The 144179-nt window shown below is 38.2% G+C and overlaps 1 long non-coding RNA gene across 1 annotated transcript; it reads left to right on the top strand.

The window, feature by feature from the left end:
* The first annotated feature begins 65457 nt into the window (after nucleotides 1-65457).
* On the top strand, nucleotides 65458-133040 carry LOC139116523 (uncharacterized). The gene is made up of 5 exons (XR_011548327.1): nucleotides 65458-65744; nucleotides 108544-108833; nucleotides 109397-109514; nucleotides 117610-121219; nucleotides 132802-133040. It is a non-coding gene; the product is annotated as an uncharacterized lncRNA (long non-coding RNA).
* The last annotated feature ends 11139 nt before the right edge of the window (nucleotides 133041-144179 follow it).

Below are 144179 nucleotides of genomic sequence, written 5' to 3'. Positions count from 1 at the left end.
TTTTGTGCAGTCCAGCTGCAATTGAAACATCAACTGATAATGGTGTATTAGTTTCCTATTGGATTTATCTGTCAGAATTGCACAAATCTGTGCTGAATTAGAATAATGACGCTGATCAAGAATCGCATCTGATTTCAGTTTTACAGTGGCTATTGGGAGAATGTTGTTCGCAGAGGAAATGCATAATGTGCATTGAATGTAAAATCAAAATATTTAATATGAAATTTAAATCATTTTAGTGAATCATAGCTAGACAACCTATCTCTGACATATTTTTCTTTCTTTTGCAGTACTGGTATTCACTGTGTCTTTACTGCAGCTGCTAATTAAAAAAGAGCCAAAATAAATCAGAATACACACACTTAATACACAGACATTTGACAACAACATCCAACAGTGACATTGACAATACATACTAACAAGCAGAGCTTGTTAGTTCTAGAATATACAGAATATTATCTCACATAGTGAGTGTCTGAATATTATTCTGAATTGTATTCCAAAGCACATTCTGAAAGTACTCTTCTGAAATATCCAATAACAGTACCTTCTGAATACTTTCTAGAAATACTGAGCTTTTCATAGTGCACCTATGCACGTATTTTGAACTATCATTGATAGTGAAGGCAGTGACAATAAACATTTAATATTTACGTGCATTATATATTTAATTGAACTTGACATTTTAGAAGTACACTGACAAATATGAAAACAAAAAAGAAAAGTCAAAAAGCATCAAACCTTGCAAAGAAATTATACATGGAGAGCCGAAGGTCTTCCCCAAAAAGCCAATATGAGATTGTCTCAATCAGAGGTGATGGCAATTGTCTATATCGTGCTATAAGTTATGGGATCTACAATACTGAAGATTACCACATACAAATCAGACTTGGTGTTATTGATTATTTAACTACACATTGGGATGATTATGAAGATGTAATCAAAGTTGAATATGCAAGGTGGTATATCAAAACGAAAGAGGAATATGCACACTATATGAGCAGACATGAACCAGGTTTAGCTACATATGCAGGTCATATTGAGTTGACTGCAGCTGCTATTGTGTATAATGTATGTATCCAAGTACATCTTGACCCTGCAAATAACCCCATAGACACTGTTGGCAATATCAATGGACCATTAATTATCCATCTTGTTTATAGAAATGCCATGCCAGACAGTGGACATTATGATTTTCTGAAACCCATTTCAAGTTCCATCACAGTTCCTACATGTAGACAGCAGTGCAAGAGAGAATGGATTCAAAAAAAGAGGGCTGATCCAAATTTCAAACAAAATGAGAAAGAAACCGATTTAATTAGAAAGAAAAGAAAACGATGTGATGAAGAAAACAAAGCACAAGAGCAACAGGCAGATTTATTTCGAAAAAGAGCCAAGCGGATAGATGAAACTTACAAAGCTAATGAACAACTGAAAGACAAAATTCGAAAACAATGTGTTCGTTCAGATAAAGATTATAAAATGACAGAGAAAGAAAAAGATCAAATACGAAAAAAGCTTAAACGTTGCCATACACAACATAAAACAACAGAACAACAGAAAGACTTAATTCGAAAGAAAACAATTCGCAGAGATAAACAATACAAAGCAACAGAACAACAGAGAGATGTAATTCGTAAGAAAACTGCGCGCTTAGATAAAAAATATAAAACAACAGAACAACAAAATCAGGCCATTTACAAGAAAACAATGCGTTTGGATAAACAATACAAAGCAACAGAACAACAGAGAGATGTAATTCGTAAGAAAACTGTGCGCTTAGATAAAAAATATAAAACAACAGAACAACAGAATCAGGCCATGTACAAGATAACAATGCGTTTGGATGAACAATATAAAGCAACAGAACAACAGAAAGATGTAATTCGAAAGAAAGCAGTGCGTACAGATAAACAATATAAAGCAAAAGAACAACAGAAAGACGTTATTCGAAAGAAAAACAGACGTTAGATGAGGCAACATTTGTACAGAGAAAATCAGCAACGCTTTATTCAAGAAAAATAGACGAATTGATGCCCACTACAAACAAAAAGAAAGACTGAAAAATAAAATTTCAAAGTCAAAGAAGCGATTAAATGTATTTCATAGACTAAAAGAGAAAGCAGCAAATGCTACCACAATGAGAAAATCCAGACTGAACATTGCATATCGTGAAAAGGAAAGGGTAAGAAACACCATTGCTATGATGAAAAGACGGACCAATGAAAATTACAGAGCAAAAGAACGTTTACATGACAACAGGCAAAAACAGAACCAAAGACCATGTACACAACTGAATGTGCAAGAACTTATAGAATATTTCCACAATAGTATTTCTGATGGACCTCACTATAAGTGTGCATGTTGTAGTCAGCTCTGGTACAGAAAAACTTTGATTAATTACAACAATATCAAAGACACTCTACCACTTATAACTAGACTCAGGATAACACATGATGATAATGATGTGCAACGGCTTTGCTCAACATGTTATTCATATTTGAAAAAGGGCAACATTCCTCCATGTGCAGTGCATAACAACATGTCATTTCCCACTTTACCAAAAGAGCTTGCACTTCATCCATTAGAAGAAAGACTAGTTGCATTACGTATTCCATTTATGCAGTTGAGAGAGCTACCTCGAGGACAACAGACTTCATTACGAGGGAATGTTGTTAACGTACCATGTGATATATCTACAACTGTTAACACATTGCCACGCCCATTAGATGCATCACAAACAATACCACTAAAGCTAAAACGAAAAAGGTTACAAACATGCATATCAAGTGCAAAATATTAGACCACAGAAAGTTGTTGATGCTGCACAGTGGCTAGTACAAAATTCTTGTCTGTACAAGTCTGAAAATGTCACTATCTCACCCCACACAAATCATTTTGGTGTAGTTAAAGATAAACAGCAAGAATGGAAAGAATTTTTACCTCAAGACAACTCTGATAAACAAATTGCAACTGATGATACACAATGCACAGATGAATCTAACAAATCAGATAGTCATACAGGTATAAATCAAAATGACTCGGATCATTCAGTAACACATACTGCCACAACTGATAAGATTATTACATATACCACAGATAATGCTGACAGTGAACTGAACATAAACAAAGCACAAATTACAAGTAATAGGGATCAGAACCACCAGAATCTATTACATGTAACAACAAATACTGAAAATGACACAAATAAAACGAGTAACACAAAAGACTGTCCTAATTTGCCAGAGCAAACAAATGTAACATCTGACACAGAATCTGATGATGAGTGGACAGAAGTGACAAACATAGATGACCGTGCTACAGGAAATCTTGATACATTACTTACACCTGAAACAACTGATATTGACAATGATGGTGCATACTGCTATGCTCCAGGAGAACGCAATAAACCGATGGGTTTGTTTCAAGATAAATATTCTGAAGAGTTGTCATTTCCTACAATATTTGCTGGCCAACCTAGACCAAAGACAAAAGTACCTGTACATTACAGTACACTATGTAAATGGGAACTAAGACATTCAGACAGGAGAGTTGCTAAATCAGTGCCGAACATTTTCTTCAAACTTAAGAAATTACAAGTAAAGCAAATACAAGACAAAGCTACATTATCTCTACGTAAATGTAAATTTGAAGGCAAACAATTGAAAGCTGCTTCTTTCCAATCTCATGAGCAAGTACAAAATGTGTTGCATCTTGATGAAGGTTACAAAATTTTGAGAACTGTCCGAGGATCACCACCATATTGGGAAAAGCAAAAAGAGATTTATTTGCAATGATTCGTCAGCTAGGACTACCCACATTTTTCCTCTCATTTTCTGCTGCAGAAACTCGATGGCATCATTTACTACGAATACTTGGACAAACTGTGCATCACAAATTATACACTGATGAAAAGATTAGTCAAATGACTTGGAAAGACAAATGTGAATTGATTCAGTCTGATCCTGTGACTTGTGCAAGACATTTTGACTATTCTGTACAACGATTTCTTCATGATTTCTTAGAGAGTTCTCTTCATCCTATTGGTGAAATAGCAGATAGCTTTTATCGAGTTGAGTTTCAACAGAGAGGATCACCACATATTCATATGCTGGTATGGATCAAAGATGCTCCACAGTATGATAAAGATGATAATGATACAATCACTGACTTCATTGACAGATACATCTCTTGTCAAAATTTAATGAATTCTGATGATGAGACACTGCAAAATCTGATCAACCTGCAACTACATAGACATGCCAAAACCTGCAAAAAGAAGGGACAATGTGTCTGTAGATTTGGCTTCCCATTGCCACCAATGCCAAAAACAATGATACTGACTCCTCTTGAATCTGATTGTCCAGAGGAAACACAAAATCAACTGAAAGAGCACTATGTCAAAATAAAGGCGGAATTGGATAATATGTGTATGGGTGATGATATCACATTTGAGGAATTTCTGTCCAAACTCAAACTTGATGAGCAAACATACATTGATGCTATTCGCTCATCACTTGCAACTGACAAGGTTTTTCTCAAGAGAACACCAAATGATATCAGAATTAATAGTTACAATTTAACATTACTACAAGCTTGGAGAGCAAATATGGATATTCAGTTTATTCTAGACCCATATGCATGTGCGATGTACATTGTGTCATACATAAGTAAGGCTCAGCGAGGTATGAGTAACCTACTAGAGCGTGCCACCAAGGAAGCAAGAGAAGGTAATAAAGATATCAAAGACAGAGTTAGACATATTGGAAATAAGTTTCTTAACCATGTAGAAGTGAGTGCTCAAGAAGCTGTATATTTGGTACTTCAAATGTCACTGCGCCGTGCTACACGTGATTTTGTGTTTGTTAATACATCACCACCAGACAGTTGCACAATTTTGTTGAAACCACTCTGTGAAATTCAAGGAATGCCTCCAGAATCAACTGACATAGAAACTGACAGTCTCATTAAAAAGTACCAACGTCGCCCAAACCTCTCTTGGCATGGTGCCTGGCAGATTTTGCAGCTTGGTTTGACTTCCACAAAGATGACACAAAACATAATCAAACAAACCACTATGATGACAATGTTGATGATGAACTTGTACAACCATCATCTGAGTCACATGTTTCATACAAAGTTGGTGGACTGATCTACAAAAAACGTCAAAAATGTAAAGTAATTAGATATGTTAACTTCCCAAAGCAAAAGAACCTGAGAATCATTACAGAGAACTATTAATGCTGTTTCATCCTTGGAAATCTGAAAGTGAACTCATTGAGAATTGTGATTCATATCAAGAGAAATATATGCAGTTGAAGGCAGACATAGATGCAAAGAGATGTCAATACCAACATAATGCTGAAGTTCTCAGCAAGCAATAGAGAATCTGCAGAATGAAAACGCTGAACAAAATAATGCTGTGAGTACAGTAGCACCTAATGCAATACACAATGATGAACAAGATGCTAACCAGGGTTCAATTGAAAACAATGGCTATGCATCTTTCAATCCAGACAAACCTGAACATTCAAATTATGATATTGGTCAAGACCTAGGTATTGCTGTCAATAACCCATACATTGAGGATTTACAGCAACCCAGAATGAACAAGCAGGATTTCCATAATCTTGTAAGGAAACTAAATGAGAAACAGAAAGAAATATTTTATCATATTCTCAATTGGGTAAAAACTAAAGATGCTCAGTTATGTCTGTTTCTGACAGGTGGAGCAGGAGTTGGCAAATCTAGGTAGTCAAAGCATATACCAAGCACTCTTACGATACCTTGGAAGTATACCAGGTGAAAACCCTGACCTTATCACAATGATTCTAATGGCACCAACTGGAAAAGCTGCATACAATCTTGGTGGTACTACTATTCACAGTGCACTCAATACCTGCTAGTCAAGGTTTTCACTACAGAGCACTCTCAACAGATAAGCTCAATACATTGCAAGCAAAGTATCGAAACCTGAAAGTAATATTTATTGATGAAATCTCAATGGTTGGTAATGGCATGTTCAATTATGTGAATCTACGGCTGCAGCAAATAATGGGTAACAAGAAGTTGTTTCGGTGGTGTCAGTATCATTAGTAGTGGTGATTTGTTTCAACTCAAACCTGTGTTTGATGGTTGGATTTTTCAAGATCTAAATGTGAACTATGGGCCTTTAGCAACAAATCTTTGGCAAGAATGTTTTACAATGTTTGAATTAACAGAAATAATGAGACAAAAAGATGATGCAAACTTTGCTCAGTTACTAAACCGACTTCGAGAAGGAAACCATACAGACAATGACATTAAATACCTTGAGACTCGTATTGTGCAATTGAACTATGAAGATGAAACTACAGAACATGTTACTGACATAGTCCACATTTTCTACAGCAATGCCAGTGTTGATTCACATAACATCCTAGCCTTTAACAAATTGACAGGATTTAAGACAACCACTGAAGCAGTAGAAACAGTTATTGGTGATGTTGATCAAGCAGTTAAAACTAAAATCCTAAAGAGTGTTCCAAAAGCAGCTCAAAAGACAATGGGTTTACAACATACATTGCATATTGCCATAGGACAGAGAATTGACCTCTGCATAAATTTATCAGTTGAAGATGGCCTCATAAATGGTGCATCAGGAATAATCCGATTCATTGATATACTAGATAACAACAATGTCACCAATTTGTGGATTGAGTTTGATGATCAGTCTGTAGGCCGCAAAACACGTCATGACAAGAAACATCTACTGCACAGTGGTATCAAAGCTCAGTGGACTCCAATACAAAAAATATCAAGACAGTTCAAAGTAGGTCGTTATAAAATGCTGAAGTCTTACGAAAACAATTTGCTATTCGTCCAGCTAGTGCGAAAACAATACACCGTTCACAAGGTGACACACTCCAACAGGTTGTTGTAGATCTGCCAAACAAAAAAACAGTATCATCTACATTATGTTGCACTGGGTCGTGTAACTCATCTAGAAGGTCTTCATATTCTGAATATGCATCCAAAAAATATAACAGTCAGCAGTGATGTTCAAACAGAAATGAATCGTTTACGCACTGAAGCAATGTTACAACCAAATTTACAATTTCCCTACAAATACAATGAGACCTATTTTGTAGTTGCACATCAAAATGTGAGATCATTACATGCCCATTATGAAGATGTTGCATGTGATTACAGTTTAACAGCTGCAGATGTGATAATTTGTACAGAGTCAAAACTGTCTCCAAATGATAGTTCCAGTTATGACTTACCAGGCTATGTAACTTACAGACATGATGGGTCATCATCAGGAAATTAGAGATTAGCACATGGCACTGTTATTTACTCCAGACATGGCTATTTTGAAACACCACAAAGCATTGATTATGGTGGCATTGAATTCACACTATCAAAGTATCAAACACCTATTGGTATCTTGCAAATTATTGGTACATATTGTAATCCAAATACTGTAATTTCAACTTTTGAAAAGGCGATTTTTAACCTGCATCTTAAACTTCATCCCAATGACCCCATTGTCATAATCGGTGATTTTAATGTAGATATGCAAGACAATTCTGTCAGACAACAGAAACTATTACAGTTAATGACAGAAACATATGATTACAAACAGCTGATACACTCTCCAACAACTGATTATAATTCATGCCTTGATCACATCTACACCAATATTGATCCTATTGAAGGTCATGTACTTGAATCTTATTTCAGTGATCATAAGCCAATATTTGCAGCCTTCAATTCACACACATAAATGTGACATTTGAATGGAAAAAAATAATTTTCAATACAAATAACACTCATTTCCAATAAGCAGAAATGCATGTTCATTTATCATTAGTAGACTATCGGTCATAAATTTAGTCATCCCCTTTCTCACCACTGTTAAGTGATGTTTTGCGCCAAAGACTGAGAATAATAAATGTTTACACAAATTGTCATGTGTGATACAGTTCTCCACTTCTCAGTACACTTTGTTCTCAGTTTTGAAAATGGTCAGTAAGCCTGTAGATTTCTTATTCACATTAAATACCTACTCTATAATTGTGTATGACAGTATTGACATTTCTTTGTCACTACTTACAGTCTGTACAGAGAGACTACTACTCTCTATGCTATTTATCAATGAAAATCCTCTTTTTAAATTGCATTCTATGTCAGATTATTCCCACAAACTTGAGCACAATGAGGCTCGCTGTCTACGATGATGATTTCAAGTGAATCAATAATGCATCCAAACAAATTCAAAATTTTTTGTATATCCAGTTTTTCTATAGAAATCTAAGCCTTACATTCTAAATTAGTTTGCACATTTAATGATCGCCTGTCTGATGAACATATGCTGTTCCACAATTAAATAATTACCAAACTAACAGTTAGGCGCACTTAAGTACGCTTAACTCACAAAAATAATTTGTAAGCACACACCGCTACACAGGATATGGTGTTCAAGGAATTTAATAAGCAACAGTAGACAAATACAAAGCAGTGATAACCTAATTACGGAAAATACAATGTCAAGCAAAACTACGAAAGTAAAATCTAGGCAAAAACCACTTCAAAACTAAGCACAAAATAACTCAAAGATTGGGTGAGGGGTCTCCGCCAGTCTGCTTCCTGGGCAAAGGTTTGGGTTGTAAAGTTGTGATTGCAGACCGTTGGAAAGCCGAAAGTGAAATTTGGTTCCACCGGGCCGGTGGAGACCACCTTCTTGAGTGGGGGTACATGCAATGGACGGCCACAGTGGGAAGCAGACTAGTGGAACCAAGGAGGAGATGGGGTTGGTGGCGGGATATAGCTTGGCAGACAGCCTGATGGCCTAGAATGAATGAACTTGGACCAGAAGCTTGGAAAGATTGGTAGCAAGATAGCGGATGCTAAGGTGTCTACGTCAGCAGATGAGTAGTTAGATAGCCAGTTATAAGATGTCTACGTCAGCAATGCAAAGTGACTTCGGGACATGTTGTTCTGCAGGCAGCCTAGCTTCGTGGACTTACAAACTGGATTTGTGTTAACACACAATTCCTTATTTAATGTGCAATGGTCAAACACTATCCATGAAATATCTACACATCTCCCTAATACACTGATGACCCACGGTGTCCACTCAAGTCTCACTTTGATTTATAATGTGTTGAATTGCCCTGTCAAAGTTTGCAATAATTGTTGAGTGTTTTTGTATGAATTTAGAAACGTATTTAAAACAGTAAAGCCAGTATTTTTGTGTGAAAAAATCTTAATATGATTTTGATCTTTTTATCTCTGACAAAAGATCGACTGTTCAACCGCACTGAACTATTTGACTTGTCAAGGAGTGTCGAAAGTACATTTTATCCCTGGTATGTCATAAATTTGAGAGTACTTTATGTAGAGCTCACTGGAAATAAAATGAGTCATGTATCGAATCCGTGGCACAATTCAGCCAACTAATAAACCAATTTGCATTTTCAAAAAGAAAATCGAAGTGGAGCTAATTTTCAATTTTCAAATGGTTTTATCATCTTGATTATTAACTTTTCGGCCTATTTCTAAATTTAGAATCTTTGGGCTGAGATTGAAATATAGGAAACAGGTGTATACTGCTGTGAGGATGGCACTTTACGGCCATTCAAATTTCCCTCTGACAAACTCTATTTCCCACAATTCGTATTTCCGTTTTTTCAATGTCCAATATACCAAATGTCCGATTTTCCCATTTCATTTGAGGCGTGGCAGCTGATAGTATCTATCTTTGGCATAGGAATGCATCACATTGTGACAGTTGTTTGCCCGGGCAAGTCGATCAACGGATAGAGTAACGAACATATAAAGAACAATAGTGTTGCGGCCGCCGGAACGGAAAGTCCCATATAATCAGTTTGACCTGACCTGCTGAAGTTTTGCGCGCTTCCCTTCAACGTCGCAAACTGGAACATTATGTAAATTGTGACAGTCATCAGCCCAATCAGAGCGCGGCATCCACATTTAATTTTATCTGATCAATTTATTCAGCTGTCAATCTTTGTACGCAATAATGTTCTCCTCACAATGATCTAAGTAACCCGTCATAGTTTTAATCCGTATGCCGGCTCACTTTATAAATTGCACCCGTTACAACCCGATCCAAATTTTGACCTTGAAGGCGTTTGATATCATGTTTGAGACATCATCGTCAAACAGTTCGTTCAGAGATACCACTTGCCCTGGGCAAAACATTTTGGAGATGAACACCTATTTCGCGGTGACTTCTTCCTTTATCAACCATTTCCTGAATTTCTTGTGGCTGAACTCACCAACTTAAATTCATTGCCTGAAGTGCACGCGCACTCTACCAACAAAGAACGTTTTTTTTTTTTCTTGTCTTCCAGTATGTGAGACGATATCCGATGTTAGGGACTGGCCAGTTTGTCACGGTTCACCCTCGCGCGCTCTGTACGTGCGTGTGTAGTAAACACACCCCAGAGTTTGCAGAAGCCGTCTGAGATAACATTCTACATTTGCACACAATCCCTCTGTTTGCACTATAAATCGGAAGAAAAAATGTTGACATTGCACTGAAACGGTCACTACTCTGACAATTTGTAGCTGTGGAAACGCAGCTATTGTTGGCGGGGTAGCGTGGCCGCTATGCGGGTCATCAAAAGGCGGGGTTGACCTTTGATGACCTGCATAGCCAGGCACCCTATCCCGCCAACAGATAGCTGCGTTTCCACAGCTAGACAATTTGATATCCCGGCCGTGAAGAATGTAAGATGTATAATAATAATGGTTATCACGAAAATACCGCAAACGATGTACTAGGACACCCTCAGCTTCGCACCGAGCTATAAGCTGTGCCAATGTCCTCGTGCATCCTTTGTGGTATTTTCGTAATAACCTCATATTAGTAAAGTTACGCGCCCGAAGGGCGCGCCGAAAAATGAAACTGATGATGAACGGGCGCGCCGAAAAATGAAACTGAATGATGAAATTCATGGCTAGCACGATGCATTTGATGCATTTTAGGCAAGTATGAGCCCGTGTCGAAACTTAAAAACACACTGACCCCCTGATTGGGCATTTCAAAATAGGTGACACCATCACCAAACTGAAAAACAGGGTGACCCCATGAATCCACCGGCCTCCAAGGCCGAAGAAACTGACCAGTCCCTCATTCCCGCTAATTTTTAAAAGTATCTTATGCCAATTATCGTAACCAAGCCCCGCCCCAGTACATTTGGTCACACTGAGATAAATGTTGCACCTTAATTCCAATTCGATACAGTTATTTCCGCCATAGTATGAAAAGATACTGAGCCACGCCCCAAATGAAATGGGAAATCGGACATTTGGTATATTGGAAATTGAAAAACGGAAATACGTATCGTTGGAAAAAGAGTTTGTCAGAGGGAAATTTGAATGGCCGTAAAGTGCCATCGTCAAAGCAGTACACACCTGTTTCCTATTTTTCAATCTCAGCCCCAGATTTTAAATTTAGAAATAGGCCTAAAAGTTAATAATCAAGATGATAAAACCATTTGAAAATTGAAAATTAGCTCCATTTCGTTTTTTTTAAATGCAAATTGGTTTATTGGTTGGCCGAATTGTGCCACTGATTGTATTGCCACAGCAAATATTAAAAGCTGCCTCAGTCTTAGATGTACATGAGAATAGTATATCATACATTACAAATAAAAAACTATGAGTGATGTTGTAGAAATTAGATGTAACATTGACAGAGGCCATCAATTTTTACCACGGATCATTGTCTACTCTGCTTCTCCTTCAACTAATCTAAAAATAGAACAATTTTCAATCACAGATATTGAGGAGAAAGTTTTGAACAATTTGCAGGCTAATACGTTTGTGTACTGTTTACAGAAGTTTTCAATATGAAGCAGTTTGTCAAACCTAAGTTTTCTTGGTAAACAAAGCGCAACACGCACAGGAAAGACTAAAGCAATCTGTCTTGGTGTTTTACATGAACCACGCAATAATACTGACACACTGAACAATATGCAGGCTAATATGTTTGTGTACCATTTACAGAAGTCTTCAGCTCAGAAGCTACAATATGAAGCAGTTTTGTCAAACCTAAGAGATTTTCTTGATCAACAAAGTACAACACTAACAGAAAAGGCTAAATCAATCTAATCTGGTTTTTTAAATGGGCCATGCGATAATACTGACACATTTACGCATGTGATTGAAAAATTACCTTGTATCCGGAATGAGGTTGAAATACCTGTAGGGGGTAGGAAAACGTATGATTTAATAACAAATGTGAAAAGAGAGTACTGTGAGGACCTGAAGTGGTTGATCATATTCCCAGGGGATTGGCGTACATAAAAAATACCCTACCAGTCTTCTTCAAGGTTGACATGGAAGCTGGCCTCAGGGACATCCTCAAAGAAACGTTTAAGGAGGACGTCTTCTGACATCTCTTATCCAGTGTCATATTTTTAAGGAATGTTATAAATTCTTAGCATGCATGGGCGACTTTCTATCGACACCAATTAGAAGAATTTCTCAAATACAGAGAAACCAAAGACAAAGATTTTAGAAGTAAAGTACAGAGTAATGCTTACTAGTATTTTGTAGGAAGCATTAAAAGCAACTATTAAGGTAAATAACGTGGATGTAGGGTTGCCAAGAATTATACAATTTATGCAAGTATTCAATGAAATAGTTCTTGGCTTGGATGATGACTATTTTGCTTTTGTTAGAGAAGAAGTCAGAAACATGACATTTTTCAGTTTTGGTTACACTTCCTTCATAACAACTGTTTTGTTTACATATCTCTGTACTTTGCCTTCCGAAGGTTTAATCGGACACTACGTGTTATTTCTTTGAAAATGAGAGCTTCCCTATACCATGCCTGTGATCGTCCAACATATTTACGATTGCTACCAAAACACCTGATGGACTTACTTATGATACAAGAAAGCATGCTGAGTCATCTTAAGGATGGCGGTTTTTCTGTGCTTGTTACAGGACATACTTGGAGCGAATTTGCAATAAATGAAGCACATAATTGTTTAATACATTTGAATGTAAAAATAATACGGAGACCATCCCCCGCGCTCTTGGATACCGTAGCTGTATATTTACCATATAGAGTTACATGTCTAGAGAACTTACAAAAGCAGTTACTTACAGGAGCAAAAATAAACAAAACTTTGTAAGCATAGATGAGCAGATGAAAGCAAAACAGAATGATGAAGAAATATGTGTAAAGTGTCAAAAGAAAGCATGTTATCCTATGGCGTTTTGCCATTCTGAGTATAACAGAGGTTTGCTAAGGTTACTCAGCAGTGACATAGTGACATTGTAGACGGCTTTCTTTATATATGTAGATTTTACAACATTTTATGAAATTGGGGAAACAACTGCTTGGATAATTATATCAAAACAAGACTGCTCCATTTTTTAATTACCTAGCACAATTGTACCTGTTCGAAAAAAAATATATATACAGCAAGAACGAAAAGAGTGCGAACCAATGAACAAGATTATGCCATTGTTAATTGTATCTCAAAAATGTAAAGAAAGTGCTAAGAATAAAATATATGAAAATACACCCACCTCTTGCCAAGAGAGAATTGGACGAATTTCATCGGTGAACGAAAAACTAAATATGTCTTAATTCATCTGCTTTGCATGAATTTGCCAATCATGGTCATGACGTACCCCGGTCCTAAACAATAAATTTTTAGTTGTTGACGGTTTTTTTGGCGCAAGACAATGAAAGGCAATGTCACACATGAGTAAGATCTAGTTTAGGGTGTGGTAATCAATGGTAATCATGAAGAGATCGATAAAGGGGTATGGCTTCATACAATAAAAACTTGCGAATCAAAATTCATGATATTTGCATCAAATACAGATGTATATCATGCAGGGTTCTCCTTAGTCTGGCAGAGACCCTGCGATTTGCGTTCTTCCCTGTTGGAACACGCGCGCGCCCTTCAGAGACGCGGATTCCAGGGTCTGGACGCTCTTGCAAGCGACCGGTCGGATTTCCGCCTGATCCGGGTACTTTATAGAACTTTACACATCCGTTAATCAGATAAAAAATGGCAAGTACCATAGCCAAACAAAATGGAAAATGAAAAATAAAAACATACTGCGTATATAAGTCTATCCGGCTACTAGTAAAAATGTTCTCCGCCCAGTTAGATAGGTGTTCTTTTGACGACACTACCCTTATGAATATTCATATACTGTCAAAAACCGACAGTCGCTGTGTCTTGCAACGCATGCTCACAGCTAGCACAGCATAGCCTTCGAATGCAGCCCATCGTGGGGGCGCACAAAACAAGGCACAGTGACTGTGGAGAGTCTAGGTTCTCCTGTATGCCATCAGGTCATTTTGACTATTTTGATAGGGATGAAATGTAAGCGAAGGAAATCATAAATCAACAGGATGCTCATTTTACTCATTTGTCATGTTTAAGTTGGAACAAAAAACATGAGGCAATTATTAGATATCCTGATTTAGCTAACATTCTAAGGAAGAACCAACAATGAGTCTAAAATCTGTATTCATTACTTCAGGATGTGATTATGTATCCTTTGTTGTGGGTTTTGGAAAGGGTAGGTTTATGAAAACATTCTTTCAACTGGCCAGTTTTATCTCTGGCAAATCAGTGAATGCTGCCGAAAGTATCGTACAAGCTGAGTCAATGAATAATGAATTTATCATCCATTTTCTAGTCTAATGACATGGTTAAAAACGTGAAACATTAGGCTGGCCATCACAATGACCTAGACCTTCACTCTGTTTGGATTGAATAAAAATAAGGACTACGGTTAACGGTAGAACGCAAGGGGAGAATGAGAATTTACCAAACCCTATAGCACTCTTGGTTTGTTTCATAAATGTGGAATCTGTCAAATAAATCATATATAAAACTTTATGATTACAATGAATATGGTTTTAAAGTTGTCTCAGGTAATGCTATATATATAAATTTCTGAAAATCTTGAACGTGTACAACTAGCCGTTAATGAATACATAGAAAGGTGTCGATACACCCTGGCTGCAACCATCGTATTTGTCGGTGCAAAAGAGACAAACAATGTGGCCCAGGATACAGATATAAAAAACTGCACAAATATTGGAGGACTTTACAATGTCCTCACTGATACTGATGATGTCACAGAAATTAAAGAAATGAATGAGTCTGTGACCGAGGCGGTGAAGTAGAAATCGAAGAAGAGGTGTAGGCAGCGTATGATCTTATAAAAAAGTGATGTCATTGAATTATCTGGTGACGGTGATGAAGCTCCCGTGGATATATGTTACTATGATTCTGACAATGAATATGACAATGATGAGGTTGAACAGGTAGCAGAGTTCTCCTGAACTTTCGATTTACTGAATTGTTACAAAAAATGAGACACCATTGACCTTCTCTTACAACAATGGTTATAGCATAGCAAAGTAATTACATATCACACTTCATTTACTGAGTTGTTACAATGAACACTATGTGTATTGCGCGCATTCGCATTATTAACCTCCATGTTACACAGTACAGTGTTCTGCGTTGTGAAATCCAATATCAGACTATCATGCTAATTTAAAGACCACTCAAAATGCATGGTAATCAACGTAGAACTTTCAAATTTCGTACAAAGCCCTTATTATTATGTTACATTATATCAAATAAATCATATGTAGAACTTCATGATTACAATGAATATGGTTTTAAAGTTGTCTCAAGTAATGCTAGAGATATTGTCTGAGATATTTCTGAAAATCTTGAACGTGTACAAGTAATAAGTATTATATCTTATTATTATGTTACATTATATCAAATTTTCAAAGCAGTAACTTGTCGTCCACGTGTTCACACAACCTTCGATCAGTATATCCACAAAAGACAACATGCGTTTCAGTTAAAGCTCCATAAGCTGTATCTTTTGGGCTATTTTTTCAGAACTTTTGTTTTGTGTTTTCCCTACACTTTCTGTATTGAATCCCTAAACTGTAATTTAACGCCAAGTATTTTGTATATCAACAAAACCCATATGAGTATAATGTACATTGTTATTGTAGAACAATTTATTCAAGTCCGGACTAGAATTCATTGCAATTGTGAAGAATAAGCAATCATCATTTCACACATACAAGCTGTGTTGCCTAAAATGATACTCGAAATTTCAGCATGACAAACGTATTAAGGTCAGACATGGTAGTTGATATACAGAAGCAGAATACTGAAAAACATGCCACAAGTTACATCTTATGTCCCTTTAATCTTGGATGATTTACACATATTTGAGATACTATGAGAGAGATATATATTAGCAAAGATTAATTACCTTGGACTTTGTTCTGTAAAGCAAACATTAGCAGCAAACCGAACACAAATCGACGCTATCTGGATTCCTCTATTCATGTGGTCCGCCATTTTTGATATGTCCTCGTATCAGACTGTAGGGTAAACACTTGAATACAGGCTATCGTGCGAGTTCGTAGAAAATGGATGATTTCCACGTAATTTGCAGCCAAACAAAATGTTCTTTTACTTTGAAACAAACATTCGAAAGGCCGCATCAACTTTTAATCCACCAACGACGGGAAATATTTTATTTATTTGTTTTGCTTAAGGGAGCTTGTGAAGGCTTGATTTCACATTAGTTCAATGTGTAAAATTTTGTCGACCTCTCTTCGATAGAATAAGATAGATAGTGAAGTGTATGTCGAAATTAGGTAAGTTCACTATTTATTAGTTACTTTAGATGACGTCGAAGTCAAGCGACCTCTCACCAGAGGCTTGATTTAACATAATGTTGCAGATATTTTGACCTCTTTCGACTACATGCTATTGTCCCATGTGTGAGTTTGTACAAACAAAGTGTATTTAGGCCTACACATTTGATTCGTATCGGAGTAAACTAACTTTCCGGGTATTCTCTTTTGTATCAACAAAAAGCAATAGGAAAGTACGTTGAGCAAATCCTTCCTGCTTGTTGTTGATAGTTCCTTGGAGATGAACACTGGTGGGCAATACATTTAAAACAGTATGTCACTGCATGCCTTGTTGAACAGACTTTCATCGCTGGATATGGAAATATGGAAGAGATGCGCTTTCCAACTGTATCGGGGATGTGTTTAATTATGGAGGGAGGGTGTTTTTTTTTCTTATTGACATATATCGTATTGTCGTAAGATTTTTCTGTATGGGTAGTATCGGCCGTTGCTCAAGTTTAGAGTTATGTCAAGGAAGTTCACGATACTTCTGTTTACATTGATGGTTACTTTCAGGCCGAGGTCATTGAACATCTTTGATAAGTCCTTTTCATTCTGTCTGCTTTTCTGTCAGTGGCGTTCTTTATTACACCCAAGCCGTCATCTCTATATAGACCAATATTGTTTTAATCGAAGGATGAAGCAAGTACGTTAAGAATATAAAGCCCCACCAGTTCACATACCTCAGCTCCGTCGTAACTTCTCATTTTGACGTCATACAAATTGGTGCTATCACGTTTCATCCATGGTACAGAGTCATAAAATAAGAGTGATTTCCTTGAATGCATAGTGATATCAACATCCCTATCTGAAATGGTAGTGTTCTGCGTTGCAAAGTAAAGAGTTTTTTGTAGCAGGGGTTCTGAGATAGATGGGTAGACATTCACAATGTCGAATGTCACGAATTTGAATTGCATCTTGTCTTCTATGCTTTCAAACAAGCGGATGACTGATGTTGATTTTCTGCATTGGCTACAGCTGTGATTGATCGGATGGTATTATTTATTCTGTCAAGAATTGTTTACTTACTCTACCCATGTCACTCTTCGTGGGGTTGATGAGTCTGCATGTTGGGTTGTTCATCAATTTATCTTTGTGGTCTTTAAGCGTTATAAATGCCTGTTCAATAGCCAGTGTAGTATGTATATATATATATATTATATATGTATATATATATATATATATATATATATATATATATATATATATATATATATATATTATATATATATTATTATATATATATATATATATATATATGTAAATTTGTAGTATATTTGTAGGTGGTGTTAAAATCGGGCACTGCAATTTCCTAAGAGGACATATCTCTCTCTCTCTCTCTCTCTCTCTCTCTCTCTCTCTCTCTATATATATATATATATATATATATATATATATATATATATATATATATATATAAATATATATATATGTATATATATATATATATATACCCCAATAAAAATCACACAGGCAGCTAGTTTCACTTTTTTGTTTCCGTTTAATAAGACGTCTTAATTGTTAAAGGATAAGTGATATCAAGCTACTTCATCCTAAATGATAAGACAAGACCACCTTTCCGAATATGAAAATATGGGATATAATGTTACACCATATTTATTTCATTTACATCCGGGCATTTAAACAGGTCTCGTAATTGCTGCGATTCGTCAAAGTGATACAGTGTTTATTTTCCACTCGTGAAACATACTGGTAGTAGATTACAACATCGCCTCCCTGCTCATGCTGTCAGACAAATATCAGGTAAGCGAGAAGATGTTTTTCTTAACATTATAGTTCATACTATGTAGTCCCTTGTGATTCTATTCCTGATTCGGTAAGAGAATGTTTGAATTTTCTACAAGAAAGTTTGATCAAACGGTTAAGTCTTTCACTTTTGAAGCGCATACTACCATATGCAGTAATACGTCCGCTGCCAGCCATGTTGCAAAATGACTAGCAAATCATTTGACAAAATTGTAAACAGTCTGGCAATTAACTTTGTTGATAGCAGAGGGACTGTAAAACTGGACATCTGGGGTCCGAAGGGACACGTTGTGACGCACAATATAAAATGTACTGTTTCTTTCCAGTTCAGTTTCTCGTGATGTATAGCCTTGTTGAATTCTCTCTGCTTGATACGAATCTCAGTTTGGTACTCAGCGTGATCATGACTTGCTGAGGTGGGTAGCAACGAGACTCACATACTGTGCAAGTCTCGACTTGCACTGCCATTTTAGCAAACATTTTAGCACATGACAATCGAATCCATCGAGTGAACTTTGTAACATCTACTTACACGTAATGAGCGATGAAAACGGCATAGGTCACCCCTTTCTGACCTAACGCGGCTACTTAATTGTGGAGAGATAAGGCTATTATGCGACTTCGTAGAAATTTGATGATTTCCACGTAATTGGCGGCAAAACAAAATTTTCTTTCGCTTTGCAATGTAAAACTTTTTTAACTTTTTTTGTAGAACTTTTTCTTGCAAACACTTTTGAAGGGTCACTTGTTTTCTAACAGCGTTATTTTGAAAAAACACCGACCCCTTGTAATTTCTGTCCAGTTCCTAAAACGGGGTTTTGTAAATCAGATTGAGGGGGCGCTTCACCCAACACAGCGTATTTTGCTCAAAAATCACCTTTTTGCAAATATTCATTCAATTTTAATTAATTTATCAATTTAAGATTAAACTCACCTTTTACCTTGTCAAGCGGTCGTAGGTTTCGTGATAAAGAAGTGTAATTTATGTAAATCACCCGATTTCCTGGCTTCTTCTTCCTCCGAACAATATCAGAATTCCAAAGAATTGTACTCATTTGTGGCTTGGTCAAATGTTCTGAAATTTTTACATGATATTCTTTAAATAATGTGTAACAAAACGACTATTTTGTTTGGAAATACAATTGAATAATTTGAATAATTGAATTTGAATAAGAGGCATTTTAATGTTGCTAATATTGATTTCATCACTTTTTTTGAGTGTTGAACTTTCAACCCTTGTCATTTAAGAATGAGGATAGATAATGCAAAATAAATAGTTTTTTTCTTTCTACATATACTCTTCTTTGAAGTGAAATATAATATTTAAGAAAATATTGTCAACTTTTTTATTTAAATTAATTTTTGTCATCCATATACCCATTTCATTCTCCAACTAAACTACTGTACCATACTAAATTTTATAGTCTCTGCTTTTCGAAAATATATAGTATTAGGGGGTTCCTTGCCATCTTTGATGAGAAAAATTGCTTTGAAAAAGCTGTGTAAGCAACATGCAGCTCCACCATAAAATAAATATATTTCAGTTATGCTATAATAAGGTATACTGTGTAGTCTTGATTTTACACCGGTTCAATATGAAATGTTTGTCGATGTATCTATGGTAGAAATGCGATTGTGGGCATGAGTGAAAATGATTACTTTCACGCTGTTTAAGTTATTTGGATGACATAAGCTTAAGATACGTATTTTATTCATATATGGAGTGGACTAACGTTCAAGGTATTCACTTTTCTGTGCAAACCACGAAACAAAAATATGTCGTTCTCTTTGTTTTGTTGTTAATAGTTCTACTGGGATGTGGTTGTGTAGAATACATCTAGAATATTGTATAACTGACACAAATGTAATAAATGCATGGAAAAATATTGAAACAGCTATTTCGGAGCATTCACACAGTTTTTTGAAGTACTATCTCGTATATGTGGCCATAGAAATCACGTTGGCAGCTAATTTCATTTTCGTTGTTGTTGGTAAATGGGACGTCTTGATGGTTAAAGAATAACATAGCCTTGAGGCATTGCCTACTTCATCCCCTAAAAATTGTAAACTGACTTTTTAAAAATTTTCGATATTACATTATATCAATTTCAGTAACATCCGGGCATTCTAAGAGATCACGTGATTGTAGCTATAGGTGAGTGTGATATTAGGTTTATGAAACATAAATTCCATTTCAAAAACATATTGTCACAGTGTTAACAGAGAAGAAATCTGTATATCGGCGACAATATTGTCTTGTTGCTCCAGCTGTTATACAAACATCATCTGGTAAGCAAAAAGAAGTTGTCTTTTTTGCTGAGTGGTTTCGCAATTTTTTTTTGCTTTTGCGTTTTGAAAAGCTGTAGATTCGATTTCAGATCAAAGTCCTCAGCTTTAGTTTTTTTGCTGTTTTTATTTTCAATTAATTCTTATTGTTGCAAGACTAGATCATTCGGAATGTCATTTTTCTAATACTTGTGGAGGATAGGTTTTAGGGTTCTTTGATAAGAGGAATATGACCCTCTTGATTTATTGAAAAAAATTGTATTATCCCTGATAGAGTCAGTACATCGATAGCGGCCATTTTGAATTTCAAATATCAATAAATAAATAAATATCAGGTGATTTCTTTCCCTAGTACCAAAGTTAGCAGGATACCCCTTATTTTATTCCCGATTTGGTGAGAGATACCTTAAGGTTTCATCAATGAAAGTTTGAACAGAAGGGAATACTACGATATGCAGTAATAAGTCAGCGATTAGCCATATGGCAAAATAACTAACAGTCAATCATTTGACGAGAGTTATGGCTTAAAAATTAAAAATATTTATAACAGTGTGGCTGTTGAATTTGCTTATACCATGGCAACTAAACTCTGGAGCGATATGGCAAACACTCAACAACAGTCTATTGTGCGAGTTAGTAAAATGTGATGATTTTTGGCTGCCGAATAAAATCTTCTTTTGTTTTGCATTGTAAAACTTGTCACACAAGTTGTAACTAATATTACACGTATTCATTCGCCAAAGCAAGTTAAAATCGCGTGAATTGACGTAGAGAAAATATTTTTAGTGTTTCTTTGGATTTTCTTTGTAACATTTTCCACTCTTTATTTTCTGAATAGGGGTCAATCGGTATGGATTATGTATTTATTTTTTGGAGTTACTATGACATCGGTTTACATCAGTGACTCAAATGTTGGGAATAATAGGGATGTAATATGGTAAAATAAGTAGTCTTTTACTTTCGAAGCATATATTACCTTATGCAGTAATAATTCCGCGGCCAGCCATATGATAACATTTGACTATCAAAACAGCCAATGATTGACAAAATTGTAAACAGTTTGGCGATTAACTTTGCTAATAGTACAACAACTACCTCGGGAGTCCCAAGGGACATGTTGTGACGCAAAGTATAAAATTTACCAGTTCTTCATTGTGCAGTTGCTACTTATTTGTCCTTTTCGAGCTATCTCTCCTTTATACTAAATCTCAATTTGGTATATGATAATGACTTCTTTCGTTCCACATCATTATGGTAAAATTTCAAAAAATTGGTGATCTTTACTGCTTTGATATGACTCTTAATTCGGTCGTGTATAGTACAAAAATTGCTCATCAGAATAGATAGAATGAATAATGTTTGAATGATTTTAAAGCAACGATTCAAGTAGCACAGCGACATGTGGAAGGATAGTTGAGTAGTTCAAATTGATAATATTCTGTTGACATGTACGTAGAAGATTTTAATACAGAAGCAGTTCATTGTTAATTGCAGCGGTTACATTGTTACATTGTTAATACAGAAACCGGTAACAAAACTTGAGTCTTTTGGGAGTTTACTAAAGCAGGAAGGGAAATATAGGTTAGGAAATAAATAATCTGGGATAGCGATATATTTACACCATGGTGTCGCATTATCAGCAAGGTTGACATTGAGCCATCGCTATACTAGACTGTGAAATGATATTGCAAACACTTGACTATATACGCTATTATTCTAGTTCGTAGAAATTGGATAATTTCCACGTAACTGGCTGAAAAACAGATATTTCTTCTTACTTTACATTAAAAATGCGACACAACATTACATCATATCTATTTCAGTAACATCCGGGCATTAAAACAAATCACTGGTTGTTGCTATTGGTGCATCTGATATTACGTTTATAAAACATAAAATTCCACTTGTGAAGTATATTGTAAGAAAAGCGCAAATCTGTACATCGGCGACTATATCCTCTTGTTGCTCCAGCTGTTATATAATATCATCAGGTAAGCGGAAAATAGTTGTATTTTATCTTAACATTATCTTTTGTGCTGTGAGGTCTTGCAAGATTTTTCTTGTTCGTTTTGTTTTTGAAATGCGACCTTAGATCAGAGTCTTTGAGGTTGCTATTTTTATTGCAGTTTATTGTTATCATTGCAAGGTAAGATCATTTGGATTCTCATTTTTTTCTGATATTGTGGTGGCTAACTTTAAGGTTCTTCGAGTAAAAAGCATTTGACGCTTTGAGTTTATTAGAAATCGAAAATTGTATTTTCCCTGATATAGTTAGTGTACATTGATAGCGGCCATTTTGAATTTCAAATATCATAAAATATCAGGTAATTTGTTTGGCTTGTTCCAAAATCTGCACGGTGATCCGTTATTTTTATCTAGATTTGGCTGGTGGTTTAAATTTTCATCGAGGAAAGTTTGAGAAGAGGCTAAGTCTTTCAATTTCGAAGGGCGCACTGCGATATGCAGTTACGGTAATAAGTCCCAGTCAGCCATATGACAAAATGTTTAGCAAACCAGTGAATCATCTGGCGGCATTTTAGGCGCTTTTGTCATTAAATTTGCCGGTAGCACAGCGATTAAACTATGGAACGATAGGGTAAACACTTATCAAATGGCTATTGTCCGAGTTCGTAGGAATTGGATGAGTTCCAAGTAATCGGCTGCCGAAAAATTTTTCTTTCGCTTTGCATTGTAAAACTTGTCACACCACTTATTCGCTAAGTTTGCACGTATTAATTCGTCAAGCAAGTTAAAATCTTGTAAATTGATGCAAAGAAAATATTTTAAGTGTTTCTTTGAACTTCCTTCTATAACGTTTTCATCTTTTTTTCTGAATAGCAGTCATTTAATATGGATTATGAATAATTTCTGTCATCGGTTTACATCAGCGACCCAAATGCTGGGAATAGTAGAGATGTAATATATCTATAATTTGCGTGAATTGGCGTGTACCTAAGTGGGCCTCTACAAGCGTTTCAAAGTATAAATTTTATTCTTTGTCAAAGGAAGCCTAAAGATAGTCTGCCCTGAGGTAGTATTAAAATAATGACACCTGCCATCTGCTTAAAGCTCGATTGACGGAAACGTACACATGCCTTTGTGGGGCAAAAAATGTTTCTGGTCAGTGCGCGCGTCACTTGAACAACAAACAGCGCGTTACCGTTTTTTTGCCTGTTTTGTGGCCGGCAAATTACGTACTGATTGGTATGACAACAAACCAAAACGGCTGAAGAGAAAGAGAAAATTCTTTGTGGCGCATGATCAGTGACTGCATGAATAGTATATATGTGACTGTATTGATAAAACCATGAAACTGACCCTCCTCCCTCCCTTGAGGAGAAAAAAAATCGCGTCACCGCACCATTTTTTAAGAAAGGCCTGACCAGAAACATTTTCTTTGGCCTTACAGGCGGAAAATGCAGTATGAATATGCGATACATACGGAGGGCTGAATACAAAATCTCAGTCCTCCCCACTTTTCAAATCAAAATGGAAACGTGTAGTAATAGGTGGCGAATAGTTAAGACGTATGCCGCACGGCCAAAATTCTGTGCGTAGGCTAGATCAAAACAAAACGAAAGTAATTCAAAATGATGGTCAAATGATTTGAATGAGAACAAAACTGATTGTCGTTATCCCGAACAAGGGATCTAGTCTTAAGTAATGGAGGTGTAAATGTGTTTTTAGTTTTTTGTATTTTCGTACAGTCTTATAATGAAAGCTCCGCACTGACAGATTTTTCAAACAAAACACTGTTTTGCTGTGTGCAACCTTTAAATACGGAGAGCAACAATAACGATGACTCTGTGATGTGTTAGAACAAACCACCGGTTACTGTAAATAGCAAACGTGGAAGCAGCATTAAGTGCGATAATTTAAATGTAGTTTTGGTGAATATCATGAAGGAGAACAAAACTTGTATACCGACTGTACATTTTGTCAAATTATATATAGCCATATGAAAAATAACTAGCAAAGCAATTCATTATTACGACATTTTAAAATAATTTGGTGATTAAATTTGCTGATAGCACAGCGACTGTAAAACTAGATATCCGGGGTACCATGGAACGCGTTGCGGCGCAAAATAGAAACCTAATCAGTTCTTTATACTTCAGTTGTTCCTGATATAGCATATTCGAAATCTCCCTCTATGATCCTAATCTCAATTTTGTACAAAAAGTACCATTTGTCAGAGAAGAGCAGATTTCATAACAGTCACTAAATACATAGTTCATTCAGATGCTATCGATGTGACTGGAAATTATGTTACAAGCGCTCGGGGAGTCCGTTCATACAGGCGAAAACCTCGGACTGTTTACAAATACTTCCCGTCCAGGATACAAAAGAAATAAGTGAAAAGGTTATCTATGACTTTAAAAGTGGCGAATCTGCTATCACCATGCCATTGAGAAAGGGGGCAGGATACATGAGTTCAATGCGTATTTGGATAACAGATAAGGACGGAAATATAGTAAATTTCAATATCTGGCCTACTAGCTTCTGAATAGAACTGCTGTAGCTAGTGGAGCACCCTATCGGAACGCAAACCATCCTATGACCAATGCCCCGGCAATATAGATCATTTCATATTTCTTGTTCAGGACTGTGCTGATAATAATCTGAGAATTGAACTGGCGCTGTCGTTGATGCAGTCACTGACGCAGTCCCTTTGGAACGCGCCACCGCTTCTTTGAGGATTTCTGCATCCGTATCTCTTAATTCAGCTGCAGCATGTAAATCTTTTGCCTGATTTTCTCTTTCCCAATCAGCCTGGAGTAATCTTTTTTCTGACCAGATATTACTGTCATGTTCATTTTTTTCTAGGGCCTTATGAAGTCTAATTTTTTCGTCAATAAGAGCACTGCTGTTCCTGCTAAGCTTTTGACCGATTATATTTCCTCCTGTGAATGCCGTTGCATTTAATACAGCACCGAGAACTGTCATTCCTACTGCTGCAGCCATGGTTGACTCCGTAGGATACATTACAAAGTATAAGGTTCTGCAGGAATAATATTTTTCTGTTCAAGGAGATCTTTGGTCGCAACCGCAGCAGCAGTCGCTCCCCCTAATTTTGCTAATCGAGTGAGATTTGGCCGGCTTGGATCACCCATCTCCATCTTCAGAAATTTGCTGGAGATCATTAGAAATCCCATCGTAAGTCCCGCGATTACAATACCATCATACATTGTGTTTACAACTGTTTTAGTATCCATGATTGCTGTGTGTATATAATAGAAGATAAAATAAAATAATTAGTCATGCGTATTAATCCATCTCATACAATGTAGAGGGACTGGGACCCAGTCGGGCGCTCTGTTCCTATAGGGGATCCTTGGGAGCTGGATGTGTAGGCGGGTTCCAAAGGAGACTCCGTTGCTTAAGAGGACAAATATGCCGAGCACATCCCCATATAGTCCTTTTGCAGTCAATGAAACTCCTATAATTCCTAAAACAAGATAACAATTATTATACCATTTGTCACACAGTTGCTGTGTACTCAGCAGGCTGACAAAGTCTGCCTCAGTCAAACTGTCATTAGTTACCGATATCGCTTGATTCTGTGCTATCGCTATCGCTTGACGCTTCATCTCCTTGTTCTGTCTGTTCCATTCTACCAATCTCTTCCCTGCAGCAGCTCCCCCTGGATGTTTAATCCGGAGGGTAATTTTCGCTATCATGCGCTGCGCACAGTTGTTCCTATGGGGAAGTTAGATTAGAGCAAAGAGACAACAAACACACAATGCTTTCAGGAATCGACCTCAAGAGGGCGCTCTTGCAATGCTACTCCTATTACAAACCATAGAGGAAACAATGAGTTCTTTTTGTGGTATTATAAAGATGATCAAATGTTACAAAAGTATTTTTGGCATGGGACATTCCATTTTATTGTGGGGGAGGGGTAAATTTTTTTTTCAGGGTAGAATATTTGAAAATATCAGTCAATTGTAGACGTGTGCCAGTCGTCATGTATACTGCATGCAGGGGTTGGACAATGTCTTCCTAGATCCTTCTGTTTTTCATATGGATGTAAGGGAAGGACAATATACTTTCTCTACTATTACACTCACACCGACAGTCACTACTCCATTTATTAAACTACAGAGAAGCAATCATTGAATGTTATTTACATATTTAATATCATTTGTTTACACACAAGTTTACATAACTGATTTCTCATTTTTAATATAGTTTTTTTTCTATATCTTCTTTGCATATAAGTTGTCTTGATGATTTTTAATCAGATGGTCATCTATAATGCATGTATAGCGTGCAGTTCATCTGGAATTGAGGAATAATTTATTTAGGCCACATTGACTTGGTGATGTATTGCCTCAAGCCCACTCTCTCCAAAGAATCCCAACCCTAGTTTGGTGGCCCTAATTTGCTCCATTGCATGACATTCTAGGAAATGGATTTTGGAAATACTGATTCATTGGGAAAGTTTTCTCTGAAGTATATCAAGACACTGGTCATATTAAAACCTGTAAGAAATAATGAATATAATTAGACTTTCATAATATTCAACATTAGAAGAGAGTATCACTTAAGACTCACATGTGATGGGAAGATCACCCACTTGTTCACCATGGCACACATTGCAGCATGATAAATATTTATCCCATGAACAATGAATGGAAATGTTTTAATAATTTGTAACACAAATTAGACAATTTAAAATTATGTCTCATAAACAGAGGGAAAATACTATTGCCAGTCCTTTTACTAGATTTGTCAAATATTTACATTTTCTTCAATTTATAAATTAATAGCTGCTAATTTCAAGTAAATGCATACAGCAGGAACACAAAATATGAAATATGAAATAGAAAAATTATATTTTCTCCTTCAGATTTGATGACAAAACATTGATCATGACATACTATAAACAAGCAGTTAGTCAAACTGTATAACTTTGTATAACTCACTTTCCTTGACTTTAACACTTTCACTGCGTAATTAATTTTTATACGTGCATTCCTGTGCGTAGTTTTCTATGGGTATATGGCCTTATAAACGTTGATTTACATGCATGTGCTATATCTTTGTAATTATTACAGTATTCGGGACAATTTTTTCAGTGAGTATTGCAATATGACAGAGCATCATAAAAATGCACAAAAGGTCATGTGACACGCCTTGAAGACCACGTGATCATGGCGGCCATATTGGATTTTACAAAAAAAATCAAAAAATGTTGCATTTTTTGTTATTTCAATATATAAATGTATTTTTCTCAGCGTAACACTTTAAAAATTACCACTTACGTTTTATCAACTCAAATTCAGTAGGAGCAACACATACGCGAAAACATATACCACGTAAATGAGATTAATATGCATATTTATTACAAGTTCATCTTCGAACAACAGGTATCATCTGACATTCAAAAGAGAGCTATGTTCTATTTAAGCTTATATACTGGTAGCCAGTCCGAAGTGTAATTGTCATTGATAGATTGATGTCGTACAACATCCACAGGATACCCCATCAACGTTTGTGATGTCAGTCACCGGTTATTTGTCGCACTTTGTCGCATGCTCAGATTGCCTACCTTCCTGTCAGTGTCTTGCTTGCGATCTCTGTGTTTGCTCAACTGGTTTGGGAACATATTCAAGTTCTGTAGGCCTATTAGAGTTGCAATTTGAAATTTGACTTCCGCCATCTCGTCGAGTTCAGTTTCAAGATCAGTGACAATTCCACTATTAGTGTCTAGAAAAACATGCTCAAGGGCTTTGTCGGTGTTAAACTGTGCCCGCATCGCCATTTTTAAATACCCTCTGAGAGAAAAACAACAACCGATCACACGATCCTTACAAATCACGGCCAAGAAATGACCGAATATGGCGGCATTTGTTTACAAATTTGGCGCGCATGCTCATTTAGGTTTGACCTCTACCTCCTTTTACTACGCTAGGCTTGAGGAAATAGTCAACAAACATGATGTAGATCAAACAAAGCAACGTATATCGAACGCATATAAACGCGTACGTTCTTGGCGCGTTTACGCGCCTCCCGCAGTCTGGCCGTTGGCGCAGAATGCGCCCTCCCGCGGTGAAAGTGTTAAAGTACAAGGATAATGTTAGCCTAATCAAAACAAAGGGAAACAAATGAAATCAACTTAACATATTATCCATGAAAAAATTAAACAATCAAATATAGTCCTTGGAATAACTTTGTGTTAAGGAACTAGAAAAAAAAGTTGTTAGAAACCAGCAATTGCACTGGGAATGGAAAAACATGAACTTTTGATAATGTAACACAATAATGGGATATTTGTAGTCACCAAGTGTGGTGATCTCCTCTGGAGACAGATCTCTACTCAGGGAATATACTCTGTGGCAGGCTCCAAACAGTTGTATCAAAGGCTGGAACATGTCTCTTATTTCCTATGTTGATTTAATGAGATCTTTACAGATTTAGTAAATTCCACCACACCATTGCACAACAGACTAATGTTATCTGGCTAAATATTGGAGATATAAAAAAACAGTGTGTACATTCAGTCAAATGTACTCTCCTTGTGAAACCCATCCAGTGTGAACTGCAGAAAGCACTCAGTCAATTCCTGAAATGACAAAAACATTTTTCTCACTGTAAGCATGCAAAAATAAGAGTTAAAATGACCATGTCACATTTGTACTTTTGTAAATCAACTGGAATAGTAAATTCAACACTTGAACATATGCAAATATAGAATAAAAAGCAATGAACAGTGACAGTGAACCCTGCTTCCTCTGGTAATCTGGCCTTGATTATCTCTACTTCTTCTTTCTGAAATACAATATTGTAAACAATAACAGAGAAGCCTATATTGATAGAAAATAAAGATTAAAACACATTTCAGGAATACATCAGGTAAGAAAAATAGAGTATTAGGTGCAAGTCAGTTTCATACAAGATCTGAAATAAAAATTATTAACCTTTTCATCAGCACTTTCTGTACACTTATTCCTAGCCTCCGTAAGCTGTTTAAAGGTAGCCAGGGATAGTTGAGGGGTGTTTTCATCACCGTCTTCACTACTGCTATCATTCTCATCAGCTTGCATCAACAGCGTTTGGATTTCATCCTCATAACTATCTGCACTGTCTTCATTCAATCTCTGCATCCTGTTCAAGGATGAGGGCATCTTCCAACATTGACACATAAGTATCAAAGTTGGCAGGTGTCAACATTGGCTCATCAATCTCATCAGTATGATACTGATGGCAAAATATCTGCAGATCAAGGTGAGCACATGCTGTCTCTAGCAAGTTGAAAAACTTTAAAAACAAGCCAAGGCTTCTTTTCAGCGCTGGAACAGCTACCCGAGGATGGTAAAATATGTGAAATTACTCTGTGATTAATAATTAAACTATGAATATAAGACTGAAATTGAAAATAAAATAAAGTTAACTTTGCACACCCTGTGTAATGCAACATCAAACATTGGAGCATTAATGCAGTTATTGAACATTGATGCATTTTGTCTCTTGCTACCAGCTGCAACATAATCTTCATGATCTTTCCTTAGTTCTTCTAAGCTTCTGACTTTGACCTGTCCTTGTTCACTGGGTCTCAACTTAGCCTTTTCTTGTGTTATGTAAGACCTTAAGCAAACTAATTTACCTGCAATACATTTAATAAACTAAAATTTCACCTGGAAAAACATGAATTATGTTGTAACCTTACTTGTATTCTAGCAGTACATATACATGAAAAGATGGTGAGCACACTTCAGAATATTATTAACCTCTTACTGACAAGTAAAACACAACTATAATTTATTAACTGCAATTTCCTGAAAGTAAATCTGACAGTTAATACACATTCAATACATCTTAGGTATTCTGAGACTATTCAGGGCAACCGAATATTTGATTTAAAGAGAAGACCTGCAGTTTCTTGAATGTAATCATGATAAAAAAGTTTCAAGATGGCGTGACGGTGACGGCTGGTTGGAGTAGCTTCAGCTCTATTTGAACTTGTGAAGTATCAGCTTCAATACCACTGACTTGCTTTCTGGTGATGTTTATCATCTTTGCCAACTCACTTATGGTTTTACTTGACACATCTCCTGATGTGTTTATTTTTGCCATGGCAATTGTTTTCATGTGTAATGTCTGTTTAAACAAATAAATACAGAAAGTTCATGTAGGTCAGTCATTACAACTATATGAAAAATACATTTGTATGCAATGTCTCTTCATTCTAAATATACTTTAAGCAGATCAAAATTCTTCAAATCTGACTTATAAGTGGTGCTTGGACAGGGAAACATCAACTCTACTTAGAGAAAATCACTATGGGGTTGAGTAAATTACTATGGGAATATTGTATTGTCTTTCTTCCTTGTCAAATTGTACTTGTTTATTTGAAATGATTTGATAAATCACCTCAAAACAATGAATAAAAGTACTCACCATTCCTCCTGTTTTCGAACATATGATTTCCTGCCTTGAACTGTGAAGCTCAATCATTCTCTTCACTATTTTGGTGTCAAGGCCTTCAAAAAGATGAACTTTTTCCAGCTGGCTCTCCTGCATCAGTATTTCCACTGCTTTACTGGGTAGTATTTAAGCAGAAGTTGATATTTTAAGGGGGTCTTGTGCACTTGGCATACAATAATCATGCTACAGCAAGAATGGTACTGGTTCACTTGCACAAGGACATGAAATCACATGATCTGTCAGATTGCTCAAAGTGCAGGTTACTCTACAGCCTTTCTATTCATAATCACAATTGATCGCTAGCACAAATGATGTTATTCAGGGCTACTGGAATGCTAGTTACAGACTTTTCGGTGACTGCAACTCTGCAGAGAGGACAAGATGGTGATGTCTGAAACCATTCTTTCAAGCAATCTGAACAGAACAGATGATTTCCTTGACACAGTAACTGCACTGGTTTGTCATAGACTTCCTTGCATACTTGACAAAGATGATCATGGATGGCAATGGCAAATCTTTCTGGGTGAAGGGGGCTCTTGCTCGGTAACTTGCACCACACTTTGAGTTGACAACATCAATTACTTTCTGAACTGTGCAGTATCTGGTCGAACAACATCAGCGTTAAGCTTACCCTTGTCTGTGTTTGACTTGCTGCCGGGCGTACTGGTTGCTGGTTTTCTTGTAAAATGTGCACAAACGTCCCTTCTTACCAGGCTTACTAAAATGTTCACAAATTCTGCTAAACCTCCGACTGTGTTTTTCCCAGTCACCCTTCACTCACAAAACACAATTGAAAGTTCCCTTTGCCGCCTTCTTCAGAAATCTGTCAATAGCCCGTTTCCAGTTTTACTGAATTTCGATGGATGAACATCACTTTCATCTACCGTAACATCAGTGACATGCAAAAAAAACAACTGTTTGATTTGCCCTGCGTACAACAACATACAGTTGTAATACCGGTATGTGCCACTTAGTTTTCAAGAGCACACTCTGCAATGTTTGTCTTACACTGAAATGTGGTACGGAAGCCCGTGGTCCCTGAAGGCGAAGGTCTTTGCCATGACTAGTGTCGGCGATTTCGATTTTGGCGCCCGAAATCATAAACAAACCATGTAAACAAAGCCATTGCTACGACTGAGAGGGTAAAAGTTAGGGCGAATGCGACAGAAATCTGAAGGGTGCGACAGCTAACGGTATGCATACCTCGAAACAAGACATATCTAACTACATACTGAATTATTTTCAGGTTTGAGGAATTTAATATAAATGAGTTAAGGGTATTTGAATTCTCAAATCAGTCAAAATAAACTCAAAATCTTGCCTGAGGTACGCGATACACGATCCCGTTTCAATCGTCGGCCGGTCGCTAACAACATCACACAAGACGCCATTGTAATGTATGAAGACCTTCTCCGAAGTCACCCGAAGCTGTCCGATTCCGATTAAGAACGATTAACACTCCATATATAGTATTATTCGACGAAACTCTATTCGATGATGTCATACATAAACAAGCAGGAAGGGAGATGTTTGAAATTCTTTCTTTGTAAAGCGCCCTCAATGATATGATCGTTTGCACTTCTTTACTCCAACCTAACTTCCCGTATATGCTGTTCTGAACAGCCGTGTGCGGTGAAGCCATCGGAGCAGGCAGAGTCGTTTGCGGATGAACCATTTTGGTTTGCTGGGTTGAACCATTTGGTTTGTTGGTTGGATACGAAGTTGAATCATTTATCTTGGGTATTATATTAACCCATTTTTTTTTAAATCTACATGTTTACCCGTATTTAACCGGTGGAAACTAGAGCAAGTATGGGCCCCATGTAGGCTATCTGTCCTGACAATCGCTTATTTCACTGTTTAGAATGAAATCCTTTTTAAGATCAGTGGCATAGTTATCTTGGTCATCGATTGGAACTACCTGACTTATTGCGCGGGCTCCTAGGTCTATGAAACTTTGAGTGACAGTATCACTTATAAGAGAACTGTATTTCGCTTCACACAATTTGAAGGCTTTATATACCGTATCATCATTCCGTTTTTCCACGTCTCCAACTGAAATCTCCTTGCCAAAAAATAACTTGCTTTGACCACTTGCAACGATATAGAGTAGTTTTTCACGCTTCTTCTCTATTATGGATTGGGCATCTGCCTCTTCCATTCCGATAGGGGAACACGCTGCGGTCGGTATCACTGTCGCTGTCGCTGTATTAGCCGCTGCTAATGATTTTATGAAATTCTCCATTGTTTGCAATATGTTATCTATTCTTAGTAAAAAATAAAAAATACGTTTAAACCAGTATCCAAAATACAGTATTAACACAGTCGGGAATGTGACGAGAAGAAAAAGAAAATACGGTAGTAGAATATTAATATGAAAATTCTCCTCCATTTAAATCTCTCTGTATGTACAGAAACATATTGTAATCATGTGTACAGGACACACTAACGCATTCCTGATTGCCTTTCAACTGAATAAGACGAGCATACCATTGGTACAACATGCGAATATTCCTCCTAAACCATAGGACATAAAACCCCTTCTCATGGACTTAGAAATATATGTAACGCTGACAGATAAGTTTACTTTCCATCCGCAGGATAAATTCAAAGATAATGTAATCACTTATCGATCAGCAAAAGAAAGTAATGTCTGTTTGGGCGGCCCGCACATAAAATACTGGGACCAGCAATTAAATTTCGCCATAGGGTGCAGTACCACTGGTTGTGGTATATCATTTGCACATCTCCTGGACAGCAAATTTCCACTGCAAATACGTTCATTCTGTCGTTTCATGAATATTTTACAGTAAGTCGGATCCTTCATGTAACGCCGACAGATAAGTTTACGTTCCATTCACAGGATATATTCAAAGATACGTAATCACTCATGGATCAGTGAAAGAAAGTAATGTCTGGTTGGGCGGCCTGCACATGAAATACTGGGACCAGCAATTAAATTTCGCCATATGGTGCAGCACCACTGGTTGTGGTATATCATTCGCCCATCTCCTGGACAGCAAATTTCCGCTGCAAATACGTTCATTCTGTCGTTTTCATGTATACTTTACAGTACGTCGGATCCTTCATGAAATGGAGGTTGCACTCCCGGATGATACCGGGGGAATCTTCAAAGCCGGCGACAATCCATATAATCTCGTGAAATATGAACTTCTCTGTACCGAATTTGGAAATATAAGCCCCACGAAGTCCGACTTTCGATATCGCCAAGGGAAGTCTCAAAACTCAGGTCTAGGCTATGGCTATGAATATTACACTAATCGCGGCCCCGTTTGTCAGCCTGCCGCTGTATACAATGGTCACGACTTTTTCCTCTCCTCCAATAATGTTTTCTATACACATACCATTTTTGGAAAGAAAAAACATGTGCTGCCCGACAAAGACAGACCACACTATTATTTCTTCCGAAATGATGGATCTGAGGGACAATACAATAGTTTCATCCCTCTGAAGGGAGACTCTGGATTAACAAAGGCTGGTCTTGCCCGCCTCAATGAAAGCCTTGAAGCATATGTATATTGCATCCTTGGCGCACAAGCGAATATTCGTAGTACCATAGTGGGCGATACTGGCAGTGCAGAGCAAGTACGAAAAGAATTCGGCGTTCTCCTCGAAGATGAAATTCGTAATACCGACAAAGTAATCAGTTATCGGCGATACCAAGACACAATAACGAATACGGGTGTAAAACTCGATATGGCCGTTTCGCCCAATTTACTTCTCTTGCCGTCTAAAATGGTCATTCTTTTGGGTCCGGCGATTGCAGGTTACAATAATGAATTGCAATATGCAACAGAAACTATGGTCTTCGGGGTAAATGGAGATATAAATACAGAAATCAAAGAAAGTGCTAAACATGAGGCAATGGATGGGGACAAGGATGCTGTGCAGTGGCAGGACGAGCAACCTCACACTAACATGAGCTGACTCTGTAGGGTTCCCCTAGCAGAGCCCGTTCCGAAGCAAAGGAGACTAGTGTAGATGCAGTCGCAGACACTGGCTGGATCCCATTCATGAATTCGGCAAAATTGGTTTGTTATCTTTAGCCATATTCATTGGATTTATGTACAGTATATAGATCAAATGCAGGCCGACGCAATCATTTCCCAACCACCATTCAACATGATTATGACTGGTCCGACAAATTCTGGCAAAATGGAGTATGTGATGAATCTTCTCACTGGACCATACCTAGGGAAATTTGAATATGTACTCTTCATTTGTCCGACATTCATGAACAACAAAACGTATAATAAACAAGTCATCGTTGATGACACAGTCCCCACTTGTTAATGGGTGCTTTGATTACAGGTCCTCAGAGAGGATAGAGTCCTCTTCATTAGGTCTGTGATAAAAATACTTTTGAATAAATTCGCTTGATACATGTCTGAGATGTAGTTCAGGACATGAAAAAACCGTAATAAAATGGCCACATGGTGGCCATATTGGATTGAATCACAAAACAAATCAATGTGCATATGTATGACATAGGTCAATGTCCTTGTACCAACTTTGATTAAAATCGGTTGAAATATGCCTGAGTTATGGCTTTGTACATGAAAAAATCATAACAAAATGGCCGCAGAGCAGCCATATTGGATCGTATCACAAAACAAATTAATATGCATATGTATGACATTGGTCAATCTCCTTGTACCAACTTTGAATAAATTTGCTTGATACATGTCAGAGTTATGGTTCTGGACATGAAAAAACGTAATAAAATGGCCACATGGCGGCCATATTGGATCGTATCACGAAACAAGTCAATGTGCATATGTATGACATAGGTCGATGTCCTTGTACCAAGTTTGAATAAAATCGGTTGAGATATGCCTGAGTTATGGCTCTGTACATGAAAAGATTGTAACAAAATGGCCGCACGGCAGCCATATTGGATCGTATCACAAAACAAATTGATGTGCATAGCTATGACATTTGCCAATGTCCTTGTACCAACTTTGAATAAAATCTGTAGAAACAAGCCTGAGTAATGACTCTGTACATGAAAAAATCGTAATAAAATGGCCGTCTGGCAGCCATATTGGATCGTATCACAAAACAAATTGACGTGCATATGTATGACATAGGTCAATGTCCTTGTACCAATTTTGAATAAAATCAGTTGAGATATGCCTGAGTTATGGCTCTGTACATGAAAAAATCGTGACAAAATGGCCGCACGGCGGCCATATTGGATCGTATCACAAAAAGAATTGACATGCATATCTATGACATTGGTCAATGTCCTTGTACCAACTTTGAATAAAATCAGTTGAAACATGCCTGAATTATGGCTCTGTACATGAAAAAATCGTAATAAAATGGCCGCCTGGCAGCCATATTGGATCGTACCGCAAAACAAATCAACGTGCATCTGTATGACATATGAAGTAATCCTTGTACCAAGTTTGAATGAAATCGCTTCAGGCATCTCTGAGATATCTGTGTGAACGGACGGACGGACGCACGACGGACGCACGCACGCACGCACACACGCACGGACATGACCAAACCTATAAGTCCCCCCGGACGGTGTCCGTGGGACTAAAAATTCATATTTATGGATAATAATGTCTTTGTGTTTCCGGTTGGACTCAATGCTATGGATGAAACTCTAGCCTTCGTACATAAGGAATGGCAGTACGAAAACTCTCATAATCCTCGACAACTGCGCCTCGTTCAAAGATATGAAGAGGTGCAGTGATGTTTTAGTCAAACTTGGCTTCAGCACCAGGCACGATGGATTATCTGTCTGGGTTCTGACTCAACAATATACTAGTATCAGTAAACCCTTCAGGGAAACATACAGATGTTAGTACTTTTTACACACCGAGCAAGAAAGAAAACAGGGATATTATAAAGGAATATGGAATGGAGATCTCAGAACGGGAGGCCTCAGACCTAGTAAGGAAATTAAAAAATACACTATTCAGTAAACTAGTAAATCATTTATGTATCCCGTATGGCATACAATTTTTCTTATAATATGGCTAATCATGGAACCTCAAGGAACTCTAAAGAGAACTATATTACATCCCGAGGACTGCTTTTGGAGGTGTACAAAAATTGTATGGGAAGCGCATGCCAGTTGATTAACAGTGACCAAGAAAGAGGTACAGGACTGGTTGCAAACTCAGCTAACTTATAATCTACATAAACTGATCAGTCATGGTGGGTTCCGAAGCGGGCGGCGCGTCTTCGTATCAGCGATAGACAACCAGTGGGAGACCGCGCTTGTGGAGATGCCCTACCGTTCGCAAAAGAGAATAAGGGTATTCGATATATGCTGACAGTAATCGATGTGCTCAGTAAATATGCATGGGCCAGACAATATGGTCAAAAACGGCTGATGATACTCTGGAGGCACTAAAAGACATAGTTGATGAAAGTGGCTGCAAACCCGACAGATTTCAGACAGATGAGGGGCGGGAATTTACTAATCCGAAAATGTAGACATGGCTGTAGGAGTCTGCAATTCACTGGTTTCACATATAGTGATAATAAGCCAGTGTTGTAGATCGATTTAATTGCAATTTCAAGACTTTGATGTGGAAATACTTCACATACAGAGACACGCCAGTGGCTCGATATTCTACCAGAACTTCTCGAGAGTTACGACAACACTGTACATGGAAATATCAAATGAAACCAGTTACGTTACAGAGGAGAATGATTGTGAGGCATTTTATACATTATATGGTTCTGAGTTGGCCACGGTGGTTGTCACTCCTGGGTTCAAGCCCGGAGAACAGGTCCCAATTACAAAATACAAGAACACTTTCAGGAAAGGATATTTACCAAACTGAACAGAGGAGATCTTTATAGTTACAAAAAGGGTGTACGCAGCTGGACTGGAAACGCTGCCTGTTTACAAGATAAGAGATCTGAATGGAGAGGAAATATTCAACACTTTCTATTCTGATGAACTGCAGAGCGTAACTGGTGGAGCTGACGCTGACGAGCTGTACAGAGTAGAACAAATTCTGAAGATGAAAAAAGTGAGAGGAAAGAAATACTACCTGATAAAATGGAAAGGTTATCCAGAAAGTTTCAATAGTTGGGAGCCAGAGGAAAATGTTATTAAAACTACATAGTACTTGCGAACCTTCCTGGTACTTACGCTAAGTCTTTCATTGTACTTACGCTAGTACTTACATTAGTACTTACTCAAGTAATTACGATAGTTATTCAATAAGTACCACTGAGCAAGTCTTAATTTCTGGAAAGTAGAAAAGGCATTACTATCCCACCCCTGGCCAGGTATTTATCATGTATTGTTGTAAGTATTGTTCACTTATTGCATCCTTGCAGGCTGTATGTGGACGAGGCTGCAGACAGTGATTGCCCCTAAATTAAGTTTGCAAGATCTTCAAAACAACTTCTCATGTTGCCATGAGCCGTTCTTTCGAGCCCCCCTTGTTCAGCTTTCTCGATAAGATTTGGTCGAAGTATAATGTAGATAACTGACATGAGCCATAGACAAGTAACTGAATCTGGGTCGGAATCTTCCAATAGGGCGTTCCGCTAGGGGCACCAGGCCAAGTGCCTGTAAGTCAAACGGAGCATTATAAGCACTTATAGTTTCACAAGCATTAAGAAGTTTGTGTAGGTTCTTGAGTGAGAGTCGAGGTTGTTCTAGTTGTTCTTGGCCTGGTGGATAGTAAGCTTTTTCAAGTTCCTCTTCAGCATAATCTATTAAAAGTCCTGGCTGCCGCAGCTATCACTGCATGAAAACCCAATAATTCGTACTGTATTTACATGGATTATTGCCTGTATTTTAGCTGAAGAGTGCATATACAGATGAATACAGTCAAGAATCCATTTTTTGTATTCAGCAAGCCTGTATTCATGTGGATTCATGTTAATTCACGTGTATTATACTTTATTATATTATAGCTTTGTCAATACCAGTGAATTTTGTGACGTCATATCCATACATTATTACTGATAATGTATTCCATTATTCAGCATTGCGGCACACAGCGAGCATAACAATAAGTTTTTTGGGGAAAAAAACGAAAAAAAAGACTGCGCATTTAAAAGAGGGAAAGTATCGGATAAACCATATAATACACAAAACGATAAATCTTGATAATGGTGCACAATATGATAATGTCTTACTGTACGATTTATCAATTTTTTTGTCCTCCCGCATGCACTCATCGTCTGCTCTGTCTGGCTCGCGCCCAGCATTCAGTCCACCTTCCGATACGCTGGTTGAACGACTACGTTTGTTTACAACATGGCTCGCTTTGTTGCCGTACTGGTGAAACATACCTCAGTACGTTTGCAAACTCCTAGACGATACTGGGTTTGACACATGGCATATTATGTATGTCACTGGCTATGTAAACGATGCAAGCGTGAAAGGCCACTCAAACCAGCCGTAAACAGGCCAACAACCGGCAGCTGTCATCAATCTTGACTGGAAGTGTCTGGGTCTCGGTCCAAGGTCAGATACTGCCAACAATCATGACGACCGTGGACTCTCCATTGATCTATCATCTCGGCCACCTAATGCTGATGCACTGACTGTAATCGGAGACAACTTTCATTTATCTTTTTTTCCTCCTTGTCTGTGGTTTCACCTTGTTTACGATATCGCAACGGAAACCCGCCAGTGTGTTTTGTAAACTGCACCTTTCGAGCACCCGTTTACGTCAAGTTTTCTCGTTTGCCGAAATAAAATAGTCTTCTCAAGAATCCATCAAAAATTAAATTTATAGACACAATTATTAATGAAATTTAAACATTTGAATATCATTGTTGAACTCTGTTGATATCGTGTGCAATGAATGCTGTACTACTAGCGACATAATAATGATCGTATTGATCAACTGATACCATGCAGCTCGCTGATCATGCTGATGTCGATGCATGAACATTCCGTTTCTTCATGTCTGGATTTCACCGTGTCGGCTTTTTGAATGGCATGATATTTAAAGGTGATGTTTCAAGTTAGATATAGACGGTAGGGATGCAATTATTTTTCATTTCTTCGAAAATACATTGTTTTTAATTCCAAATTGAACCGTGAAAGTGCTGCTCATTTTTTTTGTTGAACGTGCATGTTCAGTGCAGTGCAGTGTGGAGTGCGTGTAATACAGAGTCCGGGCTGATCATGCCGGACGACGCTCACTGGCTTCAACTCAGTTTAAATTTCCTTTTTTATTCGTTTTTACACTACAAATTCACTGGCATTGCCAAAACTATAAAATAATAGCAATAATGCACCCCTCCCGACCATAATGGAATCAAGCAAACTTTGCACTTCATAATGTACTCGGCTTCGCCTCGTACATTATGTTGTGCAAAGTTTGCTTTCGTCCATTATGGCCGGGAGGGGGTGCATTATTGCTTAAATACAGGCAACTCATTAATGTGAATTTATCTGAATTTTTGGGTTTTCATGCAGTGTATCGTGTGAGCCCCATGCAATTCCAAAATGAAAAGCCTGTGGAGAATCTACGGGCCCAAGTGTCTCTGTATCGATTGTAGGATTAAGTATATTCTTGAGAAGGGAAGACGTAAGTGGACCACAATCACCATTAATTATCAAACATGGAAGTCTGTAGTCATTACAAATTTCTAAGAAAGTGTGTTGGAACCACTTATGAATCTCTTCTAGCTCTTTTAAAGCCCTGCGCGAAATGGACCTGGATCCGAATTAATGCCAAGTTTGGGTGGGTATTTGCGGCATGGCTCTGCATAATGAGTCTGTTGGTAATAGTTGCTATCGTTTGCATTATCTGCGTAATCTGTTTGCTCTCAAATCATGCTCGAACTATAGGTACAGCCTTCGCAATACACGAAAGGAAAAAGAAAAAAGGAAAAAATATCAATTTCATCAAACAGGAGCTTGCTGAGTTGATCTACCGAAGCTTTTGCAGAGTTGATTTACTGAAGTTTCGGGAGCATGTCATTGTTCGAGAATAATTCGCCTACTGACCGCCATATCTACATATGACATTGACTCCGCATGTAGTGGAAATAATCATCAAGAAAGTAATAAACATAAACATTAAAAATAATTCGAAGCTTGCAATAGTTGCTATGTTTGCATTATCTGCGTAATCTGTTTGCTCTCAAATCATGCTCGAACTATAGGTACAGCCTTCGCAATACACGAAAGGAAAAAGAAAGAAGAAGAAAAAAATATCAATTTCATCAAACAGGAGCTTGCTGAGTTGATCTACCGAAGTTTTTGCAGAGTTGATTTACTGAAGTTTAGGGAGCATGTCATTGTTCGAGAATAATTCGCCTACTGACCGCCATATCTACATACGACATTGACTCCGTACGTAGTGGAAATAATCATCAAGAAAGTAATAAACATAAACATTAAAAATAATTCGAAGCTTGCAATTTCGTATGTTGAAATCATGAATTACCAATCTTAACATTAACTGAGAAAATGGTAGGAAATAGGTGAACGACCCGACGTCATGACCGATTGCTAAAATGAAAAAATAAAGTAAGTTCACTACATCACAGAAAGATCGAGATTTCCATGAATCTCCCGTAACATGATATCTGTAAGCGATCGAGGTCGGCTGCTCGGTTGCTTTGAGGGTGACCCCGGACAACTCATTACGAGTTACGTTTATTTTCGGAGCAATGGGATGAACCACAGATTCATAGATATCTTTATTATTGAAGAAATTAAAGTCCAAACTTCCCCGGCGAAAGTGTCGGTGGTCTAACATGGACTACCATGTTAGTTCATGGTCATATGACCATGGTCAACCTTGGTAGTTCATGGTCGACCATGTTTGTTAAATGGCACAAATTACCATGGTTGTCCATGGTCACCAACCATGGTTAACCACGGTAAACCAAGGTAATTAACCATGGTTAACCATGGTTGACCATGGGCATCAAACATGGTAGACCATGTTTTTAACCTTGGTCAACCATGATCACCGACCAATGGTATTTGATGGTTTTTGAATCAAAACCTTGGGTTGAAAATTGTCAGAACGGAAAAAATCTTGGTATAAACCTCACCAAAACTCTGCAAAACACCAGTGATCCCTGACTGTTTCATTATAACTTGACAGACTCGCTTAAGGATCAGCAAACTTAGCCTCCATTATAGTGTCCACTGCAATAACAGCCAAGCCCTTCAGATTCTATCAAGATCATCCTCCAACATCTTCTGTGTTCCCTGAATGTTCGATGAGCAAAAATATCCAAAATTTCTCCCAAAATTGATGTTAAAAACACAGCTACTTTTCCAGTTGTTCACTGAACAGACAATCTGTTTGAAGTGAATTTTGAAGATGGCTGCTTCAAATGAGCCAATCAAATGCATTGCTTTATGACATGTGACATCATGGTAAAGGGTCAAAGGTCCAATGACAATGGACCTATGACCTTGCCTATGTTGATATCATGTTTCGAGGCAAACATTGAGTGAGACTGAGATAGTCTTAACTTCCTGCCATTGCAGCAGTGCTTTCATGCCCTCCATGTCAATAATTCCAAGAAATTCAGCTCGATATTTGTCCACAGTCTTCTGACATGAACAAGAATACAGCAAATTGGTCTAAGCTTCCCGGGCAATGACATTAATTCTCTCTAACAACTGTGAATGATGTCAAGAGACTCAACTATGTAAATATAGGAGTGTATATACATACAGCCTATTATCAATATGATCATCAAGAAAATTGGGCATCAAAATTAAACTACCATGAGTCATCAAATATCATGGTCAACCATAGTTGACCATCGGTAACCACGGTCATAAATACAATCAGTCATCAAATACCATGGTCAACCATGGTAGCCGATATCCATAAACAGGTCAGCCATGATAGACCGTGGTTAACTGTGGTAGACCATAGTATTGGAATGCCTACTGTGGTCTCATATCATGGCCAACCATGGTAGTTCATGGTCAAACATCAAAAACCATCAAATACCTTGTTGACCATGGTACACCACAGTTGACATTTCGCCGGGGTTTGTCGAAATCTTACGATGTAGTACCAACTCAATGAATCAATCTCGGACACATGTATCCTCTTAGGCCTTAGCCTTTCAAAGAAGACAGCTGATGGCGCTCACTTGCTCACCTTGAACTGACAAATACAATGTTTTAATGTCTGACAAGCTTTGTTTAATTTTCATAACAGAAGTTAAAACGTTACTGGGCAACCGGTATGTCAAAACCTTGCCACATTCCAAACACGGCATGTCATTGCCGTGTGTGAGAACGCGTGCATATGTACAAACCATACGGCTGTTTTCAGGGCTAGCATTTATATCAAAGGCAACTGTAGCGTACCAGTACTTTCGGCTGTAGATTTTGGGGCTGTTAAAAAAAAGTGGCTCTCTTTGACTGACTGTAATTAAATTCATCATGGAGGCTACAGCCATTCTTTGATGTTTAGTTGTTTTCGATGTCATTGTCAATGCAAACTATGGAATCAGCCAACAGTTTTGTAAAATACAGTGTACGCACTTTTCGCAAGAATACATCGTACCGGTACTGATTCATCTCTTGCTTAGTCACATCAGAAAAGAGTTCACTTTGCAGTGTCATTGCATCATAAACATCATAAACACTTGTTAGTAAAATAGTTTTTGACAACCATGAAGTTTTCATCCTGTGTGCATGCCAATATACATGTAACTCTAAGTGTAAACACGTTTATTTACATCGTAATTGTTCTTGTATGCAGAGCAAATATTTGATCAGTTACACCTCTGCGCGTCACTGAATGATTGACAATTGTTTGAACCCTTATGAAAATTTTCTGTAGAAATTCTATTGAAATTGATCAGAAAATTCAATTTAAGTGATATAGAATTTCTACAGAAATTTCTACAGAAATTCTACTGAACCTTTATAGAAATTAATGGAGTTTAAAAAAGTTTTGGTCCCTTTTCTGTAGAAATTCAACAGAATTTCTGTATCATATCTGTAGAACTTTAAAGAATTTCTATAAATTCAATACACATTCTACAGAATTTCTGTAGAACTTTATCTGAATTTATACCACGTTCTACAGAAATTTATGTAGAATTTCTGAACAACTATATTTACTTTCTGCACTCTTCTACAGAAATTTGTTTGCCTTGTATGAGTTCAATATCTTAGAAAGTATGATAACAATTATGCTTTTAACTTTTGTTAAGTAAGGAATACCCCTTATGATATTGCTATAGGTACCAATGCAGTGAATTACTGCAAAACTCACAAAAAGTCAGTCAACTTACAAAACAAGTAAATTATAAACATGTAGTGTATTTCTAAAGGAATTAAGATTAACAATCGATCAAAACAGAAATAAATGCAACATACAGGGACTACAAAAATACACATATGAATGCAAGGCCTACCTCTCCAGCAATTTTGACTTGTCACCTCAGCCAAGTGCATAATTAAACTGATGTGTATCTTAACTAACGTAATTTAGAGGTCAGTTCAGTTGATGCTGCAATGACGATCCTTACAGTTGTGACTCATTAGTGAGCTCCCTTCTCCATAACACTGTTATAATAATAATAATAATATTTATTTCTTTAAAGCGCACTACACATACGTCTCAGTGCGCTTTACACATTTAAAATTGATAAAAATACCAGCAAAACATGACAAACTTAAAATGTAAAAACAATCAAATTATGCTAAAAAATTATGCTAAAAACGTACATGGTTAAAAATAATGAAAATTTCTGCAGAGTAAAAAACAGTCAAAATACAAAAAAAAGAAAATTATTAAAATTCTACAGAGTAAGTAGCAGAAAACGTTAAAATAAAATAAATAAAATAAAACAAGCATCAGCGACCCTTCTGAAACATTAGTAATAGTGCTTTACAAAAAGATGGGTCTTTAAAATGCGCTTAAAACAGTCAACGGAGCTAGCATTACGGATTTCTGGAGGCAATGAGTTCCACAGAGACGGTGCGCAGACAGAGAAAGCTCTCTGCCCATATGCCTTGTTGAACATTCCCCGCGGTGGCACTAAGCGTAACGAATCACTCGATCTGAGATCTCTGGCAGGAGTGTATATCTCGATCAGATCCATGAGATAAAGTGGAGCAACACGATGAACTATTTTAAAGGTTGTCAACAAGATTTTGAATTTAATTCTAGCTTCAACCGGCAGCCAGTGTAGATCGATGAATACAGGTGTGATATATATTATCAAATTTTCGAGTACGCGAGACAAGGCGAGCTGCAGCATTCTGAAGTGATTGAAGGCGTCCGAGTTGAAATTTCCCAACACCATACAAAAGACTGTTGCAGTAATCCAGCTGAGAAGTGACAAATGCATGGACCATCTTTTCTGTTGCGGGTTTGTCCAACAATTGACGGATCTTGCCAATTCTACGCAATGCATAAAATCAATTCCTACAGATGTGGCTGATATGGTCTGACATCGAGCCGTCATGGGTGAGTTTCACACTGAGATTGCGAACTGTTGCAGAAGGGGCAATATCTGACCCACCAATCCTTAGACTTGAGAGTTTCACTGCATCGGATCTGAGACGAGACGAAAACTGAACAACCTCTGTCTTCTCATCATTAAGTATAAGCATATTGGATTTCATCCAGCAGCGGATTTCGTTGGCGCATACCTCGACAGAAACTCGAACTTCATCAGGTCTGCTACACACAACATAAATCTGTGTATCATCCGCATACATCATAGGATTAAAACCATGCTGGACGATGATGTCTTCAAGTGGTGATGTGTAGAGAGTAAAAAGAATCGGACCCAGAACTGAGCCTTGAGGAACACCATACTTCATATGTGTACTAGCTGATGCTGCAGAGCCAACTTTGACGCACTGATTGAGATGGCTGAGATAAGACTTGAACCATGAAAGAGCTGTACCAGTGACACAAAACCGAAATTGAAGTCTATGAAGTAGTATCTCATGATCAACTGTGTCAAAAGCCGCCGACAAGTCCAGCATGATGGGAGAACGTCATTTTGTCGTTGAGAGCAAGCATGATGTCATTATGGACACGCAGAAGGGCAGTCTCTGTACTGTGATGAGCGCGATAAGCGCTCTGGAACTTGGAAAACAGAGAGTGATCACTAAGGTAACTGCTCAATTGCGATGCAACAATGCGCTCAAGAACTTTAGATAAGAATGGTAGATTTGATATCGGTCGATAACTCTTCAGGATATTTGGGTTGAGGTCCAGTTTTTTGAGCAGTGGTCAGATGACGGCAGATTTAAAGTGACTGGGCACACTACCAGATGACAGCAATTCATTGTAGAGATGAGCCAGGAATGGCGATATAACACTGGCAAATTTCTTGACATAGTTCGCTGGCAGTACATCAAGGTCACATGATTTCGGCGCTGATCGTTTAATTAGGGTATAAACCTGGTCTGCAGACACAACACTGAAAGCTGGAAATGTATGGGACAGTAAAACGCAGTCACTGTCAACATGGACACTGGGTAAACCTTCACGAAGTTTAGAGACTTTTGTGTTGAAGTAGTTCATGAATTCAGATGGAATTTCCTTCGATGGAATTTGCCAAGGTAGCTCTTTGGCGTGAATTGCCTTCGCATCAGTCAACTCAGCGATGATCTTGAACAGCCTCTTATCATCTACCTCTTCAATGCGAGTCCTATGGTAGTCAGCCTTCAAAGCATCACAGCGGCGAAAGTATTCATTCCGTCTTGTCAGGAAAATCTGACGATCAATCTCAAGGTTTGTGGCGCGATATTTTGTCTCCAGTCGTCGCACAGTTTTCCGTAGCAATAGTAGCTCTTCACAATACCATGGGGCCCTTACTTTATCAGTCACCACTTAATGCTTGATGGGGGCGAGAGTGTCTAATATGTCCGTGACTGAGTCGATGTAGAATTTTGATAGACGTTCAATGTCAATATCATGTGGATAGGTGTAGAACTTAGCAACGATTTCGTCTCGCAAGACATCGGTGCTCATGTTATGGAAATTTTGCCGCGAGATCCTCACCTTACTGTTTGCCGGACGCTGAACGGTCAAACCGAACCGTACAAGACTGTGATCAGAGTTCATTGAATTAGTGATATTGATGGAGTGGAGAATCTGGTCTGCTGAACGTGTAATAACTAGGTCTAGGATGTGTCTCTTGTTATGTGTAGGCGAGAGAATGTGTTGACGCAATCCCATAGATTGCAGTAGGGTGGTAAACTTCACTGTATCGGGCAAGTTGCCGTCATCAAGATGAAAGTTGAAGTCACCAGCAATGACAAGATAGCCCGGTGACGGTACAACAGATTCCAGTAGAGTGGAGAACTCGGTGAGAAAATCATTTGTGGTCGAACTGTTTTTCTTTGATTTCGGCGGGCGGTAGATGGTGATACGCACTGTCTGACTTGATGATTGAAGTTTGATGTCCAGAGATTCAAAAGAATCTTGCTAGTGGACCTTGGGTCCTAATGTTCCATGCAATTTGGAGTTGAACTTTAGTACTTTACACTAACAAGAGCCATGTTTCACTGTTGACTGCCTCAAGTTCAAATGAATAATGTGTGGCTGTACTATTATGTAATCAGCCCATTGTAAAGGTAGGAAACTATTTACATAACAAAGCAAAGGCACAGGTCAGCTCACTTGACCTTTGATCTAACAAAGAGAGTCTTTGTCTGTGTACAGTCATGACATGTACAAAAGCAATGGCAAAAGGAATGGTACAATTGAAACTGTACACATTTTCCTGGCATGTGTGTGTAAATGAAAATAGCTTTTGAGAAAGGGTATATGAGAATGTGTTAATTTCCGTAGGTAAATGTCACTGACTTTTCCATATTGAAACCAGCTATATGTCACTCAGTTCTTATCAAACTCGGCAATGGTGCATGATTAGTCCCCGGGTCGAAGGCCGCCAAATTTACTGCGTCGTAACTCTTACTACTTCCAGTTGGACCATTTGTGAATATGAATGACACACCAAATTGCGAAGGATGAGCTTCGCACTACTTTTTATTGTAAAGGGATCATTCCTATCTACTTTCACAACATCAAGGGGTACAATGGTTCTTTTATTTTGAATAAGTTACATGAAACAGATACTGACGGCCCGGAGCCCGAAATCATAGCTAAGACGGGCAGTGGAGGATATATGTGGCTTATGGAAACATTTATCTTTAGTGCTTCAATTGTTGTCTGTTGAGAGTGGCCGAATCAGGAGAAGTAGACTGAGAAACGTTTCTTTTTCATATAGTTCGTGGACAGTGCCCACATGATGTCTAGATCGCTCGCGAAGTTTGCAAAGACTGTGCCAGAGGATGGATGGGAGGCAGTATCACTTTCGCATCCAGAGATTCAGCGGGCGAAAGTAAAATTCTTCCCGTATGAATACTTAGACTTGGTTGACAGACTGGAAGAGGAGAAGCGCCCACCGAGACTCTAATTTAATAGCAAACTAAAGGAAGAAGAGATTTCAGAGTCCGAATATTAGCATGCATTGCGAGCATGGGAAAAGTGGGGTGTTGAACGATTCAGGATTATATGGAATTCTATTGCCTGACTGATTTCCTCCTCCTTGCAAATATATTCGAAAATTTCCGCAACACATGTCTAGAAGCATATAAGCTGGATCCAGTGCACTACATGTCAGCAGCCGGCCTGACATGGGATGCTATGTTATTTTACATGGGTAATAAATTTAAATCATACTTGATGCTGAGCAGATGAATTTCATTCAGAGGGGAATTCGAGGCACTGCGGGCTGAATGCATGCCTGATTGTTTTGTATTATGCGAAGCATATCTCCTACCTGAGAGCGCCGCGAGCAAACATTGTATCAATTTCTTGTCAATAATATATCAATCGAAAACGCATGCAAAGCCCGCTCTCCAGTATCATAAACAATATGGCGGGCCCCCATGCTCACAGCTGGTAAAGTGTTACATAACAAGCTCATGGAAGCAAAACTGGAGTTGTTGCGGAGCAGAAACTGAGCGAATATGCAGGTTAGACTGTTACCACTATTTGATCACCTTCATGCAGCTGTGGATACTGGCATCAAGATTCACGACACGCTGACACCCGATAAGATGCAATACAACAGGTCTCAATCTACCCTTTATTTGAATGGGAAATGTGCCACTGGCGAGAAAGTTTCACCCGGAACCTGAAACCATTGGCATCTTATCGCACCCCATGGAAGGCGACGTTTTGCAGGAATCTTCTGAGGGAGGTCTTTAATTTGATCAAGCATTATGCTACTAGGAGTTCGATGGGAATCGAAGAGGCAGAAACTGCAGCCATTGTAACTCTAAAGTTCACGTGGATTAACAAACTGAATTACGTTGTGGGAAAAGGTCAAGGATCAAGATCTGAAAATCGCTCATTGCTTCAAAAAGTGGTTAAAAGTCACCGTGTTGCAGTAGTATGCTCCGAGACCAAGCCGTGCATAATAAGGTACAATAAAAATAGAGAATCTGTGACTGAACGGTTCCACTGTGGTTGCTGGAATAAAAACGGAGTACCTCAGCATATCTAAACATTTGTTGAACATTTGCATACCATTGGTTGACTTGGTAGATTGTTCAGTACCCGTATTGTCTGTACATCAAAAGAAAAAAATTACCTGTTATTCGTATTTGGATTTTCAAACATGTTGTAAAAACTCGGATTAAAACGATTGCAATGGTTCATAGAACATATTTGTAGCATTCTCCTTTGTGTATCAGGGACAGATTCAACAGAAAAAAATCAATATGAACAACTTGCAAATATATGATCTCCATTTCCATACATACCGGTAGATATTCGCATTTATCATAAATTACCACATAAAGTTGTAAATAGGTAAACATTAACAATCTTTAATACATTTGCAAGGTATTCATAAAAGCAATCATATTGATTACTCTAAGCATAAGTCTGTGAAACCAGTGTCTGCTGTCAAAAGGATACAAAATATCTCCAGCCCTCCCTAATCAGATTAAATTTGTTTGGTTTTTTTCAGTAATTTGTAATAAAAGCCATAAAGCAATTTTGAAATTACTTAAAGTTTTTTTGAATTCCAGGTGTAAGTCACTGTGTCAACGACAGGATAATAAATATCTTAAAGTGACAAAATATTTGAATTATTGATGAATTATGAACCACATGGCAGTTCCTTAAACTCAGACACTGTAAAAATTGATTGTACTATTGTAAAAGGTCCATTTAAACTTTTACATTCAATTTAAGATGAATCTTTTCTAATTATATATATATATATATGTGTGTGTGTGTGTGTGTGGTGTGTGTGCCTTATATATATATATATATATATATATATATATATATATATATATGTGTGTGTGTGTGTGTGTGTGTGTGTGTGTGTGTGTGTGGTGCCTTATATCAAGACACAGTTCCTAATTCAGTGTACATGCAGATAATAATAATTGTAATATAAAATAAAAAACAAGCTTGTACAGCTTGTGCATTATAGAATTTTAAAATTATCTGAAATGGTTTCCCTATGTCAGGTACCTATTACATTCACATAACAATGTATCTTAAAATTGCAAAATATTTGAAATTCACACCACAACAGTTAACACACTAAATCTGTCCATATGATTACTTGTACATTATGCGAATAAGATACCTTCACAGACAGCTGTATTACTGTATACAGTGTATACTCTATTTGTGTGTTTCGAATAGCTCCTTTAAAGGTGAGGTAATACAACCTTTGACAGCTGATTTCTTAATTTCAGACATTAAATTGTGAGAGCAATATGCACAACGTGAATCTGACCTGGAGTTGACATTTCCACAGAAGCAGTGGTTTGGATCTGAGAAATATTTTTCAGGGATATATTTTTCATTTTTCCTTGTTTCACAGTGGGTGGCTCTCCGATATGTGTCGGATTCAGGAACTTTCTGTCGCAACCAGTACAACATGACAAATTCATGGCGGAACACAAGTGACCACCTGTTTTGTGGTGTAGAATTTTCACTGTATTCCTGTGACCTCTGATGTTTGGCCTCTCTACCCTCCATAGTATTGAGACTCAGCCCCATTCCAAATTTTCCATAGATATCCTCAGTGTGTACAGGAACACAGTACCCAATATGCCACACTGTGTTATTGACAGGAACAGTGAATGAACATTGAAATATAACTTGCATTTCAACTTCAATTCTGCAAGCATGACATCTGTCAGATTGAATCTTGAGATCAAACTGGTTATATCCCTCAGTACTGTGCCTATATATGCGTAAAATAGAAAACGAAAACTCCTTTGGTTTGTTAGCCGCTTTTCATCAAGCACTTTGACAAGACACATATAATTTCGTGACAATTTACGAGACTCTTCACCAGTAAAACGGTATGTTGCAGTATTGACAACTTTGTCAGTATTTAGAGATGTGACTACTTTATTATACAATTTACCTGCTTTTACCACATACTTGAGAGCATACAGAAACTTATAAAGTGAGCAAGTTTCAGGCAGATTTTTCAGTTTGACTCCATTCTCCATATCTTTTTCTGGTGTCAGGGAGAGTGCATCAGTCAGAAGCATTTTAAAGTAGTACTGCCTGGCATTATTTTTCAAATGCAATGGTTCTACTTTGGCTTTGTCAATATAATGACCTAAAGGAGGGAGAAATTCCTGCCGAAATGTATTCTTTGTGATGAACTCTGTTATTTTGCTTCTCCAATTCTTAACACTCTTACCACTGGCTTTATTCAGGGATACTTTGAAATTTTCAACTTTTTTAACCATTTTCACCCTGTCAGTATATTTCTATGATACCCATCTATAGTCTTTGCCTACACTTCCACCCCTTTCATCACAATTATCCTTACTCACATTGGCAAAAGAGCTGAAGAATCTTGCAGCATTTGAGAGCTCCCAACACACACTGGCAAGGCCCTTTTGATTGAATGGAAGCAGAGATATCTTGAAAGTGATATTCATGTTGTTAATGTGATAGACTTTGTTTTCAATTTCAGTGAACTTTTGGGTTAGCTGTTTTGCATATTCTATCAGGACCTCATCATTTTCTCTGCAATTTGCTCCAAGGAGCAAGAAATTGTCGTCAGGACTAGCAATCCTGTGACCAACGTTTAGGAAACTTAACAACCATGATGTAGCTTCATTGTGTTTTCCAATTGGTACCCCATCTAACCCCATTGCAATATGAAAGGTACCTTCACCCTCAGAAAACCAATTAAGGAAGCCAGGTTTTCTGTCTTGCATTGTAAAATACAGAGTAGCCATCTTTACAAGGAGATCCTCAGGATCTCTACACGTACCAACAACTTTACTCTCTACGGTAATTTCTTCCAATTTACCAATATCCAAACTCATAATATAATCACGCAGTTTTGAATACGGCAAAATGCGAGGGATCTTACAATCAAACATGAACTGCATGCTGCTCTCCCTCCTCTTAATTTTGATATTGACTGGACCTCACTTTGACGAATACACGTATATTTGGCTTTGATAAGACACCGCTATACATAATCTGAACACTTCTTATGAGCTAGATTATCTTGACTTTGTTGAAATGAGTTTACTGAACTTTTCAGAATTGAAGGAAAACTCCCCTTGTCATGAATTAAGATTGAGTTACATACGTTTTCATTTGTTGTACTGTGGTGTTTGATATTAATGTTACCCATAATCCATCCAAAGCAGCCTTTCTTGGTGTAGTAGATTGTTGTACCAAATTGCCCGTATTGGTATTAGGTGCACAGCTATGTATCAATTTGGCAGATTCAAGAGTCTCCCTTTGTCTTCTCCACTGTTCACTTCTAGATACATTCAGAGTCTGACTATCACTGTCATTTATCTGACTATCCTTATACATCCACTTAGCTCGCTTTAGTTGAGAATTAGATGAGGTATCCATATTATAAGTTCTCTAGAAGGAAATGATCACAACCCTGTTAGAGAATGATACATGTCACATACTTATTTTTTACAATCTTTTAATTTTCATAAGAACCATACTTGTTAGTTCGCCATAGCATACAATTCTATCATACCCTGTATTTTGTTTGCTGAAAATATGTTATGACCATGCAGTTATTGTTGACAAGTTGATTCTTGTCTGAACGTGAATTCATTTTTCACAAAACAATGCTGGTTGCATACATATGGATTTTATTGATAAGCTAAATATCAGGCAAGTTATCATGCTGTGACAATTTAAAGAAGAAAGTGTAATTAAGACATAGAACAAAATTACTGATAAAATTGCCAAAGTAGAGTGTAGCTGTAATGTGAACTATTAAAGTCTATGTGAGCTTCATACTGATTCTTATCAAAATCTTTACGGTAACATAGCTTTTTAGCTGCTCACAGTTATTACAGAATCATTTTTGATATTCCTTGGTCTGTATATCTTACCTTTCTATTTTTCCTGATTCTACGTTCCAATGTACAGGCTTGTTGATTGAGTCTATCAAGGGTAGACCTAGCTCTCTTAAGAAGCCTCGTCCGTGCATCTATTTTTAACCTAGCCTCAACTAGCTCTTGTGCTTCTGTTTTCTCTGCCTTGCCAATAGGCCTATATTAAACCTAGCACTCTTTGGTTTCTGCTCAGTTTCTACACCTGTTCCTTCATGATCTAGCGTATGTTTCTGTAATCCTACTGTCCTTGCTCTCTTTTTATCAGCAGCCCATTTCCCTATATCAAATCTAACTCTATAGGGAGTATTCATTGTCAGTCAGTGTTAATGAAGTGTAACCTACATGGAAGGAGAAAAACTGCATAAACATAAACCCAAAAATATCTGATGTCAGTTCTAGTAGCGATCTTTCACTAAACGAACGTGAAAAACGGACGAGAACGGCGTGTTTCCAAGCATGCCATTGGTCCGCTTTCGTCACATTTGCATGTCTCGTCGCAAATTCTGCAACCCGGTTGGACAGTAGCCTAATTAATTAGTAGCTGACGAGAACTCGTCCGTTCCTTTCGTCATCTCTCATCTCATTATAATATTCAGACGCTGCTCTATGTTGCCGCAACGAAAGTGCTTGATTCATGCCTTCCAATCAGAGAATAGCTTCGCGTATGACAGATGGATGACAGGACTGTGAGTGAATGTCGATATAAATGCACACCTGTCCATCGTGTTCCTGTAATTCTAGGGATTTGTCACTATGAAAGCATGTGGGTGTTACAAGTATTGTAGGCTGCGCAACCAGTTTAACTCGAGTCGTCCCTTGATACGTTCACGGCACCTTTAGTCTTGGAAAATTACGTTGCACATCTATCACTTGTTTTAAATCAAATTTAAAAAAGAAATAAGATGTATTTCTTCATTGCATTGTTCTGGATGCAAACTGGCGAAACTGAGGAGTCTTTGAATCAGATTGTCACCAATCTGTATCCAAGGTTAAAATGTTCTGAGCGTCGAGCGATGACACCAAGAAATCGAATCTTACTGGTACTGATCTGGATTAAGAGAGTACCTAAATGAAGATACACAGGCATCATGGTTTCAAGTTAGCATATCAACCGTTTCCAGAGAAATTACCCATTTGGTACCCTTGTTCTGGCACTATTTCAGAGGAACGGTGAGATTATCTTCAAGGGAGGATATTGAACTCTCCGAGCACACTGGGAATTTTTTCCAAACGCAATATGCACCATTGAGGGTACGTTGCACATAATATATTGTCCAACAACGGAACCAATTGCGGATATTCTCGTGTCATGCGATGAGCACCCAATTAATTTGTGACAACAGGGGGAATATAATATATCTACAGTCTGGATTTTGGGGCCATTTAAATGACAATGGACAATTTCAGTTGCATTGGCTCTGAATTTGAATTGGATATTCCGAATGATACATATTTATTAGCTGATTATGGATACATGAACAAGTTTCCAGCGAATCAGCTTGTTGGCGAGAATCGAATGGATCGCATAATATTCAATATTGAATTTATCGGTGTCGCATTAACGTGGAGCACGTGATTGCATATTTCAAGACCTATAAAGGCAACAAAATATCTGTACCGCCAACCTTGTTGGTTCATGCCTGTAGTTGCCGATGTGTATGCCTTTCTCCCCCAGCGCTACACTAACTTAGTGCGAAGACTTCGCTAGGGAAAATCCCGCAACATTGTCAATTGTCTATTTGGTTCTTTTTTGCCTGGTTACTAATATATAAGTGAATTAAAACCATCGCTACTATCACCGTATATTGTGCGTGTAATAGGTATTTTTATCTTAGTGAAAATGAATTGTTTACCTCCTGGCCTGTGGAAGTCGTGCTACTCACGATGTGAACCCTATCATCTAAAAATCTCACCGCCAATCCAAGGTTCCAAATATATAACCCTAACATGACAATTTATCCCCTCCTGTCGACCGCATCAATGAACGGATCCTTTTTGCAACTATTTCTGTCAATTGTCTTGTCCGTGACACAAAGCAGTGCCCGAATATTATAATGAGACGAGAGACGACGAAAGGAACGGACGAGTCCTCGTCGGCTCCTAATTAATCAGGCTACTGTCCAATCTGGTTGCAGAATTTGCGACGAGACATGCAAATGTGATGAAAGCGGACCGATGGCATGCTTGGAAACAAGACGTTCTCGTCCGTCTTCCACGTTCGTTTAGTGAAAGATCGCTAGTTGAACGTATTTATGTTTTGCTATGTGTATTATTGCCTGTATTACACTAATGACTCTCTTAGCAAAAATGTATCTGTGGCACACAGTTGAATGAAACTATAAATGCCAGGCAGTGGATTCAAGACTAATGGTATGATGTATATGATGCAAAATTAAAGGTGTAAGATCATTTGAACACCGAGTATTGATATAACGACCGCATTCTCCTTCTCAGCAGACATTTAGAAAGTTTTCGAAAGCGTTCGGGGAATTTCTTGTGAAAGTAATATTGGAAAACAACGTACCGCATCAAAGATCGGCAATCACTGTCAGCAGTTGCCATGTATGAGCAAAACCACAACAAAAGACCAGCGCCAGCTGGTTAATGAATATTCATATTGCTCGCATATCATTCGCGTGTTCAGGTCAGTCACAAATATTTTCACAAAGACCCTCAGGTTTGATTTAAATATAATAACATCAATTCCTTAGTCGGGTTATCGTACTGAAAGTGAATCGCTGGCAGGAATTTTCTTTCTAGTTTTGGTGATGCATGTATCTTTCAGCATATTTGGTGCACTTTGGTCAAATTTCGCGCCATGATGACAATGGGCTGGCTGGATACGACATGTTGGGGAGCAACTCAACATTATATCCAATTTTGATGAAAAGAATATCGATTCATAACGTTTACCGTAGATTACAGCGGAGACTCTGCAAACATTCGCCACTGTTCGGTGTTATTTTTCAAACTTATTACAATTTTCACCGTTCATATTTGCCCACAGTTGGCATAAAAGACCACAAGGTGACAGGTATTTGCCCAGTACAAGTGAAGAGGCACTTATTTATTAAACTGCGTCAATTGAAGACCAAATTTCTGCTTATGTAAATACAGTCAGATCGCCATGAACGGCGTATTTCAGGCATCAGAATAAACAAACTGCGAATAAAACAAGTTTCGTGAAGAAATTCAAAAATCTACAACAATGGGAATTTTGTATATCAATCAAAGGACCACTGTGCCAGTTTTCACCATCATTGGTTCTGAATTGTGGAATTTGAACCAGCGAGCCTCAGACGCCATTGTTTTCTACGGAAAATCGATCTCAGCGGCCACAAAGTAAAATAAAAATTACATCTAAAAAACCCCGTTGGTTAAACTTTTCCATTTCTCTGTTTTTTCTAACAATATTTGAGATTACACATCTCATGAATGTTAATTAACACTCTATCGTTTTGTTTTTTTTGAGTTTTCCTCTTGTTTTTATAAAATGACGAGTTAACGGTCACTTGCTCAGTCGACTGAGTTTTCACCTGTTTTTGTATATGAATACGGCTAGTTTTCAATCGATTCAAACCCACAACATACGGCGCTCGGGTGTTATTAGAATTCCTCCATGAAATTATTGCCAAAATATCAAAATGGAATCTGCAAGTCTTTCATCAATATTTAGCTGTGCAGCGAGGAAATTCGGTGATATTTTCAACATGGCGAGGAACGTGGAGTTGACTCCCTTTAGGTGTACTCGACGTATGTGTGGCGAAAAGTTGACACGCTAATACAAAACAAAATGGGGTGCCTTTGGCCCCGCAGTGAGGTGGTATAGGTCCATGTAATATTCATTGCTTACAGACAAATCATCCGGCTTATGCAACAGATGTGACAGGGAGGGACTGGGATCCGGAGAAGCCATTGTCCGAAATAAAATATCTTGATGCCAATAACCTCTATGGATGGGCAATGAGTCAACCAATGCCAGTGGGCGGACTTCATTGGATGACGAAGGAAGAGTGGCTCGAGTGGTCTGCTCGGGAAGGCGGGGCAGGCCTAGAACGCCAGTGACAGATTTCCAACCTGTTTTCTAGACGTAGACCTAGAATGACCTGTCGAATTAAATGAAGAACATTCCTATTTACCTCTCGCACCACATCACTATGAATTTCCGCACCAGGGCACTCGACTGATTACGAGTCTCCTGGACAGACAGAGGTATGTCTTACATTACAGGTTACTTGAATTCTATCTTCAAAAGGTAATGCGGCTGAAAAAGATTCATCGGGCACTTGGCTTCGAAGAGGCACCGTGTCTCGTGGAATATATCGACTTCAACACTAAAATGAGAGCAGGAGGGAAGACAGACTTCGAAAAGAATTTCTATAAGCTGATGAATAACGCAATGTTCGGCAAGACAATAGAAGATGTCCGAAAGTACAGAGACCTTAAATTTGTGGCAGGTCACCGTAGTGATGGTCGTAAAAAATTCAGAAGCATAATCCATAGATGAAACATATAACTCTCATAACTAGTGAAGAGGATGGTGATTCCTGCAACAGTGCCCTACTGGAACATGAAACGGATGAACATCGATATGTAAAGCCAGTTTTCATCGGCGCAGCAGTACTCGAACTTTCTAAGCTGTTTAAGCTGTTTATGTATGCGACGCATTACAATTACTTTCTGGACCGATTCCCCGGAATAAGACTAGCCTACATAGATACTGATAGTTTATTTACAGTGTGCCTCTCCCTTCCCAGACGTAACTTTCAATGACATAGTCAGAGAGATGTGGAACAGAATGGTAAGGAGTCGATATATGATACTAGTGGGATGGGCGCCTCCGATTTTCCAAAGATTAATAAAAAGGTGATAGGCAAATTTAAAGATGAATTGAATGGAGAACCTTTTCTTGATTTTGTTGGCATTCATGCGAAAGTGTATGCCTTTCGTACTCCAACTTCGGAGACGAAAAAATAAGGGGATAAAAGATGTCTGTGTTCGTAAACATCTGAACTGTGAAGACAATAAGGATCTGTTTGAAACTGGTGCATTCCGAAGGAAGGAGACAGAGCGAGCACAATTGTACAATTTGTACGGAACACTGGTGAAATTCTGAGTGAAAGGTGTAGTAAAATAATGATGGCGCCAAATGATATCAAATGTATACAGTTATATGATCCAGGCACAAAAGAATGGCTGGCATAGACTAGACCAATAGGATGGGTGCCCACGGGTCTGATAGGGAGTCCCCCTTCGGAGCCGTTCCGATAGGGCTACGAAGTTAAATTACTTAACCATTTAAACCGTACAGCCTCATGTATCGCTTGAGTGGAGGACTAAATCCTTCTTGTTTTTGTATTTCTAATGCCTGACAAATATGTCTGAATAAGGTCAGAGGCGCGTTCCCCTCGTGGAGCCGAAGGGCCTCTTTCTTTATAGATGCGGCTTTTTCTTGTATTTGAGTAAGCAATTGTTTATATTGAACGTAATATATGTTTATATTTCTCCCGTCTCTTTGCTACACCCTTTTCCCTTGTATTACATCAATAACAACACCTGGCATAGGAGTGGAATGGCTGCTATGACAGCAGAACTCACAAGAATTCCTCAGTAATATTAAGAGCCATGTCTATTGGACCCATCAATTTATAACTGTGCCGATACGCAGCACTAGTTCTTTCGATATAGTCTGCCAACTGTTCAACACTTTCAACAACTGAGATGTGCATGTGTATATGTAAGGATGATAAAAAGTAATTGAAGTAATATAGAGACACAATATGGCAGAAGGAGGAAAAGATATTGAGTTCGATGATTTTTCCAAATTCTATTTGGATTATGTTGATGATGATGATGTTACTGAAACATCCTTTATCGACGATAATGCCGACCCTTTCCAGGCTAGGTCACGCGATAGCGTGCAGTTCGATCACCGGACTAAACTTATAGTAGAAAATAACAAAGTATGGATAAACATTTCTTAGACGAGAATAATGTTACTGATGCGGATTGGTCGATTGTCACTATTCACAGCAACTTAGGGAGTTTATGAGTATTACTTCATTATAACGGTACGATTCTGCCAACCAATTTGATAACAGCTTCGAAATCGCTGCAAGTCGGCCCTAAAATTATGTATACTCACATATAGTCAGAAGGATGATGTACCATTCTTCGTCTTTTTGTAGCCAAATGGCCAGAATGTACAGTCCATTCCATGACTCCGTAGGGGTAGTGTGAGAAATGAGGACCTATGGTCTCTGTTGCGATACTTATATCCAGGATTATGAAATACAGAATGTTGCAATACCATGCAGGTCAAATACAGGTCACTCCCTTACTTGCACAATCCACTATCTATGACTCACTATGTACGCTTGCGCACGCAATTCACTTTCTATGACTCACTGCCAATGGCTGCTCTTGCAATCCATTTGGCCACAGGGAGGAGGTTTACCTCCCCGCCCTGTAGCTATTTTCGATAAAATGGTGTAAAAACTCTTATCACAGCTTCCAAATAATATTACTACATATATGATAAGCCTGTTGCTTTCCGAGTGTGTTATAAGAGAGAAGAATGAAATGATACACATTCTTTTGTAACTTTGACCTTCTAGTTGTATCTTGCCCTCACAAGATAGTATGTTTTGGATACAACAAACTTTCTTGTGAGTGCAAGGTATTAGATGAACTAGATTAAACTATACAAAAGGCAAAAGACACCATTATAACATTATGTTCACACAAGTAGGATAGTAACACGCTGGCACTTATTAATTTCTCGTACACAACATTGCATCTGCTGCTAGATACTACCTGGTAGGCACCAGGTACTATCTCGTGCGCACCTGTTACTATCTGTTGCGCACCTGATACTTGTGCGCAACAGATATTATCTGGTGCACACGAGAACTATCTGGTGCGCACGAGATAACATCTGGTCCTCACGAGATACTATCTGGTGCACACCAGATATAGCTCGTGAGCACCAAATAATATATCATTTGTCAGTCAGTATCGGCCAACATGGTGCTTCCGAAATCAGTGTCACAGTAGCTGTCACAACTCTCTCCTTTCCATCTACTAGCTATCAGCCCTACCTGCTGGTATACACCATCCAAGAGAGCTTGGGAGCCTCCTCCAAGAGGTTGCCTTTGGCAACATCCATCTGCCAGATCTGCAGGTAGTTGGCTACAGCCCTTCGTATGCAATTGAAAGCAAGGCCATCTCCCAGATAAGGCCTTAGGTTAACAGCCATAACTGATGTGTATACCTATAGGTAATATATTCTTTGGGTTTTCCTAGATATTAAATCAATAAGAGCCTCTGTAATCTGAAGAATACACATGCTCATTAATATTCATGAAAAACATTTCAATCTAAAAACGTTTTCCAGCTTTCATTTTGAATTATATGTGTCAGTTTAGCCTTATATCCTTGGCAATAATTGATTTGTTAGATTTCCTATACAATATTTGTTTTTAAGTTCTATATTGCGTTTGCCTATTTGCATCTCCAAATACTTTGTCTCCGGTTTATCTGCTGTCTATGGTGGATTGGGAACAAGAGGGCTCTTTAATTTATTTAACTACACATGATAACAGAAATGTTACAGAAATTGTACAAGTTGCCGTTTTATGTAATTAAGATGGCAATTACAACATAAATACACACGACAATGAAAATAAAAATTAAAATGATGACAATTACACTACCACAGCCTAGTACTCATGACCCTATACACATTGAACAAAGTGTATGTTACTTTTAAACTAGCATAACTGAGTTTATGAGTTATGTTTTGAAAGATCTCGCAGTCCTGGGTTGCTGAATACATTGTGTGATTTGACCAGATATCATGACACTCTGCATTATTTTGAACAGGTATCTACATCCAATTTAACGTGGTAATGTAGCAATAAATAATTTCAGAAGTTCTCCTGCAAACGTAGTTGGAATTTTGCCTAGGAAACGGCTTTCACATTCATCAAGAATATTATATGCATGCGTTTTACCCATGCATAATTCAAAGGAAAGGGAAATAAGTTGATTACATCCATTTGGAAACAACGACCACGAAGCCAGTCGCATAATCCTGGGTTTCGTAAGCATTTTAACCAGGGTTGATTACGGCCGACCAGACCGACGTTAGAGTGTTCACCGCATTAAGATTCAGTAGATTTTGGACTCGCAAAATTGAGGAACTTGTCTCAGGTTAATTTGTTCGCCTTTATTAACTTCCATAACTTCGAAATCGAATTCAACTCTCCAGAAGGTACGTGTAGACCAAGAGATCGTCCAGCATTTGCTCTGTACACGAACGCAAACGCTGTGTTTCTCGCTCGCGTGATCTAAGACTAGAATTGATAAAATTTGCCAACTGCGCATTGAGAAAAGTATTTCAAAAGTTTAACTATGACGAATCGTTATAGAAAGCTCTCTTTATACTGCAAAAATAATGTCTCCTTGGCTTATGCACGTTATAGGAATATCTAGCCGAATATCTAGCCTAATTCGTCCAGCTTCGAAAATACTCATGCTGCCGGTGGCACGGTCATAACGTCACTCTTGTTTACCTTCTCTGAACAAATAAAAATATAAGGAAATGATATCTAGTTGCATCTTCAACTTGTAAATAATTCACCATGACCTCTTCTCCTTTATCTACACCTTTAACATTTTCAAACTCATAGGTGAATTGCATTTCTTGAAACTCCTAGCACTCTATCTCTCTCTGTTTATTCTCTGAACCAAATATATCAACATCCAGTTTTATATTGGAAGTGCGTATCAGCAGTCGCCATGTTGTCATGGGTGCTGTACTCTTAGGAGCAAATACAGTTTCTCATAAAACCTAACCTTATGTTATATATATATATATATATATATATATATATATATATATATATATATATATATATATATATATATATATATATATATTACAGTTTGTGCATTAAGTCATTCTTTGTTTTTGTGACAAATTATTGATATGTCAGTTGTAAGATTGAAATTTTACAGTTTCAATTTTGAAGTTTGAATACACTTCTAGGCATAACTAGATGATCTTATCTTGTTGACAACAGACGTACATAGATGGATGACAATCATTAATATCAGAGAGAGAACAGTGGTGAATCAAAAACTTTACTTTGCAATTAGACTGTTGCCAGTCATCCAATTACATCTCTTGAGAAGCTAGAGGGAGCTATTCTGATAAGTTGTAGCCAAATCTGATGTACAGTGTCTGAGAGGACCTTTTGTTTTACCGTTGAAACAATTACAGCACAGCTAATAACGTAAAAACTGGTTTTTGTAAACTATCATTTTGCTCATGAAAAAAATCACCTGTTTCTTGAAAACCCGTGACATGAAGCAAACTAGTTGCATCAGTCAGAACGAAAAATATCTTGTCATTTTCTCATTCTAAAATATGTAACTGTATCAATGTATTGTGAAATATTGCGTTTTATACTGAACCATCTCACAGAGAAAGAAATGGGTTAGGATTTGTCATGGCTTTTATATAAACTGCAGATTTCACAACACTTTGCAAAAACAGATTTTCAGTTTGCAATCATCAAGATATCTCTGATATATATCTCTGATATATTAAAATCATGCACCGAAGGGAACCTCGAAAGCTGTAACTGAATGATACTTTGCTAAATAAACTTCTAATAAGCAAAAATCCAGATGTATATTATATCTGTAAGTCCGATATGTTAAAGAACGGCGTGCAGATAAAATACATGTCTGATATATTAAAGTTACGCGCCCGAAAAATGTGGCGGATTGATGAAATTCGTGGCTTGTATGATGTATTTGACGCAAGTATGAGCCCGTGTTGTAATTCAAAATCACACTGACTCGCCTATTGAGCATTTCAAAGGCATGGTGAGCCCCATTACCAAATTTAAAAACAGGTGAAGCCCCCCCCCCCCCCCACATGAATCCGCCGCCTCCAGACCGAAGAGACTGACCAGTCCCTTATGGATAAAATCGTCTCTCGTGCAGTCTCTGTACTGAACGAATCAGGCGAGGCATTTATTTGATACGTACTTTAACACCAAAATGAGTTAATTTATTCATCAAAATACCACATGACAGGACGTGCAAGTTGGACGTCGAGACATTTTACGCTGTTTGTGTTACTTTGTTAATCAGTCCCTCCGGAGGGACTGTGGTTGTTATAACGAAGAACAGGTTGCTATATTTATCAATTTTCGAATATCATCAAAAAAACTCTGATTTGTAAATTTGTTGGAAATTTCCAAATTATCAGCATTGAGTTTTACAAATTATCAGTTGTTATGTAACTTTACGATAAACGGAGGGTGTTTATAATTGAAATGCCTTGCAAAAGGGTCTGCTTCATATTTTGATTTCACTGTATATGTCATTCAATTTTAGCTCACGTGGCCAGACACGTGCGCTAATGTCAGAGCGATGTAAGTCTGCCCTTGTGTGTGTGTTTGTGTGTGTCTGCTTACACGATAACTCAAAAACGCCTGAACAGATTAAAATCAGATATAATAGATAGGTACCAAATGCTAGTGGCAAGAACTGGTTAGATTTTAATTAGTATATGGCTTGCACATTAATTAAGTTATGAAATATCATTATTTCATATAACGGTTTCCTATGGAGACATTAATGGCAGTTTCGACATATATCAATCAATACTGCACTGAATTTCATGAAACTTTTCGCAGATGACAATCTCGGAACATTGCGATGATACTGTGATCGTCATGTCAATTATCCGCTGATTTGCATATTAAATGAATTTTGTTCTTAGAGATATAATTCCGAACCAAATTTGATGATACCTGCTATAAATATTGATCTGATAGATATCTAATTGTACTGAGAAGCATTAGGCAGTGTCAATTTAATAAATATCTAATTTGCATATTTTATGAAGTTTTGTAATAAGTCATATAACTCCACAATATCTGCACCAAATTTGATGAAATCTGAAGCAGATAATGATCTAACAGGTATGTGACTGCGTTGAGAAGCATTTAGTAGTGTGAAGTTGATTGAGGGTTCATGTGCATATTTAATGAACTTTGGAATAAGTGATATAACTCTGAAATTATGGCATCAAATTTGGTAAAACCTGCTACAGATATTGATCTAATAAATATTGTATTGCTGCGTGAAGCAGTGTCAATTTAAAAAAATCTGAGATTCATATTTTATAAAGTTTTGTAATTAGTCATATAACTCCGAAATAACTACATCAAATTTGATTAAATTCTATTTCAGATACTGATCTGACAGATATCCGACTCTGTCGAAAAGGCATAAAGTAGTGTGAAGTTAATTGAGGGTTCATTAGCATATTTAATGAACTTTGTAATAAGTAATGTAACATTGAAATTATGGCACCAAATTTGATGAAATCTGCTACAGATATTGATCTGATAATTATCCAATTGTAAAGTGAAGCACTGAGCAGTGTCAAATTAATCAGTGTTCATTTGCATATTTACGAACGTTGTAATTATTGATATTACTCCGAAATCGTAACCTTAAATTTGATGAAATGCGCTTCAGATGTTGATCTGATAGATATTTATTTGTGCCATGAACTATTGAGCAGTGTCAAGTTATAAATAGCTCTTTTGCCTATGAAATGAAGTGTAGTAATTAGTGATTTAACTCCGAGATTACTGTGCCAAAATTGATGAAACCGGCCACATGTTATGACATGACTTATATCTGATTGTTCTGTTAAGCCTACAACTTTGTAATGAACCTGTTGTACACCACGTGAGCAAAGTATAGTCACTCCTCTTACTAAGTCCTGGCAAATTTTAGTTCGTACAGATTTTTTATTCGTGATTTTTTTTTTTTTTGCACACAAACCAGGACACATCAAAATGGCAACGTCAGCAACCAATGATATCGAAATCTTCATCAAGCACGAAAGAAGCAGGGTGGAAAAAGGAATATTATGCAAAGTGAATGGTTCTGTGCATGACCTCTCTAAAGCAGTGGTTGCAAATAAAGCCATGTTTGAAGGCGCCTTTGATGGAGTTGAAGGTAGTGAGGTAGACATTGAAATATACTACATGGAAAAAGAAACACGAACTGTACTGAGGCCACGGGAAAAGGTAGCAGATTATGTCGAGCGCGACCTCATCTTTACGATTGGTAAGTTAGAGACTTATTTTTCAATTCTTAACTCTTTCGACAAGTGAAAAATGTTCCAAAGGCATGATGACGTACTATTAATCCCTGTATCTTACATTCTTTTTTTAAAATTCCCTGTAAGGCCTTAAAAATGTGCTGTTCCGATAACATGGTTTCAAAAATAAGATAGGTAGCTCGGCAGGAATTTTTTTCCAAAGTATTTTTATATTTGAATATGCAATTTTCAGGGGCTCAGGGCAGTCAATACTGGACACAACATTTCCAGGAAAACGTATCATACATATAAAGAAAAATCATGAAAGACATCCACTTTCAAGCAAAAATCAAATGCCAAGTAACGAACGCGTGGTTTTACGGGCTTTTTCTTTCGTTTTTTTTTTGTTTGTTTTTTTTGTTTTGTTTTTTTTTTTACTTCCGTGTTTACGTTGCTCTAAAACGTTTAGGGTCGGCAGGTAAAAAATACGGTAGGTCGGGTTATCGGAACAGCACAATTCGGCCTAGTATTTTGGGGTACAATCTTCAATTAATAACAGCAATATGGTTGTTTTCCTTGTGAATTTTGCATACGTTGTCCTGTCCGTTTTTTAACTACATCGAATAGTGTCAGACGACTTTGATCTAAACGTTTACCTGCTTTGGTCCGTGGTGTTTTTGCCTTCTTTAGGTACGTTTGTTACAATTTCCCCCTTTATTTCGTGAAAGATAACATGCTTCCCGATTGTTGACACTGTTCAATATACGCAAAAGTGACACGTAACTGGACAAAAACTTTATGAACGGTTTAATAACATATGAATTATCTGCTTACGCAAAATGTCGTCAGCAGGACGAATGACTTTTATTCAAGATAATATCATTGCAAGAGTTGAGAGAAATGTCATCGCCCGTCAGCAGACAGCCAACCATGCGAAAAACCAAGCCGGCACAAAGGTTGTAGTGCACATGTCGCCTAATCCCCAAAACGGCGGTGAAAAACCGCCGTTTGTCGGATTACAGCTAAAGGTGAAAAAGAGTTGATCAACACAACGAACCTCCCCGAGATAGGCACGCGTCACAGAATGATGGCATATTCTACGCGTGCCGACAAAGGGAAAAACGACACAACGATGAATGATACTCGTGAATGGATAAAATTCTGTGGCAAGCAAATGCCGCGAAAAACATTAACAACTCCATACCAACTCTCTCCGTATTTCATCTATCGCACATCGTCTGCTTCTTGTGTGTTATGTTATGCGTGGCGAATTACTTGGTACGTTACTCAGTCGCTTGTTTTCCGATACACGCTGGCCGGCCGTGCTGCAGTAAACATCGTGATACACGCCGGCCGGCCGGCGGCCGTAATGTAGTAAACACGGTGTTTACTTCAGCACGGCCAGCCAGCGTGTTTCGGACTGAGGTACTTTATGATTTTGCTAGCCCATCATTACTTATTATTTGGAAATACGCAGTTTTTACACTGCTATTACCCATTACTGAACGCTGATACGCATAATTCTGTCAGCTTCACTTAGCTGCGGCATGCAGCAGTCGAAGGAACTGCACACAAATGAACCAGCTCATGTGTGAATCCAGCTGCTTCTGGGAAATTGTGTTATATCGTACGCAAGATATAAACAAGAGCCTTACATCGCATCGCAAATAAACTTTGAAGGCCACGGCGGGTAAAAATAGTTAGCTCCCCCTGTTAGAGTTAGTACATGCAAAGCGTGGCTCAGGTAGCGTCACGCTCGATCGCTCCGTAAAAACCATGCCAAAATGGTCACAGGCGAAGCAACTTCGGTGTCTGTGCACATATTTCTAACTATGAATGTCTTGTGATTGAATGTATCGATAAAATTTTACGATTTGAGCATAAATAAAGCAGATTTTGATCGACGAAGGTAGTTCTCTTTGTCTTCGACTAGCGTGGCAAGTGGCCATAACTAAGGTCTGCAGGTGTGAATCGGTAAACGTTTGCGATGTCAACATGTTAGACACGGCACAGCATTGTAATTTCATGGAGCGACCGCAGGCTGTTGGAAGAGCAGACCCGCAAGCACGCGCGCGCTCTTTAGCTGGGTAGTCTGCTAAATAGATCGGTTTTCGGCTCGATCTATCGATCCCGTGTCGTTTGCTGGCCACTGCAACCTAATACCCATTTAGGTTGCAAATTTAGCCGCCTGTTGTATGTCACTGGCGCCATGGTGCGTTCTCGCGTAGACGTCGTACCAAGATACGCCGCTTTTTCCGATTATTTTTTCCACACTGTAATTTAAAGTTCAGATTCAAGTTCTTTTAGTTGTTTATTGTCGTGCCGTTTTAAAAGATTTTGAGGACCTAAACGACATCGTGCGTTGCTCCATTGTCATGGAATCTGATGTCAAGGAAAGGCGGTGACTTTTTTTCAAAGTTGAATAAATTTCCTTTCTGGTTGCGTTAGTCAATTAATCGAAATACTATTTGTCCACTATTGATTAAACCATAGACAATTGACTGCCTCGATTCTCCCGTCTATGATTCGATATTCTCTGACTCATTCTTTCTCTCCTCTGTCGATCGGTGAAAGTATTTTCATCTTCAATACTCTGTCCTAATTTATATCCTAACCTACATTGTCATTAGTTTCTAACCAAGGTACAAAAACTTGCCCCGTTCGGCAAAGCACATATTTGACGAGATGTTTTGCGAAACGGTGACTAATTATATTGGATGAACGGCCGTACTCTATGCATAAAGAGATATTCATGTTGCAGTCTCCCCTCCCCCCCCCCCCAACAAAAAAACCTGGATGTTTAGGCGATAACAAGGCGATGACTTAGTTAGTTGAATATTTGAATATTTTTATCTGAGCGTACACTTGTCTGCTCGATGTGCGACCGTACGCACACCGCCCATATTCTCCTTAAAACTAGTTAAAACAATTCTACGACAATGATGGTGTCTCCTCGTGTATGTCCTTGAACCCGTAGCCGCGACCATTGTTTTTTAATGTGCTCCGTGGTTGATGATTAGTAGAATTAATGTATCAAAATTTGAAGACACACGTGACTGAATCCTGTGATTGTTTGGCAATTGACGGCATGTAGGGGCGAGACTAAGGGCAACATTACACAGAACAAGGGAGTATCAGCAGTACGAAGTGCATGGCATGCTTTCTGAGAATGAACTGCCTGTTTCGATAGCTACCACGCGAAATCCGGCTTTGACTAATGTTCCTTTACTGTTTCAGAGGATAACTTTCGAGCTACGTAGCTAATGTTGAGGTTCAGATATCCGAATCTTTCATGTTCGAAAGGCTTATTGCTTTACAGAGAATACTTAACTTTTGTTATTAGTTCTTACATGTACATAACCCAGCACACGGGGCAAAGTCAAATACTTTACCAGGTTGGAAAATTCCTACAAGTCTCTCTAGCCAGCGGTCGCGAGGAAAAATGCGTCTGTATCATTGCTTCGCATGTCTATTGTTGTTTGTACGACTAGTTTGAAAGTCATAGACTTTCTTGAGGGTGAAATTCATATTGCCATTCAATATTTTACGCACGAAGTCACCTGTGCATTTAAATACGTCCATTCGGAGAAAAAACTTTTACAGACTTTCGATGGTGATAACTAGCTCAAGGCCGTAACATGTCTCCAGTTAAATGAAGTTTACCACGTAAACTTCAAAATCGAAATCGACGTCAACATTGAGCGGTGATCGTGAGCCGTTAAATAAATGTCGACAAAGTAAAACATCAAATGGCTAGACTTTTGGGGAGAGAGAGAGAGAGAGAGAGAGAGAGAGAGGTGTTTTATGCAGTCGCAAACTGATCATGGTCTTTAGGATGGATGGATGCAGTGTCGGTTTACACATTTGCGCTGCACAGATATCAAAAATGTACAGATACTTTCCCGAAATTTGACTTATTATATAACAAGAGTAGAACAAAACCAAAGTGTTGAAGTTACTCTTCAGATGTTTGATTCGCAAGTTTGCTAAAGTTAGATTATACTTACAGAAAATGGTCTCCGTAGTCTTCTGTTCAAAAACTATATGTTCTTCAACACCACGTTAGTTATGATCAGTGATGTCACATTTTATTTTTTTTATAAATATAGATTAATGCACCACGGTGTTAATTTCCGATTAATTCAACGATTTCAAACCGTAATTATTTTTTTCTGGTCGAATTGAGAGGGTTTTTAGTAGTTCTGTAGACGAAACGATCGGAAATAGCAGAGTATCTTGGCAATGGCAGGACGTCTACGCTATCGTTTAGCTGCAATAATTGTACAGTTGCAGCCCGCGCCCGGGCCCCGGGTAAGCCTAATTCGGAACGTAATAACGTCAGTTGCAGCGGCGTCGTGGATTGACTGTACCTTTGTCATTACTGTTGAAGTACACCTGTTATTGCTACAAGCATCGCGGGCTTCATGAAACGTTGTTTCTCAGTGTACTGGTCTCGCCGTTATATTCAGTTACGTATAATCTGTTGTTTGCATGTCAACACATTGGCCTGTTTACAACCTCCTGTGCATACTAATCGTGATTAACACACAAATTACTTCAAGTACAAAGTAAAAACATCTGTTACTTCATATGTTTGGGACGTGCCATTCTATTTGTAGGTGGTGTTAAATTTTGATAAATAATACTTGTTTTGGTAGCGACATTTTGAAACAAACTCTGAGCGTGTATTTTAGGACTGGACATAAATTAGGGGGGTCGGGTTTTTTCAAAACACCGCTGCATCAAAAATAGTGACCCTTCAAAAGTTCATGCACAAAATTAGTGACCCTCCCCCTTATCCGTGCTAGAAAATAAATGACCCTCCCCTGTTACTCAATACCCCAACAAACCTGCAATGTGTTCAAGACCCCCCCCCCCTGACTTGTTACACTTTTAAAATCCCCCTCCCAAAAGGAAGGCAAAATGTGGCTGATATAACGCTTTGTCCGAAAATATCCAATCATATGTGTGTGATAATTCCTGTAAATGTACATTCCTTGAAGTGACAGGTAAGAAGTGCATACCTCTACAAAAAATGTAATTTTTAGATTTCATCGATAATGTTGATTCACTATACATGGTAGTTGACTATAAGAAAACTATGAACGTGTATTTTCAAATATAAAACTAGCAATATCTGTTCATCTATAGATGTTTAATAACTGATATAAATATACTTGATTAGCATGGGTTGTTTACAAGTGCACATGTGAACAAGATATTTGATTTTGGAATTTCGTTCAAAATGTTGATCCACTATACATGGGAGTCTATGACAAAACTGTAAAAACTTCTTTCACAATTAATAATATGCACTTTTTGTGCGTATATGGACCCTGAATAATTGACATAATTGTACTTGATTAGAAGAGGGTGGTAACACGTGCATCTGTGTACAAGAACTTTGTTTTTGGAATTTCGCATAAAATGTTGATCCATTATACATTGTAGTCTATGACGAAACTAAGAATAATTGTTTTAAAATACAAAACTTGGCAAATCTGTCTATTTATGTACACTCGATTATTGGTATAAATGTTCATGATTAGACTAGAGTGGTTTCAAGTCAATGGTTGTGCAAGAAATTTCATTTTGGCATATCACTGAAATGTTGATTCACTATACATGGCAGTCTATGATGAAAGTATGAATAATTTTTTTCCAATACAAAACTAGGTAAATCTGTGCATTTATGTACACTTGATTATTGGTATTAATGTTCATGATTAGACTAGAGTGGTTTCAAGTCCATGGTTGTGCAAGAAATTTGATTTTGGAATTTCATCGAAATGTTGATTCACTATACATTGTAGGCTATGAGGAAACTACAAATAACTCATAGGTTATCTGATCCTAAATTGTTATTCAAAAGTTGTTCGACCTGAAGCTTCCAGTTGTTATTGATGACATTTTGCACTATTCTGAATAGTTTGTATTCTGTCAATGTCCTCAAACAATAAAAAAATGTACATACAGCGACATGAACATTTGACACCGACCTATACCCAATGTATTGCCAATGAGAGAATGATATCAAATAAGTGATCTCCCAAATTGTTATTGAAAGAGTCATTATAGGGGACAGTTATGCACAATAGAGGAGTTGGATAAGCAGAAATCATGACAACTTAAATCAATGTGGCTGCTTGGATCATCAATACATTGTTTATTATACCCTTAAACTTGCGCCCGAAGGACGCGCTGAAAATGAAAATGAAAATGCCAGGAGAAATGAGAAATGAAAGTGCCAGGAGGTATTTTTCCTTTTTCAGTATTCCATATTCTTCAATACGTGCACATGCAATTTCAGCTTTGATGCATAAAAAGGTGACCCTCCCCCATAGGCATACACAAAATTTTATGACCCTTCAAAAATGCTTGCGCGAAAAAGTGCGACCTACCGGCCTCCCCCTGTAATTTGTGTCCAGTCCCTTATGGCGCTGATAATGTGCAGTTTTTCTGATATACAAAGATTACATCGCTTGCTTATGTTAGAGTAGCTCGATGCTTTGTCAATAATTGACCACGAAATGTCAAAGACTTGGTCCTTACTCTTTAAGTTCCATACATACTTTGACAACTCAGTATTGTTCTTATATTTCTCGTTACGGAATGATTGCATGTGGTTAGTGAAGCGCGTCTTGAAGGTGTTATCAGTGAGGCCGATGTAAACCTTCTCCGTGTTGTCCTCCGTTGATACTTTAGCCTTGTAAACCACACTTTTAATTTGAAGTTACTCTTCAAGGGGCATGCCGACTTGACCCGGCAATTACAATCAGCTGGTTGATCCTTACGCTGATCTCCGGTGATTACCCTCTTATTATGCGATTTGATAATACTTGCCATATTCTTCATACAGCTATAACTCACTTTAATTGTGTTCCTATTGAAGATCTTGTGAAGTTTAGACCCCTTTGGAAAGTGTTTGTCAACAAGTTGAAGAAATTTCTTGCCGATATTAGTTTCCACGTTCTTGCTGAATGGGGGTTGAACCACGTGATGTGACGTTTCCTGTTATTGTTTCTCCTCGTTGATTGGTTGGTCTTGACATATTCAATTTGATCGGTGTATCCGCTTGTCTTTAGCGCCGTATTGTATTGACCTTTGTATTTATCAAAGATGCCCTTATCACAGGATATTGTTGACGTGCGTTTGCTTATTTCGTCAGGTATGTGTTTTTATAGTTGGCGGGTGATTAGACTGGTTGTTGACATTGGTCGTTTCGTTAACGATACGGATAGATATTGCCGTTATTCAAATTAAATGTCACATCCAAGAAGTTTGTTATTTTCGTGTTTGTCACAATTGTGATTTTCAGGCCAATATCTCGAAATACCTTTGTAATTTCCTTTTTGATCTTCTCCGCCTTGCTGGTCGTGGCATTCTTTAGTACACCCTGCCCGTCATGCCGGTATAAGCCGATATGATCTTTAGCATACTTCTTGACGAGTTTGTCGCTCAAGTTCCACTGACACCCCTCCCTGTAAAAAACGAATGCTCCCTTAGACACAAGTAAAAGCTAGATCCAATGAACTTTATATGGCAAATGTTAAAAGTTTCTTGTTGCGCTTTGTTTACTGTGATTATTTATGATTTTAGTTTCATACATAATTGCGACGAATGGTGATACACTTTTCTTCTCAATTTCAAACAGCGTCCAAGGCGCAAGGAATACAAACGTACGATCTTCATACGGCATCGTACTCCTCCAGTCCTTGCCTGTTTCGAGCAATATACTCTTCCTAGGTGCAGTATGGTTACATAAATGACCAACAAGAACGATGTGATACAGTTCAGTGGTGGTTTTATTCATATATTGTGACCGAAGTCAGGATTTGACACGATTTTTAGATAGCAGTAAAAATGACGACTGCAGCATTGCACAGTGTGTTCGTTCGTGCAGTATAAAAAACGTATAAGCGCCGCTATGAACAGCAAGACAAGTTTAAATCTCGATACATTTTTTACATTACTACTTTACCTTTAAAGAAATAATGCATCTGAAGATACAATATTATCCTCCTTTCATTTATCCTCGATGATAACGGCTATATCCGAGAGGAACGTGCGTCCGAATGTGAACGGAATCAGCTGGAGCCGTACAACTTCATCCGCCACGCTTACATAATATAGGTTCCAATTAGATCGCACGGGAACATGACTTTTATTCTAATTTGAACAAGCGACCTAGCGGCCGATATAGCTCAGCTGTGTTTATGTAGAGAATAACTATTTTTGACACATGTTGATGAAGAAGGTGGAAATCTTTGATAGCTCAATGCAGTGGCCAGAAAAAAGTGGCTAAAATAGCTGCAAAAATACACAATTGAAGATTTCATCATACTTTGAATATATCACATCGGATCATCCCTATGAACATGTCAACCAAAGCTATCTGATGAGTAGTTTTTTGAGAATAAAATTTTCTGACCAAAAATGGCAACAATTGCCCCAAAAAACAAAAATTGCAGATTTCATCATAATTTCAAAAGATCAAATTTAGTTCATCTATAGAAACCTGTATACCAAATTTCAAAGCTGTTAGACCAGTACTTTTTGAGAACACATTTGTTGACCGAAATGGAAAAAATTGCCCCAAAAATTCTAAATTGCAGATTTCATCATAATTTCAATAAATATCATTTAGTTCATCTATAGAAACCTGTAGACCAAATTTCAAAGCTATCAGATGAGAAGTTTTGGAAATACACATTTTTTGACCAAAAAAGGCAAAAATTGCCCCCAAAATGCAAACTTACAGAATTCACCAAAATTCAATATATATTACTTAGCTCATCCGTAGAAACCTTTATACCAAATTTCAAAGCTATCAGACCAGTACTTTTTGAGAAACACATTTTTTGACCAAAAATTGCCCCAAAATTACAAAACTGCAGATTTCATTGTAATTTCAATAAATATCATTAAGGTGATCTGTAGGAACCAGTATACCAAATTGCAAAGCTACCAGATAAGTATTTTGGAAATACACATTTTTTGACCAAAAAAGGCAACAATTGCCCCAAAAATACAAAATTGCAGATTTCATCATAATTCGATAAATATCATACAGTTCATCTGTAAAAATCTGTATACCAAATTTCAAAGCTATCAAATGAGTAATTTTGAAAATACACATTTTTCGACCAAAAATGGCAAAAAATGCCCCAAAACACAAATTACAGATTTCATCAGAAATTCAATATGTAATACTTAGTTCATCTATAGAAACCTGTATACCAAATTTCAAAATTGTCAGACCAGTACTTTTTGAGAAATACATTTTTTGACCAAAAATGGCAAAAATTGCCTTAAAAATGCAAATTTGCATATTTCTGCACAGTTTGAACAAATCTCAAATAGATCATCCCTAGGGACATATGTACCAAATATCAAAGCTACCTGACTGGTAGTTTTAAAGTAGATTTTTAAAGATTTTTTTACCAAAAATGACAAAAATTGCCTTAAAAATACAAATATGCAACTTTCACCACAATTTGAACAAATCTGTCTGAAGTCACCCTAAGTAAACTGTATATCAAATTTCAAAGCAATCGGACAAGTGGTTTCAGAGAAGATTTTTTTTCCAAAAACACCAAAAAATGCCCCCAAAATACAAATATGCAAATTTCACCATGATTTGAACAAACTTAAGTGAGGTCACCCCAATTGAGCTGCATATAAAATTTCAAAGCAATTGGACTTGCGGTTTCAGAGGAGAAGGCAATTGTTGACGGACGACAGAGGACGGACTACGACAACGACGGACGATGACGACGGACGACGACGGACAACGACGGAAAATCAACATATTTGATAAGCTCCGCGTTGCTGACAGCGGCGCTAAAAAGTGGGTCTATACATGTGATAAACATATAATCTCCAAGTATTTCAAACGAGTGTGACGTCATCGAAGACAAGGGTTTCCCCAACATAGCAGCAGTATCCCTCCAAGCCGGTATATATATAATATATAAGAAATATATAAGAAATAAACCTCTTGAATGAGATTGTGCTTTAAAAGTCAAGGGGCATGTGTACCAACAGAAGTCAGACCACCATTTTACATCTGATTAAGTGCACGCTGTTGTCATTGTAAAGTTACCCTGGCTGTTACCGCGCCCTGTGCGAGATTGTAATCACGGTTGTTTATTTACAAAAACACTGGGTGTTCATTGGATAGCAAGCAGTGTACACACTTCTGTATAGTAATTGTAATGAGTGTCCAGCAATAGAGTTTGTGCTAAGGGGTTTTCTAATGACAGGTCGATTTTGAAACTCGAAACTATATCAGGAATGGAAGCTTTAATCATTTACGCAAAACTTGGACCACGCGATTCGGCAAACGGAGACTTCTAGCCCCCTAAAGATAATGTTTACCCTCTGAGCACGTTGTTTCCACGTTTTGAAGGCCCAGCCCTGGGAAATGCTCCCCTGCAAACACATAAGAAGAGCACCTTGGACACCCAACCACCCTCGTCGCTGGCCCGGGCTCTTCTCATCAAGATGAAACATCAAACTGGATTTCAAAACACCCGCCCCATGTGATCTTTTGTCCCGTATCGATATTCCGATAACGGCCTTAGCATGTAAAGATCCATACTGTTGTATTCATAATGACCTCATTGACACTTTTTATAATGACATTACATGTGCACTTTTAGAAGCTGCTGACAAGACAATCCCCAAAGGTTTCGGAGCAACCAAACACGTTGTTCCAGGGTGGAATGATTTAGTTAAACAGCATTATGAAAAAGCTCGTACAGATTTTATTTTATGGAAGGATAATGGCTCCCCAAAATATGGCCCCTTTTTCGACTTGATGCGCAAATCAAGAGCACATTTAAACGGCAGCTAGCATATTGCAAACGAACGGAGAATGAGCTTCGTGCAAATGCTTTAGCTCAAAGTTTAGACAACAACTCAACAGCCTACTGGAAAGAAATAGCCAAACGTAAAGGTAAACCACCTGCACCGTCATCTGTTGATGGTTGTCATGGTGATGATGAGTTTGTAAAAATGTGGAAGCACCACTACGAGACAATTCTGACAAATACTGGTACAGATTGTACACCTGCCTTTCCCAATATTCAGTTCTCTGAAGACATGATTGTGCATCACAGTGAAATTTCTGAATTAATTAGTGATCTTGAACAGGTGCCTTCTCTGGTATGGATGGAGTTACAGCGGAACACCTGAAGTATGCAACCTGAAGTATGCATCTCCAAAGATTTGCATCTTATTAGCACTTTGCTTCTCTTCCATGTTTATTCATGGTATTGTTCCGAAACACCTCATGACCACTGTTTTGGTTCCGATTCCTAAAGACAGGGGAGGTGACATTTGTGATAAGTCAAATTATCGACCCATTGCTGTTGCGACAACTTTATCTAAAATTCTTGAAAGAGTTTGGTTGCACCGCTGTACGGATTCTCTCGTAACCACCGATAATCAGTTCGGCTTCAAGCGTAATCATAGTACAGACATGTCAATTTTTATCTTGAAAGAGACTCTCTACTATTATAAAAACATAATACCCCTGTGTTTGTTACTTTCATGGACGCCTGTAAGGCCTTTGATTACGTTAGACATGACATTTTATTTGAAAAACTTTCAACTAGAGGCGTACACACATATCTTATTAGATTACTGTCATACCTTTATAGATATCAGGACTTTGTAATCAGATGGAATGGGTGCCTTTCTGAACCATTCCATTCAATAAACGGGGTTAAACAGGGAGGCATTACATCGCCGATACTCTTCACTGTTTATTTAGATAATCTTAGCAATCACTTGCTTCTCTACCGTATGGTTGTCTCATTGGTGACTTTAAAGAGGCACTCCCACATGGTAACATTTTTAAAAACACATAGTCAGTGGGTTTTCTCAGTAGATTGCATATCTCTGATAACCCCCTTATTTCAGCAGTTCTGAATTTTTCCATTTTCACATATAGTAAATTATGGAAAAACTGGTGTAATTGGATTTTTTAACTCCTTTTCTGTCATTTACTTTTTATTTTTCTGTTTTTGTATATGGATTATTATATCTGAAATAAACAATAATAATAATAATAATAATAATAATAATAATATATATATATATATTGCTGACAGGGGAATCTCTCTGTTCAAAAGACAGTCAGAAATTCAGTTACAAATTATTATTTGAGATCTCTTTTAAAAGCTGCATTCCTTTATAGATGTCTGCTCCCATTTTGAGTGAAAAAAACTCTAGTGATAATTATATAGATGAATGAAATATGAATGGCCAACTCACGTGGGAATACATCATCGAGTTACGGAATGCCACCGACGGCAATGGGTATTATTTGTTTTTCATCAGGCATCCTCAGTTCCTGCTCTCTTAACAACTCTCACCGCATCAAAACGCAATAATACTATTATCATATACCTACATTCACGTGCCTGTGTAAAGCTATGGCAGAAAGCGCCCTCAGATCCGTGCATTTTTTTTAGTATCACGCCCCGGCCCGGTGCCCAAATATGGGCAATCGCGTGCATTTCTGAACTATCTCGATTCTAGTTACTACGCGCGTTGCTATCCGCAAACTTTCCATCGTACACAAAGCCAGCGCGAAATTTGGAAAACGTCTGCTCGCTCAGATCGTAGTTTGCGCGTGGCGTCAGTGGAGCCGCGCCGGTAACATCGGCTTTTATTTCTAAATTCTAGTGAAATCCTGTGTATACTAAGTGCGTGCCTGTTCAGTATAAATAACGAGAAACTGAAATCATGCTTTTGTCCTTCTTACACCTCGATTTCAACCTGGATCTCTGTTGGTCACGTACTAGTACGCACGTTGCTTTGCGCGTTCTAGAATTCTGCAGGTAAACAAATGACGTCATTATGTATGTCAATCCGCAACGGGAAGCGGCCATCGTATTTATGAAAAACTGACACAAATGGCGATGAATTTTTGATATCGCACGCATTTTTATCTCCTAAACAATGTTGAATATTGTGTAAACTACATATTTATCATTCCATAAGGTATATGATAAAACCTTTACGGCCCTGATACGGCTTTTGCGGCCCTTGGTCGTACGGCGTACGGGCCCTCGCACGCTCGGGCCCTTCCGCCGTACGACCTTGGGCCGCAAAAGCCGTATCAGGGCCGTAAAGATTATAAATTCACACTAATGAGTTGTTTGTATTAAAGAATAATACACGCGAATTTATATGAATCCACATGAATACAGGCTTGCTGAGTAAAGTATCTGTATATGCACTCTTCAGCTAAAATACAGTCAATAATTCATGCTAATAAAGTAAGTGTTATTGGGTGTTCATGTAGTGTCTAAATTGATCTAACCATGTATATTTGCCAGATTTTTAATTATTTTTCGGTGGTCAACGTTATTACTTGGCATCTTTAAGTTAAATTGCTAACATCTATTCTTATTGTTTGAAAATAACTAACAGTTTTTCTACCTCTATGGTAAAAATGTGAAGCAAACATCATGTTAGCTCTACACAAAGGTGAGAATCAGATCGTAGTTGCGCGTGGCGTCAGTGGAGCCGCGCCGGTAACATCGGCTTTTATTTCTAAATTCTAGTGAAATCCTGTGTATACTAAGTGCGTGCCTGTTCAGTATAAATTACAAGAAACTGACATCACGCTTTTGTCCTTCTTACACCTCGATTTCAACCTGGATCTCTGTTGGTCACGTACTAGTACGCACGTTGCTTTGCGCGTTCTAGAATTCTGCAGGTAAACAAATGACGTCATTATGTATGTCAATCCGCGACGGGAAGCGGCCATCGTATTTATGAAAAACTGACACAAATGGCGATGAATTTTTGATGTCGCACGCATTTTTATCTCCTAAACAATGTTGAATATTGTGTAAACTACATATTTATCATTCCATAAGGTATATGATAAAACCTTTACGGCTCTGATACGGCTTTTGCGGCCCTTGGTCGTACGGCGTACGGGCCCTCGCACGCTCGGGCCCTTCCGCCGTACGACCTCGGGCCGCAAAAGCCGTATCAGGGCCGTAAAGATTATAAATTCGCACTAATGAGTTGTTTGTATTAAAGAATAATACACGCGAATTTATATGAATCCACATGAATACAGGCTTGCTGAGTAAAGCATCTGTATATGAACTCTTCAGCTAAAATACAGTCAATAATTCATGCTAATAAAGTAAGTGTTATTGGGTGTTCATGTAGTGTCCTAATTGATCTAACCATGTATATTTGCCAGATTTTTAATTATTTTTCGGTGGTCAACGTTATTACTTGGCATCTTTAAGTTAAATTGCTAACATCTATTCTTATTGTTTGAAAATAACTAACAGTTTTTCTACCTCTATGGTAAAAATGTGAAGCAAACATCATGTTAGCTCTACACAATGGTGAGAATCAATGTCAATACCTTATGCTGCGCTCACTCTCAGCTCAGACTTGTTACATATTAGACAGTGGTGGAAATAAAAACCTTTTGGACAAATGTATAACCACTACACATTTGTAGGTACACATTCACAGAAGTCTAATTCTTTGTCACAGTGTATGTGAATTATTTTTTCACTGATCGAGAATACTCATGATAACTTTGTGGTTTGTAAGGCCTCTGTATCAGAGAGCAGATGCAGCTTTTGTGACCTCTAATCTGAATAGAGGGGGTGTGCTATTATATAGGTCATTCTTCACCATCTGTGACCTGAGTTTCATTAGTTTGGAACATTCTTAAGGTAATTCTCCTCCATGACCTTGAATTCATTAGTCATGTTTAGAACTTTCTGGAAATTCATGTTTACTACGAGTGAATATTTTTTAGCATATCAACAGAAATTCTAGATTGTTATGATATGTTACGTTATTATTCAAGTATAAATACCGGGATCGTAAAGATTTTCCGACTGACTTTTCGATCACTTCAGCAGTGTCAATTTCAAGACCTTTCAAGACCTTCACTCTCATATGTAAAGAAATCCGTGAATGGCAGAGATCGAACTTTATGCGGATCGGACTGTTTATTTAAACCCTATGCCATCCTCTACTTAGTCGATCGAACGAACATTGCTCACAAGTGAAAGCCGTGCCGTATATGTGCAATACGCTCTGCACGCTGAGAGGATAGTATCACCACAAGTTGAAAGCTGATCTTTCTGCAGCAAATTGTGTGTTAACTGCGAACTTTATTCAGTTTATGAGTTCAGTCAGATGTCTGAGATTGTCATGAGAACATTATTTGTGATTGTTCCACTGAACTTTTGTCGATGCGTGGAGTTTGAATTCAGAGGAAGACTTCAGATTAGTTTGGCAGAACGAGTGTCCCCGTCCCCGAAGAGCCGACCGGAAGTAAACAAAGATCCAAGATGGCTGCGCCCATGGTAGCTGAACTGGACGCTGCTTAGCAGTGAATCGCGTGTGTTGTCGCCGACTTTCATGTGCGGACATTACACCGGACTTACAATCGCGCTCATCATCGAACAATAGTTAAAGTCGCCTGTGAACTATTTGTTACCAAGCCGCGTGGTCAAGTCTTGAGGTACCTCTGTGGTAACGTTAAGTTTTTCATGGAAATTGTTAAGCATTTAGAATTTAGAAAGGGTTTGAACAGAGCTTTTGTACTGAAAGTGTGTTCGACTCCGGCCGTCGGGAGGTCGATCAGTACGGTTATTGTTACCATGGAGTAATATTTATAGTTTTGAAGTACGGTTTTACTATTTTGTATGTAGACCCAGATATTTGACACAATATAGTAATACACGGAAATTGTGTGTTATAGTATGTGTGGTAGTTCCTCATTTCATGCCCCATGCTCTGTAGCCCTGCGTACAGATCTGTGCACGTGTGCTAGCGTTATATGGCCTCCACTACAGCCCTGCAACGGTCTATGAATAGAACTGAGGTCTCTGAGGCCCGGACCCTGACCGCAATAAAAAAAACCAGTCTTTTTGGCCAAAATTCTGCTCAATCGGGGCAAAATCCTTTCCCTACCTACCTTTACCTCCTAACCGACCCCAGAAAAGATGCGATTAACTTCTCCTAACGTACTCGACAAGTTGTTTACCCATGGAGATCGCCATTTTGAATCTCGCTGCAGAGACCCCAGTTATCTCCACAGACCGTTGCAGGGCTGTGGTGGAGGCCGTATAACGCCGGGAACACACAGACCTGTACACGGGCTACATGCTCTGTTGCTGCTCTAGAGAGGTTACCGCCAGTATTGGACTTGTTGGCCCTGCTAGAGAAATAAATTTGGCTGAGCTTTTGTCGGTTATCATTCTGCCGTCTCGAAACATCGGTTACACTAGCAACATTTTGGTGAAATTCCAAAGTCAATTTTTTATATAACTAAATACAAACCTTTGTAAAATTTGACCCCCCCCTTCATCATTGATTGTAAATTTGACCCCTCAAAAAAAAACACCAAAAAACGGTTTTGTAAAAGTCAACCCCCCTGATTTCCACTGACCCCCCCCCTCCCCTGTAAAAAACGAATGCTCCCTAAGTATATATTTAATAAATACTAGTATGCTGCTACTGCTACTACTGTGAGAGCAATTATAAAGGGGAAAAAACTCCAAACATAAACTGTTCTAAATGTTGTGTTATTTTCTGTGTTTTGTCCTGTTGTGCATCTTTTGTGTTCACTTTAGCCTTAGAGAGACATAGCCAGGTCGCTGTCTTCAACAGCACAGACCCTCCGTCACACTGTTTTTCAAGATACATAATGATCTCATCATCAGTCACCTAAATGCGATTATTGACATAAGCACATTAGAATTGGGTAGCTATAAGTGCATATATGTGCAAGAAATTTGATTTGGAATTTCACCTAAAATGTTTATTTACTATTCATGGTAGTCTGTGAGGAAACTATGATTAATTCTTCTCTAATGTAAAACTTGCTATATGTAGGCATATATAGACTTTAGTACTTTACCGAAGATGTTCATTCACTATGCATGGTAGTCTATGGGGAAACTATGATTAATTCTTCTTTAATGTAAAACTTGCTATACGTGGGCATATATAGACATGGGATAATTTACACAATTGTACTTGATTAGAATTGGGTGGCTATGAGTGCATATATGTACAAGAAATTTGATTTTGGAATATTACCGAAAATGTTCATCCACTATAGTGGTCTATGGGGGAAACTATGATTAATTCTTCTTTTATGTAAAACTTTCAATATTTGGGCATATATAGACATGGGATAATTGACATTATTGTACTTGATTAGAATAGGATGGCTATGAGTGAATATATGTACAAGAAATTAGATTTGGAATTTTACCGAAAATGTTCATTCACTATGCATGGTAGTCTATGGGGAAACTATGATTAATTCTTCTTTAATGTAAAACTTGCTATACGTGGGCATATATAGACATGGGATAATTTACACAATTGTACTTGATTAGAATTGGGTTGCTATGAGTGCATATATGTACAAGAAATTTGATTTTGGAATATTACCGAAAATGTTCATCCACTATACATAGTGGTCTATGGGGGAAACTATGATTAATTCTTCTTTTATGTAAAACTTGCTATACTTGGGTATATATAGACATGGGATAATTGACATTATTGTACTTGATTAGAATAGGGCGGTTACAAGTGCATATACCCCCGGTTTGTACAAGACTGAGGACTGCAAATATATCTCAAGGGTAGGGGAGGGTCATTTGATTTTGCACAGGCAGTAGGGCGGGTCAGCATATTTTGCGCAAGAACTGGGGGAGGGTCAGTGTTTTTCATGCATCGTGGTTTTGAATCACACCGGCTTCCCCCCCTGTTAATTCTGACCAGGCCCTAATGAGTTAAAATTTCTCTGCAACAACTTTGATTCTGGCTCGTTACACCAGGGGCATTCTGTTGTTCTTAAATGATGGTGTATAAGCGTGTAAACATGATTTCATATTTTAGTTTATGTTTGCCGCTGGAGAACTTACATCGTAATTTAAAAAAATTAAAGCATCAACAAAAATGAGGCATCATTAATACAAAAGGGAATAGGAACAATCGCATTTTGCTGGTTCACCCAATTGATTATTCTTTCTCACACACCTGGTCATTCTGCACGGCGGCATGCACGACAGAGTTCTTACCAGCGCGTATGTATCGCAATCATGAAGCGCGTATTTTAAAGTGCGGCGGAGAATGACGATGGTACTTTGCTATGACTGCCGTGTACATGAGCACGGTGGCTGGAATGGAACGTGCACACGACGACAGCTATGCACGCGAGCGCCTCTGAACTGTCGTCTGCTGTCCCAGCCTTAGAAATCTTAAATATACAAGCGTATGCTCATATGAACATGGAACCTGACGATGTGCATTACAAAAAAGGGGGGGACAGGGGAGACAGATACCCTCTAAAACGTCCGCAAAAGGTAAACAATTTTATATTTTATACAATTTAACTCACTGACGATGGAAAGTAAATATAGAACGAAAACAAAGAAAACACTGTGAAAAAGTACCCTTGACCTGCCAGGCTTGTTCGCGTACAGTACGACCAAAACAGACTGTGTAAAAGAAATGCACATTTGAAAAAATCTTTCGGGTTCTATTGAAAGGCTTTCACTAAAACTGAAAAAAAAACTTTAACGTTGTTCTTTGGAATATTATATTGGAAGGTTTTTACTACGAAGAGAAATTAAAAAAATATGTCATTTCTTCTGCGCATGACGAAACCACAGAACGGCATTTGCTATATTAGCGTATTTTGCGACATTCGAACATCCAAAATCACTACCGGAAAACAGCAATTTGTAACGCACATAGTCAGGATTAGTGATGCATTTATTCTCGGTCATATTTCGAACTACATCTCTATCATTTTCATAACTTGATGTGTGCTACGATGCCATTTCAAATTTCATACGTCGTTTTTGTGACGGAATTCGACTCACTTCATCGGTAAATAATATCGTCCAGAAGTGATTTGCACACCCTTGTGTATATATCATTATGTGAAACGACACAGTGCAGGTCGCGCGAGCATACGTATAGTACGCGCATATATGCGTGTGTCGTTCCGCCGCAGCGTTTAGCATCGAAAGAATGTGGTCGCTTGTGACGTTCACGTAGACACGGTCTGGTTTGTAGCTAAGTCGGCATTTCGAAAAGAACAGCATTCTGAACAGCATTATAACTTTCTTACACAGTTATCGTATTTACATATAATTTACATATAATCTGATTAGTTTATTCAGATTATCAATTCAGACGACAGAGTGCCCGTGTTTACACACATTTTCTATACAGAGGATGACCTGGTTGCACCAGTACAGCACCACAGGTATACAGACACTCATGTAGGAAGGTTGTTGCTTCTTGCTCTTGAAGTGGCCATCTTTGCTAAATATATACACCTATCGACAAAGCAACAGGAAACACAACTACTTTGAAATACAATAATGAACAATAGAAGAGGGTTTTGGGATGTAGCAAAATAGAGAACAGTAAGCAAGTTGACAGAGCTCTAGACAAGACAATGGCTTTGACGCATGTGATGTCCTCCGCCCACCCCCCAAAAAAACCAATTCCATTTTGACAAGTACGTTGCTATGACATCGTTATATAGGCGATAGCCCTCTATGGAGACACTGCAAACGCTAATTTTATCTGGATACTTCATTGTATTTACATTTACATGAGTCTGCAATCACTACCAAAAAGGTAGCCCCGTGTACCGTGCTGTGTGTTCCCAGCGTTGTACGGCCTCCAACCACAGCCCTGCTGACTCTCATAAAGACAATATGGAGAGTGGAATCACGTTGATTTTGGCCAAAAATAATTTGAAAAGCAGTCCAAATTGGGACCGAGGTCGCTGTATTTTCCTATGAAAGTCAGCAGGGCTGTTCTGGGAGGCTGTATAATGCCGGGAAACACAGCATGGTACGCGGGACTACCGAAAAGGCATCCTGCAGTTGCAGTTCTGATTTGTTATTGTTGTACGGTTTCAAATGCACATGAAAAAGAATTTCTATTTTGGAAATGAGAAAACAGGTTTGTGCAATAGCCATTCCCGGACTTACCTCCATTTTCTAGCTATCAGACTGCAGCAGGTAACACAACGTTTTGCCGTCCTTTGCAATGTTTGTGTGAATCGGCTATATTCTTTTTGACTAGCGACTAGTGTTGACCATGTAGGGCAGCGAAGCTGTCAGACAGACCAACGTCAAAGGTGTTTGAATTGCTCCGCAAGTTACAATAATTGTTGTTAGCATACCTCTTCTACCATCTTTTAAACAATTTTAGACACCCAAAATTAATGATGCTAGCGACAACATGTGGACAACGTCCAGTAGACTAGCGGACGAACAGACGTGTGACGTCATATGACCCGCCTTGACCTCATTTACATATTTGTTTGTTTTCAAGGATTTACAGCTAAACCTAGACACGCGCTGACGTCAAACAAAGTTTCAAATTTGCGCAGCCTAACCCAGTTTTCTGGGGGAAGGGGACAATGACTCATGGTTGTTTTCAAGCACATGTGGTATAAAATAAAATTGTAGAGGGATTGCCAGCATGACTGTTAGTTGGGAATCCCTGTTACTACTAACTTCCATTGCTAAAATAATGTCATCATGTCTTAGTCAGAATGAGTGCTTAAATAACTTTGAAAGGACTCCATAGATACGCGCTGGTGGTAAAAGAGTTACAGGATCTTGGCAAGGACTTTGAAAGCTTATACTCATTTGCAGGACCCTTACGAAAAAGTCCTATAGGACCCAAATGGGATTGACCGTGGTCCAATAGGCGTACCACAGGAATGGTGTAGGACCAGGCTTGTCCTATAGGAATGATGATTGTAAGTCCTATTGGACAATCCCATTGTAAATGAAATTCCAATAGGAACTATGTGGGACCATTCTTGTCCTATGGGAACAATTTCTGAATTTCCTACAGGACAATCCTTTTGTAAATGACATTCAAATAGGATTTATTCAATTCTGTCAGAATCATTAGCTTTTGCCGTTGCTCTGACAAAATTATTCTTACCATTCTCTGAGAGCAAAATATTTTGCAAATTAATTTGCAATTAATCTTTGGACTGGTACTGAAGGAAACATGGTTTGTAAAAATGTCACATTTTGCTATTTCTAAAATTAAATGAAAAAAAATATACAAGCAAGCAAAATACATAAATAAATAAACACTTAAATCAATAAAATAAATCAATAAATAGGCCCAGCAATTAAGTTTACATGCTGGCTCATGCATACATATAAGTAACACACAGTTACAATATCATTGAGTTTCCACAGACTGAGGACTATTACAACTACCAGCACTTCAAATTCATAAATGAGAATCAATATCACCTCATTATCTTATCTCTGTCTGATCAACACATATTTTGTAAACCTTCTAAAGTCCTATGAGACTGTCCTATTGGAAAACCTAAGCCCAGAATGCATTTGGGCGGCTGCAGTGCATTATGGGCTAGCATCATCAAAACAAGATGGCCGCTGCAGAACAGACAAAAGGCAGTTGTAGCTCTGAAAAATGACTGTGTGGCAGCATAACCGGGTGTTGTACAGCTTTTATATCACTGTAGTACAGCAAGTTTAGGTAGGACAGATTATGATATGTCAGTGTTTTCCTTTTGAAGACTGAATAGTTACGGAAATAGCCAGGTTTACAATAGTCCTTTGTCTACTTGCCTGCTCATGATCAGTGTATGCCCATTGTGTGACTTCTAGCTTGTTGACTATGGCATTTCAGTCCACACAAAGAATATAAACAGGAGTGAAGTTTAAAGCCAAGGTAGTAATGTAGTTAATGATTGGATACATATGGTCCAAAATGCATTCAATTTGATATTTATGTGAGACAAAGGAGCAATGGAACAATGGGGTTGGACCCCTGTTACATAACAAACAGGAAGTTGATATCTCAATGATTTCTGCTCATGTATTGCCATCATGAAACCTGAATTCTTTCTATGCTGATAGAGCTCATTTGGCTATTGAATTATTAAAATTATGATACTGAAAATTGAATGTTTTGTGTCATAACTTTTGGATACATTACATAGCAGCATCAAATGAACTTATCACCTAAAACAAGAGCCATATAAAACTGCAACTCAAAAATTTCATGAAGGCAGAACTTAATTTCTATGTGTAATATGCTTCTGTAGTCTCAGCTATAATAGTTTAATTAGATAATTGTTACATACAGCTTTGTATAATATTTTATACTTCTCTTCAATTTCCTGTCATTCTTTCTGATTATAGAAATAAAGTTTCTTTGTTCAAAAGTATATCCATTGCAAGTTCTTCTTTGCTCCCTAATGAACGTTGAAATACCCGCTATATAGCTTGTCTTCTTAGCGTCTGTATGTGTAAAATGCAAATTATTGTTTACATTTTAATTCTAGTCCAGACCAGAATTCATTTCTCAACAATAACAATGTCTACACATGTACAAGCTGAGTTCAATGGAACGTTATAATGTTCCAATGGGTTTACCATAGGACTGTCTAATAGGACATATTATTATTAGACTACCATAGGACTGTCTAATAGGACATGTCTAATGTTCCTATTGGACTACTATGGGACAGTCTCGTAGGACAGGTGACGCATTCCTATTGGACTACTATGGGACTGTCTCATAGGATAGGTGTCACATTCCTATTGGACTACTGTGGGACTGTCTCATAGGACAGGTGTCGCATTCCTATTGGACTACTGTGGGACTGTCTCATAGGACAGGTGACGCATTCCTATTGGACTACTGTGGGACTGTCTCATAGGACAGGTGTCGCATTCCTATTGGACTACAATGGGACTGTCTCATAGGACATTGTCTCAAAATACTATTGGACAATCCTATCAGACTGATTCCTATTGGAGTCCAATAGGACTTTTTTGTAAGGGGAAGCTTGCATCTCGTAGCAAATGCAATAATTGTGACATCATACGTTTTGATTTCCACGTGATCAACAACCCTCAAAGAAAGAAATTACCCTTCTAGATTTCTTTGATTAACATTACATATTAGACATAATGAAGAGTTAAAAACACATGTCAGTGGCTCAGAATAGGCTCTCAGCACTCTGGCCACACTTGCTTTATAGAGCATTGTTAAATTCACCATGCTCGGCTCCGGAAGGTAGGTGGCTCAAAGCTCTGTTTGGAGTGTGTCGAAACAAGCTTTCTCTTTGCTAGGACTGTTGATATGCGATTGAAAAGGTGAAGGCCTAACGAAGAGAACAAAGGGAGCTGGCTTAAGCAAAAAAAATATAGTTTGGGCTGAGATCGGTTGCTAGGCTGCAATCGACCCAAATTAATTTATCGATTATGAAAAAAAAGTTTTCAATAAGATACACTCCAAAGTACACCCACATACTAAGCAATGCAAAATTACCTGCGGAGTTGGTTGATGGAAGTGCCTGAAGGGCACCTTCTCAGAGCAGACCCTAGAGATTTTTGGAGGGTGTGCGCCCCCGGATTGGACAGAGACTCACCAACACAGTCTGGGGCCAGGGCAATGGAGTTTTAGTTGACACTGAGGGCCCATTTCAGGCTAGACAGACCAGATGTTGTCGCAGGGTACTCAGAGCCTGTGATTCACCAAAGGCAAAGGGCTGTCCTACAGCCAAAGAGATTAACGAGGTGCTAGACAAGGCCTTCCCACTGGACAAGCTGGAAAATAGGACACAGAGGGGGTTCAGGTGGGCTGGTTGATAGGGCAAACACTCTAAAGCTGGATATGCTCGGTACCAGAAAAATTAGAGGCGACTCGTACTTCCTACTGCCAGTTGCCCTCAGAAACAAGAAGGCAGTCATAAACATCAAAAAGATGACCACTGCCTCAACGGGGCACTCCACTTGGCTTTGACTCCTGTAAAAAGACTGACTAAGAACCATTCCCAGTACAGACTGGATCCAGCATTCAGAGGGGTTGATTACCCCCTTCCAATGCTCACTCTTTTGTAAGATGGAGAGACAGGTAGGCCTAGTGATAATTATCTTTGGCTGGAACAAATGTGTCATTGTCAAAATAGTGCACACTCAGCAAACTCACCCCAAATATCCTTAGGATGAACCTCATATTGATCGAGTCAGCTTGGAAATTCCACTACACCTGGATGAATGACCTCAACTGAATCTTGAATGGCAACTCAAAGGATACGCATCACAAAAATATCTGCATGTGCTGCCTCCCCAGTTTCACTAGGCGAGACCTGCTGGGGGCAACAAACCTGAGTGCCATGGGATCCCAAAGATGGCCGTGAGGGCGGAGATGTCAGAAGAAGGCAAAAGCAAGCTTGCCTTTTAAACCGCAACAAGTAGCTCCGTCCCCCTTTGTGATCTGTGCCACTTTGAGGCACTACTTGCCATGGTTTATAGCCAATAACACAAGCCCTTTAGCCATTGTTATGTGGTCGTGCACCATCATGGCCAGACCAACCATGGTAGTATACAGGCCGCGACCTAGCAGAGCGTCTTCAGAGCTGTCCATAAAGATGATCACCAGATCAAAGTGTTCCTGGCCACCCAAGCCTTGCAGATGGCCCAAGAATACCAGTAGGCCTACCACTCTGCTACAACCGGTCATGTATGCCAGAAGCCGCTCCATTTGGGCTCTGTCTGTCACCACTGCCATATAATGGGGCAAAACCTTGGCATGACCCACAAGTCTTGAAACTCAAGCTGCTGCTAAATCTAAAAGCCATGGCTGTACCCATCGCCTTCAACAATCTGTTGGGCTATGATTCCCACCTCCTGATGCTGGTTATCTCAAAGTTGGAGGGCAAGATCTCCTGCATCCCTAACAATGCATAAAAATACATCTCCCTTTCTCCTTGGCAGCTCTTGCTCAACGAGAGCATCCAGTTTTTGCTTGCTCCCCTCAACAAAATGTGACAGCCAACAAGCCCAAGGTCAAGTAAGAGCCAAACAGAGAATGGCATGGCCTCTTGCTCCATAAGGGCGTTCACCCTTACAGATTATGAACTCCTAGGAGTGTTTTGCAGAGTCCCAGCTCTCGCCAATGCAAGCCTTCTACTACAAACTCCCTGGCATGCACATCAGCAAGGGTGACTACACCAATGGGCATCTTCTTTTCGGGCTGCAGCACCACGCCTTGGAACTAACACAATCTTTGCAGCTGTGCAGATGTCCTTCTCCCACAGATGTATTCAAGAGCTTACAGAAACTTGCCTGCAGCAGTACGTACAAGACCTGGCCCACTACTAAACCAGCCCTGGTCTCTTGGGATGCAGTACTCAAGAAAACAGTGATAGAGCTCAACAAGCTCACTGATTATGACCGTATCTCTATATGGTGAAAGTACTCTGTAGGCACATCTCCATGGTGCCAAAATGTATGTTAAGGCCAACAACCCCACAGTACGGAGCTATGACCCATCAGCGTTGACATCCCTACAGCTACATGCTCTACCTCGACACCAATAACCTCTTGGCTTGGCAATGACCAAGGTGTTGCCCACAGGGGTGTTCACTTGGTTGAGGACTGCACCAGCTCAATGCCGACATCGCCCATCATATTGGACCTCGAGCATGATACTCGAGGTCCCTCTGATCTGGTGCCAGGGGATAAGCGTTGTGGCTTCGAGCTGCATGAGGCTCACAACTCTTATCCTTTAGCCTAAGAGCACATAGTGTTTCAGGAAAAGCAGTTGTAGGCTTATCATCAAGGGATCTTGGGAGGAAGGAGAGCCCTCTGAGATAAAAATCTTTCCTGTACCTCTGCAACAAAAGCCACCATCTGCTCCACTACTGCAAATGCCAGCTGCGCCTCTCTCACAGCCTGAGACTGTCGAACATCTGCCTGACCCTGAAGTTTTCCACAAAGCCCCTGAATCCTTGCATACATGGTGTACATTGAGCTCCACAGGTCCACAAATGCCGGCTTTTCCTCGACTGCCCTATGTATGCGGGTATGAGTACATGTATGCTGGACCTCTCGGAGCTCTATATGTATGATTTCTTCATCAACAAGATGAAAGCCCAGTACAGGGATGCTACCAGCTGCTCTACACAGAGACTAACTCCCTCCTCCGAATCCATACCAGGGCAAGACCAGGCAACAGGGCTTCTACGGCAGTCTGACTACCCAAACGAGCACTTTCAACCCAGCACAGAAAACAAGAAGGTGCTTAGCAAGATAAACGATGAGTGCGCCTGGAGCCCTTTTGCTGATTATGTCAGCCCGCCCCTTAGATGTACTCAATCCTGGAGGGTAGGGGGTTGAACATCATTAAGATCAAGGGCGTGAAAAGAGCATGGTGAAGAAACTCATCTTCTATGAGCAGCACAAATAGGCTTTCTCGGCAGGAGGACCTTGCGTTACAGCACGGACTTGTGTGCTCTGTGCACCATTGCATCTACAGGCAGCACCTGAACAAAGTATCTCTGTTCCCGTTTGACAGCAAGCGCTTGATTGCAAGAAACCAGATGGACACCCTGGCCTAAGGCCATGTTGGCATTGCTTGAATTACTGACCACAGACCAGTGGGTTGGAAAATTAGTCCTCCTTTGTCAAAGTCAGCTCTTTCTCGGCCTCATATTCTTTGCTGTATGTTTGCATCATCTTGTTGTGGATCCATCGCATCTTTTGGAAGAAAGTTTTTCTGCTTAAGCAAGTCTTTCATCGCAACAGCCACTGCCATGTATCCTCCCAGCTTCAGTAGTCTGCGTAAGGTGGGCTTCAAAGGGTCACCATCTCTGTCTTGAGTATTGGTTCCGCTCCCGTGGAGGAGAAAACTGTCAGCCCTGATGGCAAAGCCCCATAGTACAAAGTGGTGACCAGGGTCTTGGTGTCCATTGTGCTGTAAATATCACTGCATGAAAACGCAATAATACAGATAAATTCACATAAATAAGTCGACTGTATTATTGAATAATACACGCGAATTCATATGAATTCACATGAATTCCGGGTTGCTGAATACAAGCAATGGATTATTAACTGTATTCATCTTTATATGCACTCTTCAGCTCAAATACAGACAATAATCCATGCAAATACAGTAAGTATTATTGGCTTTTCATGCAGTGTATGTAAATCTAAAATCTCAAAATCGTAACTCCCCCCATCAACACCTCACAGTCTGGCGGTGCATAAATTATTCAATTTGTGAAGGTAATGCCTGGAGCAGGAGGAGGAGAAGGGGAGGGCCCTGTGGCCTGCTGCCTGTGCCATAGTTGGCTGGACGAAAAGCATGGTTGTATTTTGTGAAGTACAAGCCAAAAAAACTGTCAAGTGACCCTAGCCAGCCCTTGGAAAACGTAACAATTATTGTACTAAGTCTGCGTGCACATGGCCTATGTTGCCTAAAGCGCCCTCTACAGAGGTGGCGCACTGGCCACATGGGCCTTTTCCTCTTGCTCTTCTGCTGGCTGATCTTGGCTGACTTTGTCCCTCATTCCACTCACCCAGGACTCCACTCTTTCTTTGGAAGAGTAATCTTTTTCATCTTTGCCATTTCTGCAGGATCTGCTGCCAGTGTTTCCGCGGTCTGCAATGCTGGAAGTGCCGTGGCCTCCACTGCATGCAAGTACCTGGATTCTTTTGGACAAATGTTTTTATGTCGATATGTTTAGCCGTGATCAGGCCAGCACTGACAACAGTGAGAATGGGGCCCTAAGCGTAAGCCAAGGCCCGAGCACGTTCAGCTCACTTCTGACAAAGAAAGTGTTGCTCAGACCCTGTGAAAAGCCTTCGTACTGTCGATCGGCAGCAAGCAAGCAGCCCAGGCCCTTACTAGCTAAAGAAACAAGGAACAACATATTGCATTGTTGTTGTCTTGAAAATGAACCTACAACTTGTATTTTGTCCATTACTTTTTTCTGGACGACTTTGCTACTACTGTCTATATAGTTTAACTTTGTGGTAGATGGTTTGCTGCGTTCGCATAGTAGGTAAACGGTTATGTCATAGAAAATACACAGGTAAATCAAGTGTTTTTCTTGGCTTACTTGTTTTCTTACTAAGTCTGCTTTGTCTATCCATCTAAAAAGATCGGTCTGATGTTTCGGAATCATCGCAACATCTTGCCTAGAGGTGAAGGCCAAATTTGCCTAGATGTATTGTTTGAAATTAGACATACTACACTATACACTAAGCTGTATGACAAAAGAGACGATTTCAATTTTGAAATCATAAACTTTCCCTTTTCGTCGAGCATATACAATCATCTCCAGCTTATGGTGTGGTATATTTCACAACTCCTCAGATACAGTAGAGCATGCCATTCATATGAGACTTTCGAGTTAGACACAGCCTATTAGCTCAAAAGTTAGTGGGGCAAGGATTCTCAGAAAGTAGATTAGTGAAATCATTTAAGAAGTTCTACGGTAGATACGGAGATGTTGTATCAAAATATGACCTGTCTGTTTCTCAAATGATGAGTGACAGCATACCAAATTTTGACTCACAAAGTAATTTGGTGAATTCACCAATAACAATGAATTTGTCGCTTTGGGTCATCTTGACGGCTGCGGCTAGCTGGCAGGGTACGCTTACCCATTCGGGACACTGGTACCACCACTATTTTGTGGTTCAAGATGACCCCATTGCCTTTGTCATCATCTATATGTTCCTTGGACCTGGTAAATTTCACAGTTTACCTTGAATGATAATGATTATTGGACCTGATTTGATGTCTATTGCCTGTCCAGTGTTCATTATCAAAAACATCTGAGCGCATGCAGATCTGCACGTGAACTGTGTTCATAGAGGTATAACACTGTAGGACTTAGCCCTGTGATGTGTGTTCCCGGCGTTGGAGGCCGTATAACGCCGGGAACACACAGCACATGTGCAGGGCTATGTTGGACTGAACTGTGGTCACTAAAACGCTAGCATTGTCTATGTGGAACGAAGAAAAACGAATGATCAAATGTCATCGTTGATATGTCATTTTGTTGAAATCCTGTTTCAAAAATAACCAATAACTCGCCAAATTATCGGAAAAGTAAGTTGCACACCTAACAGGTCGGATATTTCCCCATAAAGGCGCGACTATGTACGATTTTCAAATATTGGATATCTTATGTCTAGTATCGAAGTTTGACAATATGTTAGATAACAGACTATATTTTGAGTCTAATATCGATTCATCACAACGATGTGCCTTGTATCTGGCACGCTGAGTCTGGGTAATCATTGATTGGGCGATTTTATCGGCGATTTTCGGACTCTAATACCAATACCAGTCGACATATAATGCTTGGGTGCCTTACATCTCAGAACGCGGTTCTGTGAAATCGCCGAGAATTTCCGATATTTATCGGTGATTTGGAGACTCTAATATCGATACAAAACGATGCTAGAATATGGTACTTTGTGTCTTGGCCCGCCCGGTCTGCGAAATCGTCAATATTTATCCAATATTATTGGCGATTTGGGATCTTTAATATCGATACCACACTAAGTGTCAAATCGCTGGTAATCATATGATAAATATCAGCGATTTCACAGTTGATAGATTTGGCTCAGCCAGGCGTCGTCAGTCTGAAACTTCGATACTAGGCGATACAAGACTTGTCAAAACACAGGAAATATCCAATATAGGCGCCATCGTCATCAGTCTGACTTAATTTACAATACTAGACAATACTACAGACTTGTCAAATCATTCATTCATTTAATGGTCTTTTTTTAAATCTTTGACAAGTTCATTATTACAAAAAATAAAATAGGCAAAAGGCAAATATGGATCCAGAAAAATAGCTTTATGCTAATCGAGTCTGGTCCATTCTCTTAATGTATTCCACCATGTGGCGCTCAGTGAAGTAATTAGTATTAAACTTCCTCAACTAGTTTCGTAACAACCACTGTTTTAATGATTTTAATGATTTTGTTTTAATGATTTAATGATTTTGAACTGATATCGTTTTTAACAGTATTCGGTAAATTGTTTCATAATTTGACACCCATGTACGAAATTGCAAATTGACCATACAGTAATGCATTCTAGGTAAAGATAGATTCGCACCAAGTTTGAATCTAGTGTCATAACAATGATCTGCCATTTCATAATAATCTTGTACAGGAAAATAAAAATTCACATATCTGACAATTCTAATTTCAATACTAAATAGTCTAACAGCTGAAAGTATCTGATATCAGATAAGAGTGCAATATCGCGGTACCCTAGTGTGTACTGTCTATGCTGCTGAGAATGACATTGTTGTCGTGTAAGATATGATTCTAGGATTCGATGAATTAAAGCAGGTATGACCATGCTGTCGCATATGAGGCTTTGTTCGACTGGGAAACATGACGAGATTCGACATTTTTAAATTACCATTTGTGGTATACCTATTGGTATTACGAAGCACTGTCTTTCTTCAGTTTGTGGAGTGACAGTATCAAAAGTTATGACAGAGGGATCGCATTACTAAACGTAAAATTTCTAGAAAAATATATCAATGCGATGTGCTATGATGACCTGTTTCTTTTACAGACTTAGCAAGCTAAAGAACTAAATCTAGGACTATCGCTATCGGTTTAGGCTACTGATCTTTAGAACAACAAGCATTCGTATGCAAGTAAATAGTATCAACATTTTTGGAATAGACGCTAGTCGGTGGGTCTCCCCGTGAACGCCCTTGAACCAGAAGGACAATCTTTACTTTTGAATGCAATCCGTTGTTAAATAATTCGTATGTATAAATGTATCGAAATATACAAATTCACCTGACTGAACTAGTTTCGTGGTTGGTAAATATTTGAGTTATAGGGTAAATATTTCATTTTTGCGAGATTACAAAAGCCAAGGGAGCAGTACATCGTCTGCTGTTCTCGGAATAGAACCACCGGTATCAATAGCAACCATGCGACGTCTGGGTGTTGACCGATATTCCCACCGTGTTTCTAATTTTCTTGTGCTCTATAGCAAATGATGTTGAAGCAGCTGCTCTCTTCTTGTATGTACTTTTCACTTCACAAACGAATCAATTTGAAAATTAAAGCCGCAAGCAGTATTGGCGGGGCCCACGCAGTTGCAATGGTTTCAAATTCTTGCACTGATAATACTATGCGTAAAATTTTAGGCTTCAAAAGTCTTTTGGTTCTTGTAAAGAAGATTTCTGAACATTACATCATGGTATTGTAGGTTTAGCAGATGATAGTAAATTTTTGCAAAATCCAATATGGCGGCCAATTGCTTGACCGATCCAAATGCCTTTCGCAAACTTGAAAATGCAAGGAATATTGCGGGGCCCAAGTAGTTGCCATGGTTTCAAGGTCTTGCACAGAAATACTATCCGTAAAACTTGAGGCTTCAAAAGTCTTTTTGTTCTTGTAAAGAAGATTCCTGAACATTACATCATGGTATTGTGGGTTTCACTGATAATCGTAGGTTTTCGCAAAATCAAATATGACGGCCAAACTGCTTGACCGATCCAAATGCCTTTCGCAAACTTAAAAGTGCTCACATAAAGGATGATATGAGTAAAATTTCAGTTCAGTCGGTGTGTGTTTCCTGGAGAAGAAGATTTTTAAAGATTAAACGGAGAATTTGGGAAATCCAATATGGCGGCCAATCCATAAGACTGATACAGATGTCTTTCGCAAACTTGAAGGAGTTCACACTCAGATTATACGCGTAAGATTTCAGTTCAACTAGTGTGTTGGGTCTGGAGAAGATTTTTAAAGATGAAATTGCTATTTTTCGAAAATCCAATGTGGCGGCCAAATTGCTTGACCAATCCAAATGCCTTTCGCAAACTTGAAAGTAATCAAACTATGGATGATTTGCATAAAATTTCAGTTCATTCAGTGTGTTATTTGTGGAGAAGAAGATTTTAAAGATTAAACGAAGAATTTGGATATACATAATTTCAGTTCAACTGTGTATTGGTTCTGGAGAAATTTTTTTAAAGATTAAATTGCTATTTTTCGAAAATCCAATGTGGCGGCCAAACCACATGACTGGTCCAAATGCCTTTTGCAACTTTAAAGATATCACACTTAAGTTGATACTTTTGTATTATGTCAAACAGAAAGGCGTGATTTACATTTCCCTTTACGATTTTTGCGACTTTGTTCTCAATTACTGTGAATTACTTTGCCAAGTTACTCCCAACAACTCTTTCCTGATCATTACATAGCCAGATAGCCGTTGTGTCACATCATCGAGAAGTCACAAGCGTGTATTCAGGTAGCTTGACGTAAATGAATGTAGACATCAATTGTTATCACGGACATCACAAACAGGTTAACGTCAGAATCGTTGGGCTCAAAGTTTCTCTGATCTTGAACAGAAATGCTCAATATCCACAGAGAAATCCTGAAAAAAAGTTTAAAATAGTGACGGCAACCCAACGCGGAAGTTTTGTACCATTTGCACTTCTGCAGGCCATCCTACAAATTGCTTAAATAAATGTTGCAAGGTTGCTCCGGTGCGGGTACCGGTAGCCAGCTCTGCCACTTCCTCTGCTGTGTCATCGACTAGCAGCAAGGTCTATCGTAATTGAATGCGGACTTGAATTTGTGCTTACTACATGTACTTGATCATTTCTCGACCTCTTTATATGCGAAAGAAAATTCATCGAATGTCTACTTCATAGACCCTTTTGCTAAGATCCGTGCATATAACTGTATTTCATGCTTGATTTCGTAATGCATTCGATCATACATTACTCAATAACCTACCAAATGCAATGAAAATACCACTGAACAGAGTAGAAGTGTCGGTATGATGTACAAGAAACACATGTACAAATATATTTGACACTAAACCCTGCCATGTCTTACGATCTGGTAGGCAGTTGTATCGAGGCAGTCTCATTATGTCGCCGTTGCAAAACTTAACTCAAAACATTCATATATCGCGATCGCAGAATAAGGGTGCAGAATTTGAGAGCAGACTGATCGCGCAGACGTGGAGTGCAGATCGATAGCGCAGATTGAAATGCACTAGCACAGATTAGGGCACTGACTATCGATTTCTTACCTCTAACATACCTGCAGGAGTAGCCTCCGCGTAGGCTACCCCCTCTAAAGAAGTCTCTTCGGCCATGTCTCACCCCTAGATCAGGTAATTTAGCATTCTCATCTGCCATTTAATCACATCTATTATTTGGCAAAATGTTTGTCAATACATTTCTGACCCTCGTCCGGCCATAGCTACAAGATTCCACAAGCAATAAAAGCATCAAGGACAATCATATGGCAATTCATAATCACACCAAGTGAAGCCGGGAGATACTATGTAGATCGGGTGCCCAAAGTTTGAATCTGGTGTCATACTTGTGCCCGATTCTTTTGACCTGATGTTAGATCTGGAGATCAATGGCCATGCAAACAACATGGCACAGAATAAGGCAGAAACATAGTCAGCCGGCTTGTCATCAAATTTTGAACGGGAGATCCTACTCGATTTGTCGCAATACCACCCGATCGAGAAATACAGAGATGTCAACAAACATGAGAAAGTCAAGAAGCATATGAGACTCAAATCGATAGCAGAAGAGAAGCGGTGCTGCGACCCCTAAGATGAGAACAACAATGTAGTTCATTAGAAGAAAGTATGCAATCAATCTCTGGAACCTGCCCTTACGAAAATAGTCTGTAGATATTCTATTGAACTCTGATATTCTATAGAAATTCTGTATATTTTATGGAAATTTGATGGAAATATGCTTCTATTGAAATTCAATTGAAAATTTTCAATACAATTCTGTAGAAAAATTTAAATTTTATAGAATTTTAATGTGTATAGAAACTTTAAATTCTATTGAAGTTTGCTGATAATTTTCTGTAGAAAATCTGCAGAAATTAAACATATTTTTTATGGAATTTTTCCGTTCCATAGCTTTTGTGGAAATTTTTTTCTGTTTTTTCCCACAGTTTACACTGTTTCAGACTTAAGTTCATGTTTTTGCATGTTGACATGAGCTTTGATAAGAACTGAGTGACATATATATAGCTGGTTTCAATATGGAAAAGGTAGTGACATTTACCTATGGAGAGTTCTAAGCACATTCTCGTGTACCCTTTAATTCTGAAAAGCTATTTTCATGTACACACACGTGCCAGGAAAATGTATACAGTTTCAATTGTACCTTGCCATTGCTTTTGTACATTTCATGACTGTACACAGACCAACCAGACTCTCTTTGTTCGATCCTAGGTCAAGTGAGCTGACCTGTGCCATTGCTTTGTTATGCAAATAGTTTCCTGCCTTTACAATGGGCTGATTACATAATAGTGTAGCCACCATTATTCATTTGAACTTGAGGCAGTCCACAGTGCACATGGCTCTTATGAAAAGTACTAAAGTTCAACTCCAAATTGCATGGACATTAGGATCCAAGGTCCATTAGCAAGATTCTAACAGTGTTATGGAGAAGGGAGCTCACTAATATGTCACAACTGTAAGGATCCACATTGCAGCATCAACTGAAATTTACGTGAGTTAAGATACACAACACTTTAATTATGCACTTGGCTGAGGTCAAAACTGCTAGACTGGAGAGGTAGGCCTTGCATTCATATGTGTAGGTTGCTTTATATTTTGTAGTCCCTGTATGTTTCATCAAGTTTTTGATCGATTGTTAATCATAATTCTTTAGAAATAAACTACATGTTTATAATTTACTTGCTGACTGATTTTTTGTGAGTTTTGCAGTAATTCATTGCATTGGTATCTATGGCAATATCATAAGGTGGTATTCCTTACTGAATAAAAGTTTAACACATATTGTTGTCATACTTTCTAAGAGTTTGAACTCGTATCAGACAAACAAACTTCTGTAAAAGAGTGCAGAAATTAAATATAGTTCTACAGAAATTCTACATAAAAATTCTGTAGAATGTGGTAGAAATTCAATATAGTGCTACAGATATTCTGTAGAACGTGTATTGAATTTACATAGAAATTCTGTAAATTCTACAGAAAAGATACAGAAATTCTGTTGAATTTCTACAGAAAAAGGGGCCAAAACTCCATTAAACTCCGTTAATTTCGATATAGGTTCAGTAGAATTTCTGTAGAAATTCTATATCACTTAAATTGAATTTTGTCATCAATGTCAATAGAATTTCTACAGACAATTTTCATAAGGGTGCTCATAAACGGCAATACAGCTCCGTACCCCAGCATACTAAGTAGCCGCATTAAGCAGGATTTTAACTCTGGTGCTGGCCAATCAACTTACAGTCCCGAAGCACACTGCTGATTTGGGTACAAGCTGAGGATATAAAGATGGAGCATGAAAAGACACCAACAAAGAGGAAGAATCAAGATGTCAAGGGCTACTATAACAGTGGCAAGAGCTTCTTGAATGAGCATATCCATCATGTCCGCGCGTTCCCCTTCAAAGAAAGCGACATCATCATCAATGGGAATGTCAACGCCCCTGGCCGAAGTAGGATGGCACTGCTCATTCTGTTCACAAAGGCGACAGTGCAAGCCTGGCGACAGAGAACGGTTTCTGAATCCAGTATTGAAAGCGTTAGTGTGACAAAATAAGGGATCATAAACAAGTCTATGCACAGAGAATAGCCCCATGGCAATGGCCGAAGAGTGATGAATGCAAAGGACGGGATGCAGCTGAAATATGCTGATAAAACACCACTGCAGCAGATCATGATGGCATGTTGCTGACACAAGTCTACATGCTGGTCGACGTACAGGTGTTGTAGAATCAAAATCATCTCACCAGTTTCCTCTTTTAACTTCAGCTCGCAGCAGACTATAGAGATGATCCTTTGAGATGACTATGCCACATCCAAAGATGTGAAGAAATGGGAGTGACAAGCTAGTAAACCGTAGGGTTCAGCTCCAGACAAAACCGCCTTAGTATGTGGGTCTTCATGCAGCAATATACCAGCATTTGCAAGGGATTTAGAGAGAACATCTGGATGCTCGTACTTTTCAACACTACGAGCAAGACACACAATGAGAGCATTATCAAAGAGTCAGGATAGAGTTGGACCAAAAAGTTGTGAAGAGGTTGCTTGGCCAGCAGAAGGAGCAGGAACATGGCATTGCCAAGCTTGTTCCGATAAAAGCTCCCATACGAGAACGTATCGGCAGAGAATCGTGAGTGCACCAGCTTCTGTTTTTAATCGAGGGATTCTTTAACACGAACACATTTTTTATTTTTTTATTATTTTTTTTTTTTTGGGGGGGGGGCTTTCCTGGGTTGAAACTGTCCTGGTAGCCGTTCAATTTGATCAAGAAGAACTTTTTTGCCCTTCATGTTCTCATCATTTGCACCTTTTTGACTTTTAGATGGCATCATCACAAATCATCACTTCTGCAGCTCATCCTTATAAAACGTGCAAAGAACCACTTCACCCTGCAGATTTTTTACAGAGATTAAGTTCCAGGCGCGTAGTACACCTGGAGACAATGAAGATCTCCTCTGTCCAGTTCAGTAGGTATCCTTTGGTGAAGACGCCCTTGTACTTTGAAAGTCGCACTTTTTCTCCCATGTGGAACTTGGGCTTTACCCCTCTAGATGTGAACTCTGTCCCATACTTGTTTTTAGAGACAATTTGGTCGTTCACATCTGTCATGTCCAGTACCCTCATGAGAGCATTGCCAAGCTTTGTGCTAATGTAATTCACGCCTATTCGGGCAAACCAGCGACATAGGGGTGCAGTTTTTTATGGGTGAAGTATTTCTGCATCAGCCCTTTAAAGTTCTGCATCTTTCTATTTGTCAAATCGTGCCCTTTGTCTGTCTGCAGCTTTTCGGGCCTCTGGCTACTATCGCTGACCAATGCTTTTGAGCCCTTCAAGAGTATCATCGCCTGTCTTCCTTTTGACGAGCCAAGGCCCATGGTAACCTGCTGAGCATGTCGATGATAGTCAGCATGAAGTGGCACACTTCGTTGTCTTGGCGTCCTTGCATCTCTAAGGGTGTGTCTTCCACTGCTCATCTCTTCGGGTTTCAAACAGAAAGTGCTTCATCTGGCAGGCTGGTGAAGGGTGTATGTAAGCTGCCGCACACAAACCAGTCTGTCACTTGTTTCTGGCCTAACTTCACCCCATTTTCCTTTGGCCTTCTCCAAAGTTCCCCTCACCCCTCTGTTGGGTGGTAATATATCTACCTGAGGTGCTGCTCGACCTCCAGAGCTGCCTGTGCTTTGCTCTGACATGACAAGCATACAAACTCTAGACAAAAGATGCTAGGGAAATCATCAAAGTCGACGGACTGGCTCAACTGATTGGTAATCCATAGCCTGATGCTGCTGAGCTTGGTGGTCCCATTGAGGAGCATTGTGAGCTGGCTACTTATGTCATAGACCACTATCTTGCAGATATTTTGGTGTAATTTGGGGAAGGATTTGCAAATAGGTTATGGTGTCAATGTTGTAGTTACTAGGCTGCAGCATCCTGGTTTTCCATTACCCATTGGAATTGCGATAACAGCTTGTGTTGTTCTCTACTTTTCACATCCATACGGCCCAACATACACTGGTTGGATACTTCTCATTGATTCCATCAAGAGTGACCGAAAACGAATGTGATGAATTAATGGTGGATGTTGTACTTAAAGCAATGAAAAACCCTGGGTTGGAGTTGCCATCAGATATATTGGTGGGGACTTTCATCTTGACTTCTTTGGTAGCAACACTGAACACCCTCGGTGAGGAGACCTGAAACATGGCACAATGAGGATCGATATCAGGATGATTACCCTCAAGCGAATCATCCTGCTGGACGCTATGTGTACTTGCAAAAAAACTGTGAAGAATGATGAAGTGAGAGATAATCTGTTTTTTTTTCATTGATAGGCTCCAGCATGGAGACACCTTTTGTTGATCCACAGAACGTATCTCTCTCGAACATCAAATAATTAAGGACATAGAGAGAGGGGAGAGAAAAAAAGTCGATAAAAGGCCTCTAGCTTGTTTTCAAGGTGAGGTCTGGGGTAATGGCCTTGTGATGATGGTGCTCACAAGCCTGTTTTGGCATAAGATGCCGGCATATCCTTATCCCTAAAGGCACAATAATAGAGACTCACTCACCGTTCCTAATACTTTGAGGGTTCTAGGCGACCTGGAGGGAAAAAATGTAGGATGTTTATTTTGTTTTTCAAAAACGATACAAGTTCTCTGCGAATAAGTATAAACTTTCACAGTCCTCGCTTTGATCCAGACACTCTTCCATCGTCGGCGTGTGTCTATTGAGCCCTTTCAAAGCCCTTTCAGCACCCACTTCGATTTAGGGATGATGGTCTCATTTTAGCCCTGCAAATTGATGATAATGGTGATTCCCAACTAGTCCTGCCAGCCATCCCTCTAAGATTATATTTAGTACGAACGTTCTCGAAAAAACTACAATGAGTAGTTGCCCCTTCCTGTGTAACAGTGACCTTCAGTTGACCTTAACGCACCCTGAAAGAGTTTTGGAGGCGTAAAAAAGGTCTAAAATGTTTAAAGATGATTGGTCTAGAACTGGTAGTCACCCTGATTAAATTTAATGCAATTTTCAAGCATACGGAAAAATGAAACACTTTTTGGCACAGTTAAAGACACTTTAGGGTCACATTCCAAAATCAATATCTTCTATACAAATGCCTCTACCATCACCATATTTTAATGCAGTACATTAGATTCATTTGATAAATATATGTAACTTCACGGATATATCTAGTTTTTATTGAAGAAAGAGTTTCATAGTTTGTTCAACAGCCCAACATGTTTGGTGAAATGACAATTTTTTTTTTTAAATTCCAAGTCAATACTCATCTCATCACCATGTTCGTGCGAGGATCAGTTGTCAACCATTAATAGTTGAAATTACAAAATGAAATCTCTTGTACACAAATGCACTTTTAATCATCATACTCTGGTGAAGAACGTTCATTTCAAATTATTTAAGCTTTGGATGTGGATGAATCGAAATTACTTTGTAGATTGCAAAGATATTGTCGCGATCTACATTTTATTTTCTTGGATTATTTTATCTAATGATACATAATTCCATGGTATTTTTATATCATAGTATATGAGTGTTTTGTTAAGGCCTTCAACTTTAAGTCGAAGGCCAAAAGTTGTGGTGCTTCGCGAAAAAGACGAGTACACGCTGACGTCAAACAGAGAAAAAAATATTGCATATATATATTTATCAAAAGAGCAGTTTTTTCACTTTTCATTTAATGCGTATGGATCAGAAGTATTGTTGCAGATCACAAAAAATAAATTGCGATCTGTTATATTTCCTTGGATTACTTTCATTTAATGTGTAAAAAGGCCCATCACCCAGGAGATATGCGAACCATTTCGAAGTACTGTCATTCTAAAATCTGATCAAGTTGAAATATTGATACACCGAATGCAATCTCTACCAATCAAACGTACAGATTCGATCACGTGAATTACAAATAATTGTCTCACTCTGTCCCGTTGCCAGCCTAATTTAGCCATTGATTGACAGAGAGGCTTCACAGCACTAGCGCGTAAAGCTACAGTATTTAGAATATTTTCAAATGTATTTATGTGCGAAGTTGAACGAGAAGTTCAGAAGAGCAGTTCTAATTTCTGGAAATGTAATGGTTTTTAAAAATATGTACAAACTTACAATCTCAGCTAGCTTTAAAGGTTCCGTTTGGTAGCACCCAGAGTACTTCACTTCGTGTTTGAGAAGCTCTTTGTGGCCACAACACTGCTTTACAAGTTTAAACTGTTGTTGCCAACTCTTCAATTCCGATTGTCAAAGTTTATTGTTATAGACTTTGATGCTTGCAGATACACCCACTGCAAATGGAAGCCTTATAGTTTGTGTTACTTGCAATTGAAGGAAACTCTGACTTATTTTCGACGTTCGATAATAAATCTCTAGCGCTACAGTATGAGCTAATGTCTCCAGTATCTCTAAGCTGCAGGTTCAACTCCGACAGGTACTGTCTAAAGGCAATTTTTATTTATAATGAAGGAAATTTTGCGTTGTTTGTCGAATGAATTGGACGTTTTTGTGCCTTCTATGTCACTTTTCTGAAGAAATTATGCAACTTTATGTCTTCAGTTGAACTTACGTTTAAGTGTAACTTCAGGTTTTTGCATAGCGTAGCCCTAGTAGCAACATCTAACGCCTTCATGAAACAAGAGAACAAATGGAAATGCTATTCAAAGCCTAAGTTCACTGCAAAATTATTCCGCCAGGTTTAAATTCATAAGTATTCATGAATACGACAAAGTACACATTAGTGCCTCGGGAAAACAAGGTGTCATTCCTCACACACCAGCACCCAGGGCGCCGGTGACATCGAGCTTAGGATGGTTTCAGCTGCAATCCCTCATACCAGTAGTGCACCTCGGCGACTGCCCAGGCACTTCAGCGCATGGAGAGATCCAGACTCCGAAACCAGATCCAGCAGTCACTATATTCTCGGCCGCACGTCAACCATGAAAACAGAGTGTTGATCGGCCCTCAACTCCCTCTACTGTGCCTCGTGCTTTTGCCAGTAAGGCATCCAACAAGGTTTGTGGGAAAGTCCAACCCTCGGGCAAGGAAAACGATCAGGTATGTGTATTTTTTAGATGGAGCCGCGTATTGTTGAAGCGTTTTGTGGCACACATTATGGAGACCGTGACATGGCTCTTCATCGTTATAATTTGTAAATTTCAGTGGACTACTTATTTTGTCGTCAGCAAGCTATACTTTTACTGTTTTAGCCCATGGAGGACACAGCTATGTCTATGTCTTTCCTTCGAGGGAATTGCAGCGATTATATTGTGGTCACGAGTTAGTAAATGCGAGTCGAAGTTTATCGTACACCGTCCACGTGGGACGAATTTTTCCCTGTGAGGGATTGAATGTATAGAGGGGTAGTGCATGTGATGCCTACCAACAGAGTTGTTTCCCTGTCTTCCTGCGAAGGAATTGAAAATGTAGTGACCGTGGTCACAATCACGGCCATGAGGGATGAATTTCTCCGTTTGAGGAACGGATGTATAATAAGGTAGTGCATGATATGTCTACCGGTGCAGTCTCCTCAGATAAAACTTGTAGACGTTTAAGGTGTGCTATTCTGAGACTGCCTTTCTGTGCATTTGCTCACAGATGCGGCTGTAGCTGTTGGAGTTACAGAAAATAGTTGACGAGCTGGAAAAGTCTGCAGGTACATCGTCTGTAGAAGATGCCATCCGAAAAGTCCTACTCTACTTGGAATGCCCGACCGAAATTATTGAATGAGTTACGTGTTCTTGTTTCAATCGGTTTAGAGCCGTGCTCGCTCAATTTGAAACCAGCGTTTTCATATCATCCTCTTACTTCTCAGCAATAAAGAGGAAGAGGAAATTGCCTTCATAATTTTCAAATTTCTGGAACGTAACAAATGAATACTCGGTTTACTTCTTTGCCTGTGGTGTTATTGGGCATATAGCTTAAGTGTGTACAACATAAAGAAGAACGTTGACAAATTCGTTTGCAACTGTTGTGTAATTTATCGAGGGAATTGTCTTCTAGTTTAAGCTTTCAGAAGATTATCAAAGCGTAAATCAAATGCACCATATGTTGTCACTTCTTGGTGGTTCCCTTCGACAGGGGAGGGGCGAATACCAAAAGCCCTTGCCTCACGGCTACCTCCAATTTGCAGGATCCAATCATGGTTGCCCTCTGTAGGTTAACAAGGGCTCTTTCCCTTTTCCCAGTTTGGCATTCCAACAGGGAGATACAATTTACAGTTGATCAGTGTTCAGCGATGGACAACTTTTACCTTGGTAAGCTATAGGGCACCCTCAGACATGGATCAGGCTGTCCTAACTATACAAGCAGCTCTGCGAGGAAGAAGTGAAGTCTACCCTCACGAATTGATCATCAGAAGACTGATATTATACTGATATGATACTGTAGATTGATATGCGCGCACAAATGAGCAGGAGAATATGCTCTCTCAAGTTATGCGCGTACAACTTGGGTAGGCCAGCGCACCTTCTGTTGGCTGGCTTAAAAGATGAGTAGCATACCCGGAAATACGGCATATTTTTGCAAAAGCGGAGTACGTTAGGTCAGCACAATGTTCTTGCACGAATTTGCCATCTTTAACAGTAACGACACTGTATGAAAGATTGTTAATCTTCTTAAATGTTTACAAGTTTATGTGATTAAGCAATCATGTACATTGACACAAAACTCTTAAGTGTGAATAATAGTCCGACCAAAAAACGTTTTTGTAGCATTCATGTAGAAAAGAGGGTATAAAATAAAATTGAGCTTCACACAAGATAGTCAATGAAATCTCTATCAGACCAAAGCTGTGCATTAGCGAGTAGAACCGAAAAAATATACATTTTCTTACGTCAGAGTGCTGCTAATGTAGGCATTAGCGTAAATCAAGGTCAAGACTCTTTTTGAAGCTTGTCAGATATACAAAGCATTTGAAGTGAGATTCTGGTGACTTATTCCACAAATGAGTAGAAATATTACTCCAAGGATGGTAAAGGATCGAGTCCAATAATTCTTAGGAAACGTACAATGGGGATAAGTAGTCGCTTTCTGGTCGGATTACATTGGCACCCACGATGTTCGAAACGAGTTTTTCTTCGTTTTGTGAATCTTATCGATATTACGTTGTTCATATCTTTGTGATGTGTCGACTTCAATGAATTTAGTAGAAGCTAATTCACATAAAAACAGATCGCGAGAATATGACTGCGTGTCAATTGTCGGTGCTCTGTAACTCAGGTATACCAGGCATTTGAAATGAAGGTCTTAAGAAAGAATCGAAATATTTCTCCAAGGAGGATAAAGGATCGAGTCTAATGATTGTTAGGAAACGCGCAATGGGAAACAGTAGTCGTGTCAATGATATGTTCGTTGATACATACATATTATGCTTAAGTTGTAAACTTGACATCACTTCATCTTTCAGCTAACATGCGTAATGTCGTCTATATCGAGCGTCTGGACAATAGTGGGACACGTACAATGTATAAGGTGAAATATAACAGCACAACAATTGACCTCATAAAGTGGCTCACAGAGAAAGAAAATGACGCGGGGTTGTCGCAACAGGATATTGAAGATGTCAAAGACGGTAAAAAACGTGTGAGGGTGTATGTAAACCAGACAAACTTAATGGTGACATTGTTCAACTCGAGAACAATCAACAATTGGCTGACTTAATCGGAAAAACTCTCATCTATGAGTTAGCACATCCAAGTAAGTTGCTGATCATATCCTGATCATACCATAAATCCAATCAGATACTTTAAATATTAGTGAAAAAACAATGATAACAATATTAACTGTTGTCTAGAACTTTTACTTGGTTTTTGTGTGGTAGACGAAACTTGAGTCAAAGCGTCAAATTCTTGCATCTTTTAAAGCCATAAAACTGCTTATTTTACTTTGAAATGACTCCGGCAAAGAGCAATTGCGTATCTTGCGGCCTTTTAAAAGACTTAGTCAATAACTCGGGTTCCCTTCGACAAATGGCTATGAAGGCCATTGAAGTCACTTCAATCTAGCAATACTATGTGCAATTATTGACAAGGCCCAGTCTCATAACTACTATGCCACCCTGACGTAAGTTTAGGTGTACCATTATATATAGTAAAACTGGCAAAGGCGTTCTTAAAAATTTCCCTATTACACGTGTACATCGCAATAAACTTAAAGATACATTTTAACTAAGGTCATGTTCATTGTCACGTGACATGCTAATCTAAAGGTAACAGATTGCAGAATACATACCATCTATTATGTGTGTATTCTGTTTTCAGACATTCGGATAGATGGAATACCAGTAAGTGAATCGTAGAACTATGTAATGGACAAAACATCGCTTTATTTGGAGACCCAGGCCATGGAAAGTCATCTACAATAAATTCGATCGTAAGGGTAAGTTTCCTACCTTACGGCTTGAATTCTTTTATTTACAGTAATTGTGATGCACTTATTTTAGTTCTTTTGTCTATTCTATATTTTACTTTCATTATAAATTTACTGTTAAATATATTATTAGAGGAATACGAAAGCGGTCATGCACAAGTATACCGCAAGTTATACACAACTTGACTTCATGCTTTTCAAAGTTACCGTGTTCAATTTTAATTCTTTTTGAGAAGCTTGCTTCACAAAGATGATTTCTTGTAAACATCATCTTGTAAACATCATCTGTAATGCCTAAATGATAAAAAATATTTATTTACATTTACATGTTTATGTGGCAATTAATCTACCATTATTATTTTCCTACTTCGCAAAGTTCATCGGGCGCAGAATGATTAAATCAACTAGTAAATTTAAAAAGTATGGAGAAGGAATTTCCCTTTGCCGAGTTATCGTATCTTCCATGACAATCCAATCATTGTAACTAATTTTAATATCTTTAAATCAACTCATAGTGTGGTATTACGAAAATCGAAAATATGACGCTGCTAACATGTTCCATTTTTAGATCATTACGGTTTATGGTTATGAGAGTGGCCTACATTTCAGGTAGTATGCGCTCGGAAAGTGAAAGACAAGACATAATTAAGCTCACTGTCATAAGGGAATATTTTAACCATTCTCTTTCAAAATCAAAAATAAAATTGGGGTCATCCCGCTACTACAGTCCGGGTAATGTCCATATAGAGGATACTATGATAAATCAATCAGCGAACCTACCGTCGCAACGTCATGAATAATTATCTGTGCTAACCAAGGCTCGCACATTACAACGAGTTCGGAACTTTTCGGCTTGATTTCACCTTTTATTTTAGGCACTGGGTAGTTTTTAGATGTAGACGTTACGCACAATGTTCAGTACGGTCGAGATGGTGACCGACACAAGTGGTTAGTACATCGAAAATTACTTCTTTGTTTCGATCGGTGGATCTGTCAGGTCAGATCGCGATCTGAGCATAACATTTCAAAGTGAACCAACCTAACATTTTACTCTTGTTACATATACAGTACATGATTGATTCTTGGCTTAACCTCATTGGCTCTTCCCAACTATCCTCTATATGGACATTACCCGGACTGACTATAGAAACGTATTACGCAAGATCCACAAACCGACATTTGAAATTAAACATGACCGACACCCTGTATTTACTTTATTAAGAAAAAAATACAGTTTTCGAATTTCGAAAACTAAGACGGCAAATTGTTTTTATTACACCAAGAACTTTAAAATGAACCCCCACAAGTGGTAGATCAGAAAAGAAATTTAAAACTTCAAGAGTCGAAATATCTATCCCCGAGGCGCATTCTACCTTAAAAGCAAGCCAGCAGCAAGAGTGCTGTGGGCATGTCTATTTAAAGACACAACTCAATTGTCAATCGAGTACAATTTCTATGTCAGAGTGTTAGCGATCCGTCTACTCCAGATTTTGTTCTTAAATACTTGGCCACGAGTGATGCAACCTTCCTAAACCACGCTCGGTCTGCCATACAATGACATTGCAAATAAATAAATAAATAAGCTTATGAAACTTCCATGCACACACGAACGCATTTGTCTTTACGGAATGTCAATTTAATTACGATATCTGTCTCTCCCTCCGGATCGTATCATCATAAGATGGGAAGACATTGTTTGGGTTAACAACTCGAGCGCTCGTTCCATATGTAAATCAGTCATGATAAATATATTTGACTTATTAATTTTTTAACAGCTGACCATTGTAGTACGTTAATTGAATCATCGGCAAATGTGAAAGAGGCAATAAGCAAAGATGCTACATCAAAACATTTAATTGAAATATAAAATACTAATACAAAGTCTATCATAGACTGCGTTCACAGATAACGATTAGAGGGCTGGAGGAATAGCGATTGATTTCAGAACCCTCCCCCCCCCCAATACCCTAAAAAAAATTCAAAATCCACCCTATATATGATCCAACTTTTTAAAGTCCCCCCATCTATCACATGCCTGCATAATATTATTAGTGAAGGATGTGAGCGCAAAAAAATAAACACGTATCGCGTCGTTCAGGTTGCAGGTATTCAACACTACCTGCATGTTATTTGTAGCAGTCTGTAAAGTCATATTCCTAAGGCAAGTTCTAAAATTGATTCAGTTTTAAAAGCATCAGTGAACTTTTGGATTTATCGGTTTAAAACCACTTGAGTTAATCCACCTCTGGCCAGGTCAACTGCTCCTGCCGAAGAGCACACAAAATGACGATCATGAGAGAGTAGGAGAATCGTGAATTCTGGCTAATTGTCATATGGTAAAAAACTGAGCATAGTGACCGACCACAAATTTGTTTCAAAAGTACAAGACAATTTCTGAAATTTTGGGTGTAATAATTGCAAATTAGATAAAAATAAATAATTCAGTGTAGTAATATATTATTTTCATTTAGGCCTTGCTCTTCAAAGTTATACTTTTGTATTATTTTATGATGAGAATGTGAAAATTTCGAAATGAAGCATGGTGGCCCCCTACCTTTTTTATTTATTATAAGATTATTACATATGCCAGCATTTCATGAGTGATTATGAGTAGGTTCAGTTTAACAGAGAACATTGCTCCTGAACTTTTGCTTTTTTTGGACTGAAAACACACTTTCCTAGTTTCTGACTCCGGACACTCTACCTATGAACACTCAGAGCATCTTCAGGTTGATCTGGTTCTTTGCTGTAACTACCTTAGACCCTGGAAATCGTCGTGCAAAGATTTATCTGGTCCTTCCTTGTACAGTGTACAACTTTCATGGTGGGATAATCTACATTTCAAAGGCTTGTCTTGTGCTCTGGTTGACATTTACATCATAATAGCACACTGCTACGATTGGATACCTACAGAGGTACATCTGTCGGTCATGCACATGCCTTTCAAAGGATGAATTTTTCAGTAGCATCATTGGCGCTAATTACTGTCACCTGCTGTCTAATATGCGATGTGAACATTTGTCCATACAAGCTCAGTAGTTACAAGTACAATGGAACAAAGTTCAACTTCAAACGACATCACAAGTTCAGTCACTGTCCTATTCACTACTATGCAAATTCTGTGTCAACTTTCACATGCAAGTATTTACAACTTGCAGGAGATATTGAGTCTAACCCTGGTCCTCATATCTCCTACAATGGTACCACTGCAAGGGATCCTTGTGGTAGTTGTTCAAAACCCGTCAAGTGCAATCAGAGGAATTTACTTTGTGAATGCTGTTATTTATATTGGCATCACAAATGCATTCCCAACTTGTCAGTAGCAGACTACAACAGACTCATTTCAAGTTCTGATCCATGGATTTGCACACAGTGCTTATCATTTCCGTTTTCCAACTGCAATTCATCATTCTTTGACTCATCATCGTCTAGTTCACTTTCTTCAAGTGTGGACAATACTTCTGATGAATCGGTAAATGAACTTCAAGATGGACCAGCTAGCAGAAGTGGTCTACATACTATGTTATTAAATGCCCATTCACTTAAACGGGTTAGCAGAGCTGGCTGCAAATTAACTCAGTTTCAGTCACTTGTCTATTCACGAAGACCAGCAGTGATAGGTGTGACTGAAACCTGGCTTACTGGGGATATTTTGGACAGTGAAATCCTACCCAGTGGTTATTTAATTTATAGAAGAGACAGGCCTAATAGGAGAGGTGGTGGAGTATTGCTCGCCGTTCGTGATGACATCTTATCTCTCAGTCGCCAAGAACTGACACCTGGGAGTGAAATTGTTGTGTGTGAATTACGTCCATCAAGGTCATCAAAGATAGCACTTGTACTGTGTTATAGACCTCCTAGGGGTGACACTGATTTTATGAATAATTAAGACTTACACTCGATTCTATCCTATCAAATGGCTTCGAAAAGGTCTGTATTATAGGTGATTTTAATGTACCCAAGTTAGACTGGTCGTCAGTCACTTCGACTGTCGGCTCAGGCATTGAAAATGATTTCTGTGATTTTGTTATCGATTTCTCTTTGGAGCAGTTAAACCACAATCCGACTTTTTCAAGTGGTAATATACTTGATCTTGTTTTAACTAATTTTCCAGAAGCTTTAGTGATGTTATTACATATAATGATATTTTGACTCTGATCACTGTATTGTTGAGTTCCATATTAACTGTAAACCTGACAGAAAACACAAAGTACCTAGAGATGTTTATAATTATAAGAAAGCTGACTTTGAGGGCCTCAGGCAGCACTTGTCTTATGTGCCACTGAAGTCAGCACTTTTAGAGAACGACATTGATTCCTCGTGGCAACGGTGGCTGGATTTGGTTTTTATAACTGTCGATGAGTACATACCTAAAGTGAAAATCCGTAAAAATGCCACTCCACCCTGGATTGATGGAGAAGTAGTACACTTATCCAAATCTAAAGAGCGTGCCCGGAGAAAAGCAATCCTGTCTAACAAAGGTGTTCATTGGGCGAAATACCGCAAGCTAAGAAACAAGTTAAAAAATCTTATCTCACTGAAGTATGATAGTTTTCTTGACAACTTAGCAAGTGATATGCATAAAAATCCTAAGCGATTTTGGGGCTTTTATAGTGCTAAGACTAAATCACATAGTTTGCCTAGTATTTTAAAAGGTAACGGCAAAGATGTGTCAACGGCTTTTGACAAAGCTCAACTTTTTAATGATTTTTTTTTTTTTTTTTATTCAACTTTTAATCATGATAGTACTTGTACTGATAGTGAATTTAATTTTAATAGCGATGCCCATTCAAATCCTGCCTTGGGTGATATTGTTTTTACAGTTGATGAAGTTTACAATGTTCTTAAAAATTTGGATCCCAATAAGGCTGTGGGCAATGACAAGTTATCTCCCCGTCTTCTTCGGGAATGTGCCAGGGAGTTATCCCCTTCTCTGTGTGACCTTTTTAACATGTCATTGAATGCGGGAAAGCTACCATCACAGTGGAAACATGCTAATGTTATTCCTGTGTATAAGAAAGGTCTGAGGGAAGACGTTTGTAATTATAGACCTGTTTCTTTGTTGAGCTCAGCCAGCAAAGTGATGGAAAGGTGTTTATTCAATAGAGTTTATCCAATCTTATCTGAAAAGATATATAGTTTACAACATGGTTTCTGCAAGGGGAAGTCATGTAGTACCCAACTTGTACAAATTGTTCATGACATCGGAGAAGTCTTAGATAAAGGAGGACAGGTGGATATGCTTTATCTGGACTTCTCAAAGGCATTTGACAAAGTACCTCATGACAAATTATTAAATAAGTTGCATTCTTTTGGTTTTAATGGTATGCTGCATAATTGGTTCTCTAATTATTTGTCACATCGAAGACAGAGAGCGGTAGTTGAAGGTGAATGCTCAGATTGGTTGCCTGTTCCTTCAGGAGTTCCCCAGGGATCCATTTTGGGTCCTTTTTTATTTTTATTATATGTCAATGATATGCCAGTCTGTGTATCTCCTAAGACTACCTTAGCTCTCTTTGCTGATGACTCCAAGTGTTTTCGTGTGATAAAAAATTCACAAGATTGTGAAGCTTTACAGAGAGATATTTATTCTCTTTATAGCTGGAGTGTCAAATGGGGTATGACTTTTAATACAGGAAAGTGCAATGTCCTCCACTTTACACGATGTAAAAATTTTCTGAATTTTGATTATATCATGAATGGTAATGACTTAGCATCAGTTAAAAAATACTGTGATTTAGGTGTTGATCTCACTTTCGACTTGAATTGGAATACTCACATTGATCGTATTTGCATGAAATCTCATAGATTGCTTGGCATGATCAAGCGCACTTGTGGCTACAAATGTGACTCTAAAACACTTAAAGCTCTTTACTGTTCACTAATGCGTAGTCATCTGGAGTACGGAAGTGTCGTTTGGGCAGCCCAGTCTAAGCGCAACTTAGTAAAAATTGAAAAAATCCAAAGAGCAGCAACAAGGTATATTCTTAATTATCCCACTGACATTGATTATAAACAAAGATTAGTTGCTGTAAACCTTTTACCGTTGTCATTTCGCAGGGAGATTCTTGATCTGATTTTCTTTTATAAATGCACTACTGGGAAATACTCTTTAAATGTTCATAAGTATGTCAAAACTCACTCATCTAAAATTAATACACGTTCTAGTGCTGATACAAATGCACTGGATAGAAACCATTGTAAAACTGTCACTTTCCAACACCTTCTCTTTAATAGAATTGTCATTCTCTGGAACAATTTACCGGCGACAATTAGAACCACTGCTTCACTTTGTACATTTAGAGTAACATTGACGAAATGGTATTGGGATAAATTTTATAACTGTTTTGATCCAGACAACACTTGTACGTGGATTTCTCGTTGTCTGTGTAGCAGGTGTAGACCTATGTAGATTTCATTTGATTTGTTTTAGACTTTCTTCATTTTTTATCTCCTGTATGTTATTGTTGTTTGCTTTTTTCATTTGTACATATTTCATTTCATTAGGGTGACTGGCTTTGTATAGGTGGTTCGCACCTGTTTCAGTCATCCTATCCTATGTCGGTACACGTATCGTGTCCGCTGTGGATGAATATTATAAATAAAATAAAAATAAAAAATAAAAAACCCCGGAAAATTTTCAAGTCTCCTGGTATTTTATGTGTTGCTCTCTGCCGTGATCTTGTGTACATGTATGTTCACTGTCATGAACGTCATTTGACCCAAACTTCTCTTCACCTACCATTTACATCAGTCAGAACCTCGTCTTTGCCCTGTTCAGGTCTGCAGTGACAGTAACACTGAAGTAGCAGGGCGGTACGTGATAGTGACACTGCCCATAGGAAGAACACTGGACAAAATGCTTGATATACGTTCAGTATATTTACGTATATTGACGTATATGGAACACAATATTAATTGTATACGTAATGTATATCTTGAACATATAATATTGAACATTTCAATAAGCTGATATGCATATAGCGTATATCTATGCAGATCACGAGTATATGTAATGCAGATCTTTTCACACCAAGTGTACACTGTACTTATGCATTTTGTTAGTATACATACGTGTAAACTTAACGTATTTGAAACATCTACAGAATCAGTATATGTGTATATCGTTGTATATCAAGCATTTTGCCTAGTGGCAGCTGTATTAACTTTGATAATTTTGACAATATTTTTGTTCAGTTTACACAACTGTGTTCTTGTTTTAATCCCTGAAGCTATTGAACTGTCTAGTATTCAGCGTGCTAACACAGCCTGTGTATGTATACCATGCATTTGTATCGCTTACAACTGATTGTATCACCTAATACTTATTTATATATACAGGCTTTGTCGATAAACTGAATATTGCGTGTTTGAGCATGCTGTAGGGAAACAGCAAGAAATTGATATTTTGCATAGAAATATTGCAAAATTCATCAACAGTTGTTACTTCTACCCTGTTATCAGGCGCAAGCTTGTTTTACGACAAATCATACATGTTTCGACTTTTTCAAGATGAAAGTCATGAAATGTGACGAAATGGTTCTAGATTTTGTTAAACTATTACTAACATTACAACGATTGTTTTCACCTTTTCATTGAATTACCTTGAAAAAACTTGGAATTGGAAAATGTAAAACGTCAAAGGGAACCAAATAATTCTAAGGTCCCACTACTGGCAGAGCAAAAGTTTCAAGTCCACCTCTCTACTACAGAATCCCCTAATTCTCGAGCCCCTTAAAAGTTTTTGTGAACGCAGCCTGAACCTTTGAAGCTGATATATTTATTATGAGCCTATCATCAAATTTACATTCAAGTTTTCGAAAATTGTATGTGAAAGAAATGCGTTTGCATTTAGTCGTGAGTAAAAATGCTACAAAGAACATTTTTATATTATAAACCGCATTCCAAAGTTCCTTAGCTTGTTGTGGCATATATATTTGTTTACCTACCTATTATCACAGTGTTCGTCTCTTGTTTTCTTCAGTTATCTATGAACAAGGAAGTTATTTTGAAGGTAAACTGATAAACAACTTCAATGACATAATGGTAACTTTAATGGTAGACAAATTACTAACTTTATTCTTGTTACACTGTTTCATTGAAGGTAACACAGGGGTTTCATACACAGAATGTGCACACGGCCGGAAAGCAAGCTGTTGGTACAGCTGGATATACTCCAACACGCATTAGTGTAAGTATACTTCAGTCTCCAGCTGCCTGCTACTTGCCTTACGAACCAGTACACATGTCGGGAGGAGGATTGATATGGAAAATCTATTTCGCCGGATATATATAATTGTATCACAAATGCAAAATTTAGTAATAAGCGTTGTTTGAATATGCTGCTTGAATATGCTATAGACCGGTTTGACTAACGTTACAACCCACTTATTCTCATACACACACACACACACACACATACATACATACATACATACATACAAACAACATACATACATACATACATACATACATACATACATACATACATACATACATACATACATACATGTTTTCTCCCCGATGCACAATTCGACTACTAACATCTAAAATTGTAGGTAAACTGTCACCTGTTCCAACTTTGCCACAGTTACCATGGAAAGAAAAAATCTTACCAATCACAGATTTGAAGCGAGTGGCCGCTTTTAAAAACAGCGCCCTCACAAGGGCATTTTGAATACCAAAGAAAGCCCCTTTGATCATATATGGGCATATATGGGCAGATTACAGGTGACTGTATACCTTTGTCTCAAAAACATCGCTCTTGAGTTGGTAGTTACGTCACATTGGCCAAAATTTAAGTTAATCAAATTGATTATTGCCAAACTCTTCTCGTGGGGAAAGATTTGGGCTAGTTTCTTGCCGAATTCCTTACCCTATCTTATACCAAGTAGACCAAATCCATTTAGCCTAATGTTAACTCTTCCAAGTGAAAAAATATAACATGAACGAAATATATTTTTGTGATACGATTGAAGGAATAATGCACGTAAAACTTTAAATGTTCTCAATACTTTTCCGAGGATTTTATTTGGTAATAGGAAAAAACACAAGAGATATTCCTAATTTAACTAATGTTGCTTACTGTAATATGATTAAGTTACAAATCATCTACAAAGGCTTAAATTTCATTTCAGACAGCATCATCTTCGATGATGAATTTGTAACGGGCCAGTGTATTGCCCAATCTGTTAAAAGGCATTTAGACCAAAGTTGACTACAATAGCAAACACATGCCTGATTAGAATGCACTATTTCTAGTAGTTAGGGAAATGTAAGAGTTTCTCAACTATATTGTTCATTTTGTACGTAAATTAATATAAAGCAGAGAAATATAACTTTCGTCAAAAAATGCAACAACAACAGAGGTGCGCTATTTTACGAGACAATAAAGTTGTTTTTTTTGCTTTGAACATTACATTGTACAAGGATGACTGTTCTACTTAGGGAATGACCATTAGATCTTGGGAGGGGGTTGTCACAATGAAATTGTGAATTTTTTTTACAATTGTAAATTTCTAAAAAAAAATTACAAATGAGAAAAGCTGAGCTAATTTTTTTTCTAAGTAAATTTTAAGATTTATAATTTTTTTTTAGTTTGACGCTGTCTGAGGGTACAATGTACATCCATATCACTAGCGCAAATAAGATTGTGTGCTATAACCCCAACATCCTGAACAATCATGAACAGATGATTCATATAAATGAGACAAATCAGATAAGAGCAATGTCGGCAATGAGTTTCCCTCCCCGTATGATGAAAGTGTTCTCCGTACCATTTTTTACGAGAAGGTGAAGATGTGGTGTAAAAGCTCCACAAGCGACCGCGCAACGCGGGGGAAGGTCAGGAGGGGGCTGTCCCCCACTCCTGCCATTGGAGCTTTTGAAAAATAGAGATTAAAATTGTGTTATTTGGTGGCACTTGGGGAGTATTTTTTTCAGATTACACATCTTCCTCTGAAAACATGGTCTTCTTGCTCCTTAGTAGCTTCCTATAGTTTTGAAAATTGTCTATTTGGGTTTCCTGGCTTCCCTTTCTACTGCGTGGTGAAATGCCTACATTCACCCCACCAAACATCATGCATATCTCATGATTTACAATTGATTTTGACAAACTGAGAAGCTTTTTGCAAAATATCAGTGAAATTTGCATAATTTGTGTTTTAGGGCAAGTTTTTGCCCTTTTTTAGATCAAAACATCTATTTCTCTGTAGCAGCATGTCCAAATTGATTGGATGTAAATAGATGTGGTGAAATATCAATATTTGTCTTTTTAGGGCAATTTATGCCATTTATGGTCTAAAAAATCTGTATTCTCTGAAAGGGCTTGTCCAATTTCTTTGAACTTTGTTACATAAGTCCCCTAAGATTTGTTTAAATCATGCTCTTTTTTGTGGTGGAAAAATTCTTCAGATAATTGTCATTCAGCATTTGCTACACACAAACGATTAGTCAGATTTATTCAGTATTTGCTATAGATAAACTTTCAAAGTTCAACCCTCTTGTGTGTTTTTGTGTTGGGATTTGTTGGATAGAATGCATTCTACGTAGTGTATTGTTGAATGTTAAAAAATGTGTTGCTGTTGTTTTTAAGGTTGGTTTTTTTTTTTAGAAAAAAGACTGAAAATGTTTTTAAAAGCAAAATAATACATAAGGATGTGATATGTTGTTTTATCATTATTGACGTGTTTTCACTTGTCCACCCATTCTTGCATTCATCATTACAATAAATGCTGTAAAAAATGAACTGATGTGGCCTGCATCTGTTCACCTTGATCTTAAAAGGCAAATATAACTTTCTGTCTTGACAACCATACCATAGTTTCAATGTTTTATCTAGTGTATCTGCTTGGTTTGTTCGCATAAAACAACTAGAAAACAGGCTCTATAATTTTATAATTTTCAAGTGATCAGAAATACGAAAGTCCTGAAAAGATAAAATGATCACAACTTCAGTATAAGGGATACAGTCACTCTAAATTTATACAATAAAATTAAAAATGTGCCTGGAGGATGTACTAAAAATAGAGAAAGCTGCTTCCTGTCGGTAAAATCTAATAAAAAAAATCAAGATTTTAAAGACTTTTGCAGATTTTTTTTACGCATTTGTATTCTTTTTTTTTTTGCAAACTAGTTTGAAGATTTTTTTTCTTAACTTTCAGCTCTGAATTTTTTTTCTATTTTTGATCACCCCCTCCCAAGACTAATGGTCTGTCCCCTATTATGTCACAATTTCTTCTCTGAATTACGATTTCATATCATATATTGTCATTCCGATATGCAGACTACACCTTAGATCATGTAATGATTCTAAATTACAGATATATTACATTTGTCTATCAAGAATAACATTGTAAGCTTTGGTTTTATTAGCATTCCTCTACATGTTGGTTGAATAAATGTAGGCCTAAAGGGTCTTTTTCATTCTCTGACAAGTTCCCAGTGAAAATGGTGAACAATTCTTCACCATTTGGGATGTTCCTGGGTTATCTGTAAGAGAAGACCATAAACAAGAGAATCAGGAAGTAGAACGCACTATTTCCAACATCCTTCGAGGCCAAACTCCTGTAGGGACCTGGAAATGTAATAGATGTCCACCACCGGAAACAGAAAAGAAGAAGAGAGAAAGATACATGCTGCAATTTGTATTCAAAATGGTAGTGTTGAAATTTCATCATTGCACAGCATAGTCCGTAAAATTTGCTGTCATGAAGGTAAGTCCTTGTTTTGACCTTCAATAAACCTTAATTCTCCCCAATGCAAAGTCATGGCAAAGTTAAGAGACAATGGTTTGACTAAAATCAAGGGTGATGACACAAACAGGCCTCAAAGCCATCTTTCCTGTGAATCAAGTTGCGGATTTGAATGACTTCAATGGCTGCTGTGGTACTCAGAATATGTATAGAGCCACACTTGTGAGATCCTGACGGACCAACAACAGTTCCCCTAAAATTCTGCACGAAACTCAAATTCCGTCATTTAAAGGCCCCCATTTAAAGGCCCCTTTTGTTTAAGTCTTCTCATGCCGTTGTGTGAACTCAATTATTGTTTGCTCATATTTCCTGCTTCATAGCTTGGGGAAGAAAGATAGAGGTCGGCTTTTTTCTCAAGGCAATACAGATTCAGGTATGGTAGCCATACTTCAAGTTAGGCCATGAAATCAGATTTTAATCGCTTCAAGAGGAGCAGCTGGTCACCCAGAATGGGCATACTGCCTCAACTCAGGTGGCGCAGTATGGAAGTGGCTTTTCTCTCTTTTATTATAAATAAAACTAATTAAAATTTACATTAATGAGTCGTATCACAGCCGCAAGCCATACACAAAATTGACAAATTTAAAAGGGTCAAGAATTCTTTCGTAATTTCCAAGGCAACAGGTCTAGTATGCTTTGACTTTTCTGTATTGTAACGCACGGTAATTTTTGGAGTAAAACTCCAATTGGTGTGTTTGTTCCAGTCATGCAATATTTATGTATACTAAATTTTCCTAATAATATTAGAAGTTGCATCACAGTATTACAATGTCTAGGGTGACCATGTTGTCAAAGGGGTCACCGAAAGTTATGTTTGATGTTGTGATTTGAACCCTTTCTCCATTGGCTCTACGAAGCGTATTTTTCATCTTTTCCCAACATCTTTCAGCAATATTACAATATAAAAATCTATGTTCTAAAGGATCAATTTCATTGCAAAGAGGACAAAACAGGAGTCTTTCAACTTCAAAAAATATAAATATTTGCTCCATGGCAAAATACGTTGAAGAAGCTTTCATTGAAATCTTCCAAGTTGTATCTTATTCGTTAAATTATAAACTTGTTTCCAAAAGCTGCTGTGAATTTTATTGTTTCTGGCTGTGTCATTTAAATTTATCACACGGTCAAAGTGATGCTATCAGAATTCAAAAACCCCCGCTCTGTGTATGCAAATGGTACGTCATCAGTAATCTACCTATTGTGTACCCACAGTCCTGCAACTTCCCGTTTTACTAGTTTTATTGTTGTTATTTAAAGTACATACGACATTCTTGATATTAAGCGATGAGCATCAAACTAATCTGTGACACCAGGGGGATATTATATTCTACAGTCTTGATTTTTTGGTTATTTAAATGACAACGGACAATTTCATTTGCTGCCGGTCATCGGCTCTGGACTGGAATTGGTAATTCCGAATTATACCATCGGGGATAGCCTATATGTCCGTCCCCAGGGGTGGGTAGGTGTTTTGTTGTATTGCTAATAAAGGTTTATTCTACCAAACTTTGGTGTTTTGGTCTTGCACTGCCCTTGACAATCTTGCGTAAACGTTTTATCAGCATGCTGCATCTATATCTGACCAGTTTGATTGCCTAATTCGCCAAAGCAAGCAAGGTGGTAATTTAGTCTATTATTTGATGAGTTTGAGTGCCTAATTTGCCAAAGTAAGCGAGGGTAAATTACTAATCTGTGGACGCTGTCACCAGATTATCACCGGATTAACTTTGACAAAGTCAACAACGAGCGCACCAGCAAGGTATAACTGAAGTTATTGTCGACATCGCCAGCGTTTATTTCAAGGAGATGTTTATGGTGATAGGGCGGTTGCTTGGACCGTTTGCCGTTTTAATTTCAGCTGAGCGAACTAACCCGTCGTGGCACTTTCAGTTTCTGTACAATGGCTGATTTCCATTGCGGACGTTTCTTCTGATCGTCGTGTATGAGTACAACATCTCAGACTTTGATTTCATTAGTAGTGAAGCCCTTCACGCAATTAAAGTATCGTTCCTTCAGTTCAGTTAAGTATTCGTCACTCCAACGAGCGTAAAATTGCTCTAAAAGTCTTGAAAGACAATGATATCTCTCCTTAAAGACAATTTGCAACATGTAGTTTGAATTGCGGTTAGTCAACGTTGATGTCGTCCGTACGGTAAAGTGGTAATTGTTCGGACCGACGATGAGTTGCGACGTTAGAGGTAAGGGTTCGTTGCAGTCGCCGTACACGTAAGTCAGTGGCCGATCGTTAATTATTGCTTCGATCTCTGTGAGTAGTGTTCTCAGTTCATCTTCGTATATGAAAGCTCGTCGCAAGTACTTTCTTCAGGCATAATTTTGTAATGCCAATAAACCGTTCCCAGAACCCCCGAACCAGGGGCTCGCTTCGGTATGAAGTCCCATTGGACGAGGTGGTTCGCGAGAAATCCCCTTACAGATGGCGAGTTCATGATTTCGTGACTTTCCTTCGCTGCTGCATGATATGTTGATGCGTTGTCACTCAACATGCGATGTGGTAATGAGCGTCGGGCAGCGAAGCGACGAAATGCTCGTAGAAATGCACCAGTACTCATGTTTTCCACCAATTCTAAGTGTACACCACGTGTCGTAGCGCAGGTGAATAAACAAACATAATTTTGGTTTCCTTGCGATTTCCTGATTTAACGTAGAGTTCCCCTGTAAAATCGACACCTGTTACGGTAAATGCTGGGAGGTCGGTAACTCTCATCCTGGGTAGTGGTGGCCTTATAGGTGCCTGATATGATTGTCCGATTACGAATTTGCAAGTGACGCAATGTCGTGTGACTGATTTCACAACGATGCGACTGGTATCCAATAGTATTGGCGTAGTACTGTGACTGTTCCTTGTAAGCCGATGAGCTTGGAACGACGATGATGAATCACACACACGATGAGGCGCGTGAAGTGATGGTACCTTCGGTATCAATGCTGGCAATTTTACTGTTTCTGTGAGCGGTGAATTGTGCAGACGACCTGACACAGCGGATGGTCTGGTCTTCGTCTAGACGACTTTCAACTGTTTGACGAGTGTCCGTGCTTTCTCTCGTCTGATTTAAGTAGATTGAGTTCATCTGAGTAGCATTCTGATTGGACGTCGAGGACCCGAAGTTTCTCTACGGCTTTGATTTCTGTAGCAGTTATTTCAATCACCGGTTACCCAATTGTTTTGATTCCGCAGATTTGCAACAAAACGTCGAGCTAATGCTCTTATCCTACGCAGTCGAGTCAGGGAACTGACAATTAACATCAATTATCTTGGTGATTCCCGTGTGCGTTTTGTCTGCTTAAGGATGGACCAGTAGATCTTGGGAGGGGGTGGTCACAATGAAATTGTGAACATTTTTTTTACAATTGTAAATTTCTGAAAAGATTTTTTTCCAAATAACAAAAGCTGTGCTAAGTATTTTTTTCTCAGTAAATTTTCAGATTTATAATCTTTTTTTTTAGTTCGACGCTGTCTGAGGATACAATGTACATCGTATCACTAGCGCAAATAAGATTGTGTGCTGTAACCCCGACACTCATATGGCCTAGTGATTTAATTTGCTGATAGATTTCGCGAAATGTTGCAGATCATCTTGCAGTCTATTATCAAAACACACGGGATGTCAGCTATTTGGCTATGCAGTTACATGTTCATTCCAAAGTGTGTCCTTCAGTAAGAAGGGAAATTGGTGTGTGTTGTTGGCCACAGTAATCCGCCTTGCCTTTCCTCTTTACAATCCTATCTATCTTATTGTTACATAAAGCGAAGTCTACAAGCGATATCCTTTTAGTCCTTGCCCTTGCAATACTTTTAGCCCATCATAATACAGCAATTCATTGTTGTGCTGAAATGCACATGTGTAGTGACTACCATTCCAAAATGTGCTGCCATGGAATGGTTCTACTCCGGAATAAAAAGGACGCGATGCATTCTACAGATCAGTACGCCCAAACAATCACGTGATGCCGGTACAAACAAACCCACATGTGTACTAACGCGTATGGAAATACACGTACGTCTATGCGCGTTTGCGCACATGGCTTTGTTTGTACCGTGGTCGATTCGAATTCCGGGTTTGGGCTATTGGTATCTGTTGCAGATTTCAGTGTGATTCACCAAATCACATTGTCCAGAATCTCTACAGTCAAATGTGAACATATTAACAAGGTATATTTCATTCGAATATCGCCTTTTGTTGACAAACCAAATGCTGGGCATTTCAAACTATATTGATTACAAGAAACTCTTTCTGTTACAAGAAAACGAAGAAGCAATCACCAAAACTTTCCATCTGCTTTACCTTTAATAATTAAAGTTACTAAAAGATTGACGGAACTCAATGGACTAATTGACATCCACCACACTGGCATCTTATGGAAAATGCCTCCTGTAGATTTGAATATCATGTGAAATATCAATTTCTTTCCGTTGTTCAAAACATTTAAAAGTCATCCAAGTAGGCTGAACAGTACCATACCTCATACTGCCAACAGTAATTGTGTTGGGTATGTCTTTGAATGATTTGATCAATCCTCTGCTGACAAATAGTCCAAAGAGAGTGGGAGAATGGGTGGATATCCACTAGTAAACTTCCTTCTTGGTAGTGTCTGACTCCTTTGCAATGGTAAGTGTATCTGTAAATAGAAAGAAAAAAATCCACAATAAGTAACTGCTACTGCATTGAAATATGCTAATATAGTTATTCCACATCACTAAGACAACAGAATATATGTATCCTGCAAAGGAGCTCTCACACCCTCTAACAGATTAAAGACTATTATGGGAGTTGGGTTGAGTTGTATCAGCCCTACAGGAAACTACACACCATGTATTGACCTAAAACAATAAGGATGCTGAAAAGGTGTAAGATACTACCCTCTTGCACACCTTCAGGCATCACACCATGTACATGTTCTATTTTGCTCCCATCACTGTAGCCGCCATATAATTTTAACTTTAAAATCTCCTGAATAGCTCATTTAATACGTGCTTTATGACCAAGAATGTATTTTTTAGGAATGTTAGCCGCCAATATTGGAATTATGCAGATTAACGAGCTGCCTATACACAATATTATATCTCAAAAATGATTCCCGTGCCAAATAAGCAGTGTCAGACATTGAAATCACTGAAATAGCTTGTTTAACATGTGATATATTGCCAATTATGTTATTTTTAGGACGGATGGCAGCCATGTTTTATTTATGCAAATTATATATATTTCACCAAGGTATATTCGAGTAAACTTTGATATGTTGTTCTGGGTACCTCTCCAAAATGCATTCCGAAGAAATTTGTGGTGGGTCTAACCCTGTTTTGACTGGACTACGACTCATCCCAGTCTAGTCTTGTATAAGCATCTTTGCTCTGATGCGGACAGGTGCACAGTACAATAAATTACCCACAATGCTATTTGATTTGTACCAACGACATTAGTTTTCTTATAACGTTTTCAGTTTTGCATAAAAGAAATAATGTGAAGTCTCAGGATAATTGATTAATTATATTTATTAAAAGTACGTTGAAATATCGTAGTATAAATTTCAAAGAAACTGTCAATTAACCATAAAATTCACTGTCTCGCAGGTACTACAAATGTCACAGTTTTTGGAAGCAAGCTATGACAAACTGAAGGGGTCATAAGTTGGCATATAAAGTTCTTTTGTCTTTTCTATTTAGAAAAAATCAATATCCTTTGTTTCATAAATTAGGTGCAACTAGTCTCCCTACTGTCCATCACATTATTCTGTATGCCTGAGGACACAATCAGTGGAAAATTTACAAGAATGCTATCTCCTCTCTCAATCAAGCACAATTTCCTTAATCCTTGAAAATGGGAATTGAGAGGAAAGGTGTCCTTCAAAGTACGTTTTCAGAATTTTTACCACTAGTCCAGGAATTTGTCTACACATGGGAGACATGGTACACTTCACAGGGGAATCTACGTTGGTACAAATCATGATGCATAATGGGAAATCTCTAGTACTGTGGGGTGATACGTATCCTAGTGGGTCGTACAATTAAGCGACGAGTTTGACGACATCGCGTTTCATGTGAAGCTCTGAAGTATCACAGTCACTGTGATCTGTAAGCTTTGTATCCCTGTCCTTGTATATTTCTCTTTTGTATTATTTCACTTTTGTATTATTTCACTTGTATTATTTCACTTTTCACTGTAGTCTACAGGTAACTGTTAAATATTTTCCTTGACAAACTTGCTTACAAAATAATGCTTATACTACTTACATATAAGAGATATACTCTAATATGTAAGTAGTAAGCATTGTTCATTGCCCTCAGTGAGCTCGATTTACAAGAGGACAAGCCTCATAGTTGCAGAGGCAAGATGTTCATGCAACAGATAATTAAACTTTATCCAGATTTACAGTTAAATGACGACAGAGAATAAAATCATGCAGCGAATCATTTTATTTCCCCGAATATTTTGAACACGGAAGCTACTTTTGACTGGGCGGAAACTTATGGAAATTAAATGACCCCCATCCCCTCTGTGCTGTTTAAAAACTACATGACCCCCACCCCACCCCTTTGCAGTTTTGAAATTAAAGGCGACCCCCGGATTTCGCCGGCCCACCCATGGCCGGTAATAACTGAACGCTTTCGAACTTTGATGATACCGCTGTTATCTTGTCCCCAACAAATCCCAGTAGAAAGCTGCCCCGGTGAGTATGTCTTTGACGAATGATAGGCAGTTTGAAAGAGGCTGAGTGAGTTAAAGTCTGCGTTAACTCGCGAGTTTCCTTGTCAGCTGATGCTGTAGCCATACAGCGATTTTTGGTACGACCAATGCATTCATTCGAATGGTTTCTCCGTTTTCAGCGATGACGCTTATTTCCGTAACATGAAAGTTCTCGACCGAGCTCAGGGATATATTCAGGGACCATAAATACTAATATGATATAAACCAAATAAGTTTCGTTGTCTAAATGTTTTCTTCTGTCTGCCTTTCACTTACCTATACAATCTGCTCGCTTGAGACCGTGACGAACTGCCCACTGTGTCAGATATGCCAGGGCTCGATATTAACGGTAGTCCCGCAACCATAGACTACCAATTTTCTCTGGGGGCTACCCAAATCTATGAAATGGTAGCCCACATGGACTACCAAAAACCTGGGACCTGAAATTCAGTCAGTACTTGGCATGCCATGTCCGGTGTGTCACTTTGAGACCAGCTAAATGCAGTCAAACCCAGATGGACACGAAAGGCTAAGACTATAACTTAGTCATGCGGAATTTGCAACAAAGTTTCTTTATTTGAACTGCCTTACTTGAATGACGGACAAAGAAAATGATGGCCACTGACAATGCATTTTCGTTGCATTTTGATCATAATATATCAACACAATTACAGGAAATTAATTTTGATCAATATATCCAACACAATACAGGAAATTATGCCTCTTCCTACAGAAAAGCATGGTATATTTTTTAACCATGCTACGGTATGTCTCACTGCTGAGAAGGTCGTATCGTTGTCATGACGACTATCAAAATTTGCAGACAACTCTGAAAGTGAAACCGGTTGTCAATAGGTCACCAAACTTTTGAGTATCACTAACGTCCATTATACCTGTTTCCTTGGGTACTAAAGGTGTGCAATATTTTCATCAAATGGATAGAAAATTCACCTTATTCACTTTTTCTTGTCTGATTAACGAAAACAGATATCACTGAACTAAAATATGCAAGGGCTACCAACCATTGCCACTGGGCTACCAACTTCAGAAAATGGTAGCCCTGTATGCGTAGTAAAATGCGCCCTCTTTCTTGCTTCCGCGCGTGACCTGAATTCTGTTGTGGGATTATCAAGACTGGTTCAGACTCGATAATCCTGCAGACTCGATAATCCTGCAAAATATTTCGGTCACGCGCGGACGCAAGAGTTCATCGAAAGACGGTGCATTTTACTACGCATGCACTTACACATACAATGCGCAGTCCGTCACTTCTCAAGCGAGCACAGGCGAAGAGAAAGGCAGACAGAAAAATAACTTTTAGACAACGATTTGGTTTTTACCATAATATTTAATGTCCCTGAATATATCCCTGTGAGCCGAGAATGATTTGTCGCCGAATACAGCTAAGTTTATCGTCTCTGTATCAGTTGTAACTGCGCCGATTTCGTCCGCGAGATCTTGAGTCGCAAAGAGCGTGTTGCCCCTTCATCAAACCAATGACAGTTGAGGGGGAAGTCTCCCCCCTCTACTGTCTATGATCAAACAAAATTATCGCTGTAGCCAGCCTGTTCGTGTGATTTTGATGGATGCCGTACATCGGCGACAGATGTTTTTAATATCACTGAACCAATTGATAGTCAGTGCCAGTTTCTGCAAATTATACACTATCAGTCGATTTTGCTACAACAAGTGTTTGTCATATCGACGTATGATGCTCCTTACCATACTTTCTACAGCGCGACAAGGATTTGCAAACTTTCACTCCGTGTTTGCCAAGGCAATTAAAACACAGTCTCTTTTGTCTACAATTTGCTTGCGCTATCAATGTCTGTTATGACGTCACAATTTGGGCAATGACTTCCTGCAAAGCGCATATTTCGTTTTTTTCGCGGGCTTTTTTCCTTGAGTGTGAAAGCTGCAGTCGATGCTATGTCACGAGTTGTAGGTTTCCTAACCCATGAAAAGATCAGTCTGTAAACCGTTCTTCCAAGCTTCGACTTCATTGAGTATAGCGTTTCGTAAGTCCGACAAATTTCACTCATTCTCGTAGTCACGCGAAATTTAATGGGTAAGCTAATTCAAGCGCCACGAGCCACGTGCCAAAATTCACGATTCACAGTTTGCATTTTAAGCTAGAAATAGATGAATTTCACTCTCGTTCACTTTATCTATTCATTTTCACTCTTAAATCACATTTAATAGACGCTATGTATGTGCATGAAGTGGTGACCTGCGATATGTGTGTTCACGAATCCAACATGTTGCTGGCCGGTAAGGGACTTGAAAAACAATATAGGAAGGGAGGGCGAATTTTTAAAATTATGCTGAGAAAAGTGATTCTCCCCAATTGTTATGTCCAACAAACATTGACCGTCCCTGTACGTCCCATAGTCAACATCAATTATATTTTATTTGAAAAATATTTACTAATTCATAATGTGACGCCTCATCCCACCAAATATGAAGGCTGTTGCACTAATTTACTGGCAAATCTGTTGAACTCAGGTCAAAGGTCATCATGGTCACGTAATATTTTTGCTGTAATCTTTCCTCCCAAGATGGCCGTCCAGCGAAAATCAGACCTGTAGCCATATTTGATAGTCGTGAAGTAGTCATGTGCATATTTAATAAGATACAGGATTTTGCGCCATTGTTTACCTCATGTCCATAAATATCAATGGTGTACAACTTGTAGTTACTGATTTATCGGAATATTCGTTAAATCGAGGTCAAATGTCATCCTGGTCGCTTGACATTTTAGCAGAAATCTTAGTTAACATAATCATCTCCTTCCACTAAACTTCAGACCTCGACGTCTGTTAGCTAGCCTATAATTTATAGATGTGCATAATTAGTGAGGTACAGGATGATTTGAGGGTCGAAGGTCGGTGTCCCATACCAGTCACAGTTCGATAGACACCAGCCGTCTTTGACTCTTACGTAGAATAAGCCACAGCTTAGTTGCAGAGGGGGATAGGACAGGTCAAAGGTCATAAATTCTCCAAAATAATATGTAAAAATCTTCTAATATCATCATGCTTTTATATTCGAAATAGTAGCAACCTTACCATATGGTCAACAAAATTAATGTAAAGAATTTTGATTGATCAAATTTTAATGTTACAATTTTACGTTGTGTAATTTTGAAAAATACTGGCCCTCCCTCCCTATAATTACTCTCGAGTCCCTTTTCGCATAGTATGCCCCTTGATGTAGAATTCGTAAACACATTCGCTGGTCACCAGTTCATGCATTTAGAAGGCGGCTGTTGAAGCCCGAATGTTGATTTATCCATGAAAATGAATCAATTAATTGAATTGGAGTGAAAATGCACATATTTCTAGCTTAACGCTAATCGTGCATCGTGAACTTTGGCTCGCAGCTCGTGGCTCGTGGCGCTTAAATTATGCTTACCCGAATTTATGTACGTGTTCGCCCGGTAGTTTACACATGATGATGGGAACTATAGCAAGTGCCCGTATGAATCTTTTGTCTTACCAAGAGCTTTGAGATGGCGCACGTTACCTATCCATGTGTCAAAGAAATTTGCATGCTGAAAATTTCTCTAGTCGGTGCCTATAAGTGCCAAAGAGCTTACACATGTACGTAGATCACTATCACTATCACCCCAGCAATTTTTAACGTTTTAGTTTTATCACAGACCCGTTGGTCACATTTTTATTTCTGTTTCATAGTCTGTATCATTAGATTGTGAAATCAAACTTACAAGCAAATGCCCTGTTTAGTTCACTATTTTATAGTATTTTGTAAAGATGTTCATTTGTTTATGCGTGTGCTCCTCGATATCGATTGAGCTGAAGTTAGTATGTGGATCACAAACGGCTCACACTCTAGCTATAGGTTGATGGTTGACGAAAACAGGTACATTAGTATGCGTATTAATTATATTCGTTATGTGCTGGGGTTTACAACCATGTGGCGGTTGGCTCAAATCGCGCGTACGCCCTTACAAAAATTTAACATGCTATAAAGAACAAGAAGGCGGTTTTACATTATCCTTGAAGTCATCTATGGTCACCATTTGGGTAACCTATGATTTGACTGTCATAGAAAAAATGAAAGAATGATCAAAAGATAGCGACTTTTCCCTATAGATTTTCGAAATCAACGACTATGTATTCATACGTACTACCACCATGCCTTTGCCGATATAAGAGGCTGTCTTGAAGAATTTCACGTGGAATGCGTATACAATGTTTAAAAAATAAAATGTGTGGCTGGCACTGCACCAACTTTTGTTAACGTTGTCATAGAAGCGCATTAGAACATTTTAATAGTAGCACAAATGATCGTCAAAAGTTGTGACCAGTGCTTGGTTGTACACCGAATTGAAACAGCTATGAAACTTTTTAGGTGATTTCTATGGATTATACGAATGGGCCAACTTGTGGCAAATTCATTGAAACATGAATAATTCTGAAATATCGCCTCCTCAGATAACATTGAAAAGGGTCTGAAGCTTGTCGTTTACTCTAATTTGAAACTATGTCAATTCATCCATCAAACATTGAATGTAATACTGGTTGCTAACGAAAATGATTTAATGTTAACATTTTTCGGTAGACAAAACAAACCAGTAATGAAATGCGTCTAAACTTAACGTACGGAAGGGTAATCAAAAGCAGATGAATTTATGGTGACAGCACGGAAATACCAAAGATGTAACATTCTTACTCATCTCGGACTATGCAAACACAGTCTGTGAGATGTCTTACTTCTCCACATTCGTTCACAGTGTGATGACAGTTTGGCTTGTTTGAAGAGGAATTAATTCATGGTCTATGTGTACTAAAATTGCCAATTTCTCTCAAAAATTAGGCGGAAACACTCCTTTTTATATCGTGGTAACTCATGAAAGACACTGTCAAGCAAGAAGGAAAAGATACAGCGGCCGTAGTAAATGACATATCAAAAAATACTCATACTGACAAGAGCTGCATATTTACTATCGCAAATGCTGATCATCTGTCCCAAGATCAACAGGATACAAGAGATCTTATAAAAGAACGTAAAATTCTCCATATGCTGAAGGTGATTTTAAGGGCTGCTTAAAACCGAAAAAATAAAGAAAGATGAAGAAGAAATCGAAGATACAGACTAAAGAAAGCAAACGAAGACGGTAGTTGGTGTTCTGTTTCTAGAACCATGTGAGTTTTGTTTTAAACAAGTTCTGACAGAAGAGGAGAAACGTTTAGTCTTACCATTCAAGTTTAATTTTTGGTAAAACGTAAACTGTCGTGTGAAAATGTTGCATTGAGTTACAATACCTTTCAAAAATTTGATCTTACAAACCACCACCATAATATTGCTCTCTTGGAGAGGAACAATGTCAAATGAGAAAAATATAGGGCAACAAAGACTAAATTTTGTTTTCTTGTACCTTGCTTTATGTCCGTAGAAAAAAGACAGTGCTTGTGTAGTAGACAATGCTGTTCTATTACAAAATTTATCATTATGCCAGCCTTTCAGCATAATGTCAACAGGTCGTTAACTTGTTGCTTTTGGATATCTATAAGATGTTTTGATAAAGGATTATAATAATGACACTGACGTGTCAGTTTAAGATGATCTGAAAATGCATGATAACAACATATACAGGAGATAGTATAATGACCTTGCCTGTATTCTATACAGAAAACCGCGTAATGTATGTATCTATGTATCTATGTATCTATGTATCTATGTATGTATCTATGTATCTATGTATGTATCTATGTATCTATGTATGTATCTATGTATCTATGTATGTATCTATGTATGCGTGTGTGAGACCAAGAAGTTTATGCTTTTTGTTTTACTCTGTAATTACCAGCAACTGGTTTTCTCTTTTTACTGTATCTCATAAACTGTGACATCATTGTAAGGCGCCCTCGCGAGGCAGGGAAGTGACATCGTTCTCTTTGTTTGAAGTTTTTTCGCCGAAATTGACATAGACAAAACAAGCACTTACAAAACTTTAGCTTATTTAAACGGTTTCTAGTATAGACTGTTATATTGTGTTATTTGATGAAAACACGGAAAAGTAATGTGTTCTCAGTTCGGGCGGCGATTGCACTTTTTCCGGAAATTAGAGCGAGCACGCCTCGTTTTGTCAGTGACGTTATCGGTGTAACTTGCGATTTCGACTCGACGAGCCATAGTAGTGCATCTGATATGATGATAATGATGATTGCATGAGCGAAATCAGTGCGCTGACATGTCATCGGCACCGAAAAGACGACTGCAACTATTATTTCATAGATGCTCTAACTTCTGGATTTGTAACCTTATAGATGTTAACATTTGGAACGTCAACAGAATTGGGAACAGGAGCAGGACTCCATCGTCAAACCTAAATCAGTCCTAAACGCCACAGTCTTACACATCACCGTAAAAAGAATGCAAACTAAGGGAGCGTTCAGTTATTATGGCGGGAGTGGGCCGGCAAAATTCTTCCTGCGCATCAGTCAAAATAAGTGAACCCCTACCCATAGCACCAAAAAATTGATGACCCCCCCTTTTAAGATGACAAAATTTCATGCCCCTCCCATTGCTTGAGTGAAGCAGCACACACAAACACCTCTTGGAGTACGGGTGGCAATAGAATCCAAAAAGAAAAGATTCTCAGATATTTTCAAATGCACCCCCCATTTTTACAAACGCACAACGTGTTAATGTTCAAATTTCCCCTTCTGACTGCTATATATTTGAAATTACCCTGAAAGGGATGGGACAGATATTACAGGTGAATTGCAATATTTTTGCGCAAGTGCGTGTGTACAAAATTTTGATATTTGCTTTATTTAATAGTCAGCCGTTGACAATGTTGATTCGCTATACATGGTAGTCTATGAGAAAACTATGTAATACTTTTTCAATACAAAACTATATCTATGCATTTATAGATATTTGATAATTGACATAAATGTACTTAATTGGAATAGGGTTGTTACAACTGGTATGTGGACAAAACATTTGACTTTAGAATTTCACCAAAAATGTTCATCCACTATACATGGGAGTCTATGATAAAATTGTGAATAATTTTTTTCCAATGAAAAACTTGCTATACTTGTGCACATACAGACGTTGAATAATTAACATAATTGTACTTGATTAGAATATGATGGTTAAAGGTGCATATTATGTCTACAAGAAATCTGATTTTGGAATTTCACTGAAAATTTTCATCCACTATACATGGGAGTCTATGAGGAAACTATGAATTATGTTTTTCCAATACAAATAAAGGTAAATCTGTGTATTTGTGTACCCTCTATTATTAATATTAATGTACTCGATTAGACTAGGGTGATAACAAATGGATATGTTCGCCAGAAATTGGATTTTGGAATTTCACTGAAATGTAGATTCACTGTACATGGGAGTCTATGAAGAAACTATGAATATTTTTTTCAATACAAAAATAGGTAAATCTGTGTATTTATCTACTCTTGATTATTAATATTAATGTACTTGATTAGACTAGGGTAGTTACAAATGGATATGTGTGCAAGAAATTAGATTTTAGAATTTCACCGAAATGTTGATTCACTATACATGGTAGTCTATGAGGAAACTATGAATAATTTTTTTCCAATACAAAACTATCTAAATCTGTGTATTTATAGACATTTGATAATTCATTTTAAAGTACTTAGACTAGAATGGTTAAAGGTTGATATGTGTGCAAGAAATTGGATTTTGGAATTTCACCGAAATGTTGATTCACTATACATTGGAGTCTATGAGAAAACTATGAATAATTTTTTTACAATGCTAAACTAAATTAATTTGTGCTTTTATAGGTGTTTGATAATTGATACAAATTTCCTTGATTCAAATAGTGTATATGACAAATCGGCGGGTGGCTCTGCTCGGCCAGATCCGCAAGGCTCTGTACCGAAGTGACCAAAGCATATTTGCTTCCGGCTGTAGTTTAATTGGTAAATTTCAGTATTATTAGATTATTAAAGGACAATGTTATCGATACATAACTACGACATTATAAAGAAATCAAATTTTGGGTGGGGAAGCTTTAATAATTGTCGGGCAGAATGGGCAAGTATGGCAACGCATTTCGATTACTGTCACTGTCACCTTTGCGCCGTGCATACCCAACAGAGGCCTACCTTATGGTTCGGTCTGACAGAGAGGCGGCCTAAAATCATTACGTGAACTACCATTTTTGGAAATAAAATCAATATCTCTTTACCTCAGTAATATTATAATAGTATCCCACAAAAATGAGATTTAGTACTTGTATTTCTCCCATTTACAATTGAAAGGGATTGTATCTGCCCTTCAGTCGTAAGGCCTTACCATCGTATACTTCCTCGATATGTTTTCGTCGGCCTGTCCCGGTCTTGCTGCTGTTCTCGCTCTTGTCGACAGTTGATGGTCATAAAGGCGAACTCCTCCTTGTGACACTGGTCGTCGTATGACGGGCTTCTGTCGCACTAGTAAGGCATTTTTGTCATAGAATCGAATAGCTCAAGGAACTAGACTCGGCCTTAGCGTATATTCGCCTTTCCGCTGTGTGCATTCCACAAAGTCATCTGACTATATAGGCACTCGAAAATTAGCACAGCGGAAATACCCCTGCGGAAAAGCCATTTTCACGGCTCTTTCTTGATATTTTGACCAAATCTGTCTCATTCTGTTCTCTTGGAAAGCCATGCATGTTAAAACGGCAATCGCTGTTATTACTTCAGCTACCGAAAGCACAGCTTCTCTCCATCGTAAAACTATAGCAGGGGCGTTCACTTTAGCTAGGGTGGATGTTTTACACTTGTGTGTTCAATCGCATATCTTGACCAGGCCCGCGAATTCTTAAAATAACCGAATGGCAGCAAATTTCAAAATCGCACAAAATATTGCAATTTCATTATATTTATAATAACCACGTCATTTCCTTTGGATGATACGTTTATTTGATAGAGTCATATTTTAAACAAAAACAAAAAAATCATACGAGACTTACTCTTTAATATTGCTGCTTTGATAGGTTGGTAACTTTCGGTCGCTGTTTTAATCTGTGACATCATTGTCTATTACTGATATGGAATGGACATTTAGTTCTGTATAACTCCGAACTGTAATATTTATGAAGGATATCATAATGGCTTATTGCGAATAATTTATGTGTTTTGCATTTAGTGTTTCTTGTCGATTTTTTTTTGTCGTTTAGTGTGTGTGTTCATTTGTCTCTTGTGCCCTGATTCACTCTTAGCCACCTTTTATTTCTGCGCATTGTATTGAACTAGCTTTGATTGTCATGTTTCATGTAATGCTGCTTTGTATCAGTTTGTATGTTCAATTGGGGATCTGGGGAAGATAAGCATCTTTACTTAAGCTTACCAGGCAACCCTCGTCAAATAAGGTTTAATAAAATAGCTAACATGTTTCGTGAGTTTTGAGCATTTAGTAGGAGTAGGAGTATTTCTTTTGACATGTTACATTGTCTGGCCGAGCTGATCATTGTCATTGCTATCGTCGGCTATTTGAACACTATATCAGCTTTAAGCCTTGAACTAAACATTGTTCAGTAAGTAAAGTTATATTCTCCGCTTCCGCAGAATTTCTGTAAACATAAAAATGTGTCATAAAAAACGTTTAATTTGATGATGTCATTTCTGCTATTGTAAACATACCATAATGTAGTTGTCTACCGCGAAATGTATTGTAATTTTGGATAATATTAGAATTGTGATATTTTGAAACAGACGTTGTCTACATGTGTAAAGATAAATATTGTAATTCTCTCTTTACTATCAAGGCTGCTTTGATCTGACTGAAAAGCAATAAAGGTTAATATTAAAGTTACAGTGTTTAACCATGTCTGAGAATCAGTCAGTGTCTGATCGTGACCACCCTACATAGAGGATTTGGACTACGAATATGCAACGCAATCCCAAACACAACATCAACTAACACAACCGAACGAATGCAAGGATGGATACCATTGGATGGATGGATGGATGAATGGTATTGATAAATGAAGTTTAATTCTAAAACCAATCTCCTAAACAGAAAAGTACTTTTCAAGACGAAAGAAGAAGAAGAAGAAGAAGAAGAAGATTTTGATTTTTCAAATGAACGTTTATTACTAAAATTAATCTCTTGTACAGAAAAGTACATATCAAAACAATTCAAATTTTGAGACGAAAAGCAAAAATGAAATCAGACAAATGCGAAATGGCAAATGATGTTCAAACACTGAAAAAAATGGCAAAGTTGGACCATAGAAAAATCAGCAAACACTGCAAAATGGCAAATACACTGATGCAGAAGCGAGACGGAAAAGGCAAACAGGTAGTTATAACACTTGCAACATGGGCAAAGAAACCAATTAAATCTGAAAAAAAGCACAATTTTTTTATTGACAGAAGGCAAGATGCGAGGTGCATGAAAACAAGAAAAAAACAAACAATATACCAAAACAAGAAAAAGCGACAGAAATTTGCAAAGAAAAAAGGACAGGAAGACCTAATGAAGAAGAAGAAGAAGAAGAAGAAGATTTTTGATTTTTCAAATGAACGTTTATTACTAAAATTAAACTCCTGTACAGAAAAGTACATATCAAAACAATTCAAATTTGAGACGAAAAGCAAAAATGAAGATCAGACAAATGCAAAATGGCAAAATGATGGTCAATTATTGAAAAAAACTGAGCAAAGTTGAACTATTAAAACACAGCAAAAACTGCAAAGTGGCAAAGACACTGATGCTGGAGCGAGACGAGAGAACTGGTGAAAAGGCAAACAGGTAGCTATATCACTTGCAACATGGGAAGGAAACCAATTAAATCTGAAAAAAAGCACAATTTTGTTAATGACAGAAGGCAAGATGCGAGGTGCATGAAAAATCTCCACTGAATAGGGGAAAGGAAACCAACTTCGAAACAAGAAAAAGCGACAGAAATTTGCAAGAAAAAGGACAGGAACACCTTACATCTTGCAGAAAAAAGCCACCCAACTGCCAATGAGAAGGGATAAATTGAGAAAACTTCTTCGTTGGCATGTACATGCCAACGAAGAATCTTCTCAACTGACTACCCCCTCCCATTACGTGAGGAGTACGGTGCCCAGATCGAGTTAGGTTTTGACAAAAGGGAAAGTGTGCTTAGAGGTGACAGCACACAAAAGACAGAAGTGTTCAAAACAAAATTGAATCAATAGTAGTTGTTCCATCATGTCTATTGAAGCAATGACGTCATTAATACACCAAATGTTTTTGAAAGCACTTATGTTTGAATTGAGCGTGAAGTCATTATATTCTTCTGAAATGCGAGAACAAACTCGCCTTTTAAAAACAGAAACAAGCATATTTAATACTGATTGAGGGATCATGATCATTAATTGCATTTCGTCTCGTCACATAAATTGTAATTTTAGCTGTCGTAAAAAGAAAATTTAAAAGCGCTAAAGTATTCTTGTCCATGTATGATTTATCAAAGGGTGGGCCTAAAACAAACCACCAGAATAAAATCTTGCATTCCTGACCAAGAAAACGGTGACAAAGTTACGAAGGAGACTGAACAAGGGAGAAAGACGAGGGCATTCTAAAAATATGTGTAAAAGGTCATCTCTGGCACTACAGAAAATACAATCAGAGGATGAGCTATACCCAGAATGGAACATAAACGAGCCAGTTGCGTACGCACCGTGGAGAAGACGCCATTGAAGATCTCCTTCTTTTTGGGAATTGGACTGAGATAACAAGAAGTGAACAAAGGTTTGATATTTTCAGTAAGTGAAAGCAAATCTCTCCAAACTGTATCTTGACGTTTATTGTTCCCATGAAAATTGGACATAATCAAGAATTTATATATGCTACCCTTTTTAAATTTATACAAAAGACAATTTAAAATGATATATCATCAGTACCTTTACAAATAAGTTCGAAAGAATACGAAGGACGATAATAAGAATGAACATCATCCAAATCATTTCCTCTTCAAAAAAACTTTGGATTTTGTTTTTCCAATCACAGGGAATAGAATCAACCAACGTTTTGATAGTATTCGTTAAAATTCTATCCGAATGAATAGAAAGAATGTTTTAGACTGGCTTGGGGAGCGCCAAGTTTTTTGGAAAGGGTCAAAAAGATCTCCAACTTTTGTAATGCCAGCACTGATAAAGTGATTAACAAGAGTACTATCAAGAGGGTTTGTAAAACTAACACAATCGTTGAAAAAAAGGGCTTCATGGAAGATATCTTTGATTGAAAGGGGTCCACCTTTTCTCAGGAAAATACATGACTTCCAGACTCTCAAAAGATCAAGATAAAAATTAGGTAGATATTCTGGAACAGACTGAAAATTCACTGTAAATAGTTGAGAGGTGTACTTGAGATTACCAACACTCCGAAAATAAAAATCAGCAAACAAAAATGAAGGATGATCCAGACCTGAATACAAGTATCTTTGAAGATAATTTAATCTGAAAGCTTTCACGCGTGAAGAGAGATCGATGAGATTTTGCCCTCCTAACTTCAATGGAGCAAAAGTTGTACGACTTGGCAACCAATGTTTTCCTTGCCAGAAGAAATCAAGAAATTTGTGCTGAATTTCATCAATGATAAAAGCAGGAGGACAGAGGCAATACAATGAAAAGTTTAGTTGCAGCAAGTTGATTAATAACGATAACACGGCCTTGGAATGACATAGCAGGAGCATATCAATTCCACCAAGATAACTTATTGTCAATCTTTGTAACACTCTCACTCCAGTTTTTTGAAAAATATTCGTACTGTTGCCCAAATAAGTACCAAGGACTTTGAGACCAATACTGTTCCAAAGAATTTCAAGCGGATGATCAGCACGCCCACGCCATGAGCCGACCAAAGACCTTGACGACTTACGATAGTTAATTTTTCATTACTGGCATGCTCATAGACAGAAAACCAATATTTAAACCTAAAAAAATCAGTATCACAAGTTACAAGATTATTAACGTCATCAGCATAAGCTGAAAGTTTACATTTACGATCACTTGAATTTGGAATCATAACACCTTGAATACTGTCATCTTGTCTTATTCTGTGTAAAAGAGGTTCAATAACAATTGCATACAGCTGCCCTGATAATGAGCAACCTTGCCTTATACCACGTGAAAATCTGAACTGGAGCAGTAAGAGAACTGTTAACACGAACAAGACTATCAGTTTGTGTATACAGAAGTTTAATAAAATTGATGAAATTTTCACCAAACCCGAACGCATGCAGAGTTTGAAAAAGATAATTGTGACTGACACGATCAAAAGCTTTTTCCTGATCCAAAGAAAGAATACCAAGAGGAAGATTCATGTCATTATGAAAATGAATGCAATCTCTAATTAAATGAATATTGTCAAATATCTGTCTGCCTGGAACAGTATAACTTTGATCTACATGAATGATATCTTGCAAAACTTGCTTCAAGCGAAGTGATAAAGCTTTAGTGAAAATTTTATAATCAGAGCAAAGCAAACTGATAGGTCTCCAGTTCTTAAGAAGGGAGTTATCACCTTGTTTAGGAAGGAGTGTGATAACAGCTCTACGACAGGACGTTGGAAGAAGGCCATCGGAATTGACTTTTGAAAAACCTGGTGAAAATCGTTCCCCAATAGAGACCAGAATTTTTTACAAAATTCACAAGGAATGCCATCAACACCAGGTGTTTTACATTCGCAATGTTCTTGAGTGCAAAGGTGTACTCTCAAGACTAATGGGTTCATCAAGTTGCTAACTTTTCAGAGGTAATTGAGGGAGATCATGAAGCAAATATTTTGTGCTTCGGGCGAAACAGGCTCAGCATTAAACAGGTTTTGATAAAACTGGCGAGTAAGTTGACGAATTTCTCTCTGATTTCAGTAATTGTATCATCTTCACGTTGGAGATCAGTAATGGATTTACGACAGCCTTTGTATTTTTCAAGAGAAAAGAAAAACTGTGAATTAGTATCAGAATCATTGAGCTGTTGTAAACGAGAATGACTAACTGCACCTCTGGTATCAAGTTTCTGAAAACTGTCTAACAGGTCTTTTTGCTGATGATATCTTGTTTCCAGAGAAGGCTGAGTATGAATCAATGTTTCCAAAGTACGAATTTCCTCAATAAGTTTTGTTTTGAACGTTTAAAGTGATGAACCGTTAAGCGCTGAACTGCTGACTTAATTCTTTAATCTTTTGTTTTCCTATATCCCACCAAGACTGATGAGAAGAAAACCTATCCTTCTCATTACGCCAAACTTCCCAGAATTCCTTAATTAAAGTAAAATAATTTTCATCATTAAGAAGACTGTATTGAGACACCAAACTGGATTTTTGTTGACACTCGAATTCATAGTTAAAACAAGAGAAACAAGAGAGTGATCAGATAAATCAGTAGGAGAGTCAACAGACACAGATTTAATTTTCGAAGTCAACTTCTTGTTGATGAAGAAAGTGTCAATGCGACTTTTTTGCTCTCCTCTCTGCCACGTAAAATTTTGAGCCTGCTTATGAAAATAACGCCAGGCATCAGAAAGCTTACAGCGATGAACAAGAGAAGAAAAAACTTGCGAAGACTTTAAATGTGGTTCAATATAGACGACCTATCTAAATCAGGAACAAGAGTACAATTAAAGTCGCCCCCTATGACAATATTTTCATTATCAAGATCAACATCAAGGAGAAATTTACGAAGACTTTCAAAAAAAATACAACGATCATCTCCCCTTGAAGGAGCATAAATATTGAGCAAATGAAAGGAAGTATGCAAATGAAGTAGACGACCCTGGACGACACTTTTTACAGAAACAACATTTTTGTTTCGCGGAACAGCATTGCAACCCCAGCAGAATTACTAGTACCATGTGAGAAATAAATAGGCGCGCGCCAAACTACTTGCCACTGCGCCTGATTAGCCACTGTAGAATGGGTTTCTTGTAAAAAATAAAATCAGCATAATGATTGGACTTCAACGAAGACAAAATGTTATACCGTTTCAAAGAATCATGGTAATCATTTACATTGCAAGAAATGAAACTTGCCATCACTACACAAGAAAAAAAAAAGAACGATTTTACTTCCCATGTTTAGTAAAATCCAAGCTTTTACATTGTCTAACATGTTGTTGTAACTTTGCCACAAGTTTATGGATACGAACGTTTTGTTGACTAGTGGCAATATCTGACCTGCGTAAGTTAGCAAATGACTTTATGAGAACTTTAAAATCTGAGCAGTAATCTTTACATTTTTTCTATCATATTTTTAGAGCCTTTAAAATGTCTTCTAAAAACTCAAGCAAATTAGATGGCTTGATTTGTAGCTTTTCTTGAAATTCTGTCACAGATTTCAGACGCAACAGACTCATTGTCATGATCAGACATTTCGCTGAGAACATCAAAGGAGTTTGATGTTTTTACTCCTGACCAAATAAACTGACTTTGAGAAACTTTTCTTGGAGACTGTGACTGAGAAATAAACAAATCCTGAGCCTCATTTACATTGATATCTGAAAAAGGAGTCTCAGGAAACTCAAGTGACTGAGACTGAATAAGTGAAGATGATGACGAAGAAGGGGGGGGGGGTCGAATGATAAAACGGGAGTAGAGGGGAGCGGAGAATACGAAGGCGAAGCAGGGGTTCGTACCCTGTCTTCATCGGCATGGACGTTTGCAGCAGAGTTAACACCTTTTTCTTTCTCTTGAGCGTCAGTGGGTTGACTGTTTTTACTGGTGAGAGGTCTTTGATCTACAGAATTTTCATCAACAGATGTGACTTTGTGAGCGGACTCTGATTGTGCCTCATTGTTTTCAACAAAGCGAGTTGACGTTGAGGCGTTACTTGAAGTTGAGGTGTTAATTTCTGTAGTATTCATATGCTGATTAACACCTTCATTTGCATTTTCTTCACTTTCGACAACATCCATTAAACCTAAGTTTTTATCCACACAAGTATTGTCTTTCTGAACATTTTTCAGTGTCATTATCGTTGTTTTCTGACGATCTATAGTTGGGACAACGTTTACGGATATGACCTTTTAATCCACAATGAAAACAACGCAGTTCATCGACAGAAACGTAAACGGAATAAAAACGATCATCATATTTGATCTGAATTACACCACTGATGTTCTCCTTATGTAGCAAAACATGAACTTGTCGTCTAAACGACTTTACATGCTTCAGCGAAGCGTTTTTACAACAAAGAGGGATTGCTTTTATATGTCCAACAACTCTACCAAGTTCCAT

This window comes from Ptychodera flava, chromosome 17 (assembly GCF_041260155.1).
Source record: "Ptychodera flava strain L36383 chromosome 17, AS_Pfla_20210202, whole genome shotgun sequence".
In the NCBI taxonomy this organism is placed as follows: Eukaryota; Metazoa; Hemichordata; class Enteropneusta; family Ptychoderidae; genus Ptychodera; species Ptychodera flava.
Note: the sequence above shows the minus strand (reverse complement) of the source record. Positions and strands in the feature narration are given on the sequence as shown.